The following is a 142,878-nucleotide window of genomic DNA, read 5'->3' as shown; positions in this document are numbered from 1 at the left end:
AAGACAAATGGTCTACTCAAACATCCCGGAAAGCTCAGGGAAGGTGGGGGGCAATTGTCTTTAAAATTGTCCAAGCTCGTCTGCTTTTCCACCAACCTCATTGGAAGCCAGAAAATACACAAAACCGCTTTGTCCTCCTTGTTTATGAAAATTCTGATGGTTTTCAAACCTTGTATTTAGAATTTTTTATCACTGGGTGTCCAGAAATGAAGTTATTCAACGCATTATTTTAAAAATCCAAATTTGGCTCTGTCTCGGCGAGAGAAGCTGATTGTGGTCGTGTAGTTGCCAAGACACAGTGGTGAACAGAATCCACCACAAACCACTTTATCCTCCAAATATCCTTCGTATGAGGCCAGAGGGGTTCATCCTCCTCAGTTTTAGCATAACAGACATCTGCCTCTGATATTTTTCTTGTGTGTTTCCTTCCCTGTACTCTAGATGTGAAGAGTTTGTTTGTGCTATGTTGCCATGGTTTGTGTGCTGTGGTCATGTGATTTGAAAGCTACATTGGATTGGTAAAAACGCAGCAAGCACAGCAACTTGGTAAAAAGATGCCTTTTAGTTCTTCCCAAAGTCAGAACCCAAAACGCAGGGATGGGGGGGTATTGTTGATATTTTTCTGTATCTGTTCACCTTTTATTTCCAAGAGCAATTTTCTTGTTTTTTTTCTATGTTTTACAGCAGCAACCCCCTCCACCTAGGCGGTCACCGATATGGCCTATACCAAGGACAGGCTCTGCATTGGCATGCCGTTTGCAGCGGCAACTAATGATCTTCTTCAAAGACTTGAGCTAATCCATGACTCAGAAACTCTTTGAGGGAGAGCTCTGCTTTGCAAGTATAAGAGTCCTACTGCAGTTATTTTCTCAACAGGGAACAGGATGAATCAGCAACATCTCAACTCTGCAGGGGAAAAAGTCACTGGAATGAGCTGAGACCTTCAAAGTGTTACTTTTTTACCCCCCCAAAAAGTGACAGTCTGCCTGTTTGACAAGTGAAGATTAGTCACCTGCAACTTCAAATGACGCAGGGCACAGAGGTTCAGCAATAAATGTGTCACTCCTCTGCCCAAGGAAAGCTCAGTTTACCTTTGTATGTAGCCTTTTACACCTGAAACCCCCACAGCAAGAGAGAGGAACTTCTTTCCTGGCACCTAAGCCATAATGACATACCAATTTACAACTCCCCAAGAGAGGAATTAGAAGTTACAGCATGAAAGCTGTCATCAATAAACTACAGGTATAGTTTGATTATAGTTCATAGTACCAAACTTTCTGATTTGGAAACAAAACTAAGCTCCCCATTCACTTTTAATTTTGGACATGCTGACATGATCACTGTTTCATAGCTAATTAGGAGCCTGATGGCTGTACCTGTTACTAACAGGCCAGGGTTGGGGTTAGATGAGGGGATTACATAAAGCCAGGGTCTTTAGAAACAAAAGTAACTGATTCAGTTCAGTTCAGTTGTGCAGTTTAATATTCATTGTGCCAAACTTCTTAAAATCTATTATCTTGACTGTGATATTGCCAAAGAAAAATATCTTTTCAGCGTAGCATGGAATATCTTAAGACATGTGCATCTTGTTGGTTTAGTTTAAATAGTTTATTGAACAGGGACCACATAAAGCAGCAAAAATCAAAGAGGTTAATATACTTTGTATCAGATTGTAGCTTTTGAGCTAATGTAATTTTCATAAATTATTTGTAAAGTGAATTCTGGGTATCCCGTTGATAATGTCTGATAATTGGCAATAAAGATTTTGCCACTGGGGATATGTGTTAATTAATTTCCCCCACAGTGTTGACAAAAGAAAAATCTACTCTAAGAGGTTTCAAAGAAAATGCAACTACTAGTACAATTTAGTGGTTTACAGCAGCATGCAAAACAGTTAAATATTACATATTGCTTTATTATTCAAATAAATATAATATATAGCAGGTTATATATGACATTAAAACATTAGTTATTAGCAGTTTATTTATTCAGTTGAACTAATTTATTGTTGCGGTAAGGGTTGATTTTCTTTAATGTCATTTGCTGCAGGGGAGGGCTTTTTCACATAAAAAACAACAACAACAACTACTACTACTACTACTACTACTACTACTTTATACGCGTTTAATATCAAAATCTGACAATTAAAACTGTTTAATTGATTTCAGTATTCTCTCTGAAGGGAACTGTGGCATATGATATGTGGCTTTGAAACAAGATCAGGATTTGGTCTCTACTCCTGTATAAAATAGTTTTGCCCATTAAATGTTAAATCCTTTTTTCATCACAGTTAAAAAACTTCTCTGTAATTCATCAGCCCACTGTACTTGTTTACAAAATGCATGAAGCTTCTATGTTTGATTGGAAACTGCTGGTCTTTAACTTTTGTGCTGGGTTTACAGAAATTGTTTTCTTATGATTGTTCTTTTAAAAAGCTAATAAAGCATTACCTACAGCTTAACCAGGGCAAACTGAAGTTTTAATTATTGGTCCTGAAGATGAGCGAGGTCATTTTATCCAAACTGCAGAATTTTTAATACTCTCAGTGTGTGAGAAACCTTGGAGTCCTTTTCAACTTTTTTATTTTTATTCCATGTTTCAAAGACAGAATTTTATCATCTCAAAAACATTTTCAGAGTCCACCAATTCCTCTGTTTCCAGCGGCGAGGTGCTGATGCATGCTTTTATTTCCAGTAGATTAGATTATTGTACGGCCTGCGCTCTAGTCTTCCCAAAATAACTATTTCTAACCTACACTTACTCCAGAACTCAGTGGCTCAAGTTCAAAAGAGTATCAGAGCACAGGAACACATCACACCAGTTTTAAAATTGCTGCATTGGCTTCCCGTGCATTTCAGGATTCATTTTAAAGTTCTTCCAGTGGTTTATAAATGTTTTAATGGTCTTGAGTCGTCTTATTTATATGACCTGCTTTTATAATATGAACCCCTGCAGACGCTGAGGTCCTCTGGTACTAGCCTTTTAGTTCTTCTCAAAGTCGGAACCCAAACATTTGGTGAGGCCTCGTTCCATTACGATGGTCCTTGTCTGTGGAACAGCCTGCCAGAGAATCTCAGGGCTGTAAAGATTGTTTTTAAAAAGAGACTCAACACCTACCTTTTTAAGTTAGCTTATAACTAAACTTTTGTTTGATTTAGTTTTAGTCTATTATTTACCTAATCATCTTACTTGTTTGAAAGCTTTTCTATTTATTTTGAATACCTGTTTATATGGCTTTCTGTTTTATTGTATTGTTTTATGCAGATACATCTTTTTTTTTTCTTTTTTTTTTTTTTACAAACTCCTTTATTTATACTTTAAACGTGCTGCATTTTGTCTTATTGTTTAATATTTTTAACTCCAGCATTTTTCCTCATGGGGCTCCTTCATGCCGGGGGCTATGCCTGCTTGGTCTGCAGGGTTGCTGTCTGGGTGGCTGTGGGGGTCCTGCAGCACAGCCCTATAGCTGTGTTGTGGATTCTGGCCTGTCATGATCTGGGTGGTTTCCAGGCGCAGCAGCCTCTGTGGTCATGAGTGGGCTGGCTCCTAGTGTGAATAGATCCCCAAGATACTGTTTCCTCACACCAGCTTTGAGGCCAGATGTTTAATTCCATATTAATACAGTTAAAGAAACAGAAGCTAGAAGTTGGAGTGCAAAATGGGATGGTGGGTGTGGGTGGAGGTGGTGGTGGGGTGGATGCATGCATGTTTTTAAAAAATGTTTTGTTTTATACTTGGGTGTCTGAAAACTTGTTTTTGATGTGCCAAAAGAGTTTCTATGTAGAGCACTTTGTGCTACTGTTTTGGTATGAAAAATGCTTTGAAAATAAAATTAGATTTGATTTTATTTGATTTACTCAGGTTTAGCTGAACACTGAACTACCGATTCTGGGTTTGATTAATGTTTTTTAAGGTCTTTTACAGTCAAGGAGGATTTCAAACAATTTTTCTAGCAATCCTTCAAGCATTTCTTTCAGAACTCAGCTTGACCTCCATTGTTCCTGTTAATTTACCATTTTTGAATTACATTAAAAACTGAGGAAACAGCTGCCTGAGAAAGCTACCAAAGTCTTTTCTTGCTTTGGGGCCACTAATTATTTTAATTTTCTTTTAGTGCAAGATGGCTGCTTGTTGGAGCCCACTTCTGCTAGATGAAAGATCTAGGAGACGTTTTTATGCAGCTTTAATTTGTAAAACCTTTCTTAACAATACAAAACAAGTCATAGCTGATAAAAGACTAAATGAGAGAGAGAGAGAGCGATATGGATATAAAGTTTAATTAATAGATTAGTTTTAAATGTGCAATATTCAAACACAATAATCATCCATCAATGGAGTCAAAATAAAAGACACAGAGAAAATGCTACAGTTTCTCAAAGAATAAAAGGTTTATCTTCTGGTGAACGTAACAGTGATTGGAGGTCTGCAGGCCATTCATCAAGTCCTAAAATAAGTTTATTGTTAATATTTCAATTTTAACCTCTGTCAGCTGAATTACACCATTTGAGAAAAATGTGTATTTTTTCTTTTAACTTTCCTTTTCTAACATTGATTAGTGTCATCTGACATAATCATACTTCTCTTTTTTTTGTAGCATATTTGTTGAGTCCACCGGTTTAATATTGGTTGACGGATAGTGAGTGGCTTTTACAAGATTAATATTCTTGACTCAAAACTTTCATAAGGTAGAAACTGACATAATGTACAATAAAGCTCAGTTAAGGTAAATAATTATTCTTTTTAGTTATACTTGAGACAGACTTGAGAGTAGCTCGGATTTATGGGCTTGTCCTCACTGCACATGATATGCGCATGCATAGAAAGCATGAAACGTCTCGATGGGTAATGAAATGCTAAAACATTGGCGGACTGGATTCCTGTCAGATGAGCTCAGAAGTCTTTCTGTATCAGTGTTGTTGATCAGTGATGTGGGGACAAATAATAACAGCCCTGTCCCATACGAATGAGCTTACAGCCACTGATAATGTCGATTCAATTGAGTGAGAATTCAAGTGCCTAATTGGTTGATCAGTGTCCTACTGCATTTCTTGTTATTACAGTGGTGAATTGATACTAGGAGAATAAAATTTGGTTTTCAATCACCTAAATGAAACAATCCAAGACTCCGTGGTCAGATTTCATTCAAAATGATCTGATAATGTAAACAAAAGCACACAAAACAAACAAAAGAATCGCCTACACTAAAAAAATATGTTATTTGATAGCAAAACTTTTATAGTGTACCATATTTAAATCAAACTAAATCAGAAATTATGATAGATATTAAATGCATTTCTCTATTTTCTGCCTTTTTTGTTGTTGTTTTGGAACCAGAAAAGTCTTGCAGACAACATGACAGAGTGCCACCATTGATTTGTCACTGCTCTGATGGGCTCAGGATTTTGTAGAATTCGTGCATTATTTTTCATAAGAAGTCATACGAACCATTTGTGAGAGCAGCCTGAGGAATTAGCCACAGTATATTCAGGTATTAGTCAGGGCTCCCTCTGTCACCTCCAGTTGATTCAAAATGCTGCCTCAAGACTCATTACTGGTTCGAAAAACATCAACATATCACCTCTGTACTAGCTTCCTTTTACTGGCTTCCTGTTAGATTTTGTATTGATTTCAAAATCCAACAACTCACCTTAGGAGCCTTGTCCTCCTAACATACAGCTCAGGTTAACTGACCTAGTATAGTATATACCCTCTGATCACTGAGATCCACAGATAGTGCCCTTTAAGCTTTCTCCAGATCATTATGACATTAGAGCTCCCACCTTATGGAATTCTTTGCCTGCTCAGGCACACAACATCTCCCAGGACCTTTAAATCCTTCCCTAGGACTTTGATTTTTTAAAGAACCTTTGGTATTTAACTGATAAAACTATTATATATTCAGGTGCTGCTAACCTGGCTGCCTTGTCCCTTCTTTTCTGGGTTGGCAGTTTTGTAACTTTGTCGGCAGGGGAGCTACATACATAATACCTTGTTATGAATGTTGTAACTGTTCTTATTGTTGTTGAATGTTTTGGTGGTGGTTGGCGTGCATTGTCTGCCATGTTTCCATCAGTCTGCCCCCAGGGCAGCTGTGGCTACACATGTGGCTTACCATCACCAAGTATGAGTAAGGAGTGAATGAATAAGTGATCTAATGTAAGTGTTTACTGTTAGCAATAAAGCACATTTTATCGAATAATTTATTATTATTATTATTATTATTATTATTATTATTATTGACAAATGGTTTGACTGTTCCTGACATTAGAGTGACTCTACAGAAGCTGTGAATGGCAGAAAAAAGCTGAAGCCCAATTAGTTGTTTTAAGAAGTAATCATTGTCATTGCCAAGAATGGCTCAGGCTGTAGATAAAAATACATTTAATTTGTCAAGCCACAGATGGGAGAAAATGAACACTTCAGAGAAGTTGGGGGTCTTCTTACAACACCTACCATGATTCATGAGTAGAAAAGAGCATAAATCAAAAGACACATCCAGTTTAAAGCAATTACAAATTAAACTGGTTAATGAGTGTTTTAATAAACAAGAGAAAACTTCCATTAATATTCTTCACATAATCAGAACAACACAACAATACAACACAACAACAGCAGAGGTCCTGCTGTGAGGTGTGAATGCTTATGAGTTTCTGGATAAAAAGATACTTCAGAAACAAGACAGGACTGACAATGGTCCCATGCATAAGTAATCCACAAAGAGGGAAGGCCCTGCATGATGTCAAAAACAAAATGAGTCTGACATCTTACATCTTAGTAGGAAAAATATCTTCACTCCTGCCCCAGGGGAGTATATGTTGGTAAAAATGCCATCTCTCTGCTGAATAAATTACATAATATTACAGAATTTATAGCATAAAAGGAGAGTAATTGAAACAGACCAGGATTTTTTTTTGTTTTTTTCTTTTTTGCTTGCTTGTTGTCTGTGCTTTCTGTCCATGTGTAGTGTCAAGGACCATGAGAAGTGAAAAGTTATGATAAAAAACAGATGGGAACAATCTTCATTAAGTCTTTTCTCAGCCAGAGGCAATTCTGAGTCAATATCAGCTGCTTAACATCATTGCTTTGCAGCAACCATTGCAACTTTGTCCAATGCAGCCTAAGGCATGAATGAAGGCGACACAAATACAGATGGATGGTTTGACAGGATGGATCCAAATTGAGAAAAGGATGATGAGTGATGATGATGATGTAGAGTGAGAAATTTCACAGCAGGCCCCAGGCAGCCACCAGATACCTCCTGACTTGACGTTTTGTAAGCAATAAAGGACCACAGACTCGATATAATAAGCTACTATAGTAGCTCCAGAGACATCGCCCATCAGTGTGTAAACAGCCATTCTTGTGCAGAAAGCTGAACAAATTACCATCTTGGCCTATTTGAAACCAAGAGTCAACAGATTTTCTTACCATCATGTGAATTTTCCTCTAATTATATTATTTCAAGGGCTTTTTCATTCTAAAAGTTGAGCATGCCAGTGGAGACACATCTCTGACAGTGGAAGCATTTCAAAACCAGTGTCAGACACGTTGATATAGTTAGAGCCCCATGAAGTTATGAAAATGAATTGTACAAAGGGCTGAAAGGATACAATCCTCCGGAAATGTGTGTTTGTGTTAGTTTTTGTGTGGATGGTTGTGACAGAAGAATTAGAAAGTGGTAACACATTTTATCTCACAAATTAGTTAAAGATGTTCACTATTCATACACACCTGAATACAAAGAAACATGCATAGCATTGGAGAAAATGCTACTCTGTGACGAAGAACAAAATGTTTTTCCTCTGCTGAGCATGACAGCGAATGGATATTTGCATGGCATTCATCAAGTGCTAAATAAATCAACAGTTAATTGCATTTTCAGCCTTTGAGTAGCACTAAAGGTTAAGCTGTCAACTGAATTTCTTCAGAGATATATCCTGAAGACCTGGGTGTTTTGCAGTGTATTTTGTCTCTTTTTAGAGATTGGATGCTCTGAAGACATTATTGTTCAGACCTTCTTGTTTTTAACAATAATATTTCATTTCCATTAGTTTAACATCACTAAACGTTACTACACGAGGTTGACATAGACTTTAAAATGGTGATGTTATGCTGCTCTTTCTTCTGCAGCCACAATGTGTGTTTCTTGTATCTGATGTCATGCCAGAGTAACCTTTACATTACACTATTTTAATAAAGATGTTTTCCACAAGTTCTCTTTGCTCTTTATTAAAATGATCCCACAAAAAATGATAATTAAAAATCTAATATAGCATTTTGTTTACCTTCAGATTTTCCTCAATGATGACTAAAGAGCCAGCAGTCATAACTTGAGATCTAATAAGGTTTTTCTGCATGAAAAGAAACTTTGAGATGAGGACCTTCATTTCCTTCTCTGCCTTATTTCTCATTTACTTCCATTCCTCCACCTTTTCAAATCATCTCTCACAAAGCAGACCCTTCTTTTTTGTTGTTTGCAGTTCCTGCCGGGTTCTCTATATTTTTCCTCCAGACATTCACCTTTACAGCATTACATTTTCCCCACCACTTTTTTTTTTTTGTTTTGTTTTTCTGGGTGATGAGGGTCAGCACTTCCACATTAGCGTGAGTGCAAGCCCTTCATTTTTGGTGACTTTTCTAAGGAGCTAGGTCAGGGGTCTGCAACCTTTACACTCCAAAGAGCCATTTTCCCTTAGCTAATAGCTAAATAAGCTAAATAAAAAAAAGCTAAATAAAACTTATTGAGAGCCGCAAATGTTACGAGACCTTTTAAAAAAAAAGACAACTTATAATTTTTGATAAATATCTACTATAGGAATTTTTTTTTTTTTTTTTTTTCATTTTTGAAGAATTACATTTTTATTTTTATTATTAGGTTTTAAAATAAAGAAAAACATGAAACTTTCAGACTTTCTTCTATGGGATGTACATATTTATGAAAAATTATGTAAAAATAAATAAATAAATAAAAGTCCAAAGTTTTCAACCTAATGACAAGAAAAATAGAAAAAAAATATTACTGGTACTTTTAGTGTCATTATGTTGTGGAAATTCAATGCAAATATTTCATGAAAAAAATGAAAAATTGCTGAAAACCTGCATTTGCTATTATATCTATATTTAAATATAATGTAATTCTTTAGCATTAGTAGCCATGTATTAAGAGCCATTGTGGAAGGTCCAGAGAGCCACTTGCAGCTCCGGAGCCACAGGTTGCAGACCCCTGAGCTAGGTTTTATCCTCAGCTCTTCTTGCATCCAGCTCACCTCTTGCCACCATCCATCCTCCAGCAGGACAATCTTCTCCTGAAGATGGCACTCCCTATGTCCTCCTTGGCACATTGAATCTCTTGGGTGGCTGACTACGGAGCTTCACTGAGTTTTTCCAAGTTAACTTCCTGAAGGGGCAGGTTCACAGCTGAACTGAACTGGGCCACATCAGGCAGCTGCACTGGTCTTATTCCAATGAAAAGTTGTGGTGGTGGCATTTAGAAAGAGGAAATTTTAGGTAAAAGTTTTTCTTAAAACAGTTCTGACGTTTGAGAGGTCAGTCAGTCATACTGCTGGATGTATTGTTTGGTTTTAACTTGTGGTATCCAAAGGGGTCCCTTTGTCCATCCCTACCCTCCCTCATCCATTCATCCTTATAAACATCTTCCGTTCCTTGTCCATTTATCTGTCCTTCCTTCCCTTATCCACCCTTTCCTTCTTTCCTCCCTCATCTATTCATCCATCTTTATTCTCATCTCTCACCCATTCACCCTGCCAGCCTTCTTCTCCCACCTTTATCCATACCCCCTCTCTCCTTAATTTATTCATTCATGGATCCTCTTGTCTCCCTCTTCCATCCTTTCACTATCCTCTTCATCGCTCATCCTTTACTCCATCTCAGTTTTGTCTTCCTTCTTCAGATCATTTATTTATTTCTTTTTCAGAGACCATTTGAAGGGCTCTAAGTTGGCTTGTGTCACTAACATCCTGAGATGAAACCCCCCTCTGAGTCTCCTCCTCCCAGCCTTGAAACACAAAACAAGGCTCAGAGAAGGATATTACCCGATCAACCAAATTTTAAATCGATCCATAAATCATCCATACCTTTCATTATACCAGTAAACCCACATTGAAGAGGTGTGGTCCTTAGTAGTAGTGAACTATTTAATCCATCACATGTCACTCATTCATTAGATAATTATTTACTTTGTCACTATTTTTCTGTTATTAAAACTCAACATATCATAGTGTTGGGCAAGATGCCAAAGCTATGACTGAAATGCTGTGATTCATTCAATCTGCATCACACTGTATTTTTAAAACAGGTTGAGTAATTAGTCAGTATGACTGACTCATTTTGTAAAGGCTGTCATTTAGTTTTTAATTTACTTGGTGTGAGTAAAAGACAATAAAAAAAAATCATTCACTTCAAGCGGATTCTCACGACAATAGAGAAACAATTTGTCAGCTAAAATGTTTGAAAATACTTTGCGTTTGTGTTAAATCTGAGACTGATGTATAGTGAAATGAAAAAAAGAGCAAAAAGTGCATAACATTCCAATTCCAATTTGTATATATCAGGACATAATAAAGAGCAATCTGTCTTCACCACGCCTTATCATTTAGTAAATACAGCCTTAAATTAACATCATGCACTTATTCATCAGCAAGTGTTAGCGCCTCTATGAAAGCAGAGATTTGGGCAGTTTGCCTCTCTAGAGCATTCAGGTGTGTGTTAACATGACATTAAACAGGAAAGACATCAGCAATGATCTTAGGGAAGCAGTTTTTTCTGCCCATCACTCTGGCAAGGAAAACAATTTGGAGTCCATCATTCTACAGTTTTAGGAGTAGAACAAGTTCAACACAGGGTAAAACCGAGCAATGCTCAGAGAAACAGCAAAAAAACAAACAAAAAAAAAACTATTTGTTAGAATTTGCAGGCCTCAGTTAGCATATTAAATGTCAAAATGTAAGACAGTGCAAATAGAAAAACACTTTCAGGAGAAAAAAAAGGCTTCAGGAGAAAACCTGAAGCCTTTTTTTTCCTCAGGAAAAAAAACATAGGAACACATCTTAAGTTCTGCAAAGTTCTGTTCACCAAATAAACAGCATTTGGTGAAAACCACATACAGCATATCTACACAAACACCTCACATCAACTGTTGAGCACAATGATCGATGGGTGATGAGTTGGCCTTGTTTTGCAGCAACAGAACCAGGACACCTTGCAGTCACTAAGTTGACCAGTTACATGTGAGGCCATCTGTTCCACTGCTAAAACTTGGTCAAAATTGGAAGATTCGGTGATTACAGTGAGCCCAGGAGTAGCAGCGAAATTACACCAGTATATCTGACAAAGAAAAAAAAAGCAAGGTGTTCAGTTACCCAGTTAAAGTCAAGACACCAACCTGATTGGTGGTCTCTAACCTGTTGAATCATGGGGTGTTTTTAACATGCTGCTTTGGCATATGACTAAATGTGTGTACCTTGCACAGCTAATGTGATAGTAGGATTTTTGGGAGTTAATCAAGCTTTGATTATCCAAAAACATAAATACAAATGTACCAGACAGGATAGTTTGTAGCTGACAACATCAAGTGGACTAACCATGACGTAATTATTTGTAAATAACATGAAAACTAATGAGCCGTGTTATCTTCAGCAGATATTCACAGAATCTATACAGTTTCTGCAAAAGCACATTATTGCTTTTGCTGCATGGTTTGCTAGTCTCTTCTTCTGGGAAACTTGACATTTCTATGCATGTGTGGGTAAGGTGCACTTCCACAAGTCCAGGAAGCTCCTAAAGAGAGAACAATTTAGTTTTTTTTACATTTCTTGTGGAAAAAAAACACAACATAAATCACTTTCAAATTGGGAAAAAGAATTGCCCACTGAAATATAATTTGTTTTACCAGGCTTAAAAACTCTCTAAATCTATTGATCACTGTGCAGAAGCTGAACTTGTTGGTTTGTGTGCTGGTGTGTGTTTTTCAGTTTGAACTACACATGCATGTCCGGTGACATTTCCTCAAATGGATAGAGAGAGGGATAAAAACCAGACTGTATAATTCTGCATTAATGGATTTTGCAAGCAAATAACAAAGGACTAAATTGCTCACATGCTGGGCTCAATAGTGGCAGGAGTCAGTGCTCATACATCCCTCTTCTTGGAGCTGACTTTTCATGGACTGCAGAGGGAAAAAGATTGACTGTGACATTCCACAGAGTCGTCTCTATGTGGATAGGAAGGCTCTGCATTGAGCCAACAGGCACCAGGGGTCAAGACAGGGACTGAGTGTCTTTTGTTTAGATACGGCTGCATCCACTATCAAAATGCTCTTAAGAGATATGGTATAGAGACATGTATCAGCATATCTGCTTGAAAACCTTAACTCTCCTCGGTTGCAAACACATGCTTCATTGGCAGCACCTCTGAACCAGATAGCAGCTGTATATGCTCAATTACAACGGCCAAATTTCTTTGGCACGTTATTTTTGGCAGCGGTGCCCCAGCTCCCCCGTCTGCCTCTTCTTGGGCTCATGAGAGGCAGAAAAATGTCTGCTGGGTTTCCTCTGGGATGACTGCTGTCTCTTAAATAATTCAGTGCAGTCACAGCAAGCTTAGAGCAGAGAAGGACAGAGGCACGCAATGAGCAAAAACTGCTATATGGTACTATTTTATCTGGCTATGTATGTCCACTGACCTCCATGTCTATTCACTGTTTTGTTGAAGGAAGATGTTATACACACCTCTGTGTGTTCAGAACCGCAAATATTGTGTCTGATTGATCAATTTATTACAGAAGCATTTGTGTTTAACTAAACTGGGGCAATTCGTCGTTTTACTTGCACTATTTGATGACTAATACTGCCAGTAATAGGCCTACACATGCAGTAGATCTGAGCGAAGGAGGCCATTGCGTGGACAAGGTTGGAGCGCATCCACTGCAGCAGTCAGGATAAGAGGCAAAAACAGAAGAAAAAGATTGATTTTAAAAAGCTATGTTTAAGCCACTCACCATTTTATATACTTTGTTTTAATGAGTGTCTGTTTGGGATACAAGTGACTTGGTTTTGGATTTAATAAGGTTTATTTTGTGCATTTTTTGTTTGTTTTCATGCATCATTGTAGCTTCATGGTTTTTATTTTGGCTGAGGAAGCATTGCAGTATTTAGATAAAAAAAGCCAGATTAACAGTTGGCAATTAATCCAATGTATTTTTAAAGTGCTCACAAGGCTCAGAGTACAAAAATGAAGAGTAAACATGGAGTACCAGAGCCAGAAAATGAAGCAGGAAACACAGAGTGGCAAAAAAGCAACGTTAGCCGCACGCAGAACAACTTGTTACAGTTGCAAAAAAGCCAAATGTGTTCATAGCATAAACTTTCTCATCAACCTCGCAGATGTGAGCACAGTGTGGAAGTGGAAAACTAGGATTAGGACAGTTTATTACAAGTTGGTTTGCCAGTAGCGACAGTATCAGGAAATATGATAACTCATGTGCCACACACAGAGCGGGCCAATGCATTGCTTGTGAATTGCTAAAAAAAATCTGCTTGACATTTTGGGAAAAATACTATTATTTACAAATGGAGCATGAGTTAGGTACAATGATTAATATCCCTCTTGTGCCTAAACACAGATATGGACAGATATGGAATTAATGCCATCAGCCAGTTAAATTGATATGTTACTTTTGCATGAAAACTTAAGTAAGACTTGCCTCCTGGCAACAAACAAAGAGATATATAGAAATAAGATACTGCTAATTAGGAGGTTCTATAGAATTTCTTTCTTCATTAAAAAAAATAACCAGACCAGCTTCTCGGACTTGGACTTCTCAATTCCTTCAATGCACACATGGGACTAGTACACCAAGCAAATCATTCCCCACACTTTTCCATATAAAGATTTCTGATTTCCCAGCAGAATATAGCATGTTTACATTCTTATCCATAAATAAATAAATATATATCTATGGATCATACATAAAATGCAATATACTGCACAGGAGTTTAATTTTATATAAGGTTCTTAAATTTTTTTAAAGAAGAAAGTTATATATAATTAATCTTCAATTCCACTTTGTAAAACTCATAACAAAAAAGTGCTCTAAGGAAAAAAAAAACAACTAAGAGCAATTAATTGATTTTTCAATAAAACACTAAAACACAATAACTATAACACAACTAAAGTTGTCCAAACCATGATGTCACCAGATATTAGTAGAATTATGTAAAAATGGTAAAGAAAACTGAGATTTTAAACGAATGAAATTTAATTTAAAAAAAAAACACTGTGTCACAAAACACAAACTAGTTTGTTCACTAGGATCAATTCTTCGATTGTAAACTTTAGGAGAAAAGGTACTAATCAGTTAAAATTGATTGCTCGAAAGCTGCATTGCACACTTGAGTGAAATTGTTTAAAATATGTTTTAATATACCATAATTATGAAGCTAAGTAGGCTTAATGAGGTCTTTAACCAGTTAAACACTGCTGGTTTGTTATTTAAATCAGAAGGTATGTTATGGATACCCCTTGATTATTGTTCTTCCTTTGGACTAAAGAAACACAAAATAATAAAAACACAAAGTCAAGGATGCAACAAGAGCTACAAAGGAAGTCCATTTTATAGTGCATAATAATTGCATTGCATCATACCACATTGTATCGTATTATATATTATATATCATATATCATATATCATTTTATATTGTTTTATTATATCTATTAAATCTTATACTCTTTTTTTCTGTGTTTTAGATATTTTTCTTCAAAATCAGTTTTAGATGCTCATTAAACAACATGCATAGATACATACATACAAAGGTTAAATACATTATATAGTGCAATATTTCTCTCAGTGATATCTTCTATCATGAAATACCAATACAGAACAATTCAGATCTTTTGGATTATGTTACAGAAATAACAAATCTGCATGTACAATATGCAAGCACAACCTCACATCTGCAGCCTGAAGGGTGTACTTGTAGAGCAAGGTCAGCACAGCCCAGCTTTCTGTCTGTTAACTTTAAACCTAAACCATTGCTCAGAGATAATGGATGCTGTGACTCTGGTTATGATGTTTCTTTGTTAACTCAGATTTTCCTCTTCAGGCTCTACACACTCACATAAAAGTGGTGTTTTATACATTATAAAACACTTCCTCTGTAGAAAGAATTTTATAAGTTTGAATGTTAACTGTTTTTCTTCCAGCCATAAAATATGCTGGAAAAACATTGAGCAGTCATGCATGCCCCTAACTACTCTTACCTCTCTGCGACCTGCAGCCACCCTCCCCCCCTCTGTAATCCCACAACAATGCAGAAAAATCATGTTAATGCACCGAGAAGTTGGAGGTTTGGTGCAGCCTGTGATAGCTGAGGCCAAAGAGGCTCAGCTATCATTTACATGCAAATGGTGTTGGTGGAGATGATTAGAGTGGGGCCGGTGAAGAGGAACCTCACTGTTTTGCTTGTTACTGAGAAGCTTTTTTTGGAGGTGCCACGGTGAGCCATGGCGCAGCAACCCTGCTGTGAGGAAAACCATCTGCTATTCCTCATCTGGTCCAGCTAGCAGGTCCATTTACACACACTGCTTACTCAGACGTGTCTGCTGGACATTTCTCCTCCTTTTTTGGTGCACACACAAACTACCAAGCCTCTTTTCAGACACAGATTTGTTTTTCCTTATATCCTGTGTTGCTGTGTCACACACGCCTGGTTCCTGTTTTTTTAAGCTATCGCTTATTATCATCTACAAGTGTTTTTATATGAAATACTTGTATTTTACATGGGCTAACATATTGCATCTTGGTCTTTATCTCCATGTTGTGCAGCTGCATGCAGGATTCAAGGCTAGAATATGAGCAACCTTTGTTTCTTTTTCACACTCTCACTGTGTGTTGTAGGTGTAAAGTCTTCTATTTAGATGCAATTCCAGGGTTACTGTGGGTGTACTGCAACTTAGCTATCCAGGGAAAAAAAAATAGAAAAACCTCAAGAATTGCCTCAAAGCATGACTGAAGAAAATGAGCAATAATGCTAATCACCCATAAAACCCAATTATTGTGTATGATTAGGTAGAACACTAAATTCAGCAGCATTTTAGTTACTAAAATTAAAAGTCTCTTTTACTATTGCTTTTTGCACTTTAGTTCAAGGATTATGTGTCTTTGAGGACCTTCTTCAAGATCTCAGCACACATTAATGGATCCACAAAGCTCATCCTCAGGCGCCATAATGGCTAAAATCTTATAATGCAGTAATTCCCCCGAAACCAATGTTTTTTTTAAATGGTTGACAGGCAGTGGGCTTTTAGATTCAGAAAGCTCACTTCCCATATTTTTTCAGGCATATCTGCTTGAAGCAATCTGGGGCCGGTTGTTGGCCTATTTTTGTTCCACTATTTTAGGTAACCCTTTAGAAAGTATTAAAAAGAGGAGAACAATGCAATGAGGGACAGCTTTATGAAATACTCTCACAGATGAGAGCCACATCTGTCCCAAGTGCTGCTGGAGAGGACTTCAGCAGTCATGTCAACATGGACAGACACTAATCAGCCTGCAATTGCAGCAGAGAGAGAGAGAGAGAGAGAAAATAGATGGTTTTATGATGCTACAGTCTCACATTAATTGTCCATCATGAATGTTTGTGTCTGAATTGACAGGATTTAAAATGTCACTGCGGATTGCCATCAGTTTCCATGACTGCAAACCTTCACCAGACTGAGCTTTTGATGAGATCCTTAAATAGGTTTTAACTAATGCAAACACTGAATAACATGTCAAGGAGCCATGGATGTGAGGGCCAAAGTGCAGTCTGATGGGGCAGAGTGGTGCAAGTAAAAGGTTTTAATAAGAAAAACTAAACTCACAAAAACAAAAGACTTAGGTGGCAAAACTCTGACAAGGCATGGACTAACTAACTGAGCCAATTATGTAATGAACTACACAACTGCGGTAACAAACAAAAAGCAACCAAAAAGGAGGCAGTGTAACGGCAAGCAGGATCTGATACCAATAGACTTACATACACTGAAGCACAAATTAGACACAGGTGAAGTGAATGACCTAATCAGACCAGGTGAACTAATGAGCAGAAGCCAAAATCACAGAAGATGATTCTAAACACCAAAAACCAAGAACATAAACCACAAACGTGACAAAAACCCAGAACATGAAAGAACCTAAAAGTAAACTAAGGACCATAAAGTGTGAATCATGACATAACAAGCATGATTTTTTTTTTAACATTTAGATTTCTTAATTGCTACTAGCACATTTAAATGGAAATACTCCCTGTAATATAGAACCATGGCATGTTTTCCCATGTTTTCTGGCTTATGTTGCAGTGTTAAAACAATGTATTATCACCTTAAATGTTATTAAAAGTTCAAAAGAAGAAAAAAGAAGAAAACACACAATATATTTCAAACCTACATTTACTCCAGAACTCAGCATCACATGTTCGGATGAGGACCAGAGGGCAGGAACACATTAAACATCCATTTTAGGTTTGATGTGCTTTAAGTAGTTTATAAATGTCTTAATGGCCTTGGGCCTTCTTATTTATCTGACCTGCTTTTAAATTATGAATCCTTACAAACCTTGAGGTCCTCTAGTACCAGCCTGTTAATTGTTCCCGAAGTAAGAATTAAAACTAATGGCAAGGCCTCGGTCCATAGTTACACCCCTCATCAGTAGAACAGCAGACCAGGAGAACCTCAGGGCTGCAGAGATGTTGATGTTTTTAAAAGAGGCTCAAGACCGATCTTTTAGCTTAGGTTTTAACTCCATTTTTTATTTAGTTATTTTTGTTATTGTTTTTTATTTCTTATGCCTGTATTTACCCCTGTTTAAGTCTTAATTTATTGTGTTTTGTTCTTAGTTTTAGTCTGCTGGGTCATTGTAGTGATTGCTCCTGTCTGGGTGGCTGGGGGTTCTGCACTGCAGCCACTGGTTCCTATAGTGGGGCTGTCTGTAGTAGTTTGTGTGCTGGCTCCTAGTGTGATCGGATCCCCGAGATAGTGTCAGTAGTGAAACACAGCAGTACATGACCCACTATGACCATTTTAAATAATTTTAGATTATTTCTTTCCCACTTCTCAGAGCATGGCACTTTTGATGCTTTAGAGATCGCTCCAAGAAAATGTGGCTGTGAGGACCCTTTTCAGCTTTCCTAAAGAGCCTGTAATCTTTAATCAGTGTATGCAGTTTGTTGTTCGCGATCAGCAACACACACACAAAAATGTTTGGATTTGTTTGCTTCAGTTCATAACTGCTTTATTTACAATACTGGGAAACTAAAGCCACAAGTCTAGGTTTTTCTGACACTAAAGGGACACAAGTTTAAACCTCAAGTGATGAGAGAAACTTTCAAGTGGTTGTGCTGGTTATTGCAAACATCTTCGATACAGTGAGGTGGCTAAGGGGGGTAACAGTACTTAATACATTTTATTACTGGGCAACCAAAATTATCCAACAATTTCTTCTACCACGGCTTAAAAACATGGACTAACTCACAAGACAAGACATGATTTGCAGTTTGCAGTCCTAACACGCTACATACAAAAGTCACTTAGCCTTGGGTAACCATGAGGGGAGTGTGAAAGCACCATTGCCTTTCGTGATATTTGCAGCAGGGTGTTTTCTGTCAAAGCTGACTTTTTGATATGCTTCCCAAATCTACGCCTACTATACAGACCAACATAGTGTATATAATACGAGAAACAGAAAAGCTGTAATGTTGCACAACTGCAGATAATGAGCATATTTACCAGGTTAAGACCTCATACTATAAAATTTGTTGTGGCATTTCATTGCGATGTTCACCTTCATATGCTGAATCCAGTTCTGGCTTGAATGTGCATTGCTGGATTTGAAGTAAAATCACACTAGAAAACCTAACCAGTTTGTCAAAAGTTTTCCTGTGTTTATGAGGTGCGATTATTTCGAGACTAATTGTGCATATCAGGGCTACTCGGTTTGGTCCTATGAAGGCTGCAGTCCTGCAGGTTTTCAATCTATCCCTGCTCCAACACATCTGACAGACATGAATCAGTCATTGTGTGTAGAACTGTTAGAATCATTTGGTTTGAGTCAGGTGTGCTGGAGCAGGGATACATTGAAAACCTGCAGGACTGCGGCCCTAGTGTCCGAGCCCTGGTGTTTATTCACAAATTACTCTTTGTCTGCTGCCTCATTTGACTGGTCAGAAGACACCTCCTTCAGATCCGCTCATTTTCAGAAGGACTCTTTCCCTGGAGAAAGCTCTTCTCTTCCTGAAAAAAAATGACAAACCATTTAGAGTTTTGATGAGTGGAAAGCTAATCTACAGTAGAAGTACCCAAGGTTAAGAATTAAATTACAGCAAATTATCATGCCAGGTCTGCTTTAATATTGTGTTGAAAAGTTTGGTATCTAAAGTGGAAGCTCTGGAACATTTGCCATTGACATCAGCCTCCATTTTAATGTCTCCTTTCTTTTTAAGAGTAAACAGGCACATGACAGAACAATAAAAATTTATGTTGATCCACAGAAAAAATGTTGCTTTTTTTTATTTAAAAAAAAGGCACAAAAATTGCAGACTTACTACATTTTTAATTCCATTCGAAAGTCCATTCCACCACGGTCTGGGTGGTATCTTACTGACGATGTCCATTAAACTGATGCAGAAGTGACACAATGGAAAAATTCACAATATAATATCTGGCTGAACAGCTTTGAAATCTTTGTCATTTGAATTATTTTAGATGGAGAAAAATGATCTCTTCTCAGCAATAGTCAGTTTGGCACATCGGTCATGAATCTTTCCTTAGTCTCTGAACTGAAGATGCTTTGACAGCTGTATTCTGCAGATAAGATGTTGACTTTTTATAAGTAGTTCAAGCAGCCTCATTAAAAAAAAAAAAAAAAAAAAGAGGATCTCATTTAATGCAACACTGACTTAAAGGAAAATAAACTGTGCACTTGCAGATGGTCATGCAACATATTGTTGGTTTGAGAATTTTGCATGTTTTCTGCACTTCACTCGTAGAGTTTTTAAACTTTTTTTCAGTTTGCTTTCACTCAGACATTAAAAGTCAGAGGTTAGGTTTAGGTGTTAAAATATAACAAAATGTAAGAAAATTAGAAATTTTTTCATGTTTCCTATTTTAATACAATGGATTGCAATTGACATAATATAATGTTGACATTGCAGCCTTGTGATACGTAAAGATCTCACAATTTTTAACAAAATTTGGGACGTTCTGCTGACATTTGCTGAAGAAAGTGTTTTCTTCTGTTGTGCAGAAAAAAATGCATTCATTAAAGAATTTCATTTCTTACTACAATATCATACTTTCCCACTTGCCCTATTTAGAAGATTTTTTAAAATGAGAAAAGATTTAAGGCCTCCAAATTGACTACAGTGACTTTTTAGAGGCTTCTTCCACATCTTCTGACTATTTTATGTGGTTAAGATTAATTCAGACATCCCCTCAGTGATTGAGAAATACACAGCTCTGTTAATGACCAGTATCAAAAGTATTATAACTGCAGGATAAAAATAAATCAAAACACATTTTTCTGTGAGTAAACATAAATTAATTAATTTATTCAACACTGTCTATGATCATAGTAATGAGAGAGGTTACCTCAACTAAGTGGGGGAGGGAGCATCGCTGTTCATTAAACTTACAGAATGTGTTGCAAATTTTATGTAACCCCCCCCCCCCCCGACACACACACACACAGACACACACACACACTTTTTGCTTTCTGCCCCTACAGTCATCAGCAAATGCAAACCAGTTTACAGCAACAAAGATCACATTAAACTATATCACTGAGTCATTCTGCCTTCACAAAAAATAACACTCACCAGCTTTCAGCAGAAGTGGTGAAAGAATGAATCACCAAGAAGCGTTCAGCAACAAAAAGGAATACTTTCAGAGACTAAGGCTTAAAGCTGCTGTGTGCAGTTTGCAGGGAGAAAGTCACGCTCTGTGTCTAAAAGGAAAAAGTGGTCAAAATCCATTTCAAAGACGAGGGCAGACACTGACGAAAAAAGTAATGAATATTTTACAGGCAGGGAGAGCAGAGCTGCACTTCAGGTGACACTGTGTTTATAGAGCTTATCAGAAGCCCATCACCCACTGAGCATGGCCAAGGAAAAGCCATGTGTCTGTTTATCAGCAGACTGCTGGTAGTTTCCCCTGGTACCTGCAGGCCAGTCACAGTAATGGTATGCTGCAGCACAAATGGTCCTTTTGAAATCAAAAATGCGCTGCTGAAGTATGCCTGAATTGCGGTGGTGGATCTTTTTAAGGAGATGATAAGTATTTCTGCGAGGTGAACTGCTAGAAATTAATAAGCTCCTCAGCTTCCAAATGTTACCATAATCTACCCTGTAAGATTGCTCTCTGATAAGCTTATGATAGCCATTGTTGTTCAATGTCATAATCAAAGTCAAAATTCTGCATTTCTCATTGTTTAAAGCTTGGCTGTAAACATGGCCTAAACCACAGACTGATAGCATTAAGTCAACCACAGTTTACAAAATAAGGGTTTTACTAAACCCGATCCATATACTTTTATATGGCAAAACTCAGACTTGTAGCAGTCCTTTTTGGTATACAATTAAATACAAAAGTATAATCTGACATTACAGGTGAAACTCAAAATATTAGACTATTGCACAAAACTTAATTTATTTCAGTAACTCAATTTAAAAAGGTAAGCTAACATAATATATAGACTCATTAAATGCAAAGTGAGATATTTCAAGCAATGAATTTGTTTTGTTGATTAGTATGGCTTCCAGCTTATGAAAACACAAAAATCATAATTTCAGGAAAATTTAATATTACATAATATCAATAAAAAAACATGAACACAGCAAAGTGAGTATAGTCATGCATATGAACTCAGTACTTGGTTTGAGACCCTTTTACATGAATTACTGCCTCAATCCAGCATGGCATGGATGTTATCAGCCTGTGGCCCTACGGTGGTGTAATGGAAGACCGGGATGCTTCAATAGTGGCCTTAAACTCTTCTGCATTGTTCAGTCCCATGTGTCTCATCTTTATCTTGGCAATACCCCATAGATTTTCTACTGGGTTCAGTTCAGGAGAGTTTGCTGGCCACAGTAATCCCTTGGTCATTGAACCAGGTTTTGGTTCTTTTAGCAGTGTGGGCAGGTGCCAAGTCCTGCTGGAAAATGAAATCAGCATCTCCAAAAAGCTTTTCTGCTGAAGGAAGCCTGAAGTGCTCTAAAATCTCTTGGTGGACGGCTGCGTTGACTCTGGACTTAATAAAGCACAGTAGACCAACACCAACAGATGACATGGCTCCCAATTCAACACAGACTGTGGAAACTTCACACTCACTTTAAGTGTCTTGGATTGTTGCCTCTCCATTCTTTCTCCAGGCTCAAAGACCCTGATTTCTAAATGAGATGCAGAATTAGCCTCATCAGAAAAGAGCACTTTGGACCACTCGCACCAGCTCATTTTTTTCTTTTACCCAGGTAAGATGCTTCTGATGTTGTGTTTTGTTCAGGAGTGGCTTTACAAGAGGAATGCAACATTTGAAGCCCATGCCCAGGATCCGTCTGTGTGGTGGCTCTCGCAGCACTTACTCCAGCCTCCCCACAGCTACCCCACATTTTTGAATGGCCTTTTCCTGACAATCCTCTCCAGGCTGCGGTCATCCCTGCTGGTTGTACACCATTTTCTTCCACACTTTTCCCTTCCACTCAACGTTTTATTGATGTTTTGATGCACCATCCGACTTCTCGGACTTGCTATTACCTTTTGAGACTTTCCCTCCTTGTGGAGGGTGTCACTGATGGTTTTCTGCACAACTGTCAGGTCAGCAACCTTCCTCATGAATGTGAACTCTAGTGAAATAGACTGAGATACCATTTAAATGCTCATGAGTCCTTTGCAGGTGTTTTGGATTAATTAACTGACTAGAGTGTGGTACTTAGAGGCTACAGCATTGAACCTTTTCAAACTAGTCTAATTTTCTGAGATTTTGATTTTTGGGTTGTTCATAAGCTGTAAGCCATAATGATCAAAATAATAGCAAATAAATGCTTAAAATGTCTCACTTTGCACATATTGAGTCTATATAATATATTAGTTTGACTTTTTAAGTTGAATTACTGAAATAAATTAAGTTTTGTGCAATATTAAATTTTTTTGAGTTTCACCTGTTGTGCCCAATGTATTTTACCCCTAACACAATTTGAGTGTCAATCATGACACAGAAACATGTGGTCTGGAGACATCTTAAGACAAAGTATAATGGTCAGTACTTTTAAATTCCTGGTTCAGTGGGACTGAATCTTGCTTTCTTGGCAGATATTCTAAATTTTTTTTTATTACTGCTTAGGTGGGAGTACCATGATGGCTTTCTAAAACCATTAACGTGCATCTTTTAGAACCACAAAATGGCTTTTAAGGTGCATTTAGAATTGTTATTCTGTTTTTTAAGTCCTCGTCAGCCTTTCCATACACTATTTAAATTTATTTGTAGCCTTTTCTGTTTATGTTTTTTTGTCCCCTCCGAAATTCTGTACCCTTAAAGCTGCTAAGTTTCAGAGAAAGGAAGGGAGAAAGTAAGGGGTAATATATGGGCAGATGTACAGGCATGGACAAAATTGTTGGCACCCCCTGTTAATAAAAGGAAAACCTACAATGGTCACTGAAATAACTTGAAACTGACAAAAGTAATAATAAAAATTTACTGAAAATGAACTAATGAAAATCAGACATTGCTTTTGAAAACTAATGAAATAGGAATGGACAAACATGACGGCATCCCTAGAAAAGATTGAAAATAATTTGACCATATGTTAAAGGTGTGTCCTACAATTAATATAATAATATTAAAATGAGTCACTGTGCTGTTTGGTGACATAGTGTGTACCACATTGAACATTGACCACAGGAAGTGAAAAAGAGAGAGTTGTCTCAGGAGATTTGGGGGGAAAAAAACATAGACAAGCATGTTAAAGGTAAAAGCTATAAAACCATCACAAAGCAGTTTGATGTTCCTGTGACCACAGTTGCACACATGGGACTGTGGCCAAGAGAAAAATTGATGACATTGAATAGATGGATAATATGAATGATAATCAAAGAGCCAGAACAACCTCCAAAGACATTAAAGATGAACTCCAAGGTCAAGGTGCATCAGGGTCAGATTGCACCATCCATCGCTGTTTGAATCAAAGTGGACTTCATGGGGAACAACTAAGGAGAAGCCTACTTTTGAAAGCAAATCATCAAAAAGACAGACTGAGATTTGCCACAATGCACAATGATGAGCCACAAAGCTTCTGGGAAAATCTCCTCATGATACATGAGACAAAACTGGAGCTTCTTGGCAAGGCACATCAGCTCTATGAACACACACAAACATGGAGGAGGTTCTGTTATGTTCTGGGGCTGCTTTGCTGCATCTGGGACAAGGTGTCTTGAATCTGTGCAGGTACAATGAAATCACAAGACTATCAAGACATTCTGGAGCAAAATGTGCTGCCGTGTCAGAGAGCTTGGTTTCAGTTGCGGGTCATGGGTCTTCCAACTGGATAACAACCCAAAACACACAGCTAAAAACACCCAAGAATGACTAAGAGCAAAACATTGGACTATTCTGAAATGGCCTTCTGTGAGCCCTGCTCTAAATCCTATTGAACATCTGTGGAAGGAACTGAAACATACCGTCTGGAGAAGACACCCTTCAATCCTAAAAGAACTGGAGCAGTTCACTAGCAAGGAGTGGACCAAAATCTGTTGACAGGTGCAGAAATCAATTGATTGCAGTGATTGCCTCAAAAGGTTGTGCAACAAAATATTAAGTTAATGGTGCCATCATATATATATATATATATATATAAAAAGCAAATTTTAATTTATTACTTTTGTCAGATTCAAGTCATTTCTGCAACCATTGTGGGTCATTCTTTCATTAACAGAGTGCCAGCTATTTTGTCCATGTCTGTGAAGAAGTAGACCACTGCACCACCACTCAAGGGTTTACTTCATCCTGCTGAAACTTTTTTTTTTCTATAGAGAGATGAAGCTTTAATAAAGGAGCAGTTCTCAATAAGTTTTCTTGGTTTCCCAGAGTATTATGACCTACACCATTCCTCTGAATTAAAGTTTAATTCTGACATTATGAACTGATAAAACAGGTATGAAAATGCTTTGCTATTTCCTTACAACTTTTTCCTGCTTTGTGGTCTTCAGCCATGTTTGTTTTTAGTGCCACAGAGCTACTCTGAAGAGCCCATGGCAGCTGATAGCCTGAATGAAGTTTGAGGAATCAACATTTTTTTTCTTTGAAATTAGCATTGCCTGCATTTTTCTAGCAGTTGCTCTGAACTCTCTGTCTGTCTGTCTGTTAGCTAAATAACAAAAAAATTATGGACGTATTTTGATAAAATTTCTGGGAAATCTCAGAAATAGAATAAGGAACAAATAATTCGATTTTGGGGGTGATCCGGATCACCACCTGGATCCAGGAAATTCTTTTAAAATGATTCTTCACTAATTTTGCCATTAGAGCTTCTAATTCAAAAATAATGCTCACAACCTTTGGAAAAAAAAAAAATAAATACATTTGCTTGGTGGAGATCTGCGCTCTCTGAGTGCTTCTAGTTAGAGTCTGAGACTTTAAAAAGTAGATCTAAAACTTTTGCATAGGGCTTAGTTACAGATAATGCATTAAATTAGCTTAAATTCTGACAAGAATATTCAATATTTGACTATATTCTTACTGGTAATCAGGAAAAGTAAGGTAACAGGAATTTGCCTAAACTTCTTTTCTAATTCAAATAAATTTAAATATATACAGGTGAGTAAGCCGCGTTTTCATTTTGTGGCTTTCTGGATTCTGCTTATCACATCCCCTGGGGAAAAATAATTGCATGAAATGAAAAAAGAAACATCCTTTGGAAGCTCACGTGATTGTTCACACATCAAAATAAGGAAAAGTGGAACTGACAACATCTTTCTCAATCTTCTTTGTCAAGCTGATCCAATCCTGCCTGTGAAGCAGTCCTTGAACAAGGGCATGTTTTGATATGGTGTGTGTCTTCCTGCATGTGTGTGTTTGTGTGTGCTCACTGCTCAAGGTGCCAATTGAATGACATTGCTAGGAGGGATTGGCAGTACACATAGCAGTGACCTCTTTATGAAGTGTGTTTGAAGCTTTGATAGAAAAAAGTCAAATGTTAAATGCACACAGCTGTCTGCGAAGTACACACTCGTATGCACACACAGAGTCCATGCTGAGACTTTACATGTTCTTGCATCATCATCTTTTTAATTGAGCTTCCCCTCTTCTGACTGTCCCTGCACCCTTTCCCATTTTACCTTTTTCTCTACTCTTCTTCCATGATGAGCATTTGCATGACACCTCACAGCACAGGATAGGGGGATGTACATTTTCATAAACTGATTAGCATTTCATGCTTGTCTTGATTTTCTCTCTACACTAGTGAAAGAATCAATACACACAATTCAAGCAGAGGAGAGGAGCATGGAGAAATCAATCTCGGATTGCCGTCAAGGTGAGAAAGGCTCTTGCATGGTCTCATAAAATCAGCTTCTAGACAAAGTATGGAGAAGATTGTTTTGGAAGGAGGCCCAGAGGATATGGCAGGACTCCACCTGTACTGCTGGCAGAAGCTTAAGAGTTGCAGGTGGAGGAGCTCGACTCTTCTCAGTATTTTATGTCTTACATGAAACTGTTGCACCAGTCACATTAGAATTCTATCCCATCTGAACTTTTTTGTAAAGGCTTTGAAATATATTTGTGTGCAAGTGCTGCGCAAAGCAAAAAAAAAAGGTTTCAAAGAAGGGAATAAATGAGCGAAAATCAAGGACATTCCTCAAGACACTTTAGAAGAGACATCTGCAGCAAAAGTAGTGACTCGATTTTACTGGATTTCTCACTTTAAGTTGCAATTCCACCACAACTCTGGAAAGTATTAGTCATCCTATTAAAAAATGTTGTTCAAAGTCTTGTCTTATGTCATTTACAGTACTGCCCAGTAGTCTGGTCCAGTGCAGCCCAAAATTATCTACAAAAACTACAAATCGCACAGAACAGAGCAGCAAGAGTAGTTTTGCATTGTCCTTTTTGCACTAATGTCCAGAAGATGCATAATAAACTGTCCTGGCTAACTGTGAAAGCAAAAGTAAAATGTAGTCTTCTGTTGTTCATGTATAAAGTCTTGGCAAATAACACACAGAATTATTTTAAAGACAAAATATTATTCAGTGGTCATTGTCATGAGTATGTGACACGCCAAGTCAGTAACAGCATGGTCATAGTTCCAAGCCCAAAATCTAATTACATGAAGAAAACCATCTTATATAGGGCCGCTATAGAATGGAATACACTCCCATCCAGTGTTAGGCAAATCCAAAACCTATTAATTTTTAAGAAAATTATAAAGCAGAGATTCTTAGAGATGAACTATTGATATTTATTTATTGTGTAAAGAGTATTTTGTTCTGCATGGTTCTCCATTATGATAATGTTACTGTATATTGCTGTTTTTTACAGTTATTGAATAATTTTATATTTTATGTATTAATAAACTGTAAAATTGTATGCTGATTTTGGACCCCAGGAAGATTAGCAACCACAGTTGTGGAAGCTAATGGGGATCCAAACAAAATAAACAAATAAACAAATCCTTGTGTCATGCAAAGGGCGTTCTTGCAGTTCAAGAAATGTCAACACTGGCTGCAACAGACAAACCAAGACAGGAAGAAAGTCAGTTTCATTACGATTTATTCATATGAAAATAATATAACAATAATAAGAACATAACATATGCTTCAAACTGCATTAATAGGGACTCTATTCAAGGGCTGTCCTTGAATAATAAAAAAAACACCTAAATTAAAGAGCTGATGTAATATTTGTCAGCTCTTAGAACACTCTGACTCATAAAATCTGTTCAATTGGATTTGGTGACAAGAGGGAATGAATGCAATCAAGCAAAATTACTTTTTTAATAGCTAGTGCTCAAAGAATTGCAGCAATACTTTCTGAATTAGTGAAACTTTTGGTGATTTTTCCTGATAACTCTCCAGAAAGTCACTTGAAATAACAAAAAACAAAACAAAACAAAACCCACATGGAACTGAAAAGACCCAGCCCTGCTTTGTTTCACAAAGTAATAGGAGGCTGGCTCATTTCTTATATCAGTCACAACATCACAACATGTATTCAGCATCCCATCTCATACTGTAATTACCCTTTAAAAATGGAATGAATGATCATTTTTGCCCAATATTACAAGTTATCCGTGACACATTAGTCTAATCTACTTATTTCCCACCATCTTCTTCAATCAGTACAAAGACAATCCACACTCAAGAGCCCCAGAAGCAAATAACAATGCATATGTGTTATAATATATGTTAATAAGAATAAAATTGATATATTCCCTCTACATCATGTATTACTAGCCTCTAGCATGACATTGCTCCTACTTTAGTCACTGTAGCTGTGCCAAAGACAACTCTGTACTATGCTCTTTCAATTTCCTGGCTGCTAACAGAGGTCAATGGAAGTCGTGTTTTGCTTGACACCCTGTCTTAACCTTAACTGCACTGCAATTCAGTTGGGCTAGACCAGAAAAGGCGGTCAGAAGAATAACATGTCAAAGCCTGATAAATAGAAGTAGCCTTGGTCCTCACTGGCAGGTACCGTATAGGAATGTGCTTCTGTGTAATCCTTGATTGTCAAATACCAACCTGCTGACTGACCGACCTCCCACCTCTGATCGTGTTAGTAAAGTGCAGACAAACTGTGGATCCAAAATCTTTTCATTAATGTGATGAGAGCAGGTCAGTCCAGCAGCTCAGAGCAGAGCCATTAATGGGTTAAAAAGGCTGATGTGCTTTAGGCCCATGAGAGGTAGCTGGCCTTGTAGTCATTATGCTGAAGTGTCAGAATTAGTAGATTCGTGTGGGTGGAGCCTCTGACCAGAGAACAAGGGATGGTGTGCCTATCTGCCACTTGAATGCTGAATTAGACTAAAAGTCTGACATAGCGACAACAGGAGAACACTAAGAATTACTGAGCTGCTCACTATTATCATGAAACATACTGCCTTTCTTCAAACATGATTCAGCTTTCAGCTCCAATAATAAACCTACCAAGAAGTCTCACAAAAAGCCCTCTAATTTGTCTTACTATCCTCTTACCTCTACTCTAGATTCTTTCAGCTTTTTCACTATATAACTCTGTTGAGGAGATCTTTTTGGTCCACTGTGCATGTGTTTGATGTTCTTGTGCTTCCTCCTTTATTCTAATAATTTCTAAAAATGAACTCCATGCAGGGAAATTGGACAAAGGAGAGGCTGCATGAGGTTGTGGGCATACAGTCCTCAACCACCTGCAGGAAAACAAATTCGTCCGAACAACACTCCAGCAAACTCCTGCAGAAGCACTAGAGGGGGTTTGTTCCTTATTGGTTGGTGTAAATAAATCCTACTGTTATTCTCAGTTGTAAGAGTCTGCTCTTTAGGCGTCCATGTCGACACTGTGCCGGTTACACAGTTGTTTCAATCTTTTCGATGATTTCTATCATAGATTTGGAGGGAGAAAGAAGAGAACAGTCGTCCTGGTCCCAGAGACTCCCGGGGCTGGAGTTCCCATCTGTGCTCAACTCATCATCCTCCTCCTCACTTTCCTCCTCACAGGACTCCAAGTAGTGCAGACCCAGTGCGTTGATGCCAGAGTCCTCGGAGCTGGACGGAGAGGAGCAGTGGTCCATTTTGGGGCCTTTAATCTTATCAACAGGGGAGGGGTGTTTGTGATCACTGTACACCTGTTGGACTGGCTGCACAGGTGGAGGTGTATGCTGGGTTGGTGGTGGCGGTGGTGTCTTAAGCGGTTGCTGAGGCTGAGTGGGATTTATGGGCATCTGCCGTGTTTCTGGAGCTGGTGGGAGAGGGGTAGGAGGACGAGGTGGTTCTGGTAAAGGAGGTGGGGGGCGCTGCACATAACACATCTTTCCATTGATCCGTTTAACTATGTAGTCATCCACAAACAGGTCTGCGATGACGCAGTACTTGGGCGACTCCAAGTGTGGTGGGGACTGGAAACTCGGGGCCAACTTCAGGAAGCGCTCGGCCAGAGAGACAGACAGGTCCATGGTGTTGCTGCACTCTGAGCCCAAAGGTGGCACAGTGGTACTGGGCAGCTGGCACACATTGGTCATGGGTTGGTACACGTACTTACCTGAAAGGGAAGAAAAAGAAAAATTCAGATTTTTATTTATTTTATTTTATTTTATTTTTTTTGTCTTAAAGAAAACAGTTTTGACATTATTTTGTATTTAACTTTCACATATTGTTTTCATAACGTATTTAGTTAAAAAAACAAAACAAAAAAAAAACGGAATGTAACAGGAGAGATGAAATAGCAAGCAACAGCAAATCACTACAGTTTCGAGATTTAATTGTGTCATATCCAATCATAATATGAAAATTTCAACCTTTTATAGAATACATTTTTTGAGGATCTATCCCCTTGCAAACATAAATGGGAGTCAAGGACATTACTGAATCCACCAGTCACTTAAGACTTCCACAACTCTGACGCAGAATAGTTCATGATATACAATATAACACAGAAAAGGTCACAGTACTGTTCTCACTTCTCATTCTAACAAACCCTCTTAGTTTAGGGGTGAAAAGGGCAGTAAAACAACGAGTTGGAATCAGGATACTTATAATAAAACTAATTTATTTACAACCAAGGTTTCAATATACAATATATACTAAGTAAAAAAAAGCAACGGCATACACATACCAAATGCCATTACTGTATATTGTAGAAATGGACTGATCTGTAAATGTGCCAGAAATTTTTTCAAGTTTGGTCTGCACTACTTTATGTGTAGATTCTAGCAAGTAAACTTTTCTTACATAATTACATATTTCCCCATAAACTCAAAAACCCACTTCAATAAGTTGTTGTACATCATGACAAACTTACAAAGTTATTCCCTGAGCACGCAGCACTAAACACTGCAGTATTTTTAGCTTGTGTCATTTGATTTGCAGTTCTGGTCAGTAGACAACTTTCTTCCAGAGATGACCTGGAAGCATTGAATGGTGCCATGGCGATAAACCTTATTTAATTCTTTAATTTGTAATAATGTATATTTATTACAGTAAAAATCTAAGTCAGCTGAGGACATAAGAAATTAGTCAGTTACTGTAGCTGTAAATGAATTATTCTTTATTTTTTTGTTGAGATGTGGACATTTCACCTTTAGTTGTACCACAAGTCTCGTCTAACACCACCAGCACTGTGACCGGGTGCATAATCACATGACAAACTTTGAAGTTACTCCACTAGGAAGATGCTGAAAAAACTAAGCATCTTGATTCAGTCTATGTACCAAATTAACTTCAAAATTTGCAAATATGACCCCAGAAATCAAGTCAACTCAGCTGAAGTTAAAAGTCCTGGTGACAGCAACCCTGATATTTAACCTTTTGGAGACCCAACAGGTCTGAGGTTACATTTAAAAAAGCCTAAAATGCTATAGGGGGACAAGGTCTTAAAACTGACATGCTGCTATTTTAAAACCATGTCACTTGTTAATTAATGAAAAAAAAAATGTGTATTTTAAGAAAAAGCTAAAATTTACCCTTGAGATGCTAAAATATAAAGATGTTAGAGAACAGTGACAATTCTTTAAATTTTTATATGTTAAAACCAACAACCAATCAAGCACAAAACCACAAAGTTCCTGAATAGCAAGGGACATCTAACAGTTAATTAGGCAGATATTTTCCACAGGAGCTGGTGAAAACCAACACAGGGTTATAAGGAGAGAGCATGCATGAGCAGAGCTGTATCTCAGAGGTTAGTACTGTTACCTCACATTAAGAGGACCCTGATCCAGCACCATGCAAGGATGCTGCTGCTTTCCTCCAGAAGCTTCTCCCAACATTAAAAACACACTCAGTTAATTCTCCTGCCTTCGACACACTGACCTTGACCAAGAAACTGGTTCCAGAGCACGAGATGGTAGCCAGCTGTTGAGCTATAGCTGCACACTGCTCCTAATACATGAGATGAGTTAAAAGCATGGAGCAAATTTTGCTGTGGGCATCAAAGCGAAGGTTACTTCAACTTCATATTAGACTTACTGTAATTATGTAGTGGACAGAAACACATCTCTCAGTGAATGCTAATGATGCTCTGTTCTGGCTGACTGAACACACCACAGTTGGCGAACATGTACACCTCTTCAACTTGGAAAGAGATGAAACAAAGGGAGGTATCTTCCTGCATCTGATGATGAATACATGCACAACAAAAAAGCATTTGTATGAATCTTTCATCAAACCTATACAACAAAAATGTTCTGTTGCACTCAAAACAAGTATTTCAGTCATAAAACCAGACTTAACCCTAATCTCATGGGTCAGTAGTAGGACAGCATAATACTTGTACAAATATAAATAAGCACAAGCACATGCTTTCAGTTAGTCATCGTCAAGGACGTGCTTTTTGAATCATCTATCCTTGATAATCAATAATCCATCCTTCCATGGGGATAGTAGCAATTTTTACATCACAAAGCACTTTTTCTGCGAAAGGCAAAAGAAAAAAGGTTTTCTTGCAATCAACATATGAGGTCTTACCAAACATCCAAACTGAAGCATTTAAACTGACTCAAGACTCATTACAAACATGCAGACATAAGATAAAAGATGCAGACTGATTTTTTTTCTCCAGTTTCACACACATGATGCAGTGCTAATTTACACCAGGATTACTCACACAATGAATGCTGTCATTTTTAATATCACACAAATTCTCAATGAGGGAACAAATGTAAGGCCTCAATTTTCATTTAGAAATATTCTAACACCTTCCACTGCCTGATGTGGTGACTCATGCAGTGGTGTTGATAGGGCAAACTATCTACTCCAAAATGTTGCTTGCTGTTTGCAGTCCACTGCCTCCGACTCTAAGCTGTGCTGCCTGAATAGTGTCGCTGAGATGTGTGTTTAACTGGCTCCCAGGAGAAGGAAAGAAACTACCGACAGGCTTACGCATTTTACTTTCACGGTGTCTTTGTCTTTTGTTTCAACTGCTAGAGGGATCCACTCACTCAAAACCTTTTTTCCTAAGGTTACATCAAAAACATAAAGCTCCTTCAGAGTAGGGAAATGCTTCTCTTTTGTTTTGCTCAATGTGCAAAATGATTAGATTAACAAATCGGCTGCACAGTCTTTGAAGAATTTTCATTCATTTGATCATTTTGTAATTAAATGACATAGGCCTGTGTCAGCCACCCACGTGAAGTGATTAAAAGAGGATGTGGCTCAAGCGCTACATCTTAATGCTGTTAGCATAAAATACAGGAGCTGATGTTGATGCAGACAAAAAAGGGGGAAGCAGCAGCCCTCCTGTTAAATGAGGCAAACTCAGCGACCCATGTTCGGAATGAGATGAGCCCATTTTGGCAGACAAGAGAGCGGCAACAAATGAGAGCTAAAGCTGTAAAAGGCGATGCATTGACATTTAGTTTTTAGCATATTACATCTAATTGCATTCATCCATCTGGAGTTTCAAATACCAAGAGCTACTGAGGGACGGGCAGATGCCCATTCGGACAACAACGCATGCAGACATACGGAGCTGGTGTTACACAAACACTGGCTGTCTTTGGCAGCCTTTAAGGACCACAGCAAGTACATGTCTACACAGAAAAATCTCTATGTCTGTTGGCCCTGAGGGACAAAACAGTGTGTGCAATTAATTTCACTTATATCAGTCTGACTAAAATAAAGAAACGAGAATTCCCAAGTAAAAAAAAAAACAAAAAAAACAATGTTTCTCTCTTTAAAGGCTGGACTGGTTTCAGCAACAGTGGGTTAAAAAAAGACATTGAATGCATACAAAACACTGCATGGTTTAAAATATTTATTGAAAATAGATTTGGCGAAAAGATTTAGACATTGGGCTTAGTAATTATTAATAAATTTAAAAACAAGATTTTTTTGTTTGTTTGTTTGTGTGTGTGTGTGTGTGTGTGTGTGTGTGTGTGTGTGTGTGTGTGTGTGTGTGTGTGTGTGTGTGTGTGTTATAAAACAAAAGTGTCACAGAATTTCATGAAGTGGCCACAAAACTGATTCATGTAAAAAAAATAAAATAAAATAAAATAAATAAATAAAGGTTCCTTTTTATTTGTGTTTGTATTCTTTAACAAGAATACAAACAAAGGGTTATATTGAAGTATTTACTGATTCGAAAATGGAAGGATGAAGTATTTAGAAATAACTCGGCATGAAAATATATCTGGTATTTGTAGCAATTCAAATCACTTGAAATCTTGTGGAAATGTGATCTGCCCACATGTCTTTTCTGCACCAGCTGCACTAAATAACAAAGTCATTTAAAATGATAAACATGCTTTTATTATATTTAGTGAAAGTCATAAAAAAATATGTCCAATACAGCCTTTAGATTATATAAACTTTTGCAAAGCAGCCACGCTCATCTTGCGAATTAATGGAGAGATTTTCCATCTGAGAATCTGTGTGTGGATCATCTTGACCAGATCATGGACATCCGTGGAAGGTTGCTCCTAATTTTGAAAACATTAAGACTTTAAAAGTACAAAGGTTTTCTACTGGTACTGTAATTAGTTAATTTTTTTTCAATGTATATGATAATTTATGAAGTACTATAAAAGATGATTTCACGTTTACTGTGAAACGTTGACGGAACAAATCTCTTCCTCTGCTTTGCATGAGGCTTTAAATAGCAGCTAGTCTCCTGTCCTGTATTGTTTCACTTTAGCTTTTTCTTGCTGTTTGGTTAGCTTAAGGCACAAAAACACAATGTCTCTGGCTGAAAATAGACAACAGAATGATGCCACAATGCATTTCTCACTGCTAAGTTTCTTTCAGTAAATGTGTCTGATGAATGAATAGCTAGAAATGTGATGCAACCATGGATTTTAATACATTATTTTACATTTAATGTAAGAAATCATGAAAAGAATTTGACATTGCGTGTCCATTTTTATGAACAAAATACACTTCACTTAGCAATTGTTGCATTTTTTTAAGGGTCAGATACAGAATGCCTTAAATATCTTGATATGCTCGTAACACACAAGCTGCTGGTTGGCTGCTTCAGATTTCTTCTGTCTTGCATTTTGTTGTTCAGTCTACAGTAACAATATCCTACATGAATGTATGCAATAGTACCCAAAAGTCTGAATAAAAATAGCAAATGTGTGATTTCCCTGCAGCAACGCTGCTCAGTGAGAAGTAAAACTAGCGCAAACATACAGTTCAGTTCAAGCAGCTTTATTTACATTCAGCTGTCTTTTTCCAGATATGCTGCAGCCCTCACATGACAGCTGTTAGCTGGCCTCTACCCTGGCTCCCCCCTACTTACCCCATGTGGTGTTCGTATTTCCATACTAACAAAGATCAGACGTCCTCATCAAAAACAAGAGCAATTAGAAGAAGTCTGTCTATGAAGGTGTATTATTTTAGGTTTTCACTAACAGAAAATACCATAAAAATACTGAAATTTTAATTATCTTATATTAGGTCATAAATCAGATGAAAAATAAACCCAACCAAAAACAGTGTATGAAACAGTGAGCGATTATGGCAATTATAACGAAGCCTGTCACTAAGTGCAACGTTGCAGTTAATTAATGTGTAAAATATTATTTTAACAATAGTTGAATGAATAATTCAGAATTAGTCGATGGCAGGTTTTGTTTACACTAACAAATCTGAACATTTTTAGTCCCAAAGTGGTAGAAGTTGACAAAACAAAAGAAAGTTCCAGTATTACCCTTTAAAAGTAAAGTTTAAATAGCAAATTTGCTTGAAAACATAAAAAATGATTTGTTATTTTTGTAGTTTGCTGAGGATTTGATATGCATAGCGGACTTGATGTCACAGGAAATCTCTAGTCCTGTTTCAATTAAAGACAGACAGAATGGTGGGGGGAAAAAAAGAAAAAAAAAACAGCCATTTACAGCTTAAAAAGTAAATGTCAGATTTTTTTAGTCAGCTTAGAATCACACATTAGCAGCTTTTCAGCACTAACACAGACACAGTGTTTCATACTGAACGTGGACTCATTTGACCATCAGCAGGAAACACTGGGATTGGAGAAAAGGAGGAATTCTACTGGAACAATCTGTCATCACATTACAATAAGTCCTGTTAAAAGCAACCAGCTCACTATACAGGTACTGATGGAAGGCTTTCCATGAGATGACATAGACTGTTAACCACAGTTGACATTAACTAGGTATTTAAAACAAAAACCCGACTAATTCATCCAGGATCTATGCTATTACAGTTAGTGCATGACCCTTCTCAAAGCTAATACTAAGAAAGATTTCAACTATAGATAAAATGAGTTTTTATATCAGCAGGTATTTAGTTTTACAAGCAGATGGGTTTGTTGTAAAATTCAAGAGTTTTAGAGGTTAACGAGGGGGGAGGACAGGTAGTGCTTCCCTAGAGGAGTGAGTACAGTACTCCTTTTCTACTACCCATGTCCATCTTACATGCCTCCTATGTGCTCTTCTTGACTCGTGAATAGCCACGGGATGCATACTTTGGTTTAATGCAGGAGGGAATTCTCTGGAAAACACTACATGCAGCCGATCAGCCTCTCAGCATAACTGTTTAAATTGCAGTACATCTGTCTGCTGACAGGAAGCTCAGTACATGCCCACAGCACATAATATAGTTTTTTGTAAAATTGGTTTCTCTCAAAGATACAGAAACTGACTTTCAGTCTAATGTTTTGCTTGTCTTAGCTGAAGACAGCAGTCTACCAAATCCACTGCCAAAAACCAGTTATTTTAGCAGATTGTTACCATTCATTATAACAGCTGCTGGGCCCAGTTGGCCAGTGGACACAGCCCACTAACACATCCGCTACTCTTTGTGTTTAAATCTGTCTAACAAAGCGGCTGCAGCAGAGGCAGCAACACAAGTTTCAGGTTTCAGTGAAGAGGACAATCTGACCCAACATCACGTGAAAGTCATTTCCTGTTTCCCGTTTTGTGCATGTCAGCGCAGACGCTGTTCCAGATTTACACCCACTTGGAAATCCAACATGAAGTCTGTAACCATCTGTAAAAATTCCAAATATTTTGCTTTTCCAGCTTAAAAAGTTTTTTAAAGTTTTTTTTTAGCACTCCTAAAACACTTGTTTCATGAATTGTGATTTTGAATTTTTCAAAATCTAAGAAAGTAAATTAAATTGAAAGCCTAATCAGGTGAATAACATGCTCGAACTAAGGCTGCACAATATTAAAAAAAGAGCAATATCATTGGTGAATGCTGAGATGAAAACTTGCAATATAATAAATGTTTGAATGCACTGTTCTAATGTCAAATGTGTTAAAGAGAGCTCTGTTCCACTTCTGCACCAGTGCATGCTGGTTAGATGTAGAACATAGAGAAAAGCAGATCTTCCTCTAATGGGAATGTAGCCTGTATTAAAACAGCTATGCTTGTCCCATCACACTCATCTTATGGAAATACCCGATAAATGCACAAACTGTTTAACAATGCAATATGCGGACACAATTCTTAACTCAATGAAAAAGTACAAAGACCTCAAAACTCTGCAGCTGAGAAAGGGGCAGGACACTGTGTAGAGGTTAAGCAAAACTTTTTCCAACATTTTACAGACAATTTATTGACTTTTGAAACTCCAGTGATCAGATGAGACATCTACTATAAAAGTTAAAAGAAAAAATAGCTAACGATAATACATCTACACTTGTGCCAATCAAGTATTTCTATGTGAATCACATTCTCTTTTAACTATGTACCGTACCAAGATGATTTCTTTTGTATGAGTTGCCTGCTCGAAGCAATGTCATCAAGGTTGAAGAAAATAGTACAATCCGTACCTGAGGCATTTGTTTTCTTATTTCTCCCTCCATAAAAATAGACACAGAAACACATTTCAGTCATCTTCTAAACAAATCAGTGTGTGTGTTAGTGAAATAAAAGGTGATGTTAAAAAAAAAATGAAAGCCACTGTGGGTCTGGTGAACAAGGACAGTAAGTTAGTGGACATGGATATTTTAAGATTATCCAACATAAAAACATGGTCACTGGGGACACTCACTATGGTGGAGCCATACTAATAGATAACCTAGTTAAAACTGTAAATCAAACTTTTAAACAAATATCTGCACTTAGGGGTTATGACCAGCCTTTCCACCTCACAAAAAGAAGGTTCCTGCAACAAATTTCAGATGGGCCTTTCTGTGTGCATTTTGTTTATTCTCTCTTTATTTCCAGGTATCCCAGTTCTCTTTCGTGGTCTTAAATCATGCATTCTGCTGCATCAATAGCAATGGCTTCATATACCTTTAATATAACAGCATAACATTATCACAGATAAAACACAGATAACTGTGCAGACCTCCACGAGCTGCTGATGAGACTTCTTATCAGAGCAGACTAAACCTGTAGAAACAAAATAAACTGCTAAGGAGATGGCTGCGACTTTTAAGAGCAGCTCAACCAACTACTTATCCAAAGTGCGAGGAACAAAATGGGGGCGAGATTATAGCCAATGTCTGCATTAAGCTAGCAGAGCGGATTAAGCCAGATAATTTGCTTTATTTTCTTGAAGTAGCACTAATTTGCTTACTTGTTCAGCCTCTCTCAGTGACGAATTATGCACTTAAGCTTCACCCACCACATATGTGTACATTTGTTTGTTTTAATCTCAGGTGATTTGTGTTTGTTGCCCCAGTGTATTCATGGTTACTATTAAAGCAGCATGTATAAAAACAAATATTAATCTATCGCAATATTGCAACCAGTACCCAGAAAGCCATGCATAATAGTTAATTTGCCCACTCTCTGTAGCTGAGAAGGCACAGTTGTGATAACAACATAGTAGGATACTGCTAGAAGATTCAGGAAGAATGTCAAGCATAGGGAAAGATTGTGCCTCCACATCAGCAGATCTCTAACTTAGGGCTTAATTTTAAACCACAATGCAAATAGTAGTTTGAAATTAAAAAACTATTAAGTGCCTTTCAATCCTTTTAAATATCTCCCCCTAATTTCTGAAAACCTTTATGCTCACCATTGAGGACAATATTTCACATTCAAGTCCACATTTCTGTCCCACAGGCATCTACTAGCAGTGCACTGCTCGTAGATGTACGTCTCAGTGTGAAAACACTCAAAAAAGCAAGTGTAGGCATGTTAATACAAGATGAAAGTATTATAGATTCCAGTGAGTTATAGTAGCTAATGAGACAACAAGCATAAATGAGGAGTGGGCTACAGAAGTCCAATTAGCTCACTTTATAACTTTGCCCTCAAAACCATGTGAATCAAGTGTCACAAAAGAGCACGAAATCTCTGAAAACTACTTATATAACCCTCTGAGTTTTAATCGTCGAACTATTCTCCATACTTCTCCTAAAACCCTGTAAAGCATACTTTTTTGTGTAAATTGTTGCTATCCAGCTTAAAGTGTTTTCATTAACAGGTTTGTTTTTCTTTTCTTTAATTTAGTTTTAGTTTAATTCAAATGCAAAATGAAAAATCCAAACACCAAACTGTGTGAGACATCTTTAATGGCAGAATAAGGGATGAAAGTTGACACTGCTTTATGGAAATTTGAAGTTGCCTGCGTTTTATTTTAATCAGGTGTGATATTTGAACTTTTCTGATTTTTCCTGTGTAAATTTAAAATTTTAAATTGACATTAGGCTCCAGCAGTCTAAGCTAAAGGTAGATTGTATCTGTGTTTTCATAGTTTCTTATAAGATGAGATGACGGGCAAACAAAAAGGCTCACCACATTTTAATCCTTGTTTTTAAATCACTCATTGAATCCACCCACATATATAACATTTCATTCGGATTTAACTTCCTTACCACTACAACTTAAACCAAACTCTTAGGTGTAATAAATCAGGCAAATAAGATAACCAGAAGTGCCCAACTCCCTCTGGCTAAACTGTACAAGTGCTCAGTGGTAAAAAAAAAGCCACCGTCATCACAGAGGAACCCTCCCATCCCCTGCACCACTCTTTCATGTTACTACCTATAAGAAATCATTCATCATTCATCCCCTCCGCAATATGTTCTAAATAGCACAAAATAGTTAGTACTTTTTTAATGTGTTTATTTGTTGCTGTGAATGTAAATTATTAAGAATATTTTTACATGTGCTGGAGCTGAGTCTCAGAACTTTCTATTTCTGTTATGAAACAAACAAGTCTATCTATATCTATCTATCTATCTATCTATCTATCTATCTATCTATCTATCTATCTATCTATCTATCTATCTATCTATCTATCTGCCTGGTTGAACTTCTTTGCTGGTGCTATTCTTTTCACCATCATTGACTGAGCAGCATTTAAAAGTGTTAAAATAGCTGCAGTTCACAAACATGAGCAATTAGTCAGGAACGTCCCCTCAGGCCTGCACTGACAACTTATCAATCACTTTATAATAAGTGAAAGTTCTTATGATTCAGCAGTGCAGTGCATTTCAAACCAGTCACTAAATCAACTGATACTGGGACGAGCTAAAGCCAGTAAACCCTCCATATTTCCTTTTAAGAAGGGCTGCAAGCTCACACCTGTGTGGCGAGACAGATGACACCGCTGAGATAGTCTGACAGAGAGATTCCACTTCTTGCATCAACAAAACAAGTATAAGTCCCAGCGTTTAGAATCAGTGCTGACAAAGAACAAGCAGACTGACTAGACTGTTCAGGTGTCATTATAATCTCTGTTAGACTTTTTTTAATGAGTAATTCATCACTCTGCTTGGTAACTGTAATCAGTAGAGGATAAAGTGAAAGGAAACACATTCAGACCAGGTGGTTCTGGTGGTGCTGTGAGCAAAAGCTCTCATCAGATGTGACATATTGGCGGTGACACTAAACACAGCTAATTATTGCTAATGAGAGGTTTGGACTGATGTTGTTGTCACCAGCTGGGAACCCTCCCACCACCTACATCCAATTCTGGTTTGTCTCCATTTTCTCTGCCAAATAAGCGACATCTAAATGGAGACTACTGGAAAACAGTTAAACTGAGAGCTTTAAAGGAGATGCTCAGTTTTCTGTGGCGCATAAGAGATGACAGAAGCAAGGAATTAAGTCACAGGTAATAATCCCGTATTGAACTGAGATAATGGATATTATTCGTGTTTGAGAATTTAAATGCTGAGCCAAATCTCTCTACATAGTGACCTTTTATGTTTGCTTTCCTGGGAACTTATTAAAAATGTAATTAAAAAGGCAGTCCAGCAGGGTTCCCTGTGGTGAATGCACAATTATCGGCTTCAGAACAAGTTTATACTCCAGGCAACTGTCACAGGCACATTCAAAATGAAAACATGATGAGATAAGGATGCTGCAACATTTTGCTCTCTTGCGTCCACCTTTATTATGCATTTCTGGAAAGAAGAAGGGCGTGAGGCGAGCTGAACTGAGCAGGGAGGCACTGCACACAAAGGCTTGTATACTTTTCTCAGTGTGAGCTCTGGTTCTGCCTGATTCAGCAGTCTAAGCTGGTTTATTTTCACTGTTAGTGCATGACTATCCTGCATGGGGAACCTGTGAATTGCAGTGAAAAGTGAAGGTGAGATGCTCCAGTGTGACGTGCCTGTTTGTTTGTCCTATAACACAGTGAGACTGAATTAAATAATGAAAGGCTCCTTTTTATTGTTTTGTGGCATATTTTTAGCCAGAGTGATCAACATTTCAAAAACACAGAGGAGGAGCAAGTCTGAGTGTTTACAAATGATGTAACACTGACTGGGCTTTGCACGGAATCCTAAAGGCTGGATGTGGGTTGTAATAAACACTGGAAAGAATTTGTCATTTTTCTGCCACATCTATTATTTCAAAATCGCTTGGCTCATTCTGGATGGAGGCGGGCATCTAAATCCAACGATTACACGGCAAAGATTACAATGTGACTTCTGTAGTTGCACACTGTAAGCCCCGAGTGACTGCTGCAGACGAGATGGTGATTGTGTTTTTCACTGATCTGAGGATTTTCAGGGCAGCTAGAGAGAGATGGGGATAAATTGGGGCAGCACAAAGAGATGGACATCCTGTCAGATTCAGGCACAACTACTGGGACTTAGCGTTGGTGTTGAAGTGTCGGGTCGAGAGAGGTTCAAATGGAGAGAAAGTGTCTGAGCTACAAAAGTGTTGAAAATGTCACTGACACCTCTCAAAGTGACAAGAAAATTGTCCATGTTCCATCGGAGCGGCGGCCATATTTAACTCACCTCCACCACGGCAAAGATAAAAGGTCTGTAGAGGTGAATACTGAGATTGTTGAGTACAGTGAATTCTACAGAAAATGCTTGTGAAGAACAGCAGCTTAAATTAATACACTGGCTGATGTTATGGAAGGGCATGATGTGGACACAACAAAGAAAATCTGCTTGGTATCAAATGTCATTTTTTCTTATTGCCGTCAAAATCTTTTGAAAGAAAGGAGGAAGAAAAGTATCTAATGTTCTACGCCTTCATTCAGGGTCAGCCCCAAGCCCCATCCTCCTCCCTATACTGAAGACATATATCTTAAAAAACGGGTCATAAAGACCTAATTGCATGTGCTTCTGAATGCTTGTGTGCTTCAAAGCTGTGCAATTTCCTAAAGTAACTGACTCATTTTTTATTGAAAATTAAATTCAGGAGTAGATTTTGTTGGGGGACTATTTTTAGTCATGGATTAGAACACATCGGCTGCCCATGGTATTTGTTTTAAATCATCAGTAGAGCCAATGCTCGTGTAATAAAAGAGTGATGTGCTTTCATCATGTTGGAATAATGGCATTTCACTTGTTAAAAGGATCAGTTTATGGTTGGTGGTGACATTTCACGGGACTTCCGGGCATTGCAGAATGCAGAATACCACCAGACTTACCCTTTAAAATAGAAATGAAAGTGATTACTCAGATTTGTGTTGGTGTCATAAGACTGTTAAACATCCATTTGTCACAGTCTTCAAAAACAAAACTAGAACCTGAGGCATTCATTTTCTGAAGAGTTGTTCGGTTGTTCTGTTTTTAGTCTCATATTAAATTTCATGATCTTTGAAATGAATGGTATAAAACTTCTTGTAATCTTTCAAATTTTGATTTAAAATTTGATCAGGGCAGAAAATGTCTGCATTCTTGTGCCATAATACAGGGCACTTTTTCATGATCAAACGTATATTTCAAGTAATAGCTATCTGCCATATGTGCCTCTCTAACGGTGTGTCTCGCTTCTCATTCACAACGTGGACATGACAAAGCCAGCCTTTACTGGAACAAAGACTTTGTTTGTGGCGATACAGATAGCCATTAAACCATGCAAAACAAACTTACAGTGACACCAGCCCAAGTGGCAGCACCAGTGCAGCTTGAAGCACTTCCCGTGGCTGTGCGTAGCGCAGATGGAGAGTCCATCGCAAGGCAGGAAGTCTGGTCTCCCCGCGCAGCTTCTGGCCAGAGCCTGCGCCTCGTCCAACTTCTCACTCTTCGGACACTTATGTGCTCCCGAGGCGGCCATGCCAACATTGCCTAGATTAAACAAAAAACGCAAACACGGTTTCGCTGAGTAAACTAAAGCATAAACCGAGTCGAACCGGGAACCGAGTCAAGGTTGGTTTTTTTTTTTACGGTACAACGCAGCCTAGAAAGATTTTTCAACTGGGTGGAGGACGCGGTGCTGGTTTTCTGAATCCAGAGCAGCTCGCTTAGCGCTCATACAAAGGATGGAAATACATCCTGTAAAAGTAGATGGGCATCAGTTAACGACGCGTTATGACATATTCAAAGCCTTCTGTGGTCGTGATCCAAACATCTCTCCATCCTCCCCTCGCGTCGGGGAAGCTCCTCAGCTGTGCGCTGGTTAGTGACGCGCGTACCGTACAACCGCGCGCATCTCAACTTCATCACACAACGGGAGGAGCCCACAAACACAAAGCCAGCTGCTGTGCGCACTTCAAACAGGCACCCAGGCTTTCATCAGCTCCTCTAACAACTTCAAAGATCAAGGTCTGAATCTGAAATTAGTGCAGTCTCCAGTCCACTTTAGGTATTGGTTTTAAAAATCACTATTTAAAGCTTGGATGTTACATTTTTAACCACACAGTATGACGCAAACATATATACTTAAGTATTCTAAAATTAAGAAATTAAATGTTTTCAATGTTTGCAAATAGTGTATTTGCAGACAAAATGGAGCATTATACAACAGAATCATCCAGCTGCTCGTTCGTAGTCTCCAGCCACTAGGTGGCAACCTGGATGATGGACGTAAGGTGAAGATTTAATTGAGAATGAGGCGTTGATTTATGTTATGCACATTTAAAACAGTGCGTCCCTTCAGCTCTCGTCTGTCAATTCTAGAGCTGAGCCAACAGAACACATCAAGACCACAAGAAATGCTTTCTGATCCTCCTCCAGGAATGCTTCCTCGATTAAAGAATAATAAGAAATGCTACTAACAGTTAACAAGCCAGAAGGTGTGGGTACATAATGTACATAAAGTGCAGATTTCACACACACAAAACGACATAATTCACACAAATCAATACACCAATTTGACACATTTTTATTAAAGCATCGATCACATTTTACATGCAGTTAAAGTTGTAGATAATAGAAATTATGTAGGAAAATAAAGTTGTTTTTTAAGTCAAATGGTATAAATTTCTGTTATTGGATTAAACTTGGATCATTATAGAAATATGTTGTTATAGGCTGAACAATAGCTTTACATTGTTGATTTTTTTTTTACTTCCATGCAGGCTGTCAAACTCACAAAACATGAGCTGACAAATAGTCATGCAAATAATTGCAATTTGCAACTTAATTTTCTTAAATCATATTTTATGTTCAGAATATGAAAGAAATGCATTTTTTCCATTTTATTTAATTTCTAACCATTATAAAAATGATCACAGTAAGCTAAGCTGTGATGAAGTGATTATGTAATATTTGTGAATGGACAATATGCATTAAATTCTAAATATTTGAGTGCAACCGTCCTGTAGTGCACTGGAACCCTGCAAAGTCCATCATGGTTGACTGACAGAGCCACACAGAGATGTTTCTTTCTGTCTCAACATTTCCTGCTGTTGTGGCATTCAAAGCCGTTTTAGGTTTTTTGTCCAACCCTATATCCAGATACAAAGAGAAATGGTCAAGTCCTCCCATCCTTTGCAGCGTTGGTCAGACTCAGAACTACTAAAGGCTTCACTGAATTACACAAGAGTTTCTCCTGTAGCTGTCCAGTTCAATCATTTGTCCTCCTTCTGATGAAATTATCTTTTCTTTTACATCCTAAGCAATTTACTTCCATTACTGTCAATTACTAGATTACTTACGCTCTGCACATCTTCATACTCGGTTGTGAAACTATTTCCCTCTAACTCAATCACATTTTTATTAATTTAGCCTTTGTTTATTTCCTACTCATTTAATGTGTCAATGTTGTTATTATAATCATAATTATAACTACATTCAGAGTTATTAGTGTTTCTGCTTTTCCAAACTATTACATAATTGAAATGAAGTCATTTTTAATGCTGATATTACAAAGAATCTGATGCTTGCTAAACCAGGATGTTGATTTTTCTGGTTTGTACAGTTATTGTACATGTGCTTATACTAAACTGGTCCCTCAGTGCACATACTGCAGCCTCTTACATAATCAAACATAACCACAATATATGAGAAATCAATAATGGCTGTTGAGTTTCAAAGCGCAGAGTAAGTTTACAATCATTTGGTTAATTAGAGCACAAGACCAGATAAGTGTGTTTAGATTTCAAAGCTGGCTGTGGATTTTCTTGATGAACTCCCTCCATCTGTAGACGGGTGGGCTGCCACTGGCCACAAGCTTCCTGAGCAGGCTGCAGGGTTGCAGGCTGGGTACATCAGGGTGTGCCTGGTGGTAATGCTCCAGCCTCTCCAGGATCTTGGTCAGACCCACCATGTCGGCGTAGAACATGGGGCCTCCACGGTGGCGGGGCCAGCTGTAACCGAACACATAGATGACATCAATGTCTTCGGGTCCTGCAGCGATTCCATCTTCTAGAATGCGGAAGCCTTCGTTTATCAGGGCATAGAGGCAGCGCTCCAGCACCTCCTGGTGGTCTATGCGCCGTGCCAGCAATCCATGCCGGGTTCGGTACTCTTCCAGAAAGCTGTGCAGCCAAGGGTCAGGTTTAGCTACCCGAGAGCCAGGTCTGTCATACTGATACCATCCTCGGCCTGTTTTCTGACCAAACCGTCCCTGCTCACATAGCAGATCTCCCAGTGGGCTGTACCTGAAGCCGTGTCGGATCCTAGCTGACTTTCCTGTTGAAGCATCAGGGTCCACCAACCCATCTGCCTTCCTGACTCTCCAGCCAACATCAAGCCCAGAGAGGTCGGACATTCTGAACACACCCATGGCAAATCCAAACTCCTCCAGTACTTTATCGACCAATTCAGGGGTGGCTCCCTCTTCCAGTAAAAATAAAGCCTGTTCCAAATACGGTTTCAGCATGCGGTTTCCCACAAAACCACGGCAGTTTCCAACTGCCACGCTGACTTTGTCCATCTTCTTTCCGAGCTGCATGGCAGTGGCCACGGCTTGAGCAGATGACCGCTGCCCATACACCACCTCCAGCAGCTTCATGACATTGGCTGGAGCAAAGAAGTGCATTCCAACCACCAGCTCTGGGTTGTGGGTTTGAGTGGCCAACAGATCAATGTCTAATCCAGAGGTGTTTGTGCAGAGGAATGTGCCTGGTTTACAAATGCTAGACAGCTGCTGAAACATGTTCTTCTTCAGAGCCATGTCCTCAAACACAGCTTCAATGACCAGGTCGACGTCTGCCACAGACTGCATGCTACAGCTGTAACTAACTTTATCATGTGCAGAGACCATTCTACCTCTCTTGGCTCCCCGCTCCAACATGCCTGACACTGCCTGCTTTGCCTCCATCAGCTGCTTCTCATGGGTCTCCACGGCAACCACAGACAACCCTGCCTGTGCCAAGGCCACAGTTATACCTCTCCCCATGGTGCCGAGACCTTAGAGGACAAAAATCATGTGTTAAATGCCATTAAAATATCTGACAAAATACACTATGCATGAAATCTTTCAAAAGCTTGCAATTTTAATGCACAAGCTGCTGAGCTTCACATATCCAGATTGTCATGCATCCAATATTCCCTGCAGGGAAGTGAGAGTTTATCCATTAAACTCGGATAGCTTGTAAATGAGGACTTATTTTTCACAGGCAGTGTGAATTTAGAGGTGCCACACAGATAATTTTATGAGTCAGTGTATTTGTATGAACTGAACACCAAGTACAAATACAAATTAAAAGTTTAATAAAACCCTCTTACCAATGACAGCTGCTTTATGTACTGGCCTGGGCTTGCTTGTGTCCCAGTGGGCTCCACTCGGCGTACTCCACCTGCTGACGGCTCTCTGAGCAAAGAAAAAATACTGCAGAGCGCGGGCTTGGCCTGAGCCGAAGAGGGTGGCCATCAGCTGTTTTTCCCTCTCCATACCTTGAGCATAGGGCAAAGTGGCAGCTGCATGCACTGCCTGGACACATGCAACTGGTGCTATGGCTCCACGGGATTTCTGACGCACCTGCTGCATTGCCATTTCAAAGAAAGCATCCAAATCGGGGGGGCGTGGGCATAGGTAAGTGCTTATACGGCGTGCAACCACAGATTTTCCTGAAAAAAAAGAGGAAGAGACTAAATGACTGTTTGAAGTAAATGAAAAATTAACATATTTCTGTACATTAGCATCCACACAATTCAACTATTTCCCCCATCGGTACCATTTTTTCCTCTACTCAAATTTGTCATTCCGCACTCAACAAGTCAGTGGGTGTAATTCTTTTGTCAGACACACTCATCAACTCAATCACTAGACAGTCCAGCAGCTTTAAGAGCAGACTGATTTGACAGACAATTTCCAGATAATCACAGGCACCCTGCATATGAACTGTCACAGTTCACCTTGAATAGCATAGAGCTGAGAATAAATAAAAGGCAAAGGTTTGGTTCTGAACATAATAGTGAATTTCCAACACTGAGAGAAAAGAGGCGGAAGGGGAGTTTTGCATTTCCCTTGCTTTTGAGCAAAGGAGATATTTTCAGATTAAATAACAGGAGAAGATTTGATGTTAGAATCTAAATTTTTACAACACAAAAATTCCTGTCTGCTGTGATTTAAGCCTAGGAGCAATGACAGTAAAGGAGATGGCCACGGTTTTAAAACCTTGTTAAAAGCATCTTAATTCCCTGTACTGTCTCCCTTGACGTGATTACAAGAGACAGTAGTCAGAATCCTTCACAGCTCCACAGAATTACACTCAGCTGTGGGCCTGGGCCAGAAACTGGGTCACCATGGCGAAGCTTAAAGGGACAGCATGCCATATCTGATTAATAGTATCGACTTTCTCCAATAACAAACTATTTTCTGTAATGCAACATATCTTCAATAAAGAATAAATGATGGAGGTCATTTTAGGTGAGCTACTGAATACTCCATCTACAATCAAAAGTCAGTGAGGTGTTATGTGGCCGTGCGATGTGATTTCAGTGTAATTTAGGAGGCATTATTGTAGCAGTTAATCTGTAAATGGTTGGGCTGTGGATTTACAGCAAATAGGAATCCTGGCTGTCCCGACAGATGTAGTGGGCAGATGTTGCAACCACCGAGGTAAAAAAAAGTTAATCTCGTCACAAGTGAGACTTGAATCTGTTCGTGTGTGTGTGGGTGGGTGGGTGTGCAAGCGTGCATCTGCACGTGCGTCAGTTTAAGTGCAAATACTACTTTTTGCATAAATATGTAGCCATGTGAGATTTATACAGTGGGAAAGCATCTCAGGATGTGGCAGACTTAATTTTTTTGCACAAACACTCATGTTTATTTTGCAAATTTAACCACACATTTCTTGTCCTCATTTAACTCTCATGCTAATCAACACAAGCTTGTAGTATCCATCAAAAGCGTCACTGATGCCAACTCATCTCTTCTGTTCCCTGCCTTACTCACTTAACAGCACTCACTTCATCACCCACTCACTCATCTTGGCAGAACTGTATGAAGATAAAAAAAAATCCTATGCCATAATCTTTAAACAGTAAAATGTTGTTTTAGGTGCAATTAATTAGAATTAACCGTAGACATGTCAAGCAGATATGAGATTCGTTGCTACAGGCACAATGTTAAAACACAAACAGACTTCCTACTCAGTTGAATGCCTTACAATTCAACTGCTAAGAAATCAGGCAAAAACCATCTGAAGACGACAGCTCTGAAAAAGAAATTCGAAACCTGCAGTACAGTCATGAAACATCAACGTGTGTTTGTTTTGTGCAGAAGAATCGAAAGCCCTTGTACAACCAGGGACTCCACAGAGGAAAAATACACCATCCCTTCACATGTTCAAACACACATAACCACACACCAGAGTGGGCGGCATCCGTTTTAGTCCACTGTAAGAAAAAGGAAGATTTAGAAATTCATAAAATACATAAAAAAAAAACATAAAATAGATAGCAGAGTTTAGTAAATGTGCTTCTTTCCTTTCTTGATGAGCAGAGCTATCCCCCTCTATTTCGCTCATTACAGCATTATTTTTATAACTCTAATTCATGATCATGCATTTTTAAAGACACAGTCCTCTTCAATCCAATTCACTGTAGTCCATTTATAATGAAATTGAAATAAACCCATTATATAATCCATATGAGCCCAGTTTATAAGAACTGTAAATTTGCTCTAATGCCTTTATGTTAAATAAGAGGCTACAGAGAGGAGCCCACTGAGCTTAGTTCAGCATAAAGACTTGAAGCAGGTGGAAAAAGCTAGACTAGCATCCTTTATGAAGATCGACTAACTTGGTTTTTCGAATAACATCCACTTCATCACAAGATGAGGAGTCATAAAATGTTTCATTTTTCATTTGAGCAAAGCTTTCTGGTATTCTCCCCCCATTTTATCACCATCAAGCAAAACTGAATGGACTTGTCTTTACAAACACTGAGAAATCATTCATCCTAAACTGCAGGGACCTGGAACGCTTCAGGAATCCACTCAGTGTGTAAATGAGTCTAATTCACGTGCATGCAGCAATCTTCATCATCCTAAATGACTGCAAGGGCTTATTATTAATATTCTAAGAAAGTTTGTCCCTTTTCGCCCTTTTGAATAATACAGCAAAAGCAGTGAAGACATCAGAACACATCTGACAGAGCCATGAAACATTCATGGTTTTTGTGGTGGAGGATCTGGCTGCCGTGTTTTCTGCTTCCTTTGACTTCCACAGCCTACATGTCGACACTTCTTGATGTCAGACTTGCCTAAAATAACTGCTCTTGAAGGAATTTCTCCTCCTTCCACTGAGTTGATTTTTAAACCAGTGGAGTGAGTGTATGTTATCCCACTAAGTAGCTTGAGCTCCATTTATTTTTTGTACCTTACCTGAAACACTCAAAGCAAACTTCACAGCTGCATCCACAGTGTTGTGATCAGTAACCTCATCAACGAGTCCCAGTTGCAGTGCCTCAGCAGCAGTCACATGACGGCCTGTAGGACAGACAAAAGTCATCTACACAGCAAGATATCCTAAATTATCAATCAATGAACAATAATGATCATCACTGATGAACTGTGACCTGTATCACCACAAGGTTCTATTTCTTTATGATTTTCAATGGCAAAATGGGACAAAAATTAAAAACAATAAATACAACTGAGTAAAAAGAAAGAAAAAGATGATGAATTACAGTTGCCGTTAACACATTTATGACGATCATTTTGGTTGACCTAATGAAATTGAATGGTAGGAATTAGAGGAAGAGATAAAACCTAAAACATGCTGACCTCTGCTGGTCAGTAGGACATCAGCAGATCATTAGTAATGGTAGCTGCATTTCCTGAGTTCTGACGCTAAAGTCTTCTTTTCAATCTTCACAATTTCTGCACAGATTACTGTGGTTAAATAATCCAATTCATGACACCAGACAAACACAAAAATCAGTCTTCTACATAAGAACTTATTATCGGTAAATTATAGAGCCTCCTTAAGCATTACCAAATAAAATAGATTCATTTGTATTTCTACTGAATACATAGACTTCTTCATGTTTAATTGCTACAGTGTCTCATTTCTCTTTTTCAACCATTTTGTTGCTATTTATTTGTGAGCATTAAATAATTGAGTCTATCTTCAGGTTATGGACTGCTGCTTCTGTAAAACTAATTTATAGTTTTGATTTCATTGTTGCCTTAATGAATGTAAAGTGTTTAGTGGTTTTAGTAGCTAATACTGACCCATCAGATTCAACAACTAGAATAAACCTCCTACCTGGCTCCTTTTTTCCAGCAGCTTCCATTCCACTATTTGCATATTTTAGTTTTCAAAATCCTCCCCAGTAGAGAAAATTACAACCTTGGAGATATTTAGATTTAGTCTGTATATTTGTGGGGTTTTGTTTTGTTTTTTTTTTTTCTTACTCAAACATGCTCTACCCCAACTCTATTTTGCAGGGGCAGCTTGACAGTATCCTGTCCTTCAATATGTCCAAGGAGACTGTGATTGGTTAAAAGAAAAACAACAACAAAAAAACACATCAGTATTTTTTTTTTTCTTTCCATAACCCTTAACATTAAGGTGCTGCAGTCAGACTGCATTCCAGTGCTGACACAGCACTGCTGAAACAGCTCTGACTATGAACCATTATTAGGAAGTGAAGTGATAGTTTCCTTTGTGGCCTCATTTAGTCAACATCACAGTTATTTTAGGGTTCTTACACTTCTCACAATATCTAGATATTTTTCTACCTGTAGTGATGAGATCTAAGGCAGCTGGGACACCAATGAGCCTAGGCAGACGCTGGGTTCCCCCTGCAGCAGGCAGCAGACCCAGAAGCACCTCTGGAAGTCCTAATCTGGCCTGTGAGGACCCAACAGCACAACATTTAGCACATGAAACAGATCTAAAAGAGGGTTTACATGATATTCCAGATTTTCTATGCAGTAAATACACTGTGGATTTTTACACAAATTTATTGGCAAACAAATAAAACAGAACTGTTAACTTCAGAAGACTAAGAAAGAAAAAAAAATTACTTTTCTAGACTGACACAGATGAAGTGGTTTCATTCTTGATCAATCAGAAAACAAGTGAAAGTGCTATGAAAAGACAATGCAGTGAATAGACAGTCAGAGAGTACATAAACATCAGAGAGGTGCTGGCTCACATAGACAGAGAGATATAAAGCACAAACTAACTTTAGAGTGAGCGATGCGATAATGACAACCAAGTGCTAACTCCAGGCCTCCACCTAATGCGACCCCCTCTATGGCTGCCACCACTGGTTTGGCTCCTGACTCGATTCTGTGTATCATTGGTACCAGTGGAGGCCCAGTCATGTTTGTCCTAAACTCCTTGATGTCTGCTCCTGTTTTACAAAGTCACATTGATGACACAATCAGAAGGCTGACACAAAAAGACAGACATGACTGCATGCATATGATTTGCAGATTAATAATTAAATTAACTATTATTTGTTGCCCTAGTCACACACACTTTAATATTCTTTAACTCATGTTTATTTATATTAATTTTATTAACTGTATTTCAATTATTTTTAACATTTTTAGGATATTTTCAGAATAAAAGTCTGAATAAATTATTTACATTTGAATGTGTATATGAAAAATAAACTATTACGAGTTGTGTTGCCATTGTGATATTAGAGAAAATCGTGTATACCTCCACAGAATCTTCCACTCTGGCCGCAGATGACCACAGACTTCACCTCTGGCTCATTCAGCGCTTTGTCCATCATGTCAACAATACCCTGCCTCACCGCTGCACTGCAATAAGAAAAACATGTGCATTCATTTACAACTTTGTTAGGCTTTAAGCTGTTATTAACCTGGCTTAAGGGATACCTACTTTTACCAAATTCAAAATCAATATGGGACGAGTCAGTATTAAGATTTATAACATTTTGATTGGCACAAAATGTTACTGCACCATTTAATCGTGATTTTCTGAAAATTGTGAAATCAGAATGAAGAGCTACCATCTGCTATTAAATTAAAATGTTTGCATTATTTAGAGCATGATATACGCTATATATAGAGTATTCTTCTGTAACATTAAGAAATGCTGACCTAAATAGAATAAAAACAGGATTAGTCTGCTTGTACGTATTTGTGCTGGACAGGTTTTAGGTGTGTGTGCAATATTTAGAGTGTGAACAGGGTGTTCCTGAAAGAGAAAGCTTTGCTCTCTGGCAAACAGCCATCAGTAAATGATTAAATACAGTGTTCTTTTTGTGATGCATTATCTCTGATAGTATAAATGTGTACTGCACAACCTAATTTAGGTAAGGGGTGAAATTCAGCCCGTTTATCTAAATAAAGAAAACAATACCTAACAGTACAAGTAAAATTCTACTTTAAAGTACACAAGGTGCAAAGTATTTTTCTCTCCAACAATCAGTTCTTTAACGTTTTCAATAGTTCTGAATATGACCTAATTTAACACTTGTATATTTTGTGTAATTTTGTTAGTTTAGTGATTTTGTCACAGTTAACTGAGAGATGTCATGATATTTTCCTTAAGAGTGAATTGAAACACATCATAATTTACTAATGGCTCAGCAGGAGTAATGCCACTTGGTAAAGACACTGCAAAACAGCAACAGTATTTTTGCACAGTAGTTTCTCTCTCCTTGCAGCCTTGCCATGCAGCTATTGTTATTTAGTGTTTCCCTGATGGTTAAGTCACTAACATTGGCCAAAGTAAGAGACACCTTTAGTGACCCTGAGTTCCTATATAACCATGCAGACTACCGCACCTTGCTCATAGTGATTTTTGTTGACTCAACACCCCAGATCAGGGTTAATGATCCTGAAGCTTTTCCATTTACACACACACACACACACACACATTCAGAATATTCATAATAAGAATCAGCAACACTTCGAGGCCTACATAAATATTGTTTGAGGCATGATACAATAATACCACAAACATAAAGAGTGAGGATCTGACTTTAATAATGCGCGTTGTACAGATAATACAAGTAATTTATTTATTTTTTTAATCATCAACCAGATGGCCCCTAAGGGGTAGTGATAACAGACTGTACATAATCTATTGTAGAGACAAATTTATAGAGAAAATTTTTCTCTTGCGCCACCGTGTGGAATAAAAACAACATTTCATCTTCTGCTAACAGTGCGGTTAGTTAGCAAAACATTTATTTTTACGTTTCCCCTTTTTTTTAATGTATTATGGATATTCACATGTAATGTTTATTTAAAAGATAAACCATTTTAAAGATAAGCCACAACATATTTTCGCCCGAGAAACTAACTTTACATAAAGCATTTCTCCAGCGCTGTTTTTACTTTAACTTACCTGAGTGCATTAACCGGAGGATTTTGGAGAGTAATAACACCAACAGACCCCGAAACGCGAGTATACAAAGCCATGATGTCGACCAATACTTCAAACCGACGTCTTACTTTGTTTTGGTGTGCCAACTGGACTTTGAAACTAAACTTTTGCTAGTAGACCTACTAGCTTTACTACTATGTGTTTGTCCCTCCATGGATACTGTACAAATGCTCTTCTTCGTCTTCTTCCTTCCTACGTCTCCTGGAGCTACTTAGATCTCTTAATTTGAATAAAATACTTTACTAACATAACGTTGACTTTGATATAATAAGGTGATGATTAATTTTGAATAAACTATGTTTATTCAGTGCGTTGAATGTGTTGCAGTGAACTCATGCAACACATTCAACCGGATCTGTTTATACGTGGATGTGACGTAACTGCGGTGGTTGGCCGTTGTCCTCTCAGTGACAACAAACGGGAGGTGAAGTCTTTTTCTAAAACTGCGGAATATGCGCTCATTCGTTGGATTAATCGCTGTTGTCATTGCAGCCACTTTGTATCTTTATTTCCTGTCCCTGTACCTCCCTGTTGGATCCTGGAAGCGTCCTCAACCAGGTTCCAAGGCTGAACATGTGGAAGAGAAAGAGTCCGAGGAGCTCCGTGACACCTCTGAAGAACCCAGCAGGTGATCGATGTTAGCCGTTAGCTGTTAGCCATTGTGCTTAAAAAACCTGGAGTAAAAGTCTTTGTGTAATACTAAAACAAATTATGTGCCTTCCTTAGCTTGTTCTATCAGTAGCTAGCCAATAATGGCGATTAAATACACATTCACCCTTTATCAACAATACTTATAGTCAGTGATCAGCATTGACTTTACCCCTCAGCAGTAGCCTCTAGAAACGTTTACCAAGTTACATTTTCAGGTTCCAAGTTGCACTGCTTGAATTTATCATATCTATTATGCTGTAAAGTGCTGACAAAGTGACTGTAGGTTTTGTCGTCCTTGCTAATAGCGATATAAACTTTCTATCTGAACACAATGGAATTTCTCTCTTTTCATTTTTTTAAATTTTATTATTATTATTTTATTTTTGTTTATTATTTTTATTTATTATTATTGTTGTTGTTTGTTTGTTTTTTGTTTGTTTGTTTGTTTTTTGTTTTGTTTTTTTGCATCAGTGGTAAAATATTTAAAATTTAAGATTGTTTTGTTTTTTTGTCTTCCAAAGCTCAGCATGGGCATGAAAGAAGTGCAGCTGATATGTCTAACTGAAGTCTGAATCATCTCACAGGTTGAAGTTCCCTTCTGACTTGGAGGAGCTGCGTGAATTGGCTGAGCTCTTGCAGTTTTACAAAACAGAGCACACTGGATACGTCCTACTTCTTTTCTGTAGTGCATATCTCTACAAGCAGTCATTTGCCATTCCTGGGTCATCATTCCTGGTAAGGATGAAAACAGAACTGTCAACTATACTGATGTCAGATCATTGGATCAGAAGACTGATATTTTTTGTGCTTTAAAATATGAAATAAGTAATTTATTTGCTTTCAATAAATAAAAAATTAACCACAGCCTTTTTGGATATTTTTTAAAAGTATAAGTCATTATTTAAAATTTGCCTAAAAATGGAGACAGTGAAACAAAATACACTTGGATGGCAGAGTGTTGTTTCAGTTTCTTTATTTAGAGGAAACTGAAAGGAGAAAAAAAATAATAAAGAAAACAGGAATTTCTGGTTTTCTTAATGTGTCACTCATGCTGGACTGTTGTCTACTCAATGGTTCTCTTCTTCATTTCTAACACCTTAAAGATTTCTTCACATCTTAGTGTACAGACAGAAAAACAACAACCCACCAAGTTAGATCTCTGTCACACTGAAAACAGTAGAGCCATGTGTCAGATCTGCTTTTAACACATAGAGATGAAGCGTGGTAACAGCATCCCTTTGCTCTTCACTTGTCATTGTACAGAACATTCTTGCAGGAGCTATTTTTGGACCATATGAAGGACTGTTACTTGCCTGTGTGCTCACAACAGTGGGTTCCACCATGTGCTTCCTCCTCTCCCAAGCCTTTGGAAAACATTACATTGTAAATCTCTTCCCTGAAAAGGTCTCCATGCTACAGAAAAAGGTATGGCAATATCACTTAGTGAACTGCACCCATTCAAGACAATAAACACAGAAACCAAACAGATGATACATAAACTTGTAAAATAGGGTTTCAGTAACTATAACTGTCAACATTGAATGTTCTTTAGAAAGAAAAAAACACTTGTGATGATGAAAGTGATGTGATGATAGCATCTTCACACCTTTTTTCTATGTGTAAACTATAAATGTGGCTGCACGGTGGTGTGGTGGTTAGCACCGCAGCCTCACAGCAAGAAGGTTGCTGGTTCGAATCTTGGCTGGGGGGGTTTGAACCTCTCTCCGGGTACTCCGGCTTCCTCCCACCGTCCAAAGGCATGCATGTTAGGCTAATTGATGACTCTAAATTCTCCCTAGTGAGTGTGAGTGTGAATGGTTGTTCGTCCCCTATGTGTTGGCCCTGCGATGGACTGGTGGCCTGTCCAGGGTGTACCTGCTCTCACCTGTTAATGCTGGGATAGGCTCCAGCTTACCCGCGACCGGGTAATGAATGAATGAATTAACTATAAATAAACTCTAAAAAGATTTTCATTCATTCTGTTTACACACATATCCAGCTTATCTAGACTTCACTGGAATGTAATCACATTCTATCTAATGTATATCAGAAGCATATACATATGTATATATATATGTGTGTATATATATATATATATATATATATATATATACACACACATATATATATGTAAAGGTGAACTGCTGTCTGTGATCCTGGAACATTTAACATTTTATCTGTTTTATTTCAGGTAGAGGACAACCAAGACTGCTTGTTCTTCTTTCTGCTTTTCCTAAGATTCTTCCCCATGACTCCCAACTGGTTTCTGAATATGTCTGCCCCAATAGTCAACATCCCCATCACCTCTTTCTTCTGCTCAGTTTTCATTGGTGAGAACTTGACTTTTGTTTGACTCATCACATTGTTCACTGAGCACTCAGTAAGACTCTAAACCAGAATGACTCTGTTGTTCAACAACCTTAGCTTTTGAAGTTAAAAGCCCAGAAAAAAGTACATTAGAGTATCAATTTCAAATATTTGTTGTCCTACTGATTACCCATCTGTAAATTTCTAAATGCCACCATCAGGTTTGCATTATCACTGCAGAATGTTTCCAGGAAGACAGTTTAATGAAGCTACTCTGCAGATAAACTTTTTTTTAAACAATTAAAAAGAGATGCCATGTTTCGATCAATATTTGTTGCTTGTTTTTTGTCTTGGAGGCTTCAATGCATGTAGAAATTCTTGTTATGGAAGCAAGTTGCAAAAAAAAGAGAATTTGATAAAACCTTTGCTTTTGTAAATGACTGCAGTGGGATTGCTTTGAATTATTTTTAATAACTGATAATTCCACTGTTGCACTGTAGTACATTATACTTTCACTATATGTTGCAAAATACGTTAGACATAAGTCTTCTTAGTGTTCCTGTGGCACTAGTGATGGGTGACATCTGCATTTCAGCTCATAACATGTCTAAATTCAGGTTTAATTTCAACATTAAAATCTTTGCCACTCTGTTCTACCTGTACACCTGCAGTGTAGGAACACAATTTTTGGATATTCGGAGTTGCGTTATATGTTGCCTTTAACTTGCATATAACAACCCCATGCCAGTCCTGCTATTTAGTATTTAGCTGAATTCAACCTCTCTTCATAGAGGCCACAAAAGAATGATTTCTTTTGAGGAACAGCAAATTACAGTCTTCCACTTTTACTCTAAACATGCTTAAAGTTGTTTGTTTTGGCTGCACTTCTAGTTTTTAATGACTTTTCTGCCTGCTTTCTTAGGCCTCCTGCCATACAACTTCATCTGTGTCCAGACAGGCGTCATGTTGTCCGAGGTGTCATCGCTAGATGACCTGTTCTCCTGGGAGCGACTCCTGCAGCTGCTGGCCATCGCCTGCATGGCTCTGCTGCCTGGCGCCATCATTCGCCACTTCAGCCAGAAGCATCTGAAATTGGATGTCCGGTCTCAGAATGGACTCATCACAGATAAGAAAGTCCAGTGATTATTTGTGGCCATGAGTTTGGTCACTGTTCTTTTGATGCCTTCTGCTTTGAAGAGAGAGAATAGCCTTGAAGTGGCAGCTTTTCAGAAACACTGCATTTTTGTGTGGAAGTGTTCACAATTGTGGAGGGCTCTGCTCTTCCGGGGCCACGTGGAAATGGACAGAAATTGCTGCTTTGAGAAAAATTGTTGCTGTCATGTGGATTTGAAGTTGAATATTTTGTGCAAAAAAAAATTCTGGGGGTTTGTTTGCTACAACAAGCAGGCAAAGCATACATGGTATTTTTATATGTATATAATATATGTGTTAGGGATGGGGATTTTAGGTGATTTTTGAAGTTGACTATACAGTCGATTAGACACGCCGCAGTGACGTCATGATGTCATCAATAATAAAATTTAAAAAATCTCCAAAGGAAAATTGGAAAACATGTATGAGATGTTATTTGTATAATGTGTGTGTTCCATACACAAGTGTTTTTTTTTATTTCACATTGTCATATTTTTGACATTGTGTGGGCTCTAGTGTCCTTTATTGTTCAGCAGGTAGATGAAAAAATGGGTGAAGGAGACATCGGGATCAAACCTGGGCTAGTTAACTCCCTTCACCAGCAGTGGTGAAGCAGACACGGGGCTCGGGTGGAACTAGAAGTGCTGTGTGGTGTTTATTGCTAAAGCTTGTAGCAAAAAACATTCGCTAAACAGGTAGTTTCTCACAGCTAACTTTCTCTACTCCAACATCCACTCCACTCTGACTCAGACCTGTCTGTGCATCTTTCTCTCTTATGATTCAGATTAAATAGATCTCTGACAAGCTCTGCACAAGTCTGCTATTGAACCATTAATTTGATTCAGATGTGTTGCAGCAGGGAAACATTGAAAGTCTGCAGAACCGTGGGCCTTGAAGACCAGAGTTTGGGGTCCCTGATGTAAACAGCACCACATCTGTTGGATGACATAAATCTCATCCAAACAAAAGCAATCGTATTTTAACAAAAAGCTGTCGACTTTGTGCACCGTTTTGACTAATCGATTACTTGTGCACATCCCTAGTATGAATGTAAAGTAATCATGGAACGGAGGATGGATTTGAAGCAAATCTTCCTCTTAATGTTCAAGTTAAACAGTAAGAGCACTACTTCAGTGTAAACAGTGTTCAGAAGTGCCTGTCACGCAGTTTTATTTTTAAATTCTACCTCCATGGAGTCATTGAAACTTAATGATTAATATAAATTCTGAAATCCTAGCCTTATTTGTAGAGATTGAATGGTTTTTGTTATTGGAATTTTGGTTATTCTGCACCAATCAGCCAAAGCATTTGAACACAGAGTCCATCAACAACCCACCTAAAGATTGTTCAGTAGAGCACCCTGCCACACCTGAAGGAACAGCTTAAAGTGCACGGCAAAGAGCCCAAGCGTTTGACCCAAAACCCATGCTGAATGCAAATGAGAACACTTCAGATTGATTGAGGCTCCCCTTCACAATCCAAAGGACCCAGATAATGTGTTGTTAACATCCTACACACAAGCCTGCACAGCAAGGTACATAAGACACTCTTTACAGCGTTTGCACAGCGTGATTTTGAAATCAGAATGGAGTCTCTGGAAAATAAAGTGTGCTTTGTGAAGGAGCTATTTAATTATTTGTCTGTTAAATATACAGGCATGATTGCCATGTCAAGACATTCTTTTGTCTGCTTATTAAAAATGTGCACTTAATTCAGGTAGTGCAAAGCTTTAAACAACCATGTCCATGTATCTTTTAGTCTTCTACTTCTGAAGTGTTTACAATGTTTAAAGTGTTATTTCACAACTTTTTCTTTTTTTGTCTGTATTTTTATCTTGTCTCTTTGTCTTTTTTCCCAGTGGACATGTTAATTATTTTAATTGTAATGGATAGTAATTCACATTTTTCCATGCATGAGAATCTCATACAGAGCTATAATTTAGATCTAAAAACGTGTATAAAAAAAAAACAGTCATGCAACAGGAATTCCAGCACACTCATAGTACAGAGCATCTTTATTTATCAGCATTTAAACCTGATTAGAAATTTGAAAGCAAACACTGTATTTGCACTGTGGTTTCCTCAGTTACTCCTGGCAGTGAGCTGTTTTAATCTGTGAAACCATCAGTTCCTTATGTATGACTGTGATGCAACATTTGTGGTATGAGAGGTTGTTAATGATGCAGCACCTTTGTTTTTCTTTTTTAAGGTTTAAAAACTTTGGAATAATAAAACAGGAAACCTGCGAACAGCCTTTTCTTTCAGATATTCTTTATTGCTCAGATCCAAGTTGCTCAGCAATACAGTTCACTCACAACTCAAAACAACAGCTTGGCTGTTACCAGAAAGGCATGGATCCACAAATGTAGTAAAAATTGGATCATATGTCTGTCCAGCACACAGTCACCAATTACCTTGAGGTGTTTGGGACCTTTTGGCCTGTGGGAAAATGTAGGACTTGAGGGTTGTGACCTACAGAAGAAACAAAAGGAATCTCCCAAATGGTGAAATGCAGTTCAGAATTGGATCCAATATAAAAACCACGATTCAAAGTCTAGTGCTATATGAAGTGTAGTACATACTGGATCACCTGCATCAATCTCATGCAATGCTTTGCATTAAACAACAGGATAGGACAAAAAAAAAAAAAAAAAAACTGCTGTGGTTCTGCATAAAACTGACTTGACTAAATCCTTTATCACCTGATCCATGGAGTCTGGGATGGTGTTGATTGCCCTCTGCTGATTTAAATCAGCACTTTTACTGTTCCACTTGTCAGACAGGCAATAGTACTTTTCATTTCGCTCTCTTTCTTATTCCCATATCTGTTTAAAGTCCTAGCTAGGCTATTTTTCAACCACATTTTAACAACTAGTATCATTGGTAGTGATTTAACAGGAATGAATATTAAGAAATCCCAGCTACTGCTCCAGACTAAATTATCTAATCAGTGTAAATGATAAGAAAACTAGATAAACAGAAAACAAAAGAAAGCCTAAGCTATTCAACCACCATGTGATATGACTTACAACACTGTACACCCTCATTGATGTGTGTAATTGTGGTTTCTGGTACTGAAAATGAATGCCTAGCAACACCCCACAAAACCTAGAAACACCAATCCTTAAAAAAAACTATTGTCTTCACAGGTTTCGCCTCATACTGCTTTCGCAACCAAGATATTCTTCTCACGACACTGTGGTGAAAACTGAACCAGCTAGAAGGAAACCTTTGCTTATAAAGAGCCAAAAACACGAGAGACAGAGGTCTGAGGAGTCTTCTGCAATGCAGGAAAAGATCCTCAACTTTAAAACTGTTCTAAAAAAAATACTCCAGACAGACAAAAAGATTTAAGTGACAAACTACAATTTCCAGTGCTACAGTTAAACTGCTTTTCTCTCCAACTAATGCTCTACTAAAGTTAAGCAGCCCACCACAGGAGTAATGCGTCCGAATAGAAACACTGTACTGCATTTACATGGGTAAGGTCAGGGTACTTAAATTGGGCCTGGTGAACTATCATCATCAGTATGAGGTACTGTACTGGCTGTGGGGAGGCTTGCTGCAACAGCCTCAGGCATTGTGTGAGCTTGATAGACCTTTATGATTTGTTTAAGCACTGCTAATCTGTGTTCACTGGGACAAAAATGATCCACCTCAACTGATGACAAAAGGCTGCCCTCTAAAAGTAAAAAAAAAAAACTGCTGTAGATAGTTAAAAGAACTCCAAAGACAAACACTAACTTTCACTACATCATTTGTTTATTTTATTTCTTTGCCCTACAATGTTTCATGTTTTGTTTTTTTTAGTAACTAAAGTCAGCCTTGGATTCAGAGAGGTAATTCTGAATTGTACAGCAAAAAAAAAAAAAAAAAAAAAGGTAGATTGATGGGAAAATCATTTAGAGGTCAGTTTGAGGGAAGCTGCAACACTCTAAACTTCTCCCACCATCTCTCACAACGCAGGGGCAGACTGGTGTTATAGAGACAGAAAATGATGCATTTATGTGACTATTGTACATGCTTACAGATATACAGTTGGTTTTTTTTTGTTTGTTTTTGTTTTTTGTTGTACACAGTGACAGTTCAACGACTAGAGTTGTTCTACATTCTACACAGAAGACTAGGGCTTTACACCACGTTAATAGTCCTATCAGTGTATTTTTGCAGCTTCTTGTTTTCTTCAAATCAACCCCAGAGTGTGCTGTTATAAAACAAAGCTGGTAAGATTAGTTTGGATTGTAATAAAAGTTGTTTTTTTTCTCTCCCACACATGAATAGATTTTATAGTTATTCTTTTAAAGTCTCAAAAAACCTGGAGGTACAGTAGGGTCAAACAGGAGGTACAGTTGGTTAGTTTATTTTTCTATCAACTAATTTGTTTCTTCTTGTCTTTCTCAGATGGTGAAATCAGTACACAGCATCCACATTCAGAACCACGTTGGGCAGGTATGTATGTACCCCTTAGATCCTGCTCTTCATTCCTTTTTTTTTTTTTTTTTTTTTTTTTTAACAAATTGAAAATCCTTTTATGCGCTGTCATTAAGAGGTTGTATGGCATCCAGGCAAACACAGTCCAACAGAGTTGACTACGGTTTACAAAGTTTCACTAGTCGGCTGAACCTGAAGAGTGTAGAGTTTACTGTAGATCTTTTCTTAATTTTTTTTCATTAAAAAAGGAAATTAAAAACGCTCAAAATGATCAGTTAAGAAGGCATACAAAATGTGGAAAAAGGGGAAATGAAAGATTGGACTGAGGTACCCTGAAGCCTGAGGTAGATCACAATACTGTCATGCGCACTGTTCACATCCTGACCAAAGTTAACGCGGTGGTTCACTTTACTGTTCTCCTATTTTTTCAGGTTTTTATTTATATTATTATTATTATTATTCATAGTCTAGTTTTCAAGAAAATAAACACTTCCCTTCTAAATAATATGGCAGTGTCCCACTGAGGAAAAAAAGAAAAGGACTTTGTTTCTTTTTGTTTCTTATCAATATCTCTCATCACAAAATAGGAAAAAATAGATTCATAAATATTATTCTCTCTTTTTCATATATATATACAGACACACACGCACACACACAGACACACATGGAGGAAGCTGTATTGGCAATAACCTTGTGCCTGGAAGATGAAGCTGATGGGTGATGTCCAAGAGGTGACAAAATAAGGCAACAAACTTCCACTGTCTCCGAAGTAAAGCACAAAGGGGCACCAGGACCCACGTGTCCAGCGTGTTCACACAGTGGTCGGCCAGCTCGCCAATAATCAAACCGCAAAAAGCAAAGTTGAATAAAAAGAGTGAAAATGAGTATGACAATCTGTGTTTTGCATGCTGCTGGGCCGGCCTGCTGGACACTGCAGGGGTAATATTTTCTTTAAAAAAAGAAAGAAAAAAAAGGCTGCATGTCATACATTCACAGCTGTCTTGCCTTTTTTATAAAGCTCCCTGACAAGAGCAGGTTAAAGCCAAACGCAGCTGCGGTCACGTTTGCGGTTGTGTGTGTACCACAGGTCATACAGTGCCTCTCTATAACCTCCCTTCCTCCCAAACCCTCTCACTCAACAGCTCAACAGCTTTTCACGCCACCCTAAAATACTGAGTCGGCGCCATCTCAACCTTCCCCTTAACCCTGTCCCCCTTTCTGGGCCCTCAGCTCACACCATGTGTTGGCCTTTGTGACGTCCTCATAAGGCAGAGCGTGTGATGGTGCACAAAATAGAAAAAAGCAAAGATGCACCACGTTTTTTAAGACGTCGATTTTTGCTCTGTTTGTCAAGAAGAGTGCATTAACTGACACCCCCCCCCCCCCCTCCCAAAAAAAATCACGACAAACATGGGTTTAGACATTGTCTGCTGTTCAGCATTGAATAATGACACTAGTTTAAAGAGAAAAAAATCCCTCTGTTGCGTTTAACCTCTCTTGAACAAAAGTGGCAGTCAGTTAAATGTTATCAAAAGGCTACGAAAAAATGTGTTTCTAGACAACAAATATTCTCAACCTTTAAAAAAAAACTACAATGCCAGATGAGAGAGTGAAGAGGAAGTGAAGCAGAAATTAGCAGAAAAAAAGGAAAAGATATAAAAAGAGCAAAGCAGCAGATATGAATGGTGAGAGACATTGGAAAGGGACGTTATCTTTTGCGTTGGCACACACACAGGCTTCCTACAAAGACTCAGAACCATTCACCATACAGTATTTACTTATAGGGGTTTTCTGTTTTTGATTTCAGTGGCCTAAAACAGTACAAACCAGGGAAACCGCTTTATGTGGCTGTCACAGCCCAATCTCTGGAACAAGCTAAACATTAAAAACACTAAGCTGTACTGTCGTTTTAATAGAAAAATAACAGTGCATACTCTGTGTGTATCAATATATTTTTCTACTCTGCATTAATACTGCTAAAGATGTTTATTCCCACAAACTAAGTTTCTCAAATGCTTGTGAGAGGAGGTGTTCATTGTCATTCGCTCTTGTTCAAACTTAATGCACCAGTCACAATGCCTTTAATAAATTCATGTTAATAGACTTGCTTTATCTGTTCGATCTGTTTGTTATGCCTATGTTAGTCCAACTAAAGAGATAACGTTATGCAGGGCGATTTACTGTTTTACCTTTTATAACTGATAAGACAACAGTTTCCAAATATTCTTTGCCATTTCCACCTTTCATGATGATTTTTTTTTTTTTTTTTTGTATCAGTACGGTTTCTCCCACTCTATCTGCTCTTACAGGGCTGGCAGTGCACACAATGCCCTCAGCCTTTGGATCTCACTTGTTTTCCCCCTAGTGAAGTTCTTTGGTTTTGATCCCGGTGCTGCTGGTCTGCCCTGCATGTCCCCTTTGGCCTTAGCCTTAAACTGGGTAGGTCTCTGTCCTTTTGGGAGGGCTACATTCATTGGCTGGTGCCCACTGGAGCCACCTGGCTTGTCACTTGGAGTGGTGCGGTGACACAGCGGCGCCCTGCTGGTGCTTCTGTTCCTGCTGTTTGACCTGTTGAATGATCTCCCGAATCCTCCTCTGTGCAGTCTGTTGGAGGGATCAATGAGAATGATGAGCAGTGTAAAGGGAAATCTTAAATTTGAATTTAAATTTTAAAATCCTTCTGCATGTAAAATTATTTAGGTAAGTAATCTTATGAAAAATCTATCTGAAATCACAGTGACATCTAAGTATTTGCAAAATAGCAATAGATCTGGGTCGAACTTTAGCAACTTTTCTACCTTATGTTCCTGTATCTTTTCTCAGAACATATTTGTGTGGTACTTAGCTTGATTGTGAGCCTATCCATCTCTTGTGCAAACTTAATCTTCAAAATATACATGAAATATTTTGGGGGGGAAAATTGTTTTTAAGGGACCTTGTGCAAGAATATGAACTAATTTGGAAATTAGGGAAACCAGTTTATCCAAATTTATCATCTTCTGTTAGATGTCATATCACTAAACATAAACTAAAGACATTCGTTCAGTTCAGTGATTTCACACAGGTGTTTTCACTCATGCTGAATAAACGTTTCCTAAGGACTGCATGTGCTTAGTCTTTTGCTGTATCTGAATTGCCCATTCATTCACTATATCGTTTACTATGAGTCAGCTATTTTTCAGTGTGACTTAAGATTTCAATTTAGTTTTGATTCATATAATAAACTATGACCTCATTGTGCGCTACACCAAAAGTAGTGTACATAAGCTGTATCCTACAAAGGCAGAACTAGACCATCATCTATTGTGTTCTTGGGCCAAGAGCTAACAGAGCATGCTAATGTTAGCCACTAGCAGATGGCGCTAACATTCACAGCTCATTGTTGTGATTTTCTTTGATTTGGTGGGCAAAAAATACTCCCCAACCTTCACAACCATACAATAGTTAGTCTCTTTTTCTATCTGAGAGCCAGGATTTGAGAAATTATAAACGGAATATTGTCAAACTTAAGGTTGTTCAGTCTTGACAGGGAACATGTTAAGGGATGTTGTAATGTAGCTTGCTTTTCAAGTGGATCCACTGCAGCTCTAAAACTAGTTGTTTACCAACATTTGTTTTGTTTTGACTTCAACTGAAAAAGTTAAATTGATTACCTCAGTGCCTGTCCTACTGAAATTTGTTTGTGCAACACTTAAGTGAATAAATGCACAATTATCAAACAGCACTTAGAGTATTGTTCGAAATGCATGAATCAGTGCTAATTTGGTGTGTTGTTGCTGCTTACTAAGTTATGAAAAGTTGCTTTAAATTTAAATTAATAATGCTATTAAACCATTAGGTGTATACCTGCTTTATGCTCACAGTCACTTTTGAGCTGTTTAGATTAATTTTAGGGTCTCCACTTTAATTTTTATATAGTTTTTGTGAAACAAATTACAGGGAGAACTGAAAGTTCTTATGAGTAATTCAGCCTGGCAGCAGAGATGATGACTGTCACAAAATGAAAAAAGGAGCACAGAACTAAAAGCAAGACATTGTTCACCATATTTTGTGATCAAACCACAGGTATAGCAGCTAGAGTTGGAATGTCTAATTTTTATGATGCAAGTGCAATTTTAATATCAAATGCAACTCCTCTTTCCTGCAAACGGTTGATGACTGTGTCAGAAAAAGTAAGGACTGTACTGGTTTAGTTTTGTGTACCTGACTGGCAAAGAAATGCCCACTAATTTTCACAAAGACCTCGTCATTCTCATCAGGAGTTTGGTCCCGCGGTACGATGACCTCTGCACTCGTCAGGTTCTGCAGCTCATTAACCTGAAACACAGACAAAGTTGAGAGGTTAAGATCTGGCCTTGGATTTCACCTCCAGCTTCACTTACAAAACACAGGCATTACTTATTGACAGTCAAAGTATCACATTTACAGCACTGAGGCACACTTTGATGAAGCCACAACAAAAGGTGCCATTTGACGCGAAGCACTTTTCATGATAATTTCACTGGGTCACAACATTCTTTGGAAAATATAATTAGCTTATTTCAATTTTTTTTAAAGTTGCTGGGCTTCTCCTAAAAAATAAACTTCTAACCACAATCCTCTGGAGACCTATAACAATTTTGATTAGTTATTACATTTGGCCTTCATTTTCAAAATAGTTATTAAAATTCCACAAGTGAAAGAATACAGTTTGAGTAAATGTGAAACAAATGTAAAAGTGTATCTGCTCACCGTCTTGCCACCTTTGCCGATGACCCTGCCAGCTGCAGTTGAGGGAACCTTGATGTGCGTCTCCAGTTTGACCTCCTCCTTTGCTGAGAAGAAGTTCTCCTCTTTCAGCTTCCCAAATATCCGGCCCTGGGCCTGGAATACAAAGGAGGGTATGAGGCAAGGAGAGACTGGGGAAGATGAGGACACACAGTGATCAAGTGCTGTTTACTATAATATGTGTCACAAATAGTTTCATGAGAAAAAATATAAGGGGGGGGGGGGATATTTGCATATTTAGTTGGTGGCTGTACCTTAAACTGAGCTTCTGGAGTTCCAGTAATGATGACCATCCTTTCAGTGACATCTGGGCTCTCAGCTGGGGCAATCTGGTGTGTGCATAGAGAAATGTGTGAGATTAACATTTCTTTGGCTAATTTCATCTGATGTGAATTCCTGGAAAGAATTTAACCACCCAATCATCTGATATTCTGAGTCATCCCTCTTTTTCATTATGAAAACTGCCTTAAATGGCTGGACAAATTGCAGCTGACTCAGTTGGTATTCATTTCCATCCTAATAATGGCTGCTTAATGATTGATGAGAAGCATATTTGTAGATTCAACTCCACAAGGTAGTCTTAGCCACTTTTTTACAAATTCTCTCTCTTCTTTCAAACCTACCTTGATGGAAGCTCCGGCAAAGTGGGCAAGTTGTTTGATGTGCTGGCCCTTCTTGCCTATCAGGGCCCCGACTGCCTGAGTTGGAATAAAGAGGTAGACAACCTCCTGTTCTGGAGCCTGTTGCTGAACAAAGTACATGCACACACACAGAGAGTAAGAGAGAGAGAGAAACATAATTTACACTAGTTTTCATAAACTGTTGGTGGTGGCAGAGCAAAATGCTCAGAAATTGCTTTGAAGTGCTACAAAAACATTGATTTTACCCATCAGATACTTGAGGAACAGCTGAAAACATTGACAACACATCAAAGAAAAGTGAAATTAAGCTCCTGTCAAGGCTTTTCACTTTTGTTTACGTTGCTTTCTGGTAGTGTCTGAATGGAATATATGCCTACCAGGGTTGATGGTTGCCCTCTGTTTTTATTTTTCTTAGCATGGTAACACATGTACTTGAGGTTTATGAAGTGAATTTTTATGAGCCACGGGATAACTTTGGGCTGAGAAGTCCCCTTCCAGAAATATTTGTGGTGTACTGGTGACTGGGCGATGGGAAGCATAAATGCCAGAATCTCTGTTTGACACAGACACTGACTGAGAAGCTATTTACATCTCTTATATATACTTTGGTCTTTCTTTATCAACTCTGCAACATGATTTATAACTTTAGAGTTTAACTGGCATAAATTAAACTTTTTTCCTTTTTTTTATTAGTAAAATGACTCACTAGAATCACAACAAATAAGAAATGAGTTGAAACCACCAAAGGAACACTGACTATAGTGCAGATTAGAGGGAACATACTGAGTGCTGGTGGGGGATGGCACTTGCTGGAGAAACCCCATACAGGCCACTGAGATGTGAAGAGTGACTCTGAAAGCGAAGTGACAAACAGGCCGATCAGATGGTATGTAAACAAACACAAACATACACATTTAACAGACACATGCACAAACACAAGACAAGCTCTTATTAGAGGGAATTTCAAGGCATAAACTCACAATGAATCACACACTGATCTTATTGACTATGAAGCACGCAAATACATTCTCACATGCTGTCTCACACCACTTAGGCCCGCCCTCGCCAAGTGATGAGTGGAGACTTTGTTTAAAAGACAAACTGACTCATCTCTGGAAATGATGGGGGAATTCTGTTTCAAACTGTGTACAACATCATGCATGAAGATCTGAGTCAACACTGCACTGTTTTTGTAACAGCATTTAGGGGGACCTTGATTTGCAATCTGCTGGAAAAAAAAAACCTACCTCTTCAAAACTAATCCATGCAGCTGAGTGGATAAAACCAGCTGCAAAGAGGCAGACTTTTTTTTTCTCATGAAATCTTTTATGGTGTCTGTGGAAAAAGACAACTCACTAAGAATGGGTTGTATCCTGCTGTTGTCACAGAGGGCACTGCACCACGTGGTCCAGCAGCAGGGGGCAGCACCGGCAGACCAGAGGAGAAGATGCCCAGAGAGTTGAGGTTCAAGCCTGGGATCAGGTTGGACTGTTGCTGTGTAGAAAAAAAGGAGCCAAGGTAACGTTAAGTTGAGCGATTTACTTGCATTATTTGAAATTTTCTCTTTTTTTTTCTTTTTAAAATTTCTTTTAATATGAATCACAAATCTTAACCTGAATATTAAAGACACTCGTGTACTATATCCTGCTGCAAGAGAATGTTGCCCACAGTAATAGTCAATCATAAATTAAAAGTAAAAATACTGCCTGGTTCCAATTTTTAAAATTGAAGTATTGGCACTTTCACTATCTAATTGATTAATATATTTGGATTTTACATGGTTGTTAAGAGTAAATAAATAATCTTATGTTAAATTCCATTAGAAGAAAATTTCCTCAAATAATGATTAGTATTAATCAATTTATGACATTTTATTTTAGCAAATTTTATTCATCAGTCAAAAATTACAAATAAGTGAAACAAAAGAAAGAAAGAAAACAATCACTACCAGAGAGCAGGACAAATATATTTAATAAAAGTATAATAGGTGTAATATCTGTGAAAGTCAAACTCAATCCTTTCATTTGTCAGCTGCTAACATCAAAAAATTAATATAAGCTTCCCTAACCCTTCATATATCAACAGTAAAGAACTGATCAGTAGTTATTTTTGTTCATTATAATATCTGTCACCTGGGGTTATTAGTGTGTACACTGTCCTTTTACAGTTCTCACACTAATGTTTTAAACTTATATTTAGTTTACTTACTGTTCAGTTAAATTATCATTTCAAACCATCAAAACCATATACATATACTTTCTTAAACGTTATTTAATCTTACTTTAACCTGGAAAAAAATCCACTTAGATCAAACAACGTGAAAGAAAAGTAAGAGAGATTATGTAAACAAATAAATAAATAAATAAATAAAATGACGCTGATACACGGCAAGCTGTCTTCTTTTCTCATTTTTACTTCCTTGATCCCTGAAAGCTTTGTGTAATATCCACAGCATTACGCTAGATGGCCGTACCGGCTTACTGTAGAATCAACGCTCATCCAGGCAGTTGCCAGGAAAGCTCATACAAGCTAAAGCAGTTCAACAGCATGCCATTTCTGCGCATATACCTAATCTCAGTGAAGGAGAAACTCCTGAACTAATGTGGCTATAAAAAGTAGTCCTTAAAACAAAAACAAACAAAAAAAAAAAAGTAGATACAAGTTTTTTGTGTCTCTTCATGAGTTATGGTGACTCCTATCAATGATCATCTTCACTGTTTATACAATCACTTTATCAGTGTTCATCTTTGCATATGTGCAGCACACACTGTGTGAAATCCTCAGTGCTTCTCTTCGTCTGAGGTTGACCTCAGTGGCTGCAGCACAGGTGATGTCATCTGTCAGTATGAAAGAGGAGCTGGGTTAAAGAGCAGCCTACAGATATCAGATGGATGCTGGGAAACGCAGTATGCTACCGCAGGAACACAGACTCACACAGCAGGGAAGTGAACGTGAGTCAACGGCTCCTCACACACACACACACACACACACACACACTGCGCTCAAACACTCGACTCACTGATGAGCTATTCAGCGATCATTTACTGTTATCCGTTTACCAAGCTGGCCTTACTAATGCCACCGGTAACACGCACTGAATGGGAAGGCAATATTATCCCACTGTTTATCATTACTCCTCTCTGTCATTCACCTGTCAGTCTGTGTGAGTCACCTTACGATCATAGCCACACACACGCATGAGAACCAAGAGGTATGCAGATGGGAACCTTACATTTATAGCAGCAATATCGTTTTCGTAGGCTTCCCTCAGCTTCTTCATGATCTCCGCCTCAGCTTTACAACAAGCCTCCAAGCTACCCTTCACCGTAATGGTCCTCTCAGGGTTGTAAATGGTTAAGTCTTGTAACCTGCAAGGGAGACCCCATACACACACACACACACAGGTAAGCACTGTATATGGAAATGCTCAACCAGAGGGGACTCACATTCTGCACACATATTTTCCCAAAAGAATTATCAAAAGTGAAAACACCAGAGGCTGAAACATTTTGGCTGTGACTTTAAATTAACTAGTCTCCATTAAAACTAGTAATACCATTAAAATACCAATAATACTATGTATAAATATACAGTAATGAGATTAAATTTTACATAAAATAAAAGATAATTACAGACAGAAAACCGAAATTACAATAAAAATTTGTCTCACTTTGAAGCAAGATGTTCATATGGTCATCTGCACTAATTGTAATGTTAGGATCTTCTTCAATTTGTATTTAACTTCACTTGTGTGTGTGGGGCCAGGGAGCTCTATGGAGCACTGTGGACTTAAGAGACTTGGTCCCAGGAAGAGGAAGTTTTAAATAGTCAGTGCCTGTTTGGTCAGGTATCTGTCAATGTTTTCAACAAAACTTAAATTTTCAGGAAAAAGAAATGGTGACTGTTCTAATAATAATGCATTCCAAATTAATAAGATGAACTGTAGATGAATTCTGTTACTGACTGTGCCATGCGAGGCATGCATGTATTAGAGCCACAGTGGCCTTATATGAGAGCTGAAGGACTGCCCTCCTGGCAACCCTGTTCTGACCCACCTGAAGTTTGTGGAGCTGTCTCTGTGATGCAGAGATATGACTGTGCAATGCTCTAGGTCAGGGCTACTCAATTCGAATTGAGTAGTCCTGCTCTAGGTGGCACAGGACCAGAAATTTAACCACTTTCTTAGCGACAAACGTGGGGATTTATGCCACACATGTCCTCGTTATTGCAATCCTTTATCCATTTTTGCCACTATAACATTGATGTGTGCAGACCAAGACGAGTGAAAATCCAAAGCAACACCTAATAATTTAGTTTGCTTCAGTTTAAGCCGACTGACTAACAGGTTTAGCAAGTTGTCATTTGTTATTTTAGATTTGGCACCAAAGATAATGGATGCTGTTTTTATTCTATTTGGGGCCAATTTATTTTACTGTATTCATTCGCGCACTTCCACCAAATCAAAGTTAAGTAAATGTGATACATATTCAGCTGGTTTTGGAGCACAGTACAAGGCTGAGTCATCTGCATACATAACCACAGTTGAACAAGGTAAATCATTAGTAAAAATGGAATATAGGAGAGGGCCAAGGCAGCTGCCTTGAGGTGTGAGTATATTTGAATCACAAACTTTAGCTAAGTAAGGACATTCATGTTTTCGTAATTTTAAGGCTTACTTTTAGCACCATATCAGAGATACTGTAGCCTTCCCAGAGCAATTATGACTTAGATGTTAATACAAAAGCCAGAAACTAGCACATACAATGGTTTGTAGCCCACTAGCCATAACTAAGATAACCTTGGTGACATCATCAGAATTATTTTCTTTTCAAAGCCTCTCTAGAGACACATCTAGAAGACATTTTGCACCCGGCTTCACAGGCTGAGTACTCAGCGTGACAACAGAACTGACCTTTCTGTGTAAAAATGTGTGAAGAGTGTCTTAAAACAAGTGCAGTAAGATCGGGATGAGAACGAGTATGGTGGCAGGAGTACACAGATAAAATGGATTCATCCATCAAAGAAAGAAATCACTGCAACAATTCATTTAGAAAGAGCTGAATTGTGTCTAAAGGCCTTGGAATGAAAATCTGTTGCCCCAAATGTTGGTGACACATTCAGAAACACTGACATTTACTTGCATCAAAATACAGTTTTTCAATCTCACCTTTACAAGCAGGTAACCTGACCAGGGCACAAGTGAACACCAGTCTGAATAGTTGGCTACACAAATCAAAGAAGTTATCTCCCCATGAACTATTTCTCTTAAATGTTATAAAAACGCTAACATGTCTAGACATTCAAAAGAAAGAAACAATCTATTCTCTTTCTACGGCTCTGGATATACTGCTTGCTTTTTTTCCTTCTTTATAAAAGGTACCTTCCCCTTGTCTAACTCCACTGCTGTCTCTCCTTCTCAAGGCTCATTACGTCCTCAGAGCTCACGAAGACAGAGCAATTCTTTAGCTCCAAATGAAAGAAGGTTGGTGAGCTCAGTCAATTAAATGGGGTAATCACCTTTTCTCTAATATCATGTACTGAGGAGGAGGTGGTGTAATCAACTCTTCACGTTTGCTCTCTAACAACTCAGTTAAAGGGACATTGTGTAACTTTTTTGTTGTTTACTGGCCAAAATTAATGTCTATCATTATAAATGTGTTTTTTTTTAGTGTTGTTGAGGTTTTTGGAATCCTGGCGGCTAGCGTTGTTGCAATACGTGTTTCAGAAATGGAGGGCTAGAATGCACTATACATTAAAATGTGATACACAATTCCAAAGTTAGATGGAATTAATTCCTACACATTGTCCCTTTAAGTGAAACCACATACTGAGAAGTTAATGGGTATGCAGAAAGGAGAGCGTGGCAGCAAGAAATCCAAACAACTGCCTTGTTTGTCATTTGGTTGAATTGGCAGTAGTCAATATGTTGGGATTTGGAATGATCAATGATCCTGAAACAGTTACACATGTAGGTACATACTCCAGCGTAAGAGCAGCATGAGACAGGCAACTTACGAGGAGATGGTTATCTTGGTCCCTGTTTCCTCCTCAATCTTCTTCAGGTTGCGGCCCTCCTTCCCGATCAGCCGACCCACAAGGCTGTTGTGGGCAAGGATTTTCAGAGGGATATCCTCCGTCCTGCACACACAGAAACACACACAGGCACATCAATCATGTAGGATGATGGAGGACAACTTCTACTGAGTGATGTTGATGTGTGGGGAAAGTTATGGTGTGATGAGGATGTGGACAGCTGCAAGGGAGGAAAATGTCTACTATAAATACAATGTCAAGACACAAATCCTCTTTGTGATGAGTACATAGCATAAATTGTTCATCTCTTTATATTGTTTACAGAAACAGATCAGCTTTAAACTGTTTTGGTCCTGGCTCAAAAGTTGTGTGTTCACTGATCCCTTTAGTTTATAGCCACCAAAATACTGCTGCAGAGACAACATCTCAGAAAATGCTTTGTTAAAGAAGACAAAAAAAAGTGAACAGAAAAAGTCATTTTCAGAATGTGTAGCTGGTGGTACAGCGTTCTGCATCATTCCCTTTTTACAAATATAATCTTCCTTTTAATCATCAAAATAAAAAGGTAAACAAAAATGTTAGCATTATAATAATTATAGTCTAAAACATCAAGCGGATATTTCTGAAAAAAACCTTGTCAGTTGGAAGTGAATCAAGGAATATAATTAGATTAATTAAAAAAAATGAACAAGCCCCAGTACCAAAACATGATAAAGTAAAGCCCTGATTTATTTGCTGCATGTCTACATTGAAGCTCATTTATCTGGCTGTTGAAGTTGGTAGATTTAAAATTATTCAGGAGTAAAAATAAAAAAAAAGATGTATAGTCTAATTTAAAAAAAATGAAAGGTGAATCATATTTTCTATTGTTATGTTTAATAGAGGTAATTTTTCATGACTTTGAAAAAACCATTAAGTATTAAGGAGAAGAAATAAATGGTTGAATCATTTTTATTTTTGTATATACCTGCAGTCTGCAATTTGGGGAAGAGGAGGCAGGATTTAGTTTCATGACTAAGAACTCAGACTTTCTCATGGTCTGCACATTTTATTTTGAAAATAGATTTTATCATTTTTACACTATTGATTGAAATTGTAAATCAGATATGTAGAGTTGCATGATACAATAATATAACTTCATTCACACATACACCGTAGAGTGATAAATATTCAGCTGTGTTGCTTTAAAGTGCAGATGGTGTGTTTATGGTTACTGAAACAGTAAGAGTGTAATTTCAGCGTTATCTGTATTTCTGCTTTGTCTGGCAATTGCAGGTTGTGAATGTGAATTAAGGTTGTGGTGGGGTGTGGTGGAGGGTTGCCAGATGCTGGGGGTTTGTTTTGGGCTGGGTCACACACATGGTGGTGGTCGGAGTGTGCGTGTGCAAGGGGAGGGGGTCTGGACATGCTATAATCTCTAAGTATAGATCTATCATGCAGGGTGAAATTAGTTTGGGTTGAACTGTTAGGGGATGACAGTGGTGTGTGGGTTTGGAGGCCAACTTCAGTGGTTTAGGTTTCAGCGGATGAAGACTGGGTGAAATTACAGGGTGGAAGGGGACCGGGGCAACAGGTTCACAACTACAGTTGTGGCACCTGGGCGGAACAGCTTGGTGTTGTTTAGTCAACAAACTGTAGAGGTGGGGATATTATTGTAACTTCTGACAGCTGGATTATGAATGTGACTGACTAAAATGGATTACACCAAATTACTTGTTGCTTAAAAAAAAGGCAAAAAACTATTTATTAAAGCAACTTACAGCAAACGCATTCAGTCAGACAAATAACCAAAGCAGTTTTTCATACAAATGTTGGGTTTCACGATTGTGTAACTGCATTTCAAGAAATATTTTCATGTGTTCTTTCAGTTTACTTTCTCACTATCTTTGCAAGAGATGAAGAAGACTGACATCCCTCATGTTAGTACATGACGGTATAGCCAGAAGCCATTTAGCTTAGCTTAATATAAAAACAGGAAATAAAAGGGATTTTTTCCTGACACTGATAAATAAATCTGAACTTTAGAAGGGCTGATATGTAGATTTATTTCTTTGAGGGGAAAAAAGCGTCTCATAATCACATTGTGTGAATCCTGGATTGAATTTGCTCATTTTGCTCTATTTGCTCTATTAAGTTTTCACTACGACAAGAAAGGTTTTGATGATAAAAAGCATGAAAAACAGGCAATAAAAAAACTCATAATATTCGTGCTTTGGACAGTGCTAAAGTCTTGAGTCACTTATGCCTTTTGTTGCTTACTGCCAGGAGAACTGGGAATAGGTGCAGCAGTTTATTGGAGTTTGAACAATTCTAACAAGTTCTAAATTCACCATTTTGTTTTTGTTTTTTGTTTTGTTTGTTTTGTTTTTTGTTTTTTTTTTCATTATTTACCAGTTTTATTCTTCAGTACAATCTTAATCTTCTTAGACAAGCTTTTTTGTAACTTCTTTTTTTAGTGAGTTTTAGAGTCCAATTCTGAAGAAGCTTCAGTGTACTGCATACGAACAGCAACAGGTCCTCTTTCTGGTCTTTGCTAGATTTTTTCCGATTGTTTTTAAAGATGTCACATTCAGATAGTGCTCATCTGCTACAGTTAGCTTTTTAGGCCTACCAATTCTTCTTTTGTCCTCCACTAATCCAGTTTCCTCACATTTTTATGAGAACACACCATGCTAAGATATGCCTTTAGATAAAAGGGATTACTTACTAAAGCTCTAAATTAATCGTCTTGTTAAGGCAAAAACAAAATTTTGTTGTAACAACAAGATCCAACTAAACAGGCCAGCATAGGCTGAGGTGGTACAGCAGGTTGTCCAATGACTGGAAAGTTGGCTTTGGTGCCTTTGAAAGTGCTAAGTCTAATCCATTATTTTTAAAAGGAAAATAAACAATATTAAACTAAAGAAATGTAAAACAAATCTGCATTTTTCTGACAGGCTGCTGTATCTTAGTGCCCAAAGATGCTTTAGGCATTTCATCCCTTTAGTTGGGGGCTTTTTGAATTTTTGAATGGTTTATTAGTCTGTGTTAAATGGCTTAATCCTTCAAATTTCTCTGTACAGGTACAATACAATAGTCAAGCAATGTAAAAGTCAGGTATAGTGACTGGACTAAAAAAATGTAAAAAAAAAAACAAACAAAAAAAGAAAACACAGGTGAATTTCCACAGAAAAACTTTGCTAGACCTTTAGAAAGCCTGAGAAACTATTGTTCAGGACCACTCTAAAAACTGCAAGAAAATGTGGCTCCTTGGAAGCAGCAATGAAAAAATTTGTTTTGACTCAACACTTAAGCACAATACTGTATAATTCACAACTTTGTTCATGAAAGAGCTTGATATAATATATTTTCTAGTCAAATGAAAGGCATGTGAATGCACACAATGGTGCACAAATGCAAGTGTAACCAGTGAATTTCAGCATTGTGCTGGTTATTAAATTGCTGTGATACAGTGTGATCTCTTGGAGAAACCGTCTCCATTTAATCTCTGAGGATAAAAAAGAAAAAGAAAATTTAATCTAGGGACAAAGAACCCCTGAATATTTCTCCACAACATCAGTATGTTAGGACTGTCATATTATCAGACATTGTTTTGTTGAGAGAAATAAAAATTCACAAAAAAAGTATAAGAAACAATAGGATAGATTGGGATAACAGAATGAATAAATGATTATGGCACCCACCCCTTCTCAGGAGAATTGTTCAAAAGCGTAGGGGGTATGGGAGCTTAAGGAATTTATAGGTCCCAGGAAGAAAGAAATAGGAAGGAGGGGGTATAACTTAAAGTGAAATACAGTGATCTTTAGAGATATCTTCTGGTTTATTAATACCTAAACAAATTTTGTGTAATTATAAACCAGAAAGTTAAGTATGATGTTCTGTCATGTCTCATATTACACAAACTAAAAGACTGTGCAACATTTTCACCTTTAAAATTTTCCTTCCTCGGAAAGAATCTAGATAACATAAAGCTGCTCGATTCTAACAAAACAAATAAACACAGACAAACAGCACTTTACACCGAGCAGAAACAGAGCTTAAAAGGTGCAGTGTCTTGTTAAAAGTGTCAAACTCAATGAGATTTGTTGGCCTGGCCTCTAAAATGCTAATCTGTGTTCACGTGTTGGTCTATGTGAGTGTGCACAATGTTTACTGTGTTAGTGGTCCAAGCCACTAACAGAATGCACAGTGAGATTTAAAGGTGTGTATGCAGGTCAAAGGATAAGATTATAGCCCTGCAGACATTGCGGCTAATCTCCCGATGGGATTGTATACGTTTCAGGCCCCGCATGAAAACATTTACATGCAACCTCAAGAATTTGTGGGAGTGTGGGAGGGTGTGTATGTAGGCGTAGGGGGTAGGGCGGGGACCGGGGTTGAGTGTGTTGAGGCTCACGTCTTGGTCTCATTGGCCTCCTTCTGCATGATGTCCAGAATCATGCGACAAGCAGAGGAGCAGCCCTCAGGTGTTGAGTGAATGGTGATGGGTTTTTCTGCTGCACCTGCATTTTCCTTCCGGTGAATATCCACCCTGAGATGTGGAGATTGTAGTGCATTATTAAAGTATACAGTTTTAGTGAAAAACAGAGATTAAATTCAAGACAGGATAATTAAAACAAAACAAAATCTGAAACATTTAAAACCTTTAGTTATAAAAGCTTACTTGGACTGTGTTTGTTTGGTGACATTCTTAATGGTGAGGCCTTCCTTGCCAATGATGGCTCCCACAAATTGAGTAGGCACGAGCATACGCAGGGGGAAGTCGTGTTGCCTGGGGCGTGGTGAACCGAAGCCTCCTGACGGCCCAGGCTGAGAGGCGCCCTGGTCCCGGGATGTTCGACCTCCACGCCGTGTACGGGAACCCTGGACGGGTGGAGCAGCATCCATGTCCATGATATACGACACCTTGAATGAGTAGTCGTCGAACTGGTGTCCTGTCAGCTTCTCAATGGCTCTGGTTGGAGGAAGAAAGGGAGGAGCAGGAAGTGTCATGAGAGGAGAGGATATATCAGACTAAGTCATCAGGATACAGCTTCTGCAATAGTTTTTGAGAGGCACTACTGTTTGTTTACAGTAGTGCACTTTATCCTCATTTATATACTTCACTCATTGTGCCAAGAGATGAAAAAGTCTTAAACTTAAGATGACTGGTTTAAAAAATCAGTTTCTAATAAATAACATGTTAGCTACATAAGGACAGATAGCTGACAGAAAGAGATGTATTTTTAAAAATGCAAGAACCTCCTTAAGTGTCACCATATTCTAATATGTTTACATAAAAGTCTGTTGTTCTAAAAAAAAATCCTGTTTAGTTCACAGATTAACTGACCCTGCTCAGACCTTCATGGTATACACACAAAATTTTGTTTTATTTTAGGTACTGATCTCATCATTATCACTATTTGTGCTGCTTACACTTTAGCTTCCTCCTTGGTTGCGTATGTAACATTCACCACTGCTGTTTCTGTATCAGTGTTCACTGTGAGACAAGACAGGGAGAGAAAAGAAAAAGAGAACATGTGATACAGAAAACAAAGGTTTACATGCACTTAGCAGGTCTTTGTCATTGCTGTAGGTGAGTCGGACACACGTCCAGGTTCCTGTGGCGACCCTGAGAGCCGCTTGTCGGTGTGAATCCATTACAGCCATCATCACACTGGCCCCACTCCAGATCCTGCTGGTTCCTCTACTGACAGGAGCTGTTTAACACAATAGCCTCTCTACCACTTGCACAAAAACGGATTTTTGTTGGATTTAACAGCCTAAAAAAGAAAGCAACTGCTAATCAAAAGCAATAATGTGCACAACAAGATGCACCTTGGCAAGATTTATGGTTCTGCGTTATTACATGAACACGGAGCAGCACTGAGGATGTTATTCCTGCTGGCATTATGCATCCTTTAATATACTGAACTGTAGAGCGATGTTCATGAAGAATCTGTTGTGCAGCTTTAACTGAGTGATTAATTAGATAAACATTTTCAAAAATTTTGATGCTGGACTGTTGTGATAAAGACAAATTGATGGCAAACAATATTGATACCTGCAGTCCTTTATATAAAAAATAGCATATACTGTATGTTTCAGAAATCATATATTTTATTTATTTTACATTCCATTTAGCACACACATTGTGCATGTGTTATACTTCTTTCCATTTCAGTGAAGACAGCAACAGTAATAATGGTGGGAAAATAAGACTATTTTCTAGGTGCTAAAAATTTCCATTGTGGGCTTCTATGTTGGAAGCGGCATCAAAAATGAGCACAATCATCGGTGAGTAAAAGTGAAAATCAGCAGGTTTGGAAGAGTTAAATCCAGTGAGAGCGCCCAGCTGGCTTAGAGAGCTTGAGTGGGCAGAGCCTGGCAAAGTGCCCGACACCGGCACTCACAGCCAGCTCTGGACCGCTCCGCCCCTGCCCTGCCCTGCCCCGCCACAGGCAACCTGCACCATGCCACACACAGACATGGGATTTCTCCAAAAAGTCATCCCTGAAATCAGACCGCGCCGAGTCAGGTGGGGAGAAGGGACAGGAGGCGGGAAGACACGAGGCTGGACAGAGACCGCAACCAGAGCAAGGTGGCTCTGTTGATTATTCACAGCAACTAGCGATGTTTGAAGAGCCAAGCTGAGGATTGGAGAGGAGAAGAGGAAACCCTGCGCTGGTGTTTGGTTGAGAATGAAGCGGTTTTTTCTTACAGCAGCTTCTGGGAAAGTCGGAGTGGAGTCATTTCTCCACTTGGTTTTCTTTTTGCACCTGTCATTACTACAGTGGGTGGTAGCTGGTCTTGGCTGTTTTAATACAGAGACAAGAATTTGTGTGTTTGTGCCAAAATTTGTGTCTGTGTGTATTTGTAGCTGCATGTCTCTACTACTGCTGGCTTCCCTGCACAAACACACATGCACACACCTCATCAGACAGTGCAAAAGCTTCACCACAGGCGCCTTCAGTGTCATCCCCCCTCGCCACGAAGCAGCTCCACAAAAGAGATGCAACACCCAAACATGAATAGGCATAAACACACACACAGACACATTACTGCTGGATGTCTGCCATTTCTACCCACTTCAATCCATACACTTAAGCGGAGGGGACCCTTGGTGGTAGGCATTGCTTATTACAGAGGCTGCATGTAATTCAAGAGCTCACGTGTCCAGGTCAAACTTATACACACAGAGACAAACGGGATGATAAAGACTGATTCATATGCAGAGATAGGTTATGTTTAGATAAAAGATGTGTGGGATGATGATAATGAGGAAGAGAAATCACATGGGGACTTGACTCACTGGGAGGTCTGTGTGTGATGTTAAATAGACACATATGCATTAAACACTCAGAGTAAAATGAACATGACACACGTGGCAAACAGAGAGAGGCGTTCTGTACCTTGTTCCACGTTCTCTACAGTACCATACTGAGCTAGAAGGCCGTCCAAAACCTGAGGGAGACACAAGAGTTTAAGTAGGAAGACAAGAACACAAGCACAGTAGCACACACACACATACACACACAGCTTTGGTGCTACTAGAGTATTTATGTGGCAATGTTATGAATGATAATGTACCGCACAGAAGTGATAAAGATTCAAGGTGAAATAAGAACTTTATATTAAAGCAAAAAAAAAAAAAAAAATCACTTTCTTTTTATTGCTCTTTTGGCAGCATCTTCCCAAAACAGTACCAGATTGGTCAATCCGCCTCACTAACTTTATCTTGATGTCCACATATTAACAGCTGAAAGGCACAACTTTCCCTAAATATTCAGCTGCATTTGAGTACAAAGTGATGAGTCTCCAAAGGGTGCTACTGGTGCAGACTTGCCTGGAAAAATAGCACCTATAATCACAGTTAAAAGTTTAGAGTGTTGACAGAATGCTGGTATGTTTCACAGATGAGACAAGCTGTAGTTATACAATAATTAAAAAACCGGAACAACAACAAATCGTTCAATTATCTAGCGTGGAAGACGCTAATAGATTCATTCAAAACTTTTATACTCCACTATTTGCAATCCTTAAAGATGAATTGTCCATTTACTGCACATTAAAAGCAAGTGAATAAATCAAGAAGTTAAACCATTGCATTAGTGAAAACTGTAAAACTACAGAATAGCTCCAACATACAGGAGTCCAAGTGCAAACTAGGCCTTCCAGCAGTCCAGATCTGTAATCTGCTATAACTATCCCAGACATTCATTCATTAATTTCTTACGTCCACTGTATCCGGCTTATGTATCGGGCTAGAGCTTATGCCAGCTGTCATTAAGAGGGAGGGAGGGTACAGCCTGAACAGGTCATCAGTTCACAACAGTCATAAACAAGGCAAACAAGTATTCACACTCACATCTGTGTTCAATATAGAATCCCTGTTAACCTAACATGCATTTTTCTGTGAAAGGACCTGGAGTACCCAGAGAAAACCTATAAGGGAACATCGTAAAAAATATGGAAACTCCACCCACAATGACCACCTGTGAGATTTGAACCTGCAATGGAGCAACAATACTAACCACCACAACAACATATAAATGGGGCAACATCTAGCCCCATCTGAAGCATTATGAAAAAACGGAAAGAATCACACATCAAGTAAAACTCTACAAACGCATCAGTCTCATCAGTTTGATGCCATTCCGCTTTAATGGAGCTTGAAAGTTTCAAGGTTTAATTTAGAATTTATTCAGACCTGAGGTGCCCTCTAACATGGGAACTGGTATAAACTTATCATCAGGTCTCAGCAGGATAGGACAGGTGTGAGTTATAAATTGTCTGTGATAAATAAAATTCTAGATTTTGGATTATTGTTCTCTGGACATATGGGGAAACAGCTGGCATTGCTGTGTATAAAGATAATGTACACCTAAAACCACAACTAAAGCTTTTTTAACACTGACAATTCAATAAATGGACACAACTGTTAAAAGTCAACCACTGGCTTGTGGACTGTGATTTAGTTGCAACTGACCACATTTGATCAAAAGGTTGGTGTAAAAGGTTGGAGCAAGGGGGGAATCTGACTAAAAGTCATTAGAAAAAATGTATTAAACTTCACTGAATTATGCTAATTTAATATTAATATAATTATATTGCAGATTACATTTTTTATTGGTTTCTTTTTAATAAATGTTAGCAATATGTTAATCTATTCTACTGCTCAAAGTTACATGTGTACACAGTCTCTCAGCTTAAATGTGGAGTCAAAAGATTGATGCTACAGCCCAACCAACTCTCAGCAGATGTTACTAATAAATGTCAATCATAGCTTTTAAAAACGGTGAAAGTCGGTACATTCACAGCAGCTTTTAACCTCAGCAAGTTTGTACAAAGCACTTTAGTTCAATCAGAAATTCTCATTTCCTTAACATACACACACTTGTTTGAGCCAAAGCCGCACTAAAAACACCCCTTTCTTCACTGTCAGTTACACACACACACAAACGAATACAAAAACTGTATAGAAAATCTTTTGCTCGGTTGCATCTTTTTAATGATGCTGATTTGTTTAATGTGAAGCTGTTTATCTTTATTTGTACAGATAAAGTAGGTATACTGACAGAAAAATGTAGCCTATGGTTTCAAAAAGAGCTTAAACATAGAAAAAATAGAGCAGTTTGGTTTGGTTTGGACCTGCCAGCTTTAACTGGATCATTAGAGAAAAAAAATAAACTAACAATTTTTCACAATCAGTCAAACAACAAAACTTTTTTTCCCCACTAATGTTATTATTTCTAATTCCCTGGTGAAAAATACTGAGATCTCGAGTAGCGTACGTGCAGATATATAATCCAAACAGAAATTGGGACTGTTGGCAGGCATGAAGACCGACACTCACACAGAAAAAACTGACTTGGACCCCTGCAAGGTTGCAGATGTTGACATCAGACAGTGTCATCCAGACAGTAACAAACATACACTGACATAAACACATACACACAAACATTTGTGTCTAAAAGGCTGGTGACTCATTGTCAGGAAATTGGTTTATGTGCTTCCTGGTGCTGTTCAACTGGGCATCACTGTATCTTGCACACACACACACATAACACTGACATACAAACAACTGACCTCCCACTGTAGATGAGGGGGAATGTTCCGGATCTGGATCTTCCGACTCCTGCAGAGATGAGAGACACAGACGGAGTGGATTTAACGGACCTGAACCACAAACTCATCCACACACTTACAGTCATCTGTTTACAGCAAGCCCAGCAAACTTCTCTCTATATATAGAGTTCATTTATATACATGTGTGTACACATTTGCCATATCAGCACCTGAAGAGCAGGAACATTTCTGCGGTGAAGGCAGAAACACAGAATCAGACCTGCGGTTCACTGTATGCACATATAATTTGCACACACATCAGTAGGCTGTATCACTGATCAGAGGACTGCTACAGAAAACTAAAGGAAACGTAGGTGTGTGGGGAGGCATTTATTAGACTGCTGGCAACACCATCCTACAAGTGCTTTCTTTACCACTCTCACTATGAGAAGTGGAAGTGACACAAGTGACATGAAAAACTAGATTGTGCTCAGATGGAAACGATGGATTTCCTCATTCAAGCAACGCATTCAACGGATGTGTTTCTGGTTAAATTTTTAAGGGAATATAAGGAACAAGGAGCAACCATACCAACAATTAGATACTGGATCATTTCTTCCAGTTTACTCAATTCAATAACAAAGACATTCAAACATGAGCCCTTGAACCAGCTTTCATCAAATCTTTATTGAAATGAATCAACCACACAGAACATAGTCCCTCCCTGCCTGTTCATCTTGGGATCCTGAGCCTCCACAAAGTCTCCAGTGAGTATGGCACTGCAAACAGCAAAGCCACACAAACCACCCGTGACCACAAGCTGTTAGCAACTACATTAACGTGAGAGAGCCCAGTCCACCTCTGTGGTGACCGCTTGGCTTACGTACTCCAAAAAGACATTTAAGAAGCATTTCAGATGACACAGGAGACTGAAGGATGAAGCTGTAGAAATGCATCCGAGGAGAAATGAGAGGCAATAATGAGAGCTCAGGAGGACTCTCCAAGGGAAACACAAACAAGCGCACACGCATACAGTGTCTTTTCTGCTCTTTGGATCCACATGCTCACACACATGTATCTCAGCTAAATCTGAAGGTCTGGGTGTAAAAGTTAACAGGTCAGAATTTCTCATCTGCAGAGATAAGACGGAAGCTTGCTGGCAGCTGGACATGAATGAACTGACTCTTTCTGATTCTGCTGTTCAAGGACGGACAGAGGAGGAACGCAGTGTCACATGGATTTCTCCTCAATGCTTCTCATCTGTCTGAACTTTCTGCCGTACTGTAGAAACACTGAGAGATAAAGCAACACACCGCTAACACTGATTTTGATGTTGGAATCTGCATGACTTTAACATAAACTTTGAAAAAAAACTTTAAACGTTAAACTTAGAGTAGAATATCTTTCTTTAAGTATAAGTGCTTAATCAGATAAAAAAAAACAAGATGCACCTAAATGCACTAGTAACTTCTGTCACATGTCTCACACAGAGACAAATAATGGACACAAAGGCAAAAAAAAAAAAAAAACACAGTGGGCTGCAAGCTTTCTGTTTAAAGCAAGTTCAGAGTGAGTGGCTTGATCAAAGAGTTCTTTTGGCAACGAGTATCCAAACAAGGGTAAACCGAAAAAAATAAGCCTGTGCACCTAAAGCACATCACCTATTTCCACATAGTAAACAACCTCCTGCTGGCCAAAAGCAGCCAATAGCTAGAATGGCCAACTCAAAACCTCAAAAACAGCCCTGATACTGGCTTTTCTAAGCTACTTTATGTGGAAACTGAAAGCTCTTTTCATTCGGTGTTGTCTGGTTAAATGGCCTGCTAATTCTATGGTCTGCTTCATTGTTTTTGCTAATTAATTATGCCTGCTGTAATCTCGATGTACTAGGCAACATGATGCCAAACTGCAGCATCTCTCAGTGGATTGCCTGTCACATGAGGCAAACTCACAGAGGACAGAGCAGAATTTGATGCAAACTGTTATAATATTATATATTAAAATATTGTCTCAGTAGGTTTGTCAGTGTTAATTTCTTAGTAGTGACCTTGTGTTTAAAAACCACTCACTCATTATTGTCAAATATGCAGAGGAAGCTTCCTAAGGGGACATGTCATGGAAAATGTGACAGTGTCTGCTGACAGTCCTTAAAGGTCTCATTTTCATCGTGCTTGCGGCCTCATGGCTAACCAGGAGGTCACTGCTTTGTCTCCCTTCGCCTGCCCACACAGTAGAGAGGCACCCACAATACATGTCACCCTGCCACATATGCTGTTAGCTGTCTACAACATTCAGTTTTAAGCACAGACATCAGCTGTGTGTCCTGGGGTTATATGTGCAGCTTTATAGCTCAGTTGTAGTATGTGAAGAAGCAAGCTACTGCTAACATCCAGTTTAAATTTGCAATAGCAGTGAACCCAGCGCCCTCGCTCAACTTCTTTTTTCCCAAATCCAAAATGAACTGCAGCAGAAGATATAAACTAAAGTTGATGGTTACTTAATGTTTGCTGAATGTAACCAAGCTTTCTGCTGTTGGGTTGGAGCAGCCTGCCAAGAAAAAATATCTGAGGGTGGCCATGTTCAGTCGAAAAAGCTAATATTTACAGCACCCACCTGTATGAGGTAAGGAGCCATGTCTGTGCACAGGCTTGCATACTAATGGACACATGCATACGGAGCAGTTGAAGGAATTTTAACCTCTGAGCAGGCACACAGAGGGGTGAGAAAGACTTCGCCAGAAGTTTGCAATGTTCCTATAGATGAAGCTCTGACTGTCAAAATAAAAAAATTGTAGCAGTATTGTATATTTCAAACCTGTTTTTTTTTCCTTTTTAGTGTTTTCACACCTACCTCTGTATTTTACCTTTAGATCTATTACTAAATCTACAAGTAAATTGGAGCCATTACTACTGCTGACATCATGTGAGTTTTGAGAACAGAGCTGCATCCATCAGTCATCAGAGACAAAAAATTCTTACAACTAGGAAAACTGATCAATTGCTTTCTTTTAGTTATACAGTATAAAAACTCAGGTACTTCAATCACGAGTTACAGGGATGAGCTGATTAAATAAAAAGCATGTGTGTGTCAATGCAAATGATAAGAGACTTTGAAACTGTACTTCAGGGGTGCCCAAATCTGGTCCTCGAGATCTACTATCCTGCAACTTCTAGAGGCATCCCTTCTTCAACACATCTGAATCAAACGAATGGCTCGTTGCCAGGCCTCTGCAGAGCTGAATGACAATCAGATGAGGGAATTCAGCCACTTGACTCAAGTAAGTTGGAAAAGGGATGCATCTAAAAGTTGCAGGACCAGACTTGGGCACCCCTACTGTACTCCATCTGAGCCAAAGAAGATTTAGACATAAAAACAGCAGCTTAGGAAAAAAATCTACAGCCTAAATTGAATATACAACACAATAAAATTTGTCATACAGGCTGCAATTATCTGTTAAATCTAGAAAGAATGAATGACTAGATAAACTACCATATAAGTGCATCCGTAATTGTGGTGCTCTAATCTCTTAAACTGGATAAATGCACAAATACAAACCAAAATAACATAACTATAAAAAAATGTCCATGTATTGAAACAGACTACTTATCATGTCTTGATGTATCAAACACTGCATTATTACTCCTTCACAGAAAGTTTATTATTGTATACAACTGCAATGAGAAGCTCTCTAAGATGGTACATGAGGGACACTGCAGGTAATTTAAAAAGAACATAATGGTACTAGAGGAGAGGGGGCAATTAGAGATTAGAAAACACAAGGAACTACATCGCTTAACGCCACATCACATCTTCAGCAGACAATCGAAACATACTTTAAAAACCAGATTTAACGATGAGGAGACACTCATGATTTCAGCCCAGATTCACTATAACATCAAAGCATCCAGGATTTAAGAAATGTTGCCATGCAGTTGGATTTTCTTGAAATTCCCACTTGCAAGATAATCGATGTTGGCAGCCTCCAAGCCATCTAAGTTTGGTTTGATTCACATCATGCTTTAGCAATGGATCCTAGATGTGTCATGTCAACAATGACTGCTCCTATTCACTCACTGGATCCATCAACAGTGCCTTATTGATCTGATATTGGTTAAAGTTAACACATTACAGTGATAGACATTATTTTATTCAATTACCTACTTTAAAAAAAGTGTTTTGTTGTTGCGGCTCCACATTTATGTGTATTCGCTTTTTACTGTTGACATCTATTGTATGATGTTGATCCAGTCTTGTAAATTCAAAGAACGTAGTTTCTTGTCAATCTTTTTTTATTTCTTCACTTTTTCCCTCATAAATTAACACATTATTTTGTTACCATTGTCATACAATGTATTCACAGGCAAGTTACCATGGTAATGTGAATCAAGGCAATAGGACTCTCATGAAAGGATGTGATAATACACACTTTTTTGAGTATGAACTGAAAAGTATATGCATTTTTATATTCTTTTTTCTAGTTACATTGATTATATTATGTAATTTTATCAATGAATCTAACATATAAAGTACCAAAATACATAAAGTGATAATTGTTCATACATAAACATGCATGATTGATTCCATAAATATTAAAAGCAGTTCAACCCATCGGAAACGTAGTGTACTTTGCTCCTGAACTGCCCTCACAAAAATCAAAGCCACTCATGTCATTGACACCATAACACAAAGTGTTTGTATTTTCTTTGGGTTCCCTTAACCATGGAGACAACTTTTTTTAACAGAGAAGTAATTAATTAATAATTGTTTTCTTTTTTCCAAGATTCTATCTAATGTGGTCTTGAAAAGCTTTGTTTACACTCTGTGTCTCTGCTCTGTGTGGATGTCAGAGACAGCTCACGAGGCACACTGTCCTGTACCCAGCAGGGAAGCCTCTCTCTGGACAAATAAAAAGACACTGCCAATGTCCTTTCAGCCAGGCTTGTACGAAGCGCACAGCCACACAAAGCTCCCACAAACCTGTCTGCGCTCACACTCAGCCTCAGCAAGAAAGCTCATATCTAATTTGCCAGAATGCTAAAGTTGTTTTTTCTCCATTTACCTGTCATCTTCTGCTCTCCTGCACCCATTTAGCTGTCAACACTCTGACTGACTGGTTCTCAGAGCAATCAGCTCCTATTACAAAGGCCTCATTATTCACACCAACACAGATAAATATTTGCTGCCTACTGTTTTAGAAAAAGAAAATAAGCTTAAAAGAAGAAGAGCAATATTTTTTTTCTCAGAGAAGCAGATTTTTAACAGCTGTCATCCGATTTTCTGACTGTATTCTGCCTGATAAAAAAAGCTTGAAGACCATGCTTGATGACACAACAAACACAGTACGTTTTCATCATTCCGGAAACATTATCAAAAGACTTATTTTTCTCAGAATGAAAGATGATTCAGCCACCATCGCAGACATACTATGCAGATAAAATAGGTAATGAAAACCTCTGCGGTCATAAATCACACCGGAGGCATGTGATTATGCACCTATTACATGCTCATATTACAAATTCAGTTTATATACCGTCTACGCAACACTGATTCTTCTGCTTCTTTTACATGTGAAAGTGCAGTGCTGAGTGCAGCATAATGTGATCATCTAACAATCAGCTACATTTACAGATGTTACTGCATATGTGTGAGCTTCTTTTGCTCTTACAGCTTCAGTCTGGATTTTACAACAGCTGTAACTAACACAGCTTCCAATGTAATACGCTGCTATACAGTTCAGGTGGGTTGGTGAAATAACTCGGTGGTCCTTACACACTGACAACAGACTTGTCTAATCTGAATTAACCCAATTTCTGGTTTGCCTCTTAAGCTCTTAAGCGCCTAAATGCTCTGAAATCTCGAAGAGGAAGCAACAAGTCAACAATACTGCAGAGACCCCTCAACATAGAGGAAGTTCCCCTAGCTTCAAATTCTGCCAGCTCTCCTACTGCATCTCCCTCTCTCTGCTGCTGGATTAGGACACAGCCCAGTCCACTGCTATGTAGTGCTCCTAAGCACTTTTCAAAGACCCATACCCTTTGTTGTGCAACAGAGATAAAAGGATTTGTATGAGAAGTACCCATACATTGTTGTCAGTCAGCCACAAAGATTTGAGTCTCTTTGTCCTCTAAAACTCTGATTAAGCACTCTGAAATAATTTAAATAATTTGTGGTTAAATTATATATTATGAGTGTGCTTTTTATTTTTTTAATTATCATTTTTTGCAAGTATTTTCTAGATGAGTCCTTAAAATTTTTTTTGCACTACTTAGGAGGCTTTTGATCAATTAAATCAAATTATTTTTTTAAATTTTACTAATAATGTTTAGAAATAGCAAACTCCAAAATTCTTCAGTGGAAATGATATTTAAAATACTAATGAATGATTAAATATTTTTATTGTTTTTATTTATGCTTTTTTTTCAAGCCCATCCCCATCCCTGAGTAACACTAAGTAACCCAGGTCTTAAATTAAAATTTGAGCCATGATTCCAGTACTTTTGTTGTTGTTGTTATTTTATTGTATGTACATCTTCAAGATTACTCAAAAACTTAGAAGATCAAGAGCAAACAAATGTTTTTATAATTGTTTGCAGATTTGCATCACTTTCTTTAAAACTGTGAAACAGGTCATGCTTTGGTAAAGGGTTTTATGAAATCATATTTAAACTTGGCATAAACTGTACAACTGTATCGTTAAAAATTAAGAAATTTATTTTCTAAACACTAAATTCCTTAAACAAGAGGGGGAAGGGAAGGAGAAAAGACAACCAATCCTGAATTTACACTAGACTGCACTGAACTTGTAGATTTGAAGCTCCCAAACTATAAATGCTATAAATATGTTGTTTCATGCCGGCTATAAACAAAGACAGCCCAGCAATTAACAGGCTCAAAACTTTTACAACTGTCAGAATTGAAATTGCGTTTTTTGAAAGAAAGCAGTTCAGTGTATATTGACACTGAAAATGGATTCTCATGTCATCAAATGTATATACATAAATCCCTAACAGACCCTTCAATGGACTGACAACCTGTCCAGGGTGTACCCTGCCTCTCGCCTGCTGATTGCTGGGATAGGCTCCAGCTTCCCAGCAACCCTGGATTGGAATAAGTTGTATAGAAAATAGATGGTAAATGGAGTAAGAGATGTCCTTTCCTTTCATGAAGGATGCACCAATGTTTCATGTGCTGAAGGAGACAAGAAAGGAAGCACTGCAGCTCCTTTCCTTAGCAAAACCTACTAAACAAGACAATATCCTCTTCCAGAAATCAACATTTAGTAAAAAATATATCATACAGTATAAGGCAGTAAAGCAAAAATCACCTATAACCAGTGGACACCACCTGTCTGAAAGATAAGGCTAAAGATCTGCTTTGTTTTTTGCTTTTTTCTCTTACAGTTTAGGATGATCATGCAAACTTTAAATATCTTTGGCCACTTTATTTCATAATTCTAATCTATTAATTATTTATTGCTTATTACTTATTTATTATTTCAACAGTCCTACACATCCATAGGTTAATTGCTATTTAATGTATTAAATTGATTGATATCAAATATTTTTTTCTCCTTTTAGCTCCAGCTTTGCTCTACAATAACACCTCCAGCCTCTTTAACTGAATGCTCTGTTAAGCCCACCAGCTAGTTACTGCATCTTATCTTGTTAAACTGTTAATAAGCAGTTTGCTGCTGCAGGTTGGGTACTTTCAGGGCTTAGGGATAACTGCTGCTTCCAGTGAAAATAACACAAGCAATGAGACTTTAAGTTAAGAAATAGTAACTGCTGGTTTGTCACATCATATTTGCTTCCATTGCATTCAACTCTGACTGGACAAATTAAATTGATTAAATCTTCCACTATAAAAAGCTTCACAGTTTAAAAACAAATTGATACAAATGCTTTTTGACTGCACAAAAACCTTTGATTCATCTAAATAATTATAGACAAATATTTTAATTAGTCAAAAAACAATCATATCTGGGACATTTTCACATTCAGTTTTATTAAAATAACAATTTTCCCCAAGGCATTAATTTGTAATACTCAAAAACATCTCCCCCATAAGTCTGCTGGAAAACAAGCATTATATCTGCTTTCTCTATTGTTCCCTAACCACATATTTTTCACATCGATACTGCAGAGTGAACAAAGCTGCTGCTCCACGGTGTTGCTAACTGTCTCATCTCAGTATTTATTGCTCAGGTGCCTGTTTCTGTCTCCCCTTCCAGACCTCTGTGGGCGAGGACTCATCAGAATTCAGCAGGCTTACCTGCCTGCCTGTTTCTTTTCACGTTAGTTTTCAATGTGGCGCCACGACAGAGAAGCACATTCGGCTCGAATGGAAGCCACAGCCTTCCTGTTGACATGTGTCTGCTACCCGCTGTCAACAATCACTCAGCTGGTTAAAAGAAAAATGTAAATAAAGTAACTTGCTTCCTCATCCGTTACTTGGAGTACAAAGTTAATAATTAGTTGGAATTTTAAGAATTTAACTGTGATCCAGTGCCTTAAACTGAGGTTTATTTAAGATGATTCAATAGATTTAAGTTCAGTTTTAGATATACACAGCGTGAGAAACAGCATATGGTAATGCAATATTTGCTTTGAGGAATATGATCCCCATGCATGCTTTTTTCACCACACACAAGCTTACAGATGTGCATCACATCAACACAAGCACATTAAAGGAATAAATAAACTAATAAATATTTACATTGAATTTTCATTTGCATACAGTTGCAGATATAACGTGGTTTTCAGTCCTCAGGTGTAATCTTCACAACTTAATTTTCAGTCAGAGCTACAAAGCCACAGGGTAACACAAAGCACATTTTCCTCCTTCATGACCACTAATTCAATAAAATGAGTATTTTAAAATTGTTTCCTTTGCACGTCTCTGTGGCACAATCCATGTCAATTTAAATGAAAACTGTTGGCACCACCACATCAACTCAACACTGTAGCGTTGCCCTGAACATGCGTTCAGGTACACGTTTGAAATCTAAAGCAGGGATTCACATTTGGTGCAATATGTTCTACGTCCATATCAATACACATTGCACTACACATTTTTCAGCCCAATGAGGCAGAAAACCTCTGCAGAGATGGCCACTATTTGGTTTTCTGTCTTTAACCAAACTTTATTTATAAAGCACTTCTCATACAAAAGTAGCGCAAAGTGCTTTACATGATAAAAAACTAATAAAAAAAAAACCTTCACACATTAAGAGTATAAAATATCAAAGTTCAATAACACACACCTGATCATACTCTCTTTTTCACACACATCATCACACCCACACCCACACAGTAAAAACAACTAGCTTTAAATTCTTAATGTATGCCTTTGGAAATATGCCTTATGTAGCAATGCAAAGTCATTTCTATGAGCTGGATTTAAAAAAGAACACAAATTAAAATTTACATCACAAAGCATAAATTTAACAATAGATTCATGCTGCCTTCTAAGTCCTGTTGTATCCTGCCTGTTCAGCTTGTGGGAGGAGGTGTGAAAAGTTGTGTTTAACCCTGTGCAGAAAACATTTCTGCTTATCATTCAGAAATTAAACAAATATAATGTAATTACAGTGTTTATATCTTAATCTGTCAGAGATGGGAACCACAATCTACAGAGCTGAGCCACAAGTTGCTGAAAAAGAAAAAAAAAAGTACACAGAGAGATGATTCTAGTGGACCTTTGCTGTTCAGTTCTGCGTGGATCAAACGCCTGCCTGCTCCTCCACTCTGCTGCTTCACAAACTGAGGACAGCTGAGTCCCCATCAAGAAACACACAGACAACCTACAGAGAAACAACTCACACATCTAACACCAGCTCTAATGCATAGCTTTCTACAGGCATATGCTGATACTGTGTCTGTTTGTCACACACCTCAGTGCCCGGAGCTATTGACAGGTGGATACCAGCTCATACTGCGGCGGTGCAGTGGTCCGCTGTTAGCTGCTTCTCATGGCCGCTTCTGTTACATTATGTGGAGTTGTGCGGCTTGCTCCTTAGGTCTCATCCTTTAATCTGCTAGCCATGAGGTATTACACTGTAGCTTGAAAGGCTGAGCCCGCCTGCCATAGGTGTAGGTCCCAGCAGGGTTAACTTGCTGCACATACAACGCTCAACTTTATTCAAGCCCTCAAACTGTTTGCCCGCCTGCCTTCCTCTCCTTCTGTCTGCTTGTCGTCTCTCATCGTCCCTCTCTCTTCCCATCTCGCTCCCTCTGGAGAGCCTGCTTTACTTGTTCACACTCACCCGCATCCCCCGCCTCCCCCGTCTGCAGGGAAGTTCCAGTTACAGAATAAAAATAATGTACGGTAACGAGCAGGAGGCGAGTGGAGAATCATCCTCTGAGAGACAGAAATGTTGGCAAGTCTGGTCAATGGGAACATATTTCCAAACGCACCCCTGCCAGTCACAGCTGCTGTCACTGAGGAGTCCTGGCCCTCCAAACAGCAGCAGAGCGAACCATTTGGAAACACCGAGACACACACAGTGTTTCTCAGGAATCACAGCCAAGCCAATAGTGCAAAAGCTATTTAGTTTAATTTGCTTGTTTTACAATTCAGTTTCACTTTCATTTCAGAGAAATTAAGAAAATTATACTTGTTTCTTTCCCTTTTTCCTTTCTGCATTTTAACTGCTTTTTTTCCTGCATTTGTTTGTAGTGTATTTCTGTTGTATTTTCTATTTAAAAATATACTTTAATATTGATACAAATTAAGGTTTTAACTAACTGAATATCCATTATAAAAGTAACTATTTATATGCCACGTTCATTTACTAAATATTAAGTGTCCAGAGCTGTAAAAAAATTACTTTAGAATTTATTATGAAAACTTTTGATTAAACAAAAAATCAATAAAATAATCAGCAGATGAGCTGATAATAAATGTCCAGTAATACTGAGTAATGCCTCACTACATTTATAATGATCTAGCAGAATAACAATATCAATTAAAATCTCACTGACAAGAAGCGATTTGCCTGGCTTTTTCAAGAGCCAATTTAAACATCTTAACCATGAAATATTTGGGGGAAAAAAAGATGAACAGTTTTACACAAGTGTAGCAAAGTAAATAAAGTGCCGTAACTCCAATAAGCCATCAAGAGTTTAAGAAGGCAGTGGGATTATGTATATAGGACAAACTTATGTAGGTTGGGGGTTGGAGGGTGTGTGTGTGTGTGTGTGTGTGTGTGTGTGTGTGTGTGTGAGAGAGAGTTTACGCGGAGGGGCGGGGGGGATGGCAGGACTAACAGGTTTAAGGTTAAAATTGCATTAACAGGCAGTTCTGAGCAGGGGGTGAGTGTAGAGTGGTATCAATGTGTGTGGAAACAAGCAACTCATTCTTGCCATCCCTGGTGTCCTCACTGCCATTTGTAGGAGAGCACTTTTTTCATCGTGGTTATGGCTCTACAAATGGGTGGAGTCAAATAGATAAAAGCATTAAAGCATTAATTAGCTCCGATGCATTAATTACATTATAGTGCTCCTCCCAAAACCCTTAGATCATCTTGTGTCATGTGACTTGCAAGTGGCTGAAGTGGCATTATCCCTGTCTGACTTTAATCCTGCAGCTAAAACGGCTCCAGATCCCGACCTACTCTGTGAAATGAGGCAGGGGGCTATGGACAGGAAGTGGACAGGAGAGGGTTCAGAGCGGTGTGTGTGTGTGTGTGTGTGCGTGTGTGCGCGTGTGTGTGTGTGTCAGCGAGCGGAGGATGGAGGCTGCCTGTGTGTTGTGTGGGAATGTAGACTAATTCAATAATCTGAGCTGCTCACAGGGATGTCAGTCCTGATCAATATGCGATAAATACCTGAGTAAATATCCTGAGTTGACATCGATATCTCAAGTTAGGAGTCTGACCTCAGCAGAAACAAGCATGTGGAAATGCTCATTGTGTGGACAGCATTTAAACTGAGAACAAAGGCAAAGGAGGGTTATTGAAGATTGTGGAAAAGCTGGGGAGGTTTGTTTTTGCAGCCTTTATATGATTAGAAGTAAAAAAAATATATATACATCAATAACACACACAAAAGCAAACACCAGAACTTCTCAGGGTTGAAACACTAGTGAGATTCCCGTTGCCACTGAAATTTAGCAAGGAAGCCTAAAGGAAAACTACTTAGCAAATTTGCTGAAGGACGAGCGTAAGTTTAAAAAAAAAGTATCCGCACATTGCCCAGCACCAAGTGAGTGGCAATCAAAAGATTAATCACACTGACAAAAAATACCTAATTTGGGAGGAAGGGCCTTTGAGGATTCAGTCCACTTACTGAACAAGTATTTCTAGCCCCTCTCAAGCTGGCAACACTCCTCCACAGAAACACCAAAACAAATCTGCAAGCATTTACAGGCCAGCTGCTTTTATCATTCCTAACAGAAAACATGAGGCTGGTTCACCTCTGTAACAAACACTCTAAGTTGAAGAGGTTATAAGGCATGTAAGCAGTCCTGAAAGCCCAACAGCCACCGATATGAGCATGTCACATACTCAAAATGGTAATAAAGTCACTGTCCCTTGTCATATTGACCTCATCGTGGGTGTAACAAGTGCAGTAGTGAATCATTTATTTAAAAAAAAAAAAAACAGCTCTTAAATGAGAGCTGTTTGCTATTTGAGTCTTGAGCTGTGAGTTGAAGGATACACATCTTTGATAATGTGCACTAATGCTATAAATGCTCTACAAATGCCTGAGGTGGGTGTGCATCCATCAAAGGGTGCAGCCATTACCACTGAAAAGAGAAAGAACAAACACAAGTCCTGTCGGATTAACAAAATGTATCCAAGTGCAGCACATCTGATGCATCATCTTCAGCAGCTCCACATCTCCACTGCTGTCTATCTGATCTCAAAATGGTCTTTGAAGCTTGTCATTTTACGTCTCTATAATTTATTATCCCATAACGTCAAAGGACCGGAAACGGGGCAGCCTGGAGTCAATCCTCACACCACTTGAAACAAAACCATCTCAACTACCATCTCTGAAATGGACTGCTGCTTTCCACTTAGGCAATGGCAGGGACACAGACACTATACACACACACACACACTAATGTAATGACATCGATACATGTGCACATGCATACACACAAACATCTACTGTACTGTTGAAGAATCCAAATAGTGATAACTACAACTCTACTAAGAATAAACTGTGTGTCTCTGATACAGTATCAGCTGGGACAGCTCACATTCAGCTTACAGTACATAACATACAGTTGTACGCTATTTACACCCCCGTATGCTAACACACAGCAGGCTTCATTCTGCACTGCCTCTCTGTGCCAGGCAGGAGAGGTGACGTTGCGGGCTGGAGGTGGGAGGCAGTGAGAAACAATAATGCACGCCATCTATCTAGGTGGTACGCTGGCACAACACATGCACATGTGAGAATAAGGGGGGAGGATAGAATGAAGACAGGCACAAGCGCTGCAGTGGAAAGGCATTGTGGCAGTCCCTGGAGCAAGGGGGTGAACTGCAGCTGCATTTTCTGCAATTCACTCTCAGAAAGAATGAAAATTACCTGAGCCATCACAGGGTGGACATGTTAGGCAAAAAAAAATAAATAAATAATTGGCAGCAATGTGCATCAAGGTAACCTCCCCCTTCACAGGAACGCACGCATGGCTGCCCCAGCATCAAATATTTATTAACCTGGTGAGCTGAAGATGCCTGCAATTTTTTCCTTTAGGTTCTTCAAGCCCGCTCTGCTATAGACACACTCTTCAATTTTATTTGTGTATTTGTCAGTGTGTGCTGTATTTAACCTAACAGGAACAGACAATTCATCAGTCAGTGTCATAATTTGGTTGTTTGCTTGCGTGAGAAAGAGGTGTCGCGTTGCTGACTGGGCAAGCATCGTGTTTGCACCTGCTCAAGATCGACGGCTAAAAGGCTTTCAAGATTTCCATGCTAAACACACACACACCCAATTGCATGGTATCCTAGCAACTTGCCAATACATTTTGTCAGTTTTGCATTGTATTTCACTCATTAATAGAATGCTATAAAAATGGAATCTTGGCAGCTTAAAAACCTCTGAAGTGATAAACAACAGTACTTCTGATGTACAGTATGGAACCACTTCCGCAGCAGCTAGTGCACCCATGGGGAATCCTGAGTGGAACCTGTCTTACGATTGAACACTTCATGATAAAATATTTTGCTCCTCCTGGGAAATACTGCCATGGGTCAGCAACATGACAACTGCCTTTTTTACATTTTGCTGTATTTGTGCAGCTTTGCAGCAACTCTAGGAAAATCTTCTCCTCCCCTGCCCGCAGCCTGATGTTTATTGGGGGAAAAATCTTGAGCGCACTCCCATTGAGTCACCACTTTTCCCCCTACAACTTTCTATTCTTCTCCTCTTGTCTTTCCTTCACTTCCTCCACTGTCTGTCTTTCTCATACAGTACATGCTCTGTCTTTCTCTCCTAAAGCGACTGACTGGGTATTGGCATGTGCTGGGTCACTTGGCAGGAAGACAGATGGAGTTGTCCTACTCTCCAGCACCTGCCTGGCCCACATTGCCCAGCTCATCTCTGCACTCAGCAAATCAGAGTCAGGATCAGGCACAGCTGCGTAAAACAACAGGCTTTATGGCATATCACAACTACCAAATACAAAACAGCACTTCTGCTGAAACTACGGGAGAGCCTGTGAGCGCTGCCACAGCTCAGGGCTGGAACATGCAGGAATGTTAAGAATATTGTGGCCCTGAGTGCAAAAACATAACAACATTACAGACGAAACAAAACACAATGACATGTCACGAAACAAAAGAGAAGACACAACTTAGAAAAGCATTGAAAAAACTATAAGGAACAGCTTGTAAAAATGTAACAACAACAACAACAAAAAAAAAACTCACATAAAAACCGCAATAAACGTGAAAACAAGACAACATAGCAGACACAAACATTTCATAAAACATTTTTAAAAACTTTGGCAAAACAAAATAGAATGAAAAAATTGTTATAATATGAAGGGAAACAGACTAAGTCTATGGTTGTAGTGTTTGCTGAAATTTCTAAAAATTTTCTCTACGTATTTTTAAACAGTTTTGTTTTTATATTTTCTGATTTGTTGTAGTGTTACATGTAATAGAAAATCTGTGCATATTTTTTGTTTCTTTTTTCCTTTTTTAACCTCATACTTGATGCTTGAGTAGATTTTTTTTATATTATCCTTGAGATTTCAATTATCCAGTAAACCCAGAGTTTTATCCAAAAACTTTCTGTTCAAGCTGTGAGTAAAAGATCTAGAGTGTGTTCATCCTACGCAATGTTCAACCGGCATGAGGAAGATTAGAGGGCAGAATGTATTCCTTATTATTAATAGGCACATAACTGAATGTAGGTTTAAGTATCTTTAATAATCTCAAGAATCGAGTAAGCACAGGGGTAAACATAAGATGAGAAGGTTGTCTTGCATTCTAAGATAAACTCAGCAAAGGGGACAAAAAATGAGATCATGTGTCAGTAAAAGGGTGATAAATGGTCGATGTGATAACACGCATGATTTCAAAATTTACTTCTAACCAGCAACCATCTGTCTGGCTGTTTGTGAGCAGACCACTTACACCCTGCTGAGACAGGAACCTCGCAGCCTCACACAGCCAGCCAGCGATCCTCACCGGTTGGGGAAGAAATGCTGCCCTCTATCAGCAATGTTCATCTCTCCCCACGCAGGAGCAGAAACACACGATCGGACGCACACGCTGAGAAGAAAAGCATAAGCATGCGTGTGTTCATCTTGCACTCGGAAGTCCTTTCCGTGTCTTCCTCTTCCGTCAGAGACAGAGGAAGCACAATGGTCAGACTGTGCTGCAGGTTGTGTGTAGATGACTTGTTCTGTTAGCGGTGGTGAGGGCCCCAGCTTCCGCTGCATACATATGGAAAAGGATGGAAATGTGGGTTTGTGAATAAGAGGGGTCACATAAGGGCTACCGCTGTGACATAGATGGACAGCCCATTCAGCACCTTCGCTGCTGCACTCGTGGAAAGAAAATGACCACTTGAAGGCTTCTGTGAAACAACAGCTTTACTGAAGCACTTTTATTCAGACACCTCGCTAGGTTGTATATTCACTGTCATATAAAATCAGCACTCTGACCACTGCACCGCCCATAACGGGAGCCACCGACACACGGCTGGACTCTAGTCTGCGGACTGCAGCTGTGAGCGGTGGACAGACAGAATACTTCTGGGAGCAGATGGAAATTACATGACTGACAAAGTGACAGAAGTTCACACCAAACTTAACCTATAATCATACAACTGTGACAGATACAGGGTGACATGAGGGCTGAGGTGGATGGGATGAGATGGGGGTGTGTGGGGGGGGGGGGTTACACTTGCATGGAGAACTGAAAAGCCTTCATCATTCAAGCTCTCTTTCTTTAACTCAGGAAACCCCTTAAAACTGGTTGCCAAGGGAACATGGAGAATTTAACCTGGAACAGTTGGAACTGAATACAGTGCGACCTGTAAACACACAAGGACACACACTCCCACGAGCACAATGACACAGCTCCGCTCCAACATCAGGATGCTGTAAATGTCAGAAGACCACCGTCTCACTATCTTTCGACATTTGCTGCTTCATAAAAAACTGACATCAAAATACTGTGATATCAAAAGATCCTCCTGCTGCACAGATCACTCTGTTAAAATGATCTTTGAATATTTTCGTCTCCTATACACAATATCTGGTTGTTCCTGACACTAAATGAGGGTTTTGAATATTATGAAGGGAGCGACCCCACTGGGACACAAATTCTCTGCACTCTATGCTTTATATTAAAGTACAAAAAAAATAAAAGGTATAACAACACTTTCTAAGTTCCCTATTTTTCTTTAGGACAAGACTGTCTGATTTGAATGTTGTAGGAGGCATTTAGCGATGTGATATGCTGAGATCAATTTGGCACATCGCTTTGCTTTTCTCACTGTGCCAGGAAGCCATTCTCTTGACTGCAAAAGCCTGTGAGAAGAGGAGCTGCCTCTCCTTGTACCGCATGCTGTTGTCCTGTAGTTTTAAAGTTTGTGCTCACAGTTTCCCGAGGCTGATGGAAACAAAGTATGCCAACACTACTGACACCATATTCTGTACAATTTACTGAATGCAGATCAGCTGGTGCAGTTAGTGCTATGCTTTTAAACAAGAGCCATGTTCAGTCAGAAGTACTTTTTGTCACTGCCCACATAAGCCAAATGTTACAACAAGCAATACTATCTGCTAAGGAGAGTTTGCCAATAGTTGCTTGCTGTCAATGGCAATATCTTTGACTGCAGTTTCTAACAATATGTTTAACTGCAGATGTGGGTTCCTTCTCTATATGTTTAACATATATTTAAAGAACTATTGCACACTGATTTAAACCTATCACAAAATGTGGGTGCACTCAAACTCTGCAAGTCTGAATGACAATGAACAGTGATCATCTAGCGTCTTCTCTAGAATATTTTTGTGGTGTCTCCTTATCTCATTGTGGGCATTCTGAATCACTTTGCAGTTGGTTTGCATGTCTTCATGGTTACTTTAAAAACCTTTTGTAGTCTAGCCATTTAGTCTTTCTAGAAAGTAATTATTTTATTATTATTATGTTAGTGACAACTTTTCATTTTACTAAGCATTTGTACTTTGTTCTGTTTTTTTTTTGAAGTTTCCATTATTACATGTGTGCCATGGAGGTTTGAGTCCTTGGGTCCTTGAACCACATTCTGCCAGGCTCTGTGTAAGCCAGCTACTCATCACTCTCCGATAAAAGGCTGTCAATTCCAGGAGGAATTGGTCCCACTGCAGGGTCCAGCCTGTGGCCCCATTTCTGCTTTAAAAGCAAGATAAGAGACAGAGAGACATCTGAAGAGCAAAGGTCCGATGGAGGAGATTAAGGTGTCCATTTGGACTGATGGAGGCCATCAGTGTTCCCAGAACACGGCTCTTTGGCCAGCGGCTCAGAGCCTGTCTGCCCCTGGCTCGCCCAGTGTCAAAACACCGGTTGGCTACTTGGGCGTTTTCACCTGTTCAAAAAGCGTCAGAGCTATTAGGTTGTCCCAGCGCTGCAGTTTTTATGGTGATGATATGGGCCAAGGACAGGGTCTGCCTGCATGAGAAATGCCACCTGCTGTGCGCCTCAGCTGTCCACCCTTCCATGGACACCACACCCTTGTGGGCCCACCAAGAGAACCAGCACACGGAGGAACATTCAATTTTTTCAGTCTCTCCAGCCTTATTTCTACATGACTATACTATTCTCATTCTGCACAGGGAAAACAGACTAAGTGACAGAGGGAGGCTGAAAGGAGGGGAAAGATGGAGCAGCTGTTGCACCTTCAAATTACTTCCCCAAAAGGGAAGTTAGGTACAAACTGTAAGATTCATAATTGTGATTTATAACTCATTAAATATTCACATCCAGAGCATTTAAGATTGCAGAAATTCATCAAACTATCCTTAGCAAAACAACATCTTCAAACATCTGCTCATAACAATGATGATGATGGTGGTCACACTTGTCTTTGCACAATTAAACTACACTGTCTGGCCGGGGAAAAAAAGTCGCCTGCAAAAAGAAAAAGTCTCACGCACATTCGCTGTGGCATTGTTTCGATAAGCTTCTGCAATGTCACAAGATTTATATCCATCCAGGGTTGCATTCATTTTTCGCCACGATCTTGTATTGATGATGGGAGAGTCTGATCACTGCACAAAGCCTTCTCCAGCACAACCCAAAGATTCTCAATGGGTTTCAGGTCTGGACTCTGTTGTGACCAATCCATGTGTGAAAATGATGTCTCATGCTCTCTGAATCACTCTTTCACAATTTGAGCCTGATTAGTCCTGACATCCCTGACATCTTGGAATATGCTCGTGCCATCAGGAAAGAATAAATCCATTGATAGAATAACCTGATCATTCAGTATATTCAGGTATCAGCTGACCTCATTCTTTGAGCAAATAATGTTGCTGAACCTAGACCTAACCAACTGCAGCAACCCCAGATCATAGACTGCCCCCACAGGTTTGTACAGTAGGCACTATGCATGATTGCTGCATCACTTCATCTGCCTCTTTTCTTACCCTGATGCTCGCATCACTATGGAACAGGGTGAATCTGGATTCATCAGAACACATGGCCGTCTTCCATTGCTTCAGAGTCCAATCTTTATGCTCCCTAGAAAATTGAAGCTTTTTTCTCCAGTTATCCTCACTGATTAGTGGCTTTCTTGTGGCTGCTGTGCATGGAAATATTCTTACTTTCATTATTAAACATAGCCCTGAGTTCTACTGTTGTTTTTCTTTTATTTGATTTCAGCAGACATTTAAATGATTACTGATCAGAGGTAGGACACTGGCGGTTGTCACTACAGAGTAAAGTTCACAGTTCTGACAGCCGGCGGAGCTCCTTCCCTCAGGCTGTTAAAACTGTGAACTCTACCCTGTAGTGACAACTGCCAGTGTCCTACCTTCTGCTGGACAACACTGTCCTTTCCTCATGTCACTTTAACAAGGTTTATATTTTGCACTACTACTTACATTTCAAATATTGTACATATACATATATATATATACATATTGTCAGTCTTTATAGCATGCACATTACTGCACAATCATGGCACTGTGGCTTATTATATTTATATTTATTATCTTTTTAGTTTATTACCATGTTGTTGTTTTTGTTATTTTACTAGTGGTAAATGGGTGTGCACAGCCTAGGATGCATGCACGACTGCATTTCACTGCCATCTTATATGTGCCTGTGACAAATAAACAACTTAAAACTTGAAACTTGATCACAATCATTCATGATTTTTTTCTGACCACATTTCCTCCTCAAAGACGACGGTTCCCCACTATCTTTCCAGTTTTTAATAATGCGTTGGACAATTCTTAACACAATTTTAGCAGTTTGTACAATCTCCTTAGATATTTTCTCTGCTTGATGCCAGTCATTTGATCCTTCTTAAACAGACTAATATCTTGTCCTCAGTCATGAAATGTGTCTTTTCACATAGTTGTTTAAGAAATGAGAAGTTACTCATTGCATCAATTGGGGTTAAATAACTTGTTGCCACCTGCAAGATAATCGCCCATGCAGTAATTATCCAATAGGAGGCTAATACCTATTTGCTTAGTTAAATCCAGGTGGTGACTTCTTGTCTTTTTGGCCAGGACAGACAAATGTGACAACGAGCCCTGGGTAAGTTAGACACGACTTTCCAAGCATGATAAAATAGTGCCAAAACACAACTTTTTTCTTATTTTCCTAAACAAATTAAAGCTGACTACAGTAAGCCAATGATAATTTATTGTTGGGAACAAATTCTCTACCAGGCAATTTAAAAAAAAGATGGCTTCAGAAGCTCAAGGAGGTTTCATGGCTCTCATAACTAATCAATGGGGATTTATTTTGCTTCCATCGTAGTCTGTCTTTCCATTTGTATAATCATTCAGAGATAAGAAATTGCAGTAGGTGATGTGAACTGGATAGATCACAAATAAAATTACAGGCAGAAGAATCATTCCCCTCATCTCCTATCTGGGTGAGACTGGCAGTGACAGAGCTGATCAGCGATTGCTACTACTACTGTGTAATTCTAATTCAGGTGAAAACTTTCCATGTGGTGAACAGTCCTGTTCTATTCTTATTTGAAGTGTATTTTTGTTGCTTTGTCAGACACTAAGTCATCAAGTCAGAGAAATCCTCCTCATTCCAGCCACACCTCTTGCACCTCCTCACTGCTGAGAGTCGTCTCACTGATTATTTAAATCCCGGTTGTAATGAGTGTAATGCTACAGTAACATATTAGTCATGCAACAGGTTGCAGTAGAATGTGAATAACAGCTTCCGGAGAAGTGAATCTCTTCAGATGCTGCTGTGGTATACATGTGAGTGTTGTTTTAAAAAGAAAAAAAAAGGTGTTTCTAACTCTTGGGGAGCTCCAACTGCGATCTCATGAGTCTGATAGACAAACAATGAATTTACAATTCTCTCACATCTGATTCTCATATCTCCCTTAAGCTATGTGCTCTCTTGCACCAGAAAGTATGTTATCAATTCAGGAGAAAAGACTTTCACAAAAAAAAGTAAATAACTGCTAAATAAATTCAGCAGAGTTTGAGAAAAGTTGGAATTTAAATCCAGTTACCTGAACGCACAAAACCCAAAAGCTTTTGGCTGATTCATCAGGAATAAACGGCTACTTTTTTCCACCAGTGCCAAGAAAGAACAACCTAATTTACTACTTACTTTCACAACTCAGTCTGATTAAATTATAAACGGGTATGTAACATTTAGCATAGTTTCTTTTTCACCACTTATGAGTCAAAAGTAGGAAACAGAAGATAGTGTAAGATAAAAAAAAAATCAGCACTAGAGCTTCTAATGGCAGAAAGTGATGAGAGACACCAAAGCAGATGAATTTGTGGGATTCCTCCTCAAACACAGGTGAGGGGAGGCTGCAGCGGATGTGGCTCCTGCTGTCACTCCGGACAAAACCAGAGCCTGAACTGGAGAGCTTCCCCTTCAACCAGGATCAACTGGGGAGTATTAATGGATTCAAAGTGGATCAACTGATGGCTATCGTGTTTCGCTGTTTTGCCTCAGCACACACTAACAAGCCAACACACACATCTGCATGGGCAACACTGTGGTGCAATGCAGATGTTTACACCCATGTCTTGGTTTATTTTCATTTCTAGGAATAATAAATAGGAAGAAGGGGGGAAACTGAATCTAATATGTCTTCTTAAAATAAATAGTTAACTGACCACTTTATTTTCAAGAACAGAGAACAGCTATGTGTTCTCATACAGCTTCGTGGAACGAAGCTCAAGTTAGTACTCAATTTCAAGTTTATCACTTTTTCATTTAACTGTGTTTTCCCTTCAAGTTAAGTCAGAGATAATAAGGAGAAACTCTGGTTTGCCATTATTAGCTGTTAAGCAAGAAAACAAACTTTTATGCTTTGAAGGCAGGCAGCTTTAATCGTGCTTATCCCACATCAACACCATTTTGCTCCGTATTGATAACAGATTAGTGATCAGGCTCACAGAAAGAGTGTTTTTGTCCCTGTATTGGATAGTCAAGCAACACTGCACGTCATTCATGTAGCACCAATATCAATTAAGTCACACTATGTTTCCTTATGTGATGCAGTAAGCTTGACACAAAAAGCTACCAGTTTCTCTGATTTCTTGTGTAATTATGAGCTACAGTTTTGTTGTTTTTTTTTTTTAAAAAAAGGTTCTACAGCAAAATTCCAATAAATACTTGTAAATTTAAGCAAACTAGTTTTATTGTCTTGTATCATTTTAATTCTTCCAGTTAAAATTAGATTATATTAATGATGTAATAATCATTTGTGTAATATTTCTCATAAAACTTCTGCAAAAGCTATAATTTCTTAATTTCTTTTATGGTTTCTGTTGTATTAATTCTTTACACAAATTAAAAATCTACAGTTACATGCTCAAGCTCAAGTTATGACAATGACTTTAAATGCACCAGAAATATAATGTCAAGGTAAAGTTCACTTAGTTAAAAAATAATAATTTAATATCTAGTAACAGATGTCCTTGCTCTATGGTTACACTATTTTATTTTTTTCTACTTTTTGAAATCTCTATTATTAAATCAGTCTTAAATAATCAAAACATCATTGTAATTTTAAAAAACTTTCTAAGGCTAATAATGTGCAATTAATTATGTAGTATTTTCTGATATAAGATTATTTAAAACCTTTTACTAGTAAAATCAAAAAGCTTATTTGTGTTGTAAAAATATTGGTTTCTCTGATGCAATTAGAATATAAACAGAAAATATGTCACTAAGAACTGATGTTTAAAATTATACGACATCAAACTGTATAAATTAACACCTTAAAACCACATTTACAAAGGCCTTCACACACGCACACACAAACTCAAACTCTAACAAAGTGCTACTGCAAAACACAGCATTATAACCTGGCTGCTTTTTAATATCTTTATAAACAGAGATATTTAAACAGTGAATGCAAATCCACCCATTTGCACACACTGCACAGCAAAACAAGATGTATAAACAAACAGCAAACAGCAGCTGAAACTACAGCATCCTCACAGGCCTGAAGATGACACAAAAAGCACACACTGCTTCCAAAATCAGCAAACACAATCTGCTGATTACTTTACTCCTCAAGCCCTGTTTAACAATGCATTCGTTACAATTACAATACATTTTAAAACAAACCTATTTTTAAGCTATTATTTAATTTTAAGACTTATCAAAAAGAAATAAATAAAATTAGAGTAACATAAGGCTGGATTATTTAATATATCATGTTTGCCTTAATATAGCTGATAAAAAATTTAAATATGTTTAATAGATTAGCATTAGCCAAACCTCAACACGTTATATTAATTAAATCTCACAGTGCAGGATCAAGATATGGATTTGAGTCTTAAAAGATTAAATCAGTGTTAACGCTTCTTCCATTAAAGCTCTAAACCAATACATGCAACCTTTTAGAAGGTTTCTGAATTAAAATACTTTTCTCAGCGTGGCAAAATAATTGTTAAGACCTCTGATTATTCAGTTTTACGGTGGCTCTGTGTTTTTTAAAAAATGAACACCTGTACGTTTCGTAAGCTGCTCTCCTATAGACCTCGCAGACATGGCGAAGATTTCGCTTTAAGGCCTTTTTTTCCCCAGAACACGCTTGCAGGTCCAGTAGCTGCACACACACTGCCGATTGGACACATGCAGGGAGTCACATGTACTGTATGGACATTTGCTCTATCTTGATTCCGCCTATAGCCGTGCAGTGTGCAGGGCCATCATGGCAGCCATTATGAGGCTCTCCAGCATTTCCATGGCCTACGTGCACATTAACTGAGGGGAGTGGCGCAGGCTTTTACACCATGTAGCGCCTTCCAGCTTACAAAACACCTTCACAACGAGCCGTAAAGCTAGGAAAAACGCTGCAGCTCGATCACTGGGTATTTAAAACATAAATAATATTCCCTACAGGGTTGCACAGCGAAAAAAAAAGCAAAAATATGAAAGAAAGGGCTGTAGTGCAGGAAAGTGTAGCCTGCACAAGAGGGGGAGGACTACTATGTAAGGGAGCACATGAAGTAGGGGTCACGTGTTCTTCCACAAGGGTTTTGAATATTTACCTTTTTGTCACGCAATAGATTTTGTTCCCATAGGACAAGGTACTGTTGCAAGAAAAATAAACTGGATCTGTATGTGTCGAGTGCTGCGTTATCTGCAACAAACGACATATTTTACATGGCGTTACGTAAAGGTAAATTCTATTTTTTAATGGTATTAAAAAGCATTAAAACATATTCCCTCCCCTATTTGTAAACTGCATGGACAAGCTGATAAGGTGTACCTGGTTGTGGAGTTGAGGACGAATCTATAGATTTGCTTTCCTGCACACACACTATGTCTTTCACATCTTTCAGCACACGGTGTACAGTAACCAGAGGCGCATTGATTAAAAGGCAACTCGTCCTGCACCCCAAATGTTTAAAGTTAGTACTGAAACCTAACTTCGCCAACAAAAAAACATGGCTAAAACTACCTTGCGGGAGAGATAGTTTTCATAAATGCGTATTAGTCCCGTTAAAAGTTGGTTTTCATTCAATGTGACAATTTCATTTAAGAAACTGCTATAACACGTATGCGCCATGTGTGTGTCCACAGTGGGATAGGCCTCGCTGCAAATCACGCGATATGGCAGCAGCCACCGTGTTTTCTGCGGATGTTGGGACTAAACTGTTTCTTTACCGCTTTCGTGCTTTTGTTTGCCCCCCACACAATTTCAACTTTCACCGCCAACCAACAACACAACAAGAGCCTGGCAGAAATCACCCACAGCACCGAGAAAAGAAGGAAATCTGCTTGCTATATTTCACAGCGGAAGCCTACAGGTCACACAGTCTGCCATGGGGCACAACACAGTATAGCCTTGTAGAATGAGTGTGTGAGTGTGTGTGTCAGATTGTGGGCCTACCTTAGTTTTTTGGGAACAGAGTAGTCTACCTCTATCACCTTTCCATGTAATTCAACTTTACCTGTAGGGGCGAAAATTGATAGTGTAACGTTAGCTGTGTGTCATAACAGTAACAATGCACGCTGGTAGGCCTACACACCAACACTTTGAATCACTTCACCAAGTAGGTGCGTCTCCATTCAAACAGACATCCCCTGAAAAAGTACTCTGTACGGGCGCGTTGCGTGCACGGTGGCGTACAAAGTGTACATGTTTACATTAATACAACCTCAGTGTCACATTTTGTTGGTGACAATTGGGGTTATCGGCGTCAAAAATTAAGCATGATGTTATATAGTGTGGGGGAAATGGGCAGCCATGCTTTCCACTCCCACAACCCTCTCACACAGTGCAATGAGGGATATTTTTCTGCTATCAGTAAAGAATGCAACATCAAAGAGGAGATGGTTTGAAAGAAGAATGACTTGTACTCTTTCTGTTGTAGGTAGGTGCCTCTTATTTGTCGGTGTTGACCCAGGCGAGTAGTGAATTTGAAGCACTCCTCCGCGAGGCTTGAACACGGCTTTTCGTTACTATTATGAGTGGCCTGGCGCAGCACGGAATTAGCGTCTCACCTCGTCCCCCTCGGCTACCTGTTTATGAGCTCTTTCCTCTGGACCCCCGTGACCCACCTCCAAGACACCTCGTAAAAACATAGCCAGACATCAGATGAACACGGATCTGACAAGTTTTCTGAGCTCGCGTCGCTCTGCTCGCTTCAATAAAATCAAGATAAAAAATAAGTGAAAAATAATTATGCCTACCCGAACCATCAGACCATCCCATACATTCCAGCGGGTGATTGCAAAGTAGCGCACCGCACCATCGGAATCTCCAAAATATAGGTTATTGTGTACGTTAATTGCGTTACGACGGGCCGTGTTTTCTTGAAGCAAACAGGCACTAAATCCCCGAGTGTGTCCTGTGATCGATAATTTAGCCTATCCAATTTATGTTGGAGCGTGCATGACTGAGCGTTCACATCAACTCTGATGGCACACGATCGCAAACACTGTCCCGAGCAAAAGAGAGAGAAAAAAAGAAGAAAAGAAAAAGGACACCAACAATGATTAATATTTCACATTTCGGACACTTTGACGTATTGTGTTCTTGCAGTTTAACTCGCTGGGAATTTTTTTTTCTGTCAGCAGCAGCATCACTTATCAAATCCACACACTTACCAGAAAGAGTCTCTATAGCCTTTATGGCCGAGTTCTGATCGGGGAAGTCCACAAAAGCATAGCCGGTTTTCAACAGAACCTGCTCGGCCACTGGAAGCTTCCTCTCCCCAAAGAGCTGCTTCAAGTCCTCGACAGTGACCGAAGGACTTAAATTCCCAACATATAGTTTGTTCATGATCTGAAAGGAAAAATCTCGAAAGGCTGTCAGATCTTATAGTGTGAGTGGCAGAGAAGTAGAACAAAAAATAAAAATAACAATAAAAAATAGGGGGGGAAAAAGATGATTAAAAAAAAAAAAAAGCGCAGCAAACACCGCCCAGCCTATTACTAAGCTAAATAAGCGACCCCCCAGTACCAACTCTGGCTCTGGTCAAACTCTTTCAACAGGGACTGGGGGCAGAGAAAAAAGTGTCGTTACGACGCTACTCCGGAGCCAACAAGCGCCGCCTCTAAATAAAATCTCCCTTAAAAATCACAAGAAAAAAATGTTTGGAGGTGCATGTGGGATCACTGCTGCTTGTCCATCGTGGAAAGTGCAGCGGGGTATGGAAGTGGCATGATGATCACTGCGTGCATTCAGCAAAGGGATGGGCTTAAAGGAGGCAGAGGGGTTATTTCATCAAATCATAATAAGGGCCGTAGCTGCATGAGCCCCTCCAGGATGGCAGTGGGGAGGTGAAAGAGCTACTGTGTGGAAAATAAAGTCGTTGTTACCTTACTTGTCGAATCAAACTGTATCACTAATCCCCTCAGTTTGCTTTTTTTATTTTTTATTTTTTATTTATGAGCGACGCAAGAATATGGATTTATGGAGAGCTGCAAGCAAAGGGACCCATTCACTGCAGTGAACACCTGTTTGAGGTATTAAATTGTAATAATAACGGAGATGCCTTTGATTTTATTATTTGTCTTCAATCTTAGGCAAAACTGAACTGAAAAAGAAAATACACATTAAAGAAACTGTAATTACATACAGAAAGTGAAACTACACTGCCACCCTTGCATAACATCTCCATTTAGAGATAATTGTGAAATTTATCATTCTCCTCGTGAAAGCCTCTAAATCTTTTTTACGCACTGTTGTTAACGTTTAGGACGCTTTCTTTTTTAAAGTAGAAAAATAAAATAAAACAATAATAACAAAAATGGATTAAATATTTATTTACTATTTTTATTTGTATTTTTTTTATGCTGATGTTAAGAAATGAGGGGATTCCTGACCCTTATTTAAGGTGGAAATGTGGAGGTAACCCCCTTTTGTACAGTGACGCTTGCGTAAGGGTGCGCAATTGGGTGTGTTTGGGAGGAAGCATTGTTAAGGCGGATTTCAGAAAAAGCTAAAATGTCAACACATGGCAGTGGCTGCAGAGTTCACGCATAGACGTGTAGTCTTAAACCTACATTAGTTACAAAGGGGAGGAGCCTTTGCCTACAGCAATTGAAGTTTTTTACATGTGACTCTCCTGAGCTTTGGAACATTACTGCCACCCCACTGTAGTGCAGTGAGTGCCAGCAGCAGGAGTGACCAGACCTTCTCTCTTGCTCACGTCAGTGTGTGAGAGGAATGTCCAAACTGTGGCCTATTTACAAAACAGCCCTTTTAGTTACTTTCCTGATGTCATGCACTCATAGTTGTTATCAAGTAGTTTCTGTAGCCCTTTAACAATCATCAAACTGGCTCATACAATTCAAACTGCAGAAAGTCATTGTATATTTGTTGACAGTGCTTCATATTGGAATTGACCATAAAAAAGATCCAATTACTGCATTTAACTTTAACCTACTTCCTTTTGCATTTCTATGTAAACATTTTAAAGAATGCATTTGGATGCTCTCACACTGTATGTTCTGCGTAATTAGGTCAGTGTGCTGACATGTCGTGCAACCACGAAACATGACTTCCACAATGCTGTATTTGCAGACAGAAAACTGCTACACAGTCAGAGAGACACGCACATATATGTAGACTTGTGGTAGAACATGTAAATAACTATAGTTTCCAAGGGTCAGCTGAATGATCAGATGTTACTCTTCATTAAATTAGTCTTTGTAGAAAACTTCGAATAACATATTCACAATATACTTTATTTTTATATGATATATACCTTTATCTCAAGCTTGAATTTACTCTCAGTTAAGTTTTTAAATTGCAGTGCTCCTCTCATGGGAATCAGTGTTACTCAACAAAACATTTTCATTAAATTACATTTAAAAGCTGAAATAAATTTATAAGAAATGATGAGAAATATCCACAGTTCCTCATAGCTAGTTTTTTTCTGTGTTGTATTATTTGCTAAGATTAAATACAGTTAACTGCCCTCCCTCCGTTTGTGTAATAACAAAAGTGTAAACAGCATTGCAGCAGCAGATACAGTCATGATTTAAAATTCAATTAATTTCTTTTAAGCTGTAAATGAAAAATAACATTATTTCTTAATGATAATGGGCTGATATAATAAAGTTTGGACAAGTGAAACTAAAATGATCCACATGGTTTTATATCACCACATAATAAACCTAAAAATAATTTTTAAAAGTCAATGTGTAAAGTGACTCTTTGAGTAAGGGTCCATCCTGGTTGCTGCTCCTCGGTGACCAGCAGGGGTAGATGTTGGACTCCAGTGTCCTGCAGACATGCATCTCAAGCCTCACCATGGGGTTGGTGTTACCTTGCAGAGGCTAGACAAAATTAATTTGATTTCAGCAAGGTTGTTTAGCTGAATTCTCTTGAATTCACATTTATTTATGCTTAAAAGACCATCAACAGCACCAAAAAAAACACAATTTAACCCAAATTGTCACATTAAATCTCATTTTTACTGTTTACAAGGTCATTTAATTTGTATTACATTGCATTTTCAGTGAAAGATACCTCTTTATAACAGCTGTGCTTCAATCCAGGAACCAATTATAAAACATAAGTGTTAGCGTGTTCATATTTAATACTGAATATGCATGATTCTTTTGACATTATCTTTATTTGAAAATTAAATGAAAAATCTCAGAGGGGAAAAAAGTCAAATGCCAGTCTTTTCAGTGCTTCATGTTGACACTAAGAAAACTGAAAATGTGTAGTAATTACCTATAGCAATGTCATAGTAACATTCTTAAGGTTTGGTCTTTATTACATGTGACATGTCAGAGGCTGTGAGGAAGGACAAGAGTCAAGGTGGAAAAAAAACAGCTCCCCTTTAATCCATTCAAGGATGAATTTACACACCATTTGTACACAACAAAAAAAAACATAACTTAATATACAGCACAACACAGATCTCGCCCAGATATTAAAAATTAAAAACAAAACAATGATGGGACTGCTTCACAACTGATCAATCTACTTTTATGGATCATGTAAATAAGCAAACTGAAATGTGATTATCACCTCAAAGGAATAGTCTGGTTTCTTTAAAGTGGCACAGTTTCAGGTTCACTGTCAACTACTAACCAGAATTTAATTATTAACAGATTACAAGCAGCACACTGCCAGGAAAACCGATGCTGTCCATGCATTCAGTCTTTAAAACCACCAGAAAGTAACTGCACCTGCAGAATACAGGAGTTGGGGAAATCCACCATTAACCCCCCACCAAACGCTGGTGTTTCAAAGGGTTATTTAACACCAAAAACAACATAAACAAACTGAGGCAGTGGTAGATAAGCAACTCCTATGTTCTGTTTAGAAAAATGTTTTTCTTAGTGCTTTTTAAAGTTTGCTTCGAAGAATATCGGATGCACCTTCATGTACAAGTACAGAGGAGGAAATGCAGGGTCAAAGTTGATGCACAACTGATACACCTGTCAGCCAGAAAAAGAAAGAGCCACTGAGCCACCATTGATCTGTTTAAATCCCTAAAGAGGAACACTGGAAGTTTATTAAGGACATCTTTTTTTACGTGAACATAAGAAGATAACTGTTTCAGTGGCGGATAATACATATATTATGCTCTAAATACAGAGTACACATAAACATATATGTTTTTAATTACTTTGCTGCTGATCCTGTTTACTGAAATACACTGCAGGCCTGCTGCTCTCAGGCTACTTCATCAGTTGCTAAGTGCTCATACAATGCCAGTTCAGAGAAATCAAACTATTTGTTTAAGAATGAAAATCCACTGCAAAGTCAATCATGTCTCTCAGATGTATTTCCTGTTTGTCCTTGAAAAGTGAAGAGATTCCTGCCAGCCAAAAAAGATCAATATCGCCCTTAAAAAAAGAAAAAAAAAAACAACAACAAAAAAAACAGTACTTATTAGTACTTAAACAGTACTTATTAGACAAATGTAAACAAAAACAAACTGGCACGTGCCTCATTTACAGATTCAATATTTACATACGGGGAGAATAAGACCGGGATCTTGACCGAGACCTGTATGCTGTCTTGTAGTATGGAGACGGAGATCGTCGTCTGAAACAGACAAATAAAACAGTATTCCTTTAGTGCATTTTTCTCAGCAACCATCAGGGAAAAAAAAGCCTAAATTGGGAATTAATTTTCCAATGACACTGCAGAATTACAAGCAAATAAACTGAGACTGTTACCTATATGATCTGTAGTAACCCCTGTCATCATAGCGATCATAGCCATCTCTTTCATATCCGCGATCATAGTTACGATCATAGTCACGCGAGTGGCGTCGAGGACCACTGGGACCACCTCCACCACTACAAGATAACATGAAACTTTGGTCAAATTTCCACAATCAGTAAAATGTACAGTTAGGATTTATGTCTGTTGTTTCTACCTGGCAACCTCACAAACAAAATAAGTTAGAACAATATTAGGGGGAATAATCATAAACATTAACCTTTCTCTTGGATTAGCTATAAATATTCATAGGAACAGATCTCAACATATCTAATCACTCAACACTAACATCCATTATGCTTTTGATGACTCACTATGTGGGCCTCCCCATGTAGATTCCAGGCGTTGGGGTATGAGGTCTTTTTGTGATAGAAAAATCCACCCTGATTCTGCGGCCATCCAGCTCCATCCCATTGGCTCGCTCCTTTGCCTGAGAGTGAATAAACATATTAATTGTATCTGCAGACCAAGGCAATATTTCATTATGAACATGTCTGATGGGCTTTCATTAGCATGCACTCTTATACCTCTTTAGCATCATCTGTGTTTTCAAAGTATACAAAAGCGAAGCCCCTTGAGCGTCTCGACTGCTGGTCGTACACAATAGAGACATCTGACAATGGGCCATATTTAGAGAAGACGTCCCTCAGATCCCTCTCTGTTGTGTATAGGCTCAGGCCAAACACTCCCAGGCAACAGTTTGGGTCTGGATTGCCCTGCAGTGTTAAAGATATAAAAGGTTTGGAGGAAATTACTTTCTTATACAGTACAATCACTCCGCAAAACAAGTTCCCCTGTTAGATGAAATGCAGAACTTAGCAATTTGAACAGGAGTAGAGCAAGGTTTTGAAATAAAGTGTCCAGATATCCTGCGAGGATACAGGCAGTGTTTACAAAAAAACAAAGAATAATTAGCGCATACACGGTTCCCGATGTGCCTGCGGCGATTGGACATTGGCGAGTGACTGTGGCTTCTGCGTCGACGCTCTCCGCTGTAGGACCTACTGTGAGATCGGCGATGATAGGATCTAGAGCGGGAGCGAGATCGGCTGTAGTGTCTGCGTGAGCCACGGTGGGAATGGGAGCTGTAGAGACAGAAAGAGCGTTTGCACATCTACATGGTTATAGCCATTTCCACCCAGTTCTTCAACAGCTGCTTCATACGACAAACAGACATCTTCACATTTGAAGGCCACAGTAGCTCCAAAAGAAGTGTCACTCACCCTGATTTAGACCTAGAGCGAGACCAAGATTTAGAGCGGGAGTGGTGGGAGCCATCTCTTGAGTGAGCAGGTGAACGAGCTTGGGAGCGGCTCTCTGACTTCCCAGAGCCTCGTGGACTCAAGCTCCGGGAAGCAGAGCGAGACTCCTGAACAAACCACACACACCAACAAACATACATTATCACAACAGATTAGGTGATAAATGGAGAAATTCATAAAGAAAACTTTGTAAAGAACAAATTAAGACTATCTTTTGAAGAGCACAAAGAAGAAAACATTCAGAATTGTGAATAAGGAATGCAGGCTAATGCTATCTGGTATAGGCATGGAAAGTATGACATCTATAAGATTACATTAATCAGTATAATTAAATAGCCATCATGGTGAATAAACAAATCTGTCAGCTGTGACATAATATTGCAATGATTTAAATTAATGTGTGTTGTAGTTAATAAAAAAAAAAAAACATGCATGTATTTGACAGACCAAAGGATTACTTAGCGCAGTGACCTCATCCAGATTACTTCCTTAACTTCATTTCTTTAACTTCATTACTTCACATTATTCTTCTTTCTTCAATTTTCTTACATCTTCTGACTTCCCCTTCTCACACATTGCCAATACTTCTTTCCTCCTCATGTTTTAGCATGCATTCAACAATTCAGCTTCACACATGTGAGCTTCATATTATTGAAAATAAAGTGGACATGAGCCTTCTTCTGCATTTTCTTCGTACCACCTTAACCTTAATGGAAAAGAAAAGGGTGAAGAATATGACTACAATTAAAACGACACGCTCATTCAAATTTTAATATGTAAATATGATTTTATGACATGAATGGGAATGCTTGCAAATGTTCAGTTTCACGCATATTTCACTTTCAGTGGTCCCATATGCACTTTTTGTATCGTAATAAAGATTAGGAGATACAACTGTCCGAAGCATAAAAGGAAGGTGCAATCATTTTTAAAACTGCAGCTCAACCTGAAAGGTAAGTATATGAACACATCTCTGGCTTTGCCGGACAGACACACAAGGCTGTCTGCCGCAGATAAACAGAAAAAGGTGCATACTGATGTACATCTCCGCAACATACAACAGAACATTATCAGCCGTCATAAAAAGATTCCCCTAATGTTTAATTCACTATTTAATTTATCATAAAGAAATGGTCTTGTCGAAGGGGCCAATATGATTTCTGCCCAAATGCATTTACCTAACCTTTCCTTAACGAAGTGTATATCAAACCACTGAATGTGAACAAATCAGTCACTTAATTAACTCAAATCCAACCTCAATGCCCTCACTGAAAATAAAGAAACACAGACATAAAGAATAGAATGAATATATTTAGACTCAAAGTAAATAAAACGACCTCAAGATGCAGCTGTCATTCATTTGTACTCATCTTTATCTCTAGACCTTGTAAGTCCAGAACATACAGCTTTGCTAACAATGAACATTGTGCAGAGCTAATTTAGGTACAATTTGCACTAAGATAAATTACCCGGAGTATATATATCCAAAGAATCGCAATATCCAAATATCTTTTCAGAGGACAATGTGTCTGTACTGTTTAAAAAGTTACACGACTAAACTAAAATTTGTCAGCTGCCCTCGTATTACTATAAATTAATGATTGGTTTGTATAATTTGGCTCAAATTTGAAAGCTTTTTGTGTTAAAAAAGACTGTGCACGTGACGTGTGCTACTGCAGAGTGGTTTCTAAACTACAACACGTTGTAAACACGGTCGATCAAATGACCGGGGCATGAATAAAACTTGCTGTACAGACTGATTAAACGTGGAGCCAGTTTTGCAATGACACACGCAGGTTGAAAGTGTCAGTAACTACAAATGAATGAAGATTAACCTTGAGGTCGTTTAATTAAATCTGATAATATATTTCAATCTATTGTGTCGCTTCAAGGACAATGAACGAGAGATTCATTTTCTATAACGATTGGCCAATTTAAGCCACATCGTTCAAGCAAGATGTTTTCTATCGTCTCAAATTGCAACCCACTAAGAAATAAAACTACAAACATATGTTTGATAAACCAGCCATGTTTTGGGGAGTGTCTGTGGACATAAAACATGTTTTAGTATGTTCCTTTGTATATTGTTACGAAACCACATGCAAATAAAAATAAAAATTGTGACCACTAGCAGGTAATTGTTTTAATGTAAACGTAAAACGTTAAAAATTTAAATAAATAATATTAACGACAACAGTTCTGCTGTTTAAATATCTGTTGGCTGGTTGGTGGTTTATGCTTTGGCCAACACTGAAGTCTTCACGACAATATCCACGGCCATGAAATCAGAGCCTGGGGCCTAGCTATCGCTGAAAAGCTAGCTTTGGACAGCTAGCTAAAACAATCAACGGAAGCTGTTATTTTTCGTATAATTATTCCGTCAGTATAAGCTGATTCATATTACTTCTTTATATAGTATGGGGGGAAACGATCATCTTTAAACGGAGGCAAACTAGCAAAGAAATCGGCGTTGCAATGCCAATACCGTCAATGTTACATTTGCACAGACATTACCAAATCATTTATGTGCTACATGCATTAAAGTATTACATAATTACAATAAAGTTCGTACGTACCCGGCCCTTGTCATTATCACCCATTTTAATTAATTTATTTATTATAATTATTATAGTAAATAACCTGCACTGTCTGTCAGGTATATTATCCTGGTGCTAACCAGCTAAGCTAACAACAATTGTTTAGCTCCTCCCTCAAATTCCTCGCTTGCTGGATGAGGGACACGTACCATCCTGCTAGTAGATATACCTACATACCGGCCAAAATGCATCTTTTATTAATTTTTTAAAAACTTGTTATACAGATTGATCAATGCGCAAGATAAAAAATACAGAGACTATATGCATTATTATTATTATTATTATTATTACATATAAAAGTAAAAAAAATACTTTCTGCATATCGGACGTGAAACCCAACGGCCCATATCTGTTTACAACAATTCCTTATTCAAATAATGAAGCACAATGATTAATCAAATCTGATAGACTAATTGTGTTAATGTAGTCTGGATGATCAACTGGGGAACCTTGATCTTTTTGTGAGAATTTTTACCCTATCGAATTTTCCAGTATTTTATCTATCTATCTATCTATCTATCTATCTATCTATCTATCTATCTATCTATCTATCTATCTATCTATCTATCTATATATATATATATATATATACTGTATTTAAATTCCTTTTCTGGTTATATATATATATATATAGATATATATATATATATTCTTGTTTTAACATGACATTGTTTTATTTGTAATATAAATCAGAAATCTTGTGAGGCAAAAATAACTCATGGTTGTACCTACATTGTATGTAACAGTGTAAAATATTAGTATAAAGTTTTGTCAAAGTGGGGGGTGGCATTAATGATGGCATTTATTGGTTAAAAAAGAAAGAAGCATCACCTGGCATTACTACTCATTTGTCACACAGACAACCAGCAAAGTAGTCTACAATTAGAAAAATGGAACACAAGTTTTTAGATTTATATCAACATTACATATCTGCATATATAATAACTTTCCAGCAAACTTTGAGTTAATCAGATTTAATGTTTAATGCCTACAGGTTTTTTTCACATCCTCTCACAGAGTTGCTTCCATGTCATCATTTAACATGTGTTCATAATAAATGATGTATGTAAGTGCAAGAGTTTTTCATTTTCTGAAAAATAAAAACTCATTTTAGACTGATATTCAGTTAAGATTGTACATTCCCGCAAAAAGCTGTCTTTAAAAACCTTGGATAACGAGGCAGGACTTGATTTTTGATGATTAAAATAGGACAGTGTGTAAAACAGACCACTTCTTCTTTATTTTATTTTATTTTATTTTATTTTTTATTTTTTTATTTTATTTTATTTTATTTGTGAGAAAAAGTGAAAGGAGCAGAAAATGGTTGGTACAAACTGATTCAATAATCCAAGAGGCTTCTGCATTTATGCTTGGCATTTTATTCATATTAGATCAATGCAGCTTTAAATTGATAACTAGTCAGACAATTTGATGGCAATCAGTATACTGTATTACAAGATTAAGGAATACAATCTGCAAATTGACACACTATTTTTTAAAGACTAGATGTTGTGTAAATAAAGAAATACAGCAATAGAAAAATCAGTCAGCTTAAATTAATGTTGCACATGTTATCTTCTCAATAAGTAATTATGAACTATTTTCCACAACTGGCAAGTCTTGACCTTTGCTTTCCTTTACTCATTGGCACCTAAAGTGAGGAACAAAGAGAAAATCAAATCAGTGATCAGCCATGTTTATGTTCTCATAATGTTGTTGTCTTTGTTACTTACCACAGTCATACAGGACATTAATTTTATGAAGATCAAGGGCACTTGGTCCATCTCGCTGGCCAATGGGAATGTAAGGATCTGGTTTGGGGATGATTGTTGGTCCACCATCTTCAGAAAAGGCATATCTAAATAGAAAAAAAGCATAAATTATATAGTATAGTGATGGCCCAGCATTAACACCAAGAACCTATGATTATGTTGCCTTAAAAAGCAACTCACCGTCCATAATGCATGACAGAGCTGTAATCATATGGGCTGTTCAGATTGTTTGTCACATGTTTCCTGAAGTTATGTATATGGTCTGCCAAAACAGAGAGAAAAAAATTATTTAATTTAGATTAATCTAATCAAATAAATCATCTTTTGATTGCAATTAACATCATGCTGGAAAATGTCATCCGTCCTAACCTGGCATTATGTTTTTCCATACAATTGTGACATAGTGGTCTCGGTCTGAGCGTGACTGTTCATGCACAAAGCCAAGTGCGTGCATGAACTCGTGAGCAGCAACTCCTGACCACATACACCCAGGAGACTGCAGTGACAGGGTCTGACTTCCTCCAGTCTGCCCCAAAAACGACCAGCAGCTTGGGGTAAAGTAAATTACACTGCATATTCCATCACAATGCAAAATTACAACATAAGATGCCGCAAGCAGGAGTCATTCTTACCCATATCTGGGCTGAATATCGAGGAAGTTAGCCTCATGGGTGCGAGGAACAAACTTGATGCATGTTCCAGAGGAAATGTCCTGCATTCCAGTTTCTATGGTGATTCTGTCCATGTCATCTACAGAAGACAAAAAGGGGGGGAAAGCACTATTTTTAAATTGTACTGATTTGTTAGCATCTTTGTAACATTTCTTTAAATATGATGATTCCTACCATAAAGTGGAGAGAGGATATAAGGCAGATAGACAAATCCATCAATTGATTTAGGCCACAGACAGGCATTGCCAGGGCAGTTTATAGCACTCCGTACATATGAAAAGGCAATATCTCCTTCTCTGAATGACAGTCCTCTGGGAGCTCGCAGCCCTAATGAGAAAACAAGCATTTAATAAAGTTCAGGATACTTTACAAATATTAAAATCAACATAGTATAATACAATCTACAGCTCACTTACTGCTATTGACTTCCAGGATTTGATCCATTGCAGTAATTTCATCATGGTCTGTAATTTCATCTAAACATAAAAAATAAAGAAATACTTTCTTTCATTTTGTATTCTCAAACTAGTCATTTTTAGAAATGTTTCTATAACAACTAAGTCCACCTGAGTATTTCCTCTTCAACCTCATTTTGCTCTTGTGTAATTCAGTTGAGTTCTGTCAGACAAAAGTGCACGTTTATATATTTCAACTACAAAAATATGATATGTCTAAATGCATCATTATCCATAACATTTTGTCTTGGTACTCACCTTAACAGGTAGCAGATCCACCTGGGTAAGCAAGCCAAACAAGATACAAAGAAGCACGATGGCAGCAGGCATGATTGCATTTAAGATTTGTTCACCTGTTGCAGTTTACTGTCTTCAAATGCAAAAGCTCAATGAAATCCCCACCTCCACTGAATCTATATACCCTCTTCTCCTCCACTGCTCTGTACTGATTGGGCCCTTTTTTTCTGTGATGAAGCATGGTCAAGACCTTTCATCATCCAGTGGGTGTAATTTACTCAAGCCCACTACTGATCCGTAACAGGTGGTCCTGATGCTGACCTTCATTACTCAGCACTTTCAGAGATGAGACACTTATAGGTGTTTTGTTATCTGATGTGCTACAACTTAGTAATTGCTTTAAGAATAACTGCCCGCCCAGCCCAACAGACCAGCAATTTGAGTCTGACTGAGCTAGCAACCAGTGATTTTGTGATACACTATCAGATGACAACAACAACAGTCATTTGGTCACATAGGTAAACTATAGGTATTATAGGTAGAAAAAAAAAATCAGACCTGATATTTTTTCCCCAAATATTATTTCTATTTTTATAAAGGTGACCATTTTCATGGGTAAATACTGAGGTTTGAGCAATTAATGATAGATCCTCTTAATGGTTACTGCAGGTACATTAGAACTATAAGATATCTGTACAGATAAGTTAAGGGTACATAATTTTAAATATGGACACATTCAGATCTACTCATCTCCCAAACTGCTTCTTTTATAGCCCAGTTACTGTTTTATCAAGTCATCCATAAAAGGAAACATTAATTAATTAATTAATTTATTTATTTATCTATCCTTTACCCCCTTTTTTATGTGATCGATTCATCTGACACTTTAGTCTTGTAATATGTATGCCAGCAGGATCTGCTGATTCATGGTCATTTTAATTATAGTGGCTGAGAGGGAACATTTGAATCACTACTTCAAACTAGAATATCCTTATTTTCTACTCATTTTTCAGTTTTCTACGGCACACGTTTAAAACAGTTTCCATTCATAATTGGTTCAGCATTGTATGTTTAAACAAACAACTGTGTGCACACAAAAGACGTGCTGATAGAAAGCTTGAAACAATCTTTATTTAAAATTGTTCACATGATTTAACTGTAGTTGATTATACTGGTTCTCAGGGGACTCTTGCTCCACCTCATCTCTGACTGGTTTCTAATCATCCTTGACAGCTGCAGAGAGAGACAGAAAAGAGACAAAAAAGTCCTCGTTAAAACATGTCTAGTACTATTTGCAACTCTAAAATAGCTGCTGAACTGTTATTTTAGAGCTTCACAGTGTTTGGTACCAACCGCATTGATAAAGTCTGTTGATTTTCAGCTTGTCAATATGACTGAGACTTGATGCCTGGCCGAGCTTTATGTTCTTGTTGATCTTAGGAACTATAGTTGGATCTCCACCCAAAGAGTAGGCATACCTAATTATTAAATATTTCACATTAAATTCATGAGCCAAATTATAAAATATTTAATGATCAATGTACAAATTCTTACTTACATCCCAAAGTGCATGATTGAGCCATAGTCATATGGTAGGTCCAGACTGTCAGTCTTAAACTTCTCAAAGTTTCTCAGTCGATCTGTTGGGGATTTAAAAGAGGAAATATTTATATTGAAAATTTATTTAAATGTTAATTGTTTTGTTTTTGCATTTTTACATAGAAAAAGATAAACCTTTGCCTTGAAAATGCATGCAGAAATAAAGTTAGAACACATTTTATTTCAAATTTGTAGTTTATGGAGATTTCACTGCTACAAGCTTTCTGAAATTACCTCGCCAAATGTTTGGCCACATGACAGTGATATAATTATCCCGGTCAAAGCGGGACTGCTCATGCACAAAGCCCAGGGCGTGCATGAATTCATGGGAAATCACTCCAACCTGCATGCAGTCAGGGATCTGGAGAGACACAGTTTGTCTTCCACCACGAGCACCAAGGTAGGACCAACACCTTGATTCACATACACACACAGTAAGAGGAAATTGAAGACATAACTCTGCATTGCACATCGCTTTTACACAGACAAGCATTTTGCTAAATTGTGGGATCAAACTTCATAACAACTCTCACCCAGACTTTGGCTGGATGTCAATGTAGTCTCTCTGGTGAGTCCGAGGAACAAAACGCACACAGGTGCCATCCTCTATGTTTTCCATTCCTTTCTTTATCAGCTTTGTGTCTATTTCAGCTGTTCATTTGTTATGAGAAGAGGAGACACATTTACAAATGTTTTAATGCAAAGTTAATGAATTGCAAAGGGTATTAAGCTGTATTATACTGAATTGATCAAATACTGAAACAACATACAGTATTCAGGTGAGAGTGTGTATGCAATGTAGACATGTCCATCCACTGATTTAGACCAGAGGCAGCTCCGAGCAAAGCAGACTTTGGAGCGCCTTCCTGAGGAAACAGCAATGTCCCCCTCTCTGAGTGTAGTAGTGCCGTCTATGATTCGGGTGGCTGACAGAAATCAATGGAAATTAAACAATTCAGAATAAGGCAACAGAAGTTAATCTTTTTTTACCTCATGTTGTGGAAACTTCAAAGAAACTCAGGTAAATTGCATGCAGCTCACCGTGGATCTCATTAGCTTTGATGATTTTATCCATTGCTGTTCCATCATTGGGCCCTTCACGTTCTTAAAAAGAAGAGTAAATCAGTATGTGTACCTTTACTCTAGTCACACATATTGAAATACACAGAAAATATGTTGCATTTACCTTTATAGCCAATGGGAACCCATTTTGGGCTCAGCAAAAATTTCTGCAACAAAATCGGGAAACATTTTTCTGCAGTTCTGCTCATGTAAAGTAAAGTCTAACTTTACATCCATGTAAATTTATTTACCTGAGCATGCACAGCTGAGAGAAGGGTGGAAAGCACACACAGGAGGATAATCTGCTCCATCTTTGCCAGCCAGATATGTCTTCAGTGTTGCCATTTGACATACACTATCTCTCAGCTTTATAGGTGTTCCCAGTCACTGTCCAGAGATAATACCCATAATTATCTTAGCTAAATTACAGTGGTGCTGTTATTTATTTGTAAGTGAGCTTAATCCACTAATTAGTTTAATTTTTTATTTTTTTTCTCCCAAAAACAATGTTTCAAAACAGCAGCATAATGCAAGGTCTCACTGTGTATAATAACAGCTCAACCTTAGTGACTAGCCTTAAATTAAATGGTCTAATGTTTGGCACAGGATTGGTACAATTGAAGGCTTTAGATGACCTATACATTTAGCAGGACTACTGTTTTCTTTCAGGTAAACTAAGCTTATCCACAGTTCACATACAGTGTTGCACAGCTAATTTCATATAATAACATATGCTAATAAACATGCTCTAAATCTTCAAAAACCCGATCTTAGTGTTGTTATGAAGAAATACACATGCAAGTGTTCACCTAATTACTGACTGATACAAAATATAATTCTTTAATAATATAGAATTGTACACCAGAATTTTATCTCTGTTCTCTTTAAAAAAATATTCAAGACAGAAGTGTAGCCTATTAGCTTTTTTAGAAATTGCAGCTTTTAAAATGTTTAACATTCTTTTTCAGGAGCTTAAATGTCATTTGACTTGAGAGGAGGAAACTTGTTACTTGGTGATGTGTTTGGGTATAAAACTTTAGATAGTAGGCTAATTGTGTCATAGTTTCTAGACAATCAGTACAATTTAAGTTTATTTATGATTTTATTAATATTTTCCATTTCAACTGATCTCCTGAAAAAACCATGGTACTGTGTATATGAAATCTTGCTGAAATTTTGCTAATATTAATTTAATGTTTATTTTTTTCTTTTATTTATTTATTTTATTTTGTCTTGTCTTTTGACAGGTTAAGGCATAGAAGTAACATATAGTAATTGATAAAAAGAAAAGGCATGAAAATATTAATAAAATTAATGTAAAAAAAACTGAGCCATTTAATCACTGAATTGAAAAATTCAATAGGTTCAATTTAAATGTGAATAAAATAATAAGTGTTATGATGAAACAGTGGATTGTGGATTGGATTGTGAAAGAATTAAAAGAATTTAGATCACAAACTTGTTTGTTTGGACAGGCAAGTGCTTGCCAATAATTATGAATGTCATTTTATGTAGTATTATGAAATACTATAAGTTATAGCCGAGATTAATATAAGAATTGTTAATGCAACCCTTGAGGCCACTTTCCAAAAATCACCTCTTCATTCCCCCTCCTCGGTTCGTTAATTTAGCAAGCTAGATAACTAGCTAAATAATGGTAACATTCTATATTATCATTGATAATAATAATAATAATTTTTAATCTTTTGAATTTCTGATCAATTTTTAAAGCTGTTCTTCATAATTCAAGTGTATTTTTAATCACATCTATTGTTAAAGTTTATTTTTCATCCCTCATATAATGTTTAAATATGTATGGGTTTTTTTTTTTTTTTTTTTTTTAGCAATACTGTGTATTGAATAGATGGGGACTATCTGATTTACTATTACTAAACGGTAATAAGTTTACTAGTTCACATGTAATGGTGGGCTGCTAAACTAAGACAATTTAAGCTCGTGAGGTAACGATTTCATATCATCAGCAAGGTCGTGGCAAAACAAAAAAAACAAAAAAAAAACAAAAACCAAAAAAGCAGCGGAAGAAGCAAAAAAAAAAAAAACAAGAAAAACTACCGCCCGAACAGGGACTTGAACCCTGGACCCTCAGATTAAAAGTCTGATGCTCTACCGACTGAGCTATCCGGGCTCTGTAACGGAAAATGAAGGGACTGTTTACAAAGTAAAAGCCTGGCTACATATGTATATGTCTATGTATATTTATATAATTTATAATTTAGCTATATATATATATATATATATATAGCTAAATTCTATTAGGTAAATTAGTATAAGCTGAAATGCTTAAATTTGCATTTAATAAGTTAAAAGTTTTGTCTCAATTTATGTCTGCTGTGACATAATTGCAAAGATAATAATTAAGAGCATGTGCTAGTTTTAAATTATTGTAATGGACAGCTGCAACAGCAATCAGGTATTATTGACTAACAGTCTATTACTGTTAAAACATTCATACCCATTGCGGCTATTTTAACATTGGAAGACTTTCATTTTATTTCATTTCTCATTTAAGTTTGTTCAGGGGCATCTCTTTTCGTTAAAGCAAAAAAAAAACGTCTTTTTTTCTTATGTTTTTCCTTCAGTATAAGCTGTTCAAATAATTGGTCTTTCTATGTGTACAAAGCCTGGTATGTGTGTACCAACCTGTAACATTAGTTTCTTCTTTTGGATTACATTCTATTCAGATATTTTCTTTTAGTGGTAAAGGCCACACAATGTGGCTGTGTTATTGCTCTTGTAATCTGTAGCATCAAAACTCAAGTACCTGCAGTGTTCAAGCCAATGACAAAAATCAATAAAAGATTGGCAAAAATCCTATTATTGTCAAGGTAAAATGGAAGAATTGAATGGTCAGGCTGCCTGGTGTAGTGGATAGCTGTATGCATTTAGAAAAAAGTTATGAATGTGCAAACCTGTTCTCTATATTCAGCAATCAAGGACTGATTGAAAGGATTGAGAGTGAAACAAATGAAGCAAACAGACTTAATAATTAAATCCTTCTGAAAGAGATCGGGGCCAGTAAGATATCAGGTATGGGAAATATTTAGGGCATTTGCATCTTGATAAAGATAAAGAATTTATCAGGGTGTAAATATTTCCTAATAAATCCCACTTATATTTGAAACATGTTGTAGCAGCTGTCTTTCTCTGTCAACTGCACAATTTTTGTCCCTGTGCTAACAAGCCAATTCAAAAAGAAATGAAAGAAAACAGTCATTTAAAGGCTGTTATGTAGATTTAAGATATTTTTAGGGACACAACTTTACTACACAATCTAATAAAATATTTTAATTGATCTTGTGATAAAAGTATTTTTACTTTATTCTAATGATTGTCAGTTGTCATATATTTAATTACTTTTAGAGAGTTCAGTGTATTATTCATCATGCTCTGTAGATAGACAAATTTGAAGTAACAATAGTGGATTATCTCTGGTTTGATGCAACCTAAAGTTCTCCGTGTACATGGTGAGATTAAATTATTTGCAAGAATAGAGACATTTACTAATAACACATTAACTTTTACTATATTTAAAAGATGTAGTCGTAGTCATTGTTATGATCTGTTTGGCTTGATTCATGCACAGTGAATCATGTTCTGGGTGGGACACCTGTTCTCTAGTTCAACTATTTCCTTATCTAAAATAATCAAGTCAACCTTAAATTTTATAATAGGTTAAATGTGGATGTCATGTGATTAAAAAATCATGCTTGAGTTCATGGGGCAATCACAAGGAAGTTTATGGCAGTTGTAAAACACAAACCTGCCCTGGAAATGACATGACGAGGTTAGAAACACAGTATTGTATTATGATTATTGTTCAGATTGTTAATTTACCATAAGTGAAACTGTTTACGTGTTAACTGTCTTCAAGTTGTATTTTTGGATCTATGTGGAAGTACATTAATTTGTCAGCAAGCTTTTTGGTCTTTGTAATATTGACACGCTGGGGCTTCCGTAGCTTGTGTGAGGAAATGCAAACCTTCTGTCTACATTGTCCAACGTTCTTTTATGGTACGTGGTTTGTTGTTTTTAATACATTTAATTGTCACATATATTGACTAAGTTAACATTTAAAACTAGCTGAAAGTTAAATAGAGTCCAGTTTTTAAAGGAAATACAGTAACATTCAGCGAGTGTTACACGTGTCGTTCAAAGTACAGACCATAACGTTTGCATCGTCAAGCTAACGTCTGCATGAAAAACGGTACCAAAATCAGTTCAGGCGTTGTTGCCGGCTTTTTACTACGAGTGTGTTCATGTTTTACGCAGAATGAGAGTGGCAGAGTTGTTGATAATGAATAAGACCAGTTAATTATTGTGTATATGTCCGTGGATAATGATTGGATTGCTCCTTCATACACAGGTTATAATAAGGTTTCCTTCTTCTGACATCTGGATAGGCAGAACAACAAGGAAACAATGACAACTTGTGCTGTCTACCGCTCAATTTTTGATTTGGGCTCAGATGAAGAGGCATTTGAATTGAGAGAGGTGAACCCTGTCCTTAAAGAGGCTGTAAACACAGTACCAGCGGCAGACTGTACGTATGAACAGCAGCTGATGTGTTATGTTGTCAATGATTAAGACAGTAACTAGTCTCTGATGCGTTACACGCAGGTCTGGATGATAAAAGTCCAGAAGATGACAGACTGCGAGAGGGCAGCCTTCTTAGAGAGGTGTCAGACAAGATGGTCTGCTCAGCCTGTAAATGTCCCTTTATGAACCGCGAGGAACAGGTGACCACATGCATCAAACACTCCTGGATCCATTTAAAAAAAGATGTATTGTTGGATTTAATATCACTATACAAATATACGTTGTGTGTTGCAGAAGGAGCACTACAAGCTTGATTGGCATCGGTTTAACCTGAGACAAAAGATGGCAGGACTGCCTCCACTCACAGCAGAAGAGTTTGAGAGGAAAACTGGAGCTGGTGAGGAAACCAGAGCTTCACACATCTTGCAACAAGTTTAACAAGAAGAAAATGGGTGCTGTCACAGTTTCTGTTCTTACTTTACAGGAGACCTGTCAAGTATCTCTGGCTCAGAGTCAGATTCAGAGGAGGACTCGGATAGTGAAAAAGAGGGAACCAGCAGTAATGTCACTGGCACTGATAATGAAAGCTCAGTTGAATCCCATTCAATGATAGCTCGGCTCTCCAGCAAGGTGGTTTTCCAGAATGCTATAGGAGAATTTCTATCTGTGTACCGCTGTGTGCTGCAGGGAAAGGTGAGGCACAGCAGGAACACTACAGTATACATTGTGATCTGTTTGTAATCACTTAGTTTTTACTCTCACTCCATGTCGTGACATTGCAGTCAGATGACAAGCTTGATGCAGTATCATCTCTGAAGGTCATGAGTAAAAAGACTGTGTGGGTCATCCTCATGACAGGTGGAGGCCATTTTGCTGGTGCAGTCTTTGAAGGGTAAGTGTTTTTTTTTTGTTGTTTTTTTTTTTTCACATTTCATGCACAATATGCAAGTCATCACAATATATTTGTGTTTTAGAAAAAAAGTCCTTCAGCACAAAACCTTCCATCGGTATACAGTGCGAGCAAAGAGAGGTACTGCTCAAGGACTCAGAGATTCTCAAAATCGCAGCCACACGCCAAAGTCTGCAGGAGCTATTCTGAGGAGATACAATGAGGCAGCACTTGTTAAGGCAAGATTACAGTCTATATTGTAGCTCGTCATCTTAACTTTAGAGTAATGAAGCCAAGTGCACTTGTCAGGTTGATGCTGAAAACATATCTTAAAATAATCCAAATAATTCAATCAAATAAGATCAATTGGAAATAATTCAATCCTGATGATACTTTTAGTTTTTTAGAGATTGTGTCAGAGCAGCTATCCTTGTTCCAGAATTACCCATGCAATTAACTAGCATTTTTTCCACCTTTGTGTTCAGCTGATCTCAATTTATCACACATTTCTGTATAAAGGTACAAGACATCCGCACTGGGTAGTGTCCCTAAGCAGGCTTCCTGCAGCTAAAATATTTTACATGGGGGGTGATTTAAGGGGTTACATAATTATTAAAATTTTTCATTTTCTTGAATGGGGCCGGACCACAACAAGTTCTGTTTAAGTAGTATTCCCCTCTAAAATCTAGAAAGGATTAATGTAAAACACTTTTATTGTTCATGTGCAGTTACTTCAAAATTCTTTATACTTTTTGCAGGACATTCAGGACCTTCTAGTAACCTGGGCTGAACATTTGAGCAAGGCAGCTGTAATATTTGTACGAGCCCCTAGCTACAACAGGACCATCTTTTTCAGTGGCTGTGCAGCTTCCCTTGACAAAAAAGACCCTCGAATCCGCACAATCCCCTTCGCAACACGCAGAGCAACATTTCGAGAGGTTCAGAGGGTGCATGAGATGCTCTCTAGTGTTCGAGTGTATGGTAAGTTGAAGTGCATGTTTGTAAGAAAAGCATGTTGTCTGCTTCTTTCTGTACATCAAATATATAAAGGTGATGTAATCAAAACTATCACACTCCAGGAAAAGATACAGATATGTCTGCAGTCTTGAGTCCATCTAAGATAGCATGGAAGAAATCTGTCAAGCCTACGGTTGCAACAAACACTGATCAAGAAAAAGGTGGGTTTGAAGGCATAATTGTCTTTTAAACTGCATAAATATTAAGCCTACTTAACTTGGATGCAAATCTGCTGCTGGTATCAGGAAAGGAAAACAATGACACGTCTGATGAAGAAGAAGGAGGGGAGATCAAGCTGGAGATGATGGAGCTCACTTTAGGAACCCTAGACCTCAGGGAATCTGAAATTTATCCTTCCAGGCACAAGAGAAGGAGGAGGAAAAAGAAAGAAGCCAAAAACCAAACCGAGGGTAGGTCTGGGTCTGCATGTATTGATGCAGGTGGCTATAAAGCCCCTGGAAATTCTTATTTATAATAAGAAAGAAGCTTTGCAAACTTAACAAAGCCCCATATCCACATGGAGCAGAAATAAGTAACAAAGAAGCAGATAAAGAAGAAGAGCTGCCTGGGGCTGAACCAGCAGAAGAAGAAGAAACCATACAGAAGCAACAGTCTATGAAAAATAAGAGGAGGAAATCTCAGAGTAAGAAAGAGGATGGTGAGTACAGATGTATATCATTCTGGTTGTTATAGTGTACATGGGTTGTCTTTTTTAAACTGCAAAGCTCTAAAATGCAAAATTTTCAAGAAACTCCTTCTTCCTGTCTTAAAGATGTTGATGATGAATCTCTGGATTATGGCATGAGGGATGCGCTCTTTACAGCCTGCAAGGTTGGAGATGTGGATACTCTCTGTAGCCTTCTCCAGCCACCTGAGAGCTGTCAACAGTCAGAGAGCAACTCTTCCTCGGTCCCAAGTCCACTGACCCTTCTGAATATGCCCATAGACTCGTCAGGGTTCACTTTGCTGCATGTTGCTGCAGCAGCTGCACAAAGGGAAGTGATCAGACTGCTCCTGGATGTGGGAGCAGACCCAGCCTGCAGGTATAAGGAGTTACAAAATCAACTGTTTCATTGGGATTATTTACAGCAGATGACGTTAATTCAGTTAGCCTGATCTTGACTTAAACACTATTTTTGCAATGATCTTTTACAGGGATAATAAAGGCCAGACTCCGTATATAGCCGCCCCCGACAAAGACACCAGAAACGTCTTTCGTAAATACATGGGTGAACATCCTGAAAAATATGACTACAGCAAGGCACAAGTGAGAAGGTCTTGACTTCTGATCTGCATTATATTACATGTTAGCAGAGAGCTTATGGTTTTCTGTTGTGCAACACAAGGTCCCCGGGCCACTGACAACTGAGATTGAATCCAAAAAGATGGAGAAGAAAAAGGCCCAAAGGGCTCAGAAAAAGCAGAAAGAAAAGGAGCAGAAGGAGGAGAAGAGAAAACAAGAGTTGGAGGCAGAAGAGAAGAGGAAGTTTACAGCTCTAACAGATCGTGAGAAGGTGAATAAAACTATGTTTCACTGGTGATTTTTGTCAAAGAAATGTATGAGGATTTTTAATTTTAATGCATTTTTGATCATAGAGAGCTCTGGCAGCAGAAAGGAGGTTTGCACAACAAGTAGCTGCAACCGAAGTCAACTTCTCTAATGTCATGTAAGTTTCCCAACAGCCATCCTCACGTTGGGCTTCATCATCATGTTTATTTACATTAGGACAGTATAAATCGTTAGTTTTTGAAAGAATGTGCTGGAATTTGGTATCATTTTCTACTTTTGGTGTGTGTGGGTTTATGTATTTATCAACAGGAGGTGCTGGTCATGTGGGGAATCTCTGCTCGGGAAGGTCCCATTTCACTACTTGGAGTATTCATTCTGCACTCCACGCTGCGTTCAGGCTCATCGTAAAGCAAATGTTCCACCAGGCAAGACCTAGCACTTATGTGGAAGCTCCCTTATTAAAACTACTTTAGAATTTGGTTTTTTAAAGCTCTGTCTTGCCTCACAATGTTTCAAATATAATGTAAAAAAGCATTAAACAACTAGACAATTACTTGATTTATTGAAATAAATGTATAATTTATTGACAGTAGTAAAAATGCTATTTAAAAAATGTCAATTTATTACCACAGGCTTAATGAATAAAACTAATTTAACAAAATCATCATTTATTAACTGTTGTGTTTATAGGAGCTGACATTGGATGTGATAGGAAGTTCTGAAACATATCAAACACTGACATGTGAAGTGATTAAGGATGACAGTAGCACAGAAATCATGTAAAACCAAACATTGTTCCTCTGAGTGTTTCTTAATGTTGGGTCAGTTGCTCATAGGTTTACAGCTGCTTTGCTTTAAACCAAATGAATTCTTACATCCGCTTAAGACAGTTACTGGTGAACCCTGTCAAGACTTTCCAGCTGTGGCATTGAGCTGAGGCCGGTCCATGAAAAGAACCCGCAGGTGTGCCGGGGCGCCCTCCAGCTCCAGCACTGTGATGTTGTTGGGACGGGTGGTGCTAAGCAAGGGTCCAGGGATATACAGAGTTTGCTGGGGACCCCTGGCTGGCCAGTATCGTCCCAAGTTCACACCATTAATCCAAACTTGACCCTGATTGATTAAAATAGAGACATTGATAAAAATGCAGTGATTTTACATGGTTTTATTCTTCATTTGAAATATATTTTAAAGCCAAGCTTAATAAATCTACATTACCTTTGTCCATTCATTGAGTTTGAGGAAGGTGTCCCATGCGATGCCGTTTGATTGTAAAGTCCCCATGTAGAAGGCTGGTCCAGCCAAACGTTCTCTCCTAGACGCTGGGACAGACCTCCTATTGCCTGAATGAGGCCACCCTCTAGCAATGGCTCCATCAATATCCAAAGGGTATATATTCCAGTTAGTCAGTACGTCTTTACCCAAGATCAAGTTGCTCAACAGGCCCTAGAAATCACATATTGTTTACCAGCTAGCATTTGTATTCTGTGTATGTTCACATTACTCACATAATCATAAACAGGCAATTGGATTAACTTTAATAATTTCCCAAGAGGTTTACAGCTTCATAATTACATTGCAATAGTTTAGTTTTGTTACTTGTGCTTTAGACTACAGAAACCAGGAATTTGTTAGCTTGCCTTGTAGTCATTGATCTTGCTGCCAAAGTTAACTCTGCCCATGTTTTCAATAAGGATGTCCATTGTGTCCCCCTGCTTTCCTGTGACATTCATTACCAGTGCAGTGTCTCTCTCCAGCAAACCCTGAAAGACCTGTTCATACAGATGTACACACATTAGTTACTATAGGTGGGGGTTGGGGCAGTAAAAATGGAGTACCTGACAAACAGCAAGCTTGGCCTTCACCTGTGATGTTTTTTTCCCCTAACCTAGTAATCTGATTGGCTAGACAACAAAAGTTCACAGTAAGCCCTTACCCCATTGACTGACACATATGCACGGTCATGAACCCCATTCAGTGGAGAGATAAGTGGCGTGGGCTCTGAGAGGTCCTGGGGCAGTGTGGTACGATACAGCATGTATCCATAGTACTGAACACAATAGACATGACAGGTTGCAGACACAACAGTCTAGAAGTTCTCCATGTTTCAAGAGGTTTACTGTCACTAAAATACTATTCTCTTCCCTGCTGTTGGCCTCAGACACCATACCTGTTTCAGCTCTTCAAATGTCAGAGGATACTCAGATTTGACTGGACCCAGTGGAGAAATTGTGTCCAACACTTTGCTCACATTTCCAACCTGTAAAAATCCATCAATATTAAACATGTCAAACATTTTAAAACGTGATTCTCAGCAATAAATTCCTGAAATGAATTATGCTACCTTTTCCAGAGTAACAAAGCCATAGGCAAACTTGGGAGTTGCTGGTGGCATGGGGCCAGAGGGAACCTCTCTAAACTAATGAGAAAGGCAGATGAATTAATCAGATCTTAATCAGGATTTCATCTCTAGCGTGTGGGTGTTCAAATCAGCTGTACCTGCTTTATGACATCTCTGATGGCCAACAGCTTCTCTGTGGGGTCTCCAGCTTCAGTCAGCGGGGCGTCATAATCATAACTTGTGACTACTGAGCGGAACCTTGAGTCATGATCAGCACCTGCATGAGAGCAAAATGACACAAGAACAGTGAATTACTTGGCTTTTATCCTTCTCTAAATCATGTCCAAATGAACTAATCTAATACTTGGATACTAATAACAGGAAGAAATGATTTTACCATTCCAGTAGCCAAAGTTAGTTCCTCCTTCAAACATGTACCTAAGAGAAAAGAGGGTATTTTACCCATCATAAGATCAAGAAATAAATTTCTATCCATATATTGGCTGTAGATTTAACCTGATGTGTTGTACTCCAATAAAACAAAAAAAATTCTGAATTTCTATTTATATAATAAATGTGATGTGTAAGATGTATTTGGGCTTGCTGCTAAATGGCAGGTAAGATTCAAAGCAATTAATTTGTGTGACTTGGCCTTACATTAGAGCTGCAGACCAACTGGATTTTAGAAAGAAGCTTGAGAGGACTGAGGGTGTGGGGACACATACATGTTGACGTTGGCCCCCATGGTTAGAATTTCTTCAAGCACTCTGCTGACCTTCTGCGTGTTAACCACAGCGTGCCGATCTCCCCAGTGGTCCAACCAGCCTGTGTAGAACTCAGAGTTTACCTTTAACAAAATAAAACGAGTTTTAGTTTTATTTACCATCACTGAATGTCAAGATGATGATTAGTGAATTAGTCTGAAATAAACCAGAGGTCCCCGAGGTTCAAATCTTCTCTGTCTGTTGAAGGCTGCTGTTACATTGGTGTCTGGGAAGGAGAAAAAAAAATTAATCGTAAAAAATTGATCTTGCTTGTGTTGTTCTTACTCTCAAATGTAAGTCACTTTGGATAAAAGTGTCTGCTAAATGACTAGGATAGAATAGAATTATATATACATACATATATGAAATATAGTTAATATAACTGATATAACCTATTAAAAAAACATATCTAAACACATCAATAGAAAATACCAACCTGTACCAAAGTCTACTGTTGCATATAATCCTTCAAGGGTCCCACATGCCAGTTCCTTGTCTGTATTTCCATCAGTAGTGAAGAGGACGACATCTTCACCCAGAAAGAAGCGAAACAGTGTTCGCAAGTGCCGCATGTAGTTGTAGTCACAAGCGTAGTAGCTGCCATATTCATTCTCAACCTGCAGTTGGAACGATTCGTTAAAAGCAGTAATGACAGACAAAGAAATTATATGTACCCTCTCAGAAGTCTACCTGGATGGTGATGATGTTACCCCCATTGATGTAGAGCCAAGGTTTCATTTTAGGGAGGAGAACAGCAAGCCAGTTGCTGACTGCCTGCACGTAATCTGATGCATAAGAAAAAAAATTTTTTAAAAAAAATGACAAAAAAACAAAACAAAAAAATACAGGCGCATGTGCTACCTGTATCTGCTGAGCGAAGTATGATGTTTGGTTTTTGAAGTAGCCATGCTGGTAATCCACCCTGCAGCAGAGTCAAAGCAGGTTGTCATGTGAATATGGTTTGCTTTTAACAGAATTTTCAAATATGAGATATACAGGTTATTTGTGTAGAAGGAAGGAACATAGTGGAGCTGTTAAAATATCTGGTTTATATGAGCCAACTGCACTCGAAGTGGTGTGCACAAAAGCATGACCCCTGTCATGAACATAATGTCAAGACTAAGGTTTAGTAACCTAGTTATCTTTGGGTAACAGGTATCATGTTACCCATTGTCAGAAAATACCATAAAGGATGCTTTAATATATTGTTATCCCATAATAATAAAAGTAATATAAAACAGTTCCCTTCATGGTGCAACACATGATTGTACGATACCACTGGGTGTCACAGTTGAGCAGCAGAATGAAAAAAAAACAAACAAAACATGCAGATTTCTTTTCCCGGTGAAGACTTCACTTTGTGTTTACAAAAAATATATATATTTTATGCTTTGCATTAAGGCTCAAAATGTTGCACTTTTATCCATTAGGCACTTTCAGGAAGAGTGATCCCTATAACAAGTTTTAATTACAAACAAATCTTTAAAAAAAGCATTGTTTTAATTAATCAAAACTAATAATTAATGATTCTTTATAGTCATGACAGATGTCATAGTATTCGCAAGGCCAAATTGCCTGCTACACTGTATTTTCTTTACAACATATAACTCACTGCATTCCTCAGTAGGCTGTGATTTTGTAATCTAATGACAGCGACACAATGACATAAAAAACTGGACATTTTTCACCATTTCCCATTCTGCACAGATGTACGGTCCTGGACGCAGGATGACCAGAAGGCCTGTCTGGTTGGCCAAATCCAAAAAGTGCTCCAGATCTCTGTCTTCCGTGAAGTTGTGGACTCCCTGAACTGATTCATGGAAGTTCCATGGCACATATCTTTTGAAGGAGAGAGACGTATATGAATGCAGGAAGCTTGCTACAGAAAAATGTGGTTGAGTGTGTTTAGCTTACACCTGGATAGTATTGAGTCCAGTCATGTACATCTTCACAAGACGGTCCTTCCAGTAGTAGCGTGGAATTCTGGAGTAGTGGATACTACCTGAGATGTACTGAAAAGGTTTCCCATCTTTCAGGAAGCAGTTGTTTTTATAGTCTATGGAGAAAGTCCTTTTTGTAGAGCCCTTCAAGAACATCATTACAAAAATTTAAGGAAAATACTGAGGTAAAACTGCAATATGGCACTCTTTAACAGACTCAATTATTTGGCACCCGTGGGGGGGTATTTCTCAACTGGCAGAAAAAGTTTTGAGGAACTACACACAGCCAATAAATCAAGTGACTTAACTTTTAAAGTATTAATCTTTTAGTTTGCTCCTTACCAAATTTCCACAGACAGCAGAGCAGAAAAGACACACTGCAACGAGGAATAAAACAGCAGCAGTAGCCATGTCAGCTGCCTCCCTGTAACAGCTTAACCTAAAACACGTGCATCACTAACTTTTATTATGGGTGATATGTGTTATTGCAGCCTTGATACCCCACTTCCCTCCTGCGTATCTGTTAACTGAGGTAGCAGCGCTGCAGTCAGCGTCCTGCCCGCTTCAAAAACACCGTCATGTGATTTCCTCCTGTCGTCAGTTGGGTCCTAAAGTCCGACATGTTCAGCTCTAACACGATCTGCTGTAGGATGAGTGGGCCTGGGATCTGTCACTTATATGCTAATGCTGCTTAATTCTCATCTTTTTTTTTTTTTTAAAGAAACAAAGAAAAAAGAAGCATAAATACATAGACACATTTAAAATATTTGCCCTCTTAGGGGGAAAAATATGAACTATTCAGTATGTTCATAGTTTTCCTACAAGATTTCCCTATCTGAAAAAATATTATATTTTTTTCTATAAGGATGGAAAAATAGATAAATATACAAGCAAAATATTCCAGAATAAATAACAGAATAACACTCCATCAACTTACCATTTTTGCTGTACCAAAGTAGGCTGTATCTATATCTATAGCTGTCAACATACTGAGCAAACCAAAGTGATAAGGATATAAAAATCTAAAATAGTTAATAAATATATAAATTAAAAGATCTCCAAGTCACCATAGTCACTATATAGATATATGCTCTCACAACATGCAGTCATGCTATGCATTATGTTGGCTGAGAACAATTCCCATTGTGTTTGGTATGGTAAAATAACAAAGCAGCCAGTTCACGAAGGGTTTGCTTTATCATAGCTTTGGGACTGGGCTCTGTCTGTCTGAGCATCTTTTCATAGCACTTGAATGATAATTACATGTCAACTAACCCTGACATGTTCAAAAAATTGTTTTGTTGTTAATATATATATATATATGTATACACTAACAAAAAAATAAAATTAGTGTAAAGATTAGAAGTAAGAGAATAAGAAATACAATACAACTATAAAGTATCTTAAGTAGCAAGATAAGGAATGCTGTATTAGTGAATGAACTAGATTGAGACATTTGTAAAGATGATAAACTATTTTCAAGAAAATAAAAAGATACTGCACATGAAGGATATTGCACATAATATAGGCTATTGTATGCATATGCTATCACCTATAAAACTATGCCAGTGTACATATTTACACATAATAGTCCTACAGTTGTTAAAAGATCTGAGCCTCCTAAGGAAGAACAAGTGACTCTGACCCTTCTTGTAGATGGCATCAATGTTTATTTTCCAGTCCAGTTTATTGTCCAAGTGAAACCCCAGGTACTTGTAGCTGTCCACAATGTAGCCCTGATGGCAACAGAGTTCAGACAGGCTTTTGGTTTCTGAAATCCAGAACCAACCCAGCTTACACATAAACAAAAAAAGCTTATATATAAGCTTAGTTGTTTATGTCTTAGAAATTGCTGCAATAGGTATTTAATTTGTGAAAAGATGTTTGAGTAGCCTTGATAATTCAATATTCAGAGAGGTATTTCATATAAATTAAAGGTGTTTGTCCTAATTTTGTACTCTCCTAAGGACACTAGATGGCGCTTTAGTACTTGTGTTTTCATAGTTTTTAGTTAAGATGATTGGTTTTGCAGCCTTAAGTGGAATTTTCTTGATAAAGATTGAAGTTTTTATTTCTAAGCTTATCTTCTAGTCACCATATCAAAAGCAATTTGATTTCAAGTGTTGATTTCAAAGAAAGATCAAAGCTGCTGCCAGGACACATTTCCTGCTGGTGCATGTGTCATGTGGTTACAGAGAGCTCTTAAGTGGGAGCAAAGTGGCTGATTCTGTAACGTAAAGTGGAAACAACAGTTTATCTCCATATGACATGCAAATACAAAGCAATTTAGTCTGGTAATATAGATTAATAATGGCTGCTGCCTTGTCACTGTACTCATCTAGCTACACACAGATGCACTTTTACAAATGCTTTTAACTCTTTTTTTCAATTACACCCCTTTGTCAGTAATGATTCTAAACTCTAAAACTCATTTCCTGCAACTTTGTTCATTAGTCTCAATCATTCAAAAGAGTCAGAAGGGATTCTCACAACTGATCTCAAGTGTAGATAAGACAAATACTCCAGCACTGTGGGTCATTTGGCTACTGTCAGGCACAAGTTAATTGTACAAGTAATGGCAGGAGGAACAGCATTTTTGTGTAAAATGCTTTTTAAACCACAGAAAATCTGTTTCAGTCACTAATGCTTTGGGGACAATGCAAAGAACTGAGACACTACAGCAAAAGTGGAAGTCTAAAGGACGGGATTTAAATATAACAAACATCATAGAGACTACTTAACTGTCCTTACTGCAGTCAGTGGCACTGTCCAATTAGAGTAGGTTACATTACCATGTGTAGAAATCTTTATTTGCCTCAAACACTTTACTTTTAATTACTACCAAAGTTAGGACAAACCAGACCCGCTACAATGCCTGAAAGGCTCTGTCTCTACCGGGAGATCGAAAGAAACATTCACCCTTAGGGGCTGGGCATCAACTGAATGAAGTCATCACCCCAGAGTCTGTAATTAAATTGAACCCTCCCTTCTGTCAAAACACCCCCAGAGTTAGCCCTCTTTGTTGTCTCTGGTGGTGGCAGGTGTAGTCATACAAGCCCTACCCCCACACCCACTCCACCTCCCACAAATACAGTTATAACTGTAAATTTATGTTAAAGAAGACCTCCACCAGTTTTACAGTAAAATCTGAATTCTTCTTCTTCTTCTTCTTCTTCTTCTTCTTATTGTTATTATTATTATTAATAATAATAATAATAATACAGGCAGAACTGTAGAAGTAGTACAGAAAAACTCTGATTTGAGCAAGCTCTAAGAGTAGATAACAATCTGTCTAAACCAGTCTGGGTGAAGGGAGTGCAGAGCCAGAAAACAACAAAATTGAGAAGCTGGAAAAACGGATAATATATGATAAATACTATACTTAGAATCTATAGAATCTATATGACAAAAATGTCCTTTTTGATGAGATTGATCAGGCACCCGATAAGTAAGTAAAATTTTAATGTTTAGTTTTTGTAAATAAGTTAAATGGGTCAACTCCTGCTCATCTTGATCATGCCCCACTGCCTATGCTCCACATCATATTTGCTTTGGAAAAATATAAACAATCACAACATATATGAGGATTTACAGTAAGGATTCAAAGAGCTCCAAACGACAGACAAAAATATAAGTTTACCAACAGCAGTCCAACATCAAAATAAGGAAACCTGATGCATACGCCCATGGTATTTTTTTAATATTGGGAAAAATATTAATTGCCTCAGTGGCATGCATCTTAATCCTCTTTGTGTAAGTTATTTATTTCTTTATTTACTTGGATGAACGAATCTTAATAGATAAAGGCACAGACTTGAGAGTCAGTATTCAGTTAAAGGCAAATCCAAATATTTTTTTCCTACAATTTATAAGTATTACAAAAATAACAGTACTTCTTTTCAAAGCCAAAACATTAAAAATGTAGTATTTTACTGCCAGCTGTTGGTCTGATTAAAAATCCCACACTAGCTGATACTGAACACACCTGCCATGCTTTTATTGTTTAAAGAAGTAAAACTTATTACTCCTATTTCAAAATTTTTTTTTTTAATGAACTGTTTTTGGATTTTTTTTTTCTTTTCTTTTCTAAACAAAAACTGATTTTGGTCTCTTATCTCATCATTATAACTATATATGTCTTTCAGTCTTATGGTTCAGCATAACTGGTTGTCCCTGAAATTAACTTTGTAAGTACGGATGAATGCTTAAACCTTTGCCCCAAAGCTGGGAAATAGTTCACAGGATGATCTTGTGTTAGCTGGCTTTGGTGTTTCCTGTTAAATCTTTTTCAAAACCTAATTTGTTGATTATGATCTTCATTGTCTTTTATACTATATGATTAACAACTTTTGTGTCTTAATATTATATCATTACTTTTTGAAGAAATTCACCACTGATACAGTTTAAGCGTTTACACACATAGCTGTCAAACATATGAAGTAACTCACTGATACAGTAAATGATGCAACTATTATGGGGGAAATTAAATGCTGATCTTCCATTCACATGGTTGAGTCATACGATGTGAGATAGGATTGCAGAAAGCCCCAGAAGTCTTAGAATCAATGGCTGATACAGCGAGGAATGTACCTTCGCTGTTTTCTCAGTCTCTGAATAACCAGTGAGTCACTGCTGGGCTCACTGGCTAATACTCTGGAATCTGAGAGAAATTAGTTCTCAGAAGCTAAACAATAAACAAAAAGCATACTGGTACCATGACAAAAGTCCACTGCTATGTTTGCAGCATGTGACTGATTTAACTTGCTTGTTTTTGCATCCTTGGCATAATTTTCCAAG

General features: G+C 38.2%; 9 protein-coding genes and 1 non-coding gene across 18 annotated transcripts; 2 read left to right on the top strand and 8 right to left on the bottom strand.

Moving 5' to 3' along the window:
• Nucleotides 1–27,788: 27,788 nt before the first annotated feature.
• On the bottom strand, nt 27,789–43,961 carry zgc:162707 (UPF0524 protein C3orf70 homolog B). Of its 3 annotated transcripts, XM_042002691.1 has the most exons (3): nt 32,194–32,368; nt 32,038–32,106; nt 27,789–30,268 (listed from the first exon to the last, which is right to left on the bottom strand). In XM_042002691.1, the coding sequence occupies exons 1-3, from the start codon at nt 32,219–32,221 to the stop codon at nt 29,577–29,579; spliced, it is 789 nt and encodes a 262-aa protein (XP_041858625.1). In that variant the 5' UTR covers nt 32,222–32,368; the 3' UTR covers nt 27,789–29,576. The 3 variants fall into 3 exon arrangements, with proteins under 3 accessions (XP_041858625.1, XP_041858624.1, XP_041858626.1); XM_042002690.1 differs by lacking the exons at nt 32,038–32,106; nt 32,194–32,368 and adding an exon at nt 43,431–43,961; XM_042002692.1 differs by lacking the exon at nt 32,038–32,106 and having other exon boundaries at nt 32,194–32,365.
• Nucleotides 43,962–44,645: 684 nt separating this feature from the next.
• Nucleotides 44,646–54,785, bottom strand: ehhadh (enoyl-CoA, hydratase/3-hydroxyacyl CoA dehydrogenase). The gene is made up of 7 exons (XM_042002041.1): nt 54,512–54,785; nt 52,850–52,953; nt 52,366–52,535; nt 51,916–52,027; nt 50,554–50,658; nt 47,451–47,792; nt 44,646–47,132 (listed from the first exon to the last, which is right to left on the bottom strand). Exons 1-7 carry the CDS (start codon nt 54,583–54,585, stop codon nt 45,880–45,882), a joined length of 2,160 nt encoding a protein of 719 aa, XP_041857975.1. The 5' UTR covers nt 54,586–54,785; the 3' UTR covers nt 44,646–45,879.
• A 119-nt stretch (nt 54,786–54,904) lies between these two features.
• On the top strand, nt 54,905–60,908 carry tmem41aa (transmembrane protein 41aa). 2 transcript variants are annotated; one of them, XR_006012290.1, is made up of 6 exons: nt 54,905–55,178; nt 55,786–55,936; nt 56,465–56,626; nt 57,393–57,531; nt 58,431–58,988; nt 59,021–60,908. XR_006012290.1 is itself a non-coding variant. In XM_042002045.1 (5 exons), exons 1-5 carry the CDS (start codon nt 55,003–55,005, stop codon nt 58,649–58,651), a joined length of 849 nt encoding a protein of 282 aa, XP_041857979.1. In that variant the 5' UTR covers nt 54,905–55,002; the 3' UTR covers nt 58,652–60,908. The 2 variants fall into 2 exon arrangements, 1 of the variants encoding a protein (XP_041857979.1); XM_042002045.1 differs by having other exon boundaries at nt 58,431–60,908.
• A 1,765-nt stretch (nt 60,909–62,673) lies between these two features.
• igf2bp2a (insulin-like growth factor 2 mRNA binding protein 2a) lies at nt 62,674–111,110 on the bottom strand. 3 transcript variants are annotated; one of them, XM_042002042.1, is made up of 16 exons: nt 110,824–111,110; nt 109,604–109,664; nt 84,600–84,648; nt 81,923–81,974; nt 79,947–80,010; nt 79,195–79,485; nt 78,928–79,062; nt 74,514–74,636; nt 71,731–71,866; nt 69,855–69,992; nt 69,282–69,350; nt 68,481–68,603; nt 68,112–68,186; nt 67,822–67,953; nt 67,294–67,407; nt 62,674–65,694 (listed from the first exon to the last, which is right to left on the bottom strand). In XM_042002042.1, the coding sequence occupies exons 1-16, from the start codon at nt 110,996–110,998 to the stop codon at nt 65,596–65,598; spliced, it is 1,836 nt and encodes a 611-aa protein (XP_041857976.1). In that variant the 5' UTR covers nt 110,999–111,110; the 3' UTR covers nt 62,674–65,595. The 3 variants fall into 3 exon arrangements, with proteins under 3 accessions (XP_041857976.1, XP_041857977.1, XP_041857978.1); XM_042002043.1 differs by lacking the exon at nt 110,824–111,110 and adding an exon at nt 110,407–110,607; XM_042002044.1 differs by lacking the exons at nt 109,604–109,664; nt 110,824–111,110 and adding an exon at nt 109,172–109,209.
• Nucleotides 111,111–113,993: 2,883 nt separating this feature from the next.
• Nucleotides 113,994–119,372, bottom strand: tra2b (transformer 2 beta homolog). Of its 3 annotated transcripts, XM_042001767.1 has the most exons (9): nt 119,250–119,364; nt 117,223–117,379; nt 116,635–116,780; nt 116,334–116,496; nt 115,939–116,127; nt 115,726–115,841; nt 115,366–115,488; nt 115,161–115,231; nt 113,994–115,029 (listed from the first exon to the last, which is right to left on the bottom strand). In XM_042001767.1, exons 2-9 carry the CDS (start codon nt 117,271–117,273, stop codon nt 115,019–115,021), a joined length of 870 nt encoding a protein of 289 aa, XP_041857701.1. In that variant the 5' UTR covers nt 117,274–117,379; nt 119,250–119,364; the 3' UTR covers nt 113,994–115,018. The 3 variants fall into 3 exon arrangements, with proteins under 3 accessions (XP_041857701.1, XP_041857702.1, XP_041857700.1); XM_042001768.1 differs by lacking the exon at nt 117,223–117,379 and having other exon boundaries at nt 119,250–119,372; XM_042001766.1 differs by lacking the exon at nt 119,250–119,364 and having other exon boundaries at nt 117,223–118,610.
• Nucleotides 119,373–120,629: 1,257 nt separating this feature from the next.
• Nucleotides 120,630–122,586, bottom strand: LOC121650310 (high choriolytic enzyme 1-like). Its single transcript, XM_042001769.1, has 9 exons — nt 122,427–122,586; nt 122,280–122,331; nt 122,130–122,189; nt 121,888–122,040; nt 121,675–121,792; nt 121,412–121,590; nt 121,223–121,304; nt 121,004–121,128; nt 120,630–120,921 (listed from the first exon to the last, which is right to left on the bottom strand). Exons 1-9 carry the CDS (start codon nt 122,496–122,498, stop codon nt 120,908–120,910), a joined length of 855 nt encoding a protein of 284 aa, XP_041857703.1. The 5' UTR covers nt 122,499–122,586; the 3' UTR covers nt 120,630–120,907.
• Nucleotides 122,587–123,517: 931 nt separating this feature from the next.
• LOC121650311 (high choriolytic enzyme 1-like) lies at nt 123,518–125,396 on the bottom strand. Its single transcript, XM_042001770.1, has 9 exons — nt 125,318–125,396; nt 125,191–125,233; nt 125,046–125,108; nt 124,775–124,930; nt 124,538–124,655; nt 124,239–124,417; nt 123,964–124,045; nt 123,759–123,883; nt 123,518–123,638 (listed from the first exon to the last, which is right to left on the bottom strand). The coding sequence occupies exons 1-9, from the start codon at nt 125,375–125,377 to the stop codon at nt 123,622–123,624; spliced, it is 843 nt and encodes a 280-aa protein (XP_041857704.1). The 5' UTR covers nt 125,378–125,396; the 3' UTR covers nt 123,518–123,621.
• A 1,743-nt stretch (nt 125,397–127,139) lies between these two features.
• On the bottom strand, nt 127,140–127,212 carry trnak-uuu. The gene has a single exon. It is a non-coding gene; the product is annotated as a tRNA-Lys (tRNA).
• Nucleotides 127,213–129,016: 1,804 nt separating this feature from the next.
• ankzf1 (ankyrin repeat and zinc finger peptidyl tRNA hydrolase 1) lies at nt 129,017–133,624 on the top strand. Of its 2 annotated transcripts, none has more exons than XM_042001916.1 (16): nt 129,017–129,098; nt 129,488–129,627; nt 129,705–129,823; nt 129,918–130,020; nt 130,108–130,316; nt 130,406–130,515; nt 130,598–130,751; nt 131,271–131,493; nt 131,592–131,690; nt 131,775–131,939; nt 132,056–132,187; nt 132,302–132,572; nt 132,685–132,796; nt 132,876–133,043; nt 133,126–133,196; nt 133,349–133,624. In XM_042001916.1, exons 2-16 carry the CDS (start codon nt 129,507–129,509, stop codon nt 133,473–133,475), a joined length of 2,184 nt encoding a protein of 727 aa, XP_041857850.1. In that variant the 5' UTR covers nt 129,017–129,098; nt 129,488–129,506; the 3' UTR covers nt 133,476–133,624. The 2 variants fall into 2 exon arrangements, with proteins under 2 accessions (XP_041857850.1, XP_041857851.1); XM_042001917.1 differs by having other exon boundaries at nt 129,037–129,098; nt 129,451–129,627.
• On the bottom strand, nt 133,594–138,631 carry glb1l (galactosidase, beta 1-like). Its single transcript, XM_042001918.1, has 16 exons — nt 138,424–138,631; nt 138,056–138,225; nt 137,830–137,980; nt 137,003–137,063; nt 136,832–136,926; nt 136,578–136,758; nt 136,309–136,367; nt 136,103–136,224; nt 135,775–135,815; nt 135,536–135,654; nt 135,381–135,455; nt 135,207–135,296; nt 134,973–135,086; nt 134,677–134,808; nt 134,255–134,482; nt 133,594–134,149 (listed from the first exon to the last, which is right to left on the bottom strand). Exons 1-16 carry the CDS (start codon nt 138,490–138,492, stop codon nt 133,946–133,948), a joined length of 1,911 nt encoding a protein of 636 aa, XP_041857852.1. The 5' UTR covers nt 138,493–138,631; the 3' UTR covers nt 133,594–133,945.
• Between the last annotated feature and the right edge of the window lie 4,247 nt (nt 138,632–142,878).

The sequence above is a fragment of the Melanotaenia boesemani genome, chromosome 12 (assembly GCF_017639745.1).
Source record: "Melanotaenia boesemani isolate fMelBoe1 chromosome 12, fMelBoe1.pri, whole genome shotgun sequence".
Taxonomy (NCBI): domain Eukaryota; kingdom Metazoa; phylum Chordata; class Actinopteri; order Atheriniformes; family Melanotaeniidae; genus Melanotaenia; species Melanotaenia boesemani.
The sequence above is the reverse complement of the archived record's forward strand: the minus strand, read 5'-3'. Positions and strand labels throughout refer to the sequence as shown.

Bases quoted from the DNA above. Each gene is read 5' to 3' on its own strand.
- glb1l (XM_042001918.1), bottom strand. From the start codon at position 138,492: ATGGCTACTGCTGCTGTTTTATTCCTCGTTGCAGTGTGTCTTTTCTGC. The intron at 137,981-138,055 runs GTAAGCTAAACA...CTCCTTCAAAAG, and splicing joins GGACTCAATACTATCCAGGT to ATATGTGCCATGGAACTTCC. The intron at 135,456-135,535 runs GTACAGCTGATT...CTTTCTCATTAG, and splicing joins TCAGAGATGTCATAAAGCAG to TTTAGAGAGGTTCCCTCTGG.
- ehhadh (XM_042002041.1), bottom strand. From the start codon at position 54,585: ATGGCTTTGTATACTCGCGTTTCGGGGTCTGTTGGTGTTATTACTCTC. The intron at 50,659-51,915 runs GTAGAAAAATAT...TCTGTCCTACAG, and splicing joins CTTAGATCTCATCACTACAG to GCCGTCATGTGACTGCTGCT. The intron at 47,133-47,450 runs GTAAGAGGGTTT...TTGTCCTCTAAG, and splicing joins ACATAAAGCAGCTGTCATTG to GTCTCGGCACCATGGGGAGA.
- ankzf1 (XM_042001916.1), top strand. From the start codon at position 129,507: ATGACAACTTGTGCTGTCTACCGCTCAATTTTTGATTTGGGCTCAGAT. The intron at 129,824-129,917 runs GTGACCACATGC...TGTGTGTTGCAG, and splicing joins TTATGAACCGCGAGGAACAG to AAGGAGCACTACAAGCTTGA. The intron at 131,691-131,774 runs GTGGGTTTGAAG...TGCTGGTATCAG, and splicing joins AAACACTGATCAAGAAAAAG to GAAAGGAAAACAATGACACG.
- LOC121650311 (XM_042001770.1), bottom strand. From the start codon at position 125,377: ATGGAGCAGATTATCCTCCTGTGTGTGCTTTCCACCCTTCTCTCAGCT. The intron at 124,931-125,045 runs GTGAGCTGCATG...GATTTCTGTCAG, and splicing joins CAAAGCTAATGAGATCCACG to CCACCCGAATCATAGACGGC. The intron at 124,656-124,774 runs GTATGTTGTTTC...ACAAATGAACAG, and splicing joins CACACTCTCACCTGAATACT to CTGAAATAGACACAAAGCTG.
- zgc:162707 (XM_042002690.1), bottom strand. From the start codon at position 43,614: ATGGCCGCCTCGGGAGCACATAAGTGTCCGAAGAGTGAGAAGTTGGAC. The intron at 30,269-43,430 runs GTAAGTTTGTTT...CTTCCCTTTCAG, and splicing joins CCACTTGGGCTGGTGTCACT to GTAAGTACGTGTACCAACCC.
- tmem41aa (XM_042002045.1), top strand. From the start codon at position 55,003: ATGCGCTCATTCGTTGGATTAATCGCTGTTGTCATTGCAGCCACTTTG. The intron at 55,937-56,464 runs GTAAGGATGAAA...GTCATTGTACAG, and splicing joins TTCCTGGGTCATCATTCCTG to AACATTCTTGCAGGAGCTAT. The intron at 57,532-58,430 runs GTGAGAACTTGA...CTGCTTTCTTAG, and splicing joins CTTCTGCTCAGTTTTCATTG to GCCTCCTGCCATACAACTTC.
- igf2bp2a (XM_042002042.1), bottom strand. From the start codon at position 110,998: ATGAACAAACTATATGTTGGGAATTTAAGTCCTTCGGTCACTGTCGAG. The intron at 74,637-78,927 runs GTGAGCCTCAAC...CTGTGTGTGCAG, and splicing joins GAGGCCAATGAGACCAAGAC to GACGGAGGATATCCCTCTGA. The intron at 65,695-67,293 runs GTACACAAAACT...TCCCTCCAACAG, and splicing joins GGCATTTCTTTGCCAGTCAG to ACTGCACAGAGGAGGATTCG.
- LOC121650310 (XM_042001769.1), bottom strand. From the start codon at position 122,498: ATGCCTGCTGCCATCGTGCTTCTTTGTATCTTGTTTGGCTTGCTTACC. The intron at 122,190-122,279 runs GTGGACTTAGTT...TTTTATGTTTAG, and splicing joins GTTGAAGAGGAAATACTCAG to ATGAAATTACAGACCATGAT. The intron at 121,129-121,222 runs GTGAGTTGCTTT...TTTTCTATTTAG, and splicing joins TCTGTCATGCATTATGGACG to ATATGCCTTTTCTGAAGATG.
- tra2b (XM_042001767.1), bottom strand. From the start codon at position 117,273: ATGAGGAGGAAAGAAGTATTGGCAATGTGTGAGAAGGGGAAGTCAGAA. The intron at 116,497-116,634 runs GTGAGTGACACT...CTGTCTCTACAG, and splicing joins CGCTCTAGGTCTAAATCAGG to CTCCCATTCCCACCGTGGCT. The intron at 115,842-115,938 runs GTATAAGAGTGC...ATTCACTCTCAG, and splicing joins ACACAGATGATGCTAAAGAG to GCAAAGGAGCGAGCCAATGG.